This window comes from Podarcis cretensis (genome assembly GCF_951804945.1).
Source record: "Podarcis cretensis genome assembly, chromosome: 1".
NCBI lineage: Eukaryota > Metazoa > Chordata > Lepidosauria > Squamata > Lacertidae > Podarcis > Podarcis cretensis.
In genome coordinates this window covers 15,995,583-16,120,411 of record NC_137170.1, presented here as the reverse complement: position 1 = coordinate 16,120,411, position 124,829 = coordinate 15,995,583, and the positions used below count along the sequence as shown (strand labels likewise).

General features: G+C 42.6%; 1 protein-coding gene across 6 annotated transcripts; it reads right to left on the bottom strand.

The window, feature by feature from the left end:
- Window positions 1–11,058: 11,058 nt before the first annotated feature.
- CDC42BPB (CDC42 binding protein kinase beta) lies at window positions 11,059–108,587 on the bottom strand. Of its 6 annotated transcripts, none has more exons than XM_079980230.1 (38): window positions 107,783–108,586; window positions 80,895–80,986; window positions 70,506–70,589; window positions 68,828–68,923; window positions 66,785–66,933; window positions 63,182–63,275; window positions 62,423–62,623; window positions 61,426–61,674; window positions 60,761–60,840; window positions 59,337–59,503; window positions 59,108–59,227; window positions 56,364–56,497; window positions 53,641–53,883; window positions 52,720–52,830; window positions 51,034–51,281; window positions 50,748–50,853; window positions 50,089–50,213; window positions 48,730–48,835; window positions 43,604–43,752; window positions 42,005–42,099; window positions 40,736–40,815; window positions 37,274–37,324; window positions 35,791–35,886; window positions 35,279–35,353; window positions 33,909–34,014; window positions 33,297–33,433; window positions 31,425–31,564; window positions 30,871–30,952; window positions 28,563–28,779; window positions 27,561–27,623; window positions 23,473–24,069; window positions 19,490–19,587; window positions 19,293–19,377; window positions 18,654–18,774; window positions 18,392–18,509; window positions 16,811–16,916; window positions 16,656–16,726; window positions 11,059–13,030 (listed from the first exon to the last, which is right to left on the bottom strand). In XM_079980230.1, exons 1-38 carry the CDS (start codon window positions 107,958–107,960, stop codon window positions 12,899–12,901), a joined length of 5,202 nt encoding a protein of 1,733 aa, XP_079836356.1. In that variant the 5' UTR covers window positions 107,961–108,586; the 3' UTR covers window positions 11,059–12,898. The 6 variants fall into 6 exon arrangements, with proteins under 6 accessions (XP_079836356.1, XP_079836357.1, XP_079836359.1 ...); XM_079980231.1 differs by having other exon boundaries at window positions 18,654–18,771; XM_079980233.1 differs by lacking the exon at window positions 35,279–35,353 and having other exon boundaries at window positions 107,783–108,587.
- Between the last annotated feature and the right edge of the window lie 16,242 nt (window positions 108,588–124,829).

The following is a 124,829-nucleotide window of genomic DNA, read 5'->3' as shown; positions in this document are numbered from 1 at the left end:
TCAAACGCTAATATCTCTGGCTAGGGCTGAGGAAGACTCTCTGGCTGAAAACATGTCATGCCTCTGCCACTCAGAATAGACACAGTACTGAGCTAGATGGAGCAATAGTCTGGGTCAATATATGGCAGCTTCCTGCATTGCTGGACTTCTAGCAGAACTCAATAGGTTGGAATCTACACCAGAATTCTCACAGAATTTTGGAACGGTCTCTCTCTTTTAAATATCCTCACCATCAAACTGCTGCCTTGTAGAAAGGCACCTTGAAAGGCAATGAATTCAGGCACCAATGAATTCTCAGTGAGAATTCACATATTTTCTTCTTCTAGTGCTTCGCTCAGCATTGTAGGGGCTGCATATGCAATCAGGCAGTGATTTGTGTGAACAGGACTGACACAGATAAGTTTCAATGTCACTTGCTTGTTCCTCTGGCTGCTTTTAGAGAGATTATCTAGAGATTTTCTCAGCAGAATTCTTAGCAAGTGCTCCCTTCCTCCCGTCCTTTACTTACGCTCAGATTTTCTTATTTCATTTTATCGGAGTCTGACATTTGGTCTCATAGCTTCTTTGGGATTCTCCAAACAGTTCTGATGCCAGAAGAGAAATACGTTTGCAGAATGAGAAGGTGAAGAGAGGTGAGGTGCAAAGGACCCTGGGTAAGATCACAGACACATTCACACATGCAAACCCAGACCTTTAAAACAGGGGCGGGGAAGCCTTCTGAGCCCAAAGACTCAGCTATAACATTTTAAACATGTTGTAAAGTGCAATATACAAATGTGACACCAGATGGCAACAGTGAGCTATGCCAAATTCAATGTATTTTTCAAAACACTTTTTTAAATAAAAAGCATTTTTCTATGTGTGAAGATTCCACCTATGTCTTGTTTTCCATGGTGGGGAACATTTTGAGAGATGTGGGTCAGTGACAGGAAGGGGCAGAGGAAAATGGGGGCAGAACAGTGTATGTGACTCTTACCTCAACACAGTTCACTACTTTCCTTTCATGCAAAGGTCACCCAAACTCCTTGACAGGAGCGAGCCAGCAGTAAATCACACTGAGCAAGTTGAAGCTAATTCTTTATTAGCAAAAACAGGATCTGCAGAGGAGTGTCACGCCTAATGAGCACAGCAACTCATCTCCGGCAGGTCTTGCCCCCATGAAGCCATTGCTGAGATTGCATGTCCCCACCTTCCCACAGCTGCCTCCTCTCCAGGGTTTTCCTCAAGCAACCTGACACTGAGCGTGAGTGAAGCTAACTTCTCCTCTTCCCTCTTCATGCCTCTCCTGATTCTGGGAGACCAGGAGGGAGGGGAGCTTGTCACAACAGGAGGAGGAAACACCTGTGACTCTCCACCAGCATGACTCATCTCTGCCTCTTGGCCTCCCTCCTCTTCTGCTTCAGCTTCTGCTCCTGATTCTGGACTGCTCTCTGCCACAGACTCCCCCTGCCCACTTGCTGTTGTTTAGTCATTTAGCCGTGTCCGACTCTCCATGACCCCATGGACCAGAGCACGCCAGGCACTCAGTCTTCCACTGCCTCCTGCAGTTTGATCAAACTCATTTTCGTAGCTTCGAGAACACTGTTCAACCACCTCGTCCTCTGTCGTCCCCTTCTCCTTGTGCCCTCCATCTTTCCCAACATCAGGGTCTTTTCCAGGGAGTCTTCTCTTCTCATGAGGTGGCCAAAGTATTGGAGCCTCAGCTTCAGGATCTGTCCTTCCAATGAGCACTCAGGGCTGATTTCCTTCAGAATGGAGAGGTTTGATCTTCTTGCAGTCCATGGGACTCTCAAGAGTCTCCTCCAGCACCATAATTCAAAAGCATCAATTCTTTGGCGATCAGCCTTCTTTAGGGTCCAGCTCTCACTTCCATACATTGTTACTGGGGAAACCATAGCTTCAACCATACGGACCTTTGTTGGCAAGGTGATGTCTCTGCTTTTTTGCTTTTTTTTGCCCCAGCCCACTAATCTCTGTTATCTCTTCAGTTTATGACAACTCCTCCTCCTAGCCTTCTCCCTCTTCTCCCTTCAACCACTCATTGTGGCAGGGCAGGGCCTGGCAACACCAACAATCATCCCATCTTATGGTGTTTTCCCAGCGTGACGGATTGGGTGGGAGAGAGAAAGAAAGAGAACATGCATCCAAAAGGGTATGCAAGGTATTTGCCCCATTCCTGGAGTTGATTGTTCAGTAATGTTCCTTCACGAAAATGGGAAGGAGAGATTAAAAAGGATTTCCCCTCGGTTCTTCTTGGACAAGTTATAAGCATCACTTCATAGATTTGACAGGAAGCTTAGGGCTTTGCAGGAAAGCAAGGAGGAAACTCAGTCCCCTGACTCCTTACCCTCCCTCCCTGAGCATAAAACCCTGCCATATCTGCCATATGAGGCAACTACCTTACTCTGCCAATTGATAGGGCCGGCTCTGAGCAGCAGCCAGCAAATACCTCCAGTTTCAAACCAAAGAGAACCAGTTCTTTCCTCACATTGGCATTGCATTATAAGACTTCATTTTTAAAGCCCAACAACAGGATCTTCTGCAAATGGGAAAGTGACGAAAACACACACGCAACTGCGGTTTATTGATGGGAGCCTGCCGGCAGATGATCTGCACAGGAAGTTATGGCAACTTGATTCTCCCCCACCCGCCCTTATTCTTTTTTACTGTTATTATTTTAGTGGCTAGAATCCCTCTTCCTTCCTTCTCTCTCCCTTTGGAGAGGAGACCTTGGAACTCATTTTGATATATATCACGAGCACTGCCAAAATGTGACAGCTACTCTATAGCATTTAAAAGCATTGCACACCTGTCTCCAGGATAATGGCTCGCTGGAGATGTGAGGATGAAAATTGAATTTGTCTTCCAATATGTTTCTTGCCCAGATCAGATGTACCTCCTATTCCAAACCTCGGCATGGGCTGGTTTACTGCCATAGATGGGAGCAGGAGGAAAGCATGCACACAAATGATGGGAAGGTCTTTCCAATGACCTTCGGGAAGGCTTTGGAAATGCAAGCTAAGCATCAGAAGCAGTGCTGGATGCGCCAGTGGGAGGGCAGAAGATGCTGTGGTCGCTTGCTCCCTCCTGATTTCAAACCACATGTGATTGGTTGGTGGGAGATGGGGCAGTTACAGCTCAGGGGGAAGAGCGTAGCACCCAAAGCAGGACATGCTGGGATGGTATCGGTAATTCCGGGGTGTCCTGGTCAAATTGGGATGGTTGATGAGTATGGGAAAGTGCAAAGCTAGGCTGATAAGGGGTGTAACCTGGGGAGAGTTCTAGGGGCCAGGCAGAAAGACTTGGAGGGCCACATTTGCTCCCTAGGCCTGAGGTCACCGATCCTGGACTTACAAGGTTGTTGTAATAACAAAATCGTACACATGACACATTTTGAACACTCGGAAAGTGCTCTACTACTACTACTACTACTACTACTACTACTAATTTATTTATTTATTTATCCCCCGCCCATCTGGCTGGGTTTCCCCAGACACTCTGGGTGGCTTCCAACAGAATATTAAAATACAGTAATACATCAAACATTAAAAGCTTCCCTAAACAGGGCTGCCTTCAGATGTCTTCTAAAAGTCTGGTAGTTGTTCCTCTCTTTGACATCTGGTGGGAGGGCGTTCCACAGGCCGGGTGCCACTACCGAGAAGGCCCTCTGCAAATGTTGTTTGTTTTATTTTCATACTAGGGAAAGCTTCTCTGGTGGCTAATGTTATAGGCAAAGAAGTAAGCCAAGCAAAAAAAAAAAAGAAGAAGAAGAAGAAGAAGAAGAAGAAGAAGAAGAAGAAGAAGAAGAAGAAGAAGAAAGAAAAAGGCTGCACATCCTATGGCAGAGTTGGGAAAACAATTGTGTCTGCCTGTGTGTGTGTGTGTGTGTGTGTGTGTGTGTATTCCCTTCCGTGCAACCTACTGAGGGTCACATGCCTGTGGTGGGTGGAGCCAGGGGTAAAAGTGGGTGGGGCAACCCATGCAAATTTCCCTTTTGTAGTTTCTGCATTCCCTTCTTCTGTATCCTCCTTCCAGGCTGCCAAGAGGCATCATCCTAGTTGAAGGACATATTCCCACCTGCCAAAAACACGGGGGGGGGGGCCTGGCTAAGCAGGGCCAGTGACGGATGTGGCTTGGGGAGGGTTACGAGGGCCACGTAGAGAGGCCTCAGGGGCCACTTTGCTCCCCAAGCCTGAAGCTCCCTCTAAAGTTCTGATCTACATTTCTCCCTGGAAACATTTCAGCGCTTCCTTCCGATCCCTTCTTTCCCGCATTTTCAGTCTGTTTCGGCTCTGTTTATCCTTGCAGCTACTCGTGTCAGTGCTTGGGAGAGAAAAGGAAAGAAAAGCTGTCTGATGAGCACAACCCTGACTAAGGGGCCAGGAAAAGAAAAAAGCAATAATTATAGGGACCGTTGCCCAGCTCAGCGGTGAAACGCAATTTCTCAGCCAAGAGGCTGCAGCGGGCGAGGGCATCTTGGTACAAATATACCAGTGCGAAAATCGAGTGAGTCACGCAGAGGGATGTTTTGATCTAAGGAGAGCGTGTGCCAGGGATAACATGGCAAAATGCAGGGTATGTCAAGGAGGAGGAGGGCTTCAGCCGGCGTGAAATTTATGCCACCTATCAAGGCAGGTTAGCGGTTTGGTATTTGGGAGTCAGGATTCCCTCTGCAAGGGAGGGTGATTTCGCAAGGCATTAGCATCAGCGGTGAGAGCTTAAGGTCACTTACTGAAAAGACTTTAATTAAAGCAGTGATCAATTCTGTCAGCGTGCTAACAAAGCACATTCTGTTCCCTTCCTGAGGGAAGACACGTCCCATCACCCATTCAGGGGCTTTTCAAAGAAGTGGGAGGCAGGGCCGGCTGCTGTGAACTTGCTGGAAATGGTGGGATGCCCTGATAAGCTGGTCTGACTCCTTTAGGTCTAGGCTGCATGCCTCTGCAGCCTCATCCTTCAAGGGGGCTGAGGAACGGAGGGAAGGATAGGAAGGGGTGCAAGAGGCATTTCCTCCATCATGGGACTGATTTCTCTCGCAGAAAGACTTGGGCTGCAAAGCTCCCGGGCGATTCCTTTCCATTAAAAATTTTGCTTATGAATTTCCCAGAAATGCAATACAATCAGTTTCAGTGTCCAGTGTCCCTTAGTGATTAACTTCCCTTCCATGGTTTCCTCAAATGATTATTCTATTCTATTCCTTCTTTCCTCCACCTTATTCTCAAAAGAACTTTTTCTGCTGAGCATACTCCAGACTGGCTAGCGTTTTAGCATGTTTACAATAATTTATTTTTTTTTAATCTATGGTTTCCAATCCTCCTTGAAGGTTGCCTCATCTCGTTCTCTTAATTTGACGAGTTAAACTTGCTGATTTAGCATATTCCATCCATTTCATCCGCCACTCCTCTTTCGTAGGTACTGCATCGTCTCGCCATTTGGGGGCATATAATAAGCTCACTGCACTCATCACCCACCCACAGAGATTCCTGAACTGTGTGCTGTGAAAAGATTGGAAATGTGTTTTTTGGGGGAAAGCAAGCCATCACATTGGATATGTTGGATGCTCTGTTACCAAATATTTTGGGCCTCTGAGCGCATTTAAGATTCTGAGAAAGTGCTGTGGGTGCCAATCACAAAAAAATAGGCAGTGCATCTAAAAAAAAAAGGTAGCGCCACAAAATGGTGCCAGAATAGCTTTATATCAGTGGGGAAAGAGCACCGATAACCATCCTTGCCACTCACTCACAGGAAGAAGCTCTATTCTCTATTAAGAATGGAAGGGAGGGTTTGTCTCCAATTCTGGCGCACATCTCGCTTTCAGGCCGAGGGAGCCAGTGTTTGCCCACAGACAGCTTTCCGGCTCATGTGGCCAGCATGACTAAACCACTTCTGGTGCAATGGGACACCGTGACAGAAACCAGAGTTCACAGAAACACTGTTTACCTTCCCGCCGCAGCGGTACCTATTTATTTACTTGCACCAGTGTGCTTTCGAACTGCTAGGTTGGCAGGAGCTAGGGCAGAGCAATGGGAGCTCACCCCATCGTGGGGATTCGAACCGCTAACCTTCTGATCAGCAAGCCCAAGAGGCTCAGTGGTTTAGACCACAGCACCACCCGCGATGTATTCAATGCAGGAGAGGTGGAGCCAGTGCAAACAGGAAGCGAGCAGGCAGAGTACACAGTCTCACCTGCACTGTGAATTTTTAAAGAGGATATTTGCTGAAACCTTTTGTGGGTGCCATAGCAGGTACCAGCGGTCACCCATGGGTGCCTGAGGTGCAGCATTGAAGACCCTTGCTTTATGCCCTCTGGGAGACCCAGTGTAGCCCTGGATATTCTCTCTCTCTCTCTCTCTCTCTCTCTCTCTCTCTCTCTCTCTCTCTCTGTGTGTGTGTGTGTGTGTGTTAGGGGCAGTAAAAATAAAATAGAGACACCAATACTCATAAATTGCTAAAAGTGCCACAGGTGCCGGCACAGGTAAAAGAGCTATCCAGTTCCATTTAACCCATGTCCTGTGTGCTTCAAAGTCAGTATACTTTTGTATAGAATGTAAAAGCAGTACATTTGTAGCACAAATATGCCCGTAATTTTCATTGCCCATTCATTTTCATATGACCATAATGTTGACCTTCTGTTTCACTTTTTTGGGCAGCGGGGAGCAATATTTTTCAGCGTATGGATCATGTCATTACAAACGGATGTTGACCCTTTCAGGCATTTGAAAAAAGGAAACCCAAATTAATCATAGCTTGTCAGTGGAAAAAGATAACCTTGGATGCCTTTGTCACACCTATGTACCAGCCTCGCTCCCTGCCTCTGATCACTTCCCACTCCCAGCCAGAAAAGGCAGCGCCTGGTCATGTTATTATTGTTGGAAACGACTGAGGTGCCGGAACTGCAAGGAGAGCAGCAGATGGCTTATCTCATCCATTTTTATACTGTAGCTCTCTGGATCCAAACTGACCTCAGAATAGCTTCTTTGCTGGTTTACACAGCCGCCACGCCAAGTACGCAGGGTGTAGGGAACAAGCCCTCTGTGATTGATATTGTCCTGAGTGTGCTGACACAAGGAGGAAAATTGCTTTGGTAATCTGTTTTGCCTCTGGGTGATGTATAGGGAACCAGGAGATAGCAATGAGATGGGCTAGTGGGAGGTTTATTTTATTCTGTGGTCCCCCTTCTGGTTGAGCCTGTGGTTGGCACCCAGAAAGATTTTACTTAGAACAGACCCACTGAAATCACTATGGCAAAGTTCAATCCATTAATTGGAGTTCGCTCTGAGCAAAATTTTGTTGCATACCACGCCTGTGAACTGCAGCTTATCTAAGTGCTGACCTTTAGAGCCCTAAATGGCCTCGATCCAGTATACCTGAAGGAGTGTCTCCACCCCCATCGTTCTACCTGGACACTTAGGTCCAGCGCTACCTGGACACTTAGGTCAAAGAGAACAACAACTACCAGACTTTTAGAAGACATCTGAAGGCAGCCCTCTTTAGGGAAGCTTTTAATGTCTAACAGACTACTGTATTTTAATACTTTTTTTGGAAGCCACCCAGGGTGGCTGGGGAAACCCAGCCAGATGGGTGGGGTATGTATGTATGTATGTATGTATGTATGTACGTATGAATAAATATTATTATTATTATTATTATTATTATTATTATTATTATCAACCACTTGTAACAAAAGCCCTACTACTTTCTGCGATCCTCCCGGTGGCCATTCCCCCTCTGATCACTGCTGTGGTTGCATGACCTGTCTGTCTTCAGGCACTGCAGTTGCCTGCAAGAGATTCCCACACGGAAGGGTTAATGTTGCCAACCTTCAAGTCAAGGTTGCAGACATCTTTGTATTGCAGACTTGGCCTGAACAATGGGCCTGGTGCCTGAAGGTAGCTCCCTGCCATCTTCTATTCTGAGGAGGACACAACCTCTAAGGTTTTCCTCATAAACTAAAGGTTCAATCCAAGAGCTAACCAAAGGCAAATCAACAGCACATTCAAATACCGGTATTCTCTTTGGTGTTCTGTATATACAGAGCTTGCCCTAGTTTCCAAATTGCACCATCAAGCATTGGGAAGGTCTTTCCCCTTGGAAAACCCTAATTTGAGGCCTAAGTTAACTCTCAGCTCTCTTGGGACTCTTACAAAGACTTTTAGATAAGAGGTTTATTAACCATCTTAGTTTATACTTCAACAGTAATAGCCAATCAAGCTTTTAACATACTGACTTTTGATGTTAATTCTTGAAGACCAGTTCAAATTGAGTAGCTGTATACTGTCTGCTTATACTTTCACCATGCCAAACTCAATTTATGCTCTCAAGAAGGAAAAAGCCTTTAATTATGACATGATCCTTCACTAGGATGTTGTACATATGACCATAAACCTCATGGACAATAGTAATGTCCCTTCCATTTTTCCAGTTGCATTTTATTGTAAGACACATTTCCCAATCCACCTGCTTTGTCTTAGGTTTTCCCCTGTGGGGACAACTATTCCTGGAAGTAGGTCTGGAATGCTGGGGGTGCGGCAAATTTTGCAATCTGTGCCTAAGATAAAAGGGCAGCAAGTTTTCAAGAGATTTGTTTCATCATTTAAATCCTCTATGCTAAAGTGCTCTTGTAAATATATACTTCTTTGGTCTAAGGCATACTTAAGTTCTGCTCTGGCTATTCAGTCATTTTACAGCACGGCAAAGTTACTGAGAATGAATATACCATATTTTCGCTCTATAGGACACACTTTTTGCCCCCCAAAAATTAAGGGGAAATGTGTGTGCGTCCTATGGAGCAAATGCAGGCTCCTTGGCTTCAGCGATAGGAACGCGAAGCCTCCGAAGCGCAGAGGGAGAACTCCCCCCGTGCTCCGGAGGCTTCGTGTTGCTTTCGCTGAAACTGCCTGAAGCCTCCGGAGTGCAGCGTAAAGTCCAGCTGCGCTCCAGGGGCTTCAGGCAACTATCCGCAAGCCTTCGGAGTGCAGCAGGAGTTCCCGCTGCACTCCGAAGGCTTGCAGATAGCCGCCTGAAGCCTGGAGAGCGAGAGGGGTTGGTGCGCACCGATCCCTCTTGCTCTCCAGGCTTTGCTGGAGAGCCGCTGCACAGTTTTCCCTCTCTGCGCAGCGCCCCTTCAGTGAAGTGGGAGGAGAAATGGAAGGGGCTCTGTTTCTCCTGCCACTTCGCTGAAGGGGTGCTGCGCAGAGAGGGGGAGTTTTTCCCCCCCTGTTCTCCCCTTCCTATGGTCCGGTGCGTCCTATAGAGCGAAAAATACGGTAATCTGTTAAGGTGCAATCCTATGTATTGTTTACTGCCCAGAGAACTTTGCTGAATGGGAAGTATACATCTGTCAATGATAAAAATAAATTCACGCAGAAGCAATTCCCACTGCATTCAATAAATCTTACTCCCAGGAAAAATATATTTAGGAATGTAGCTTAAATGACTTTTAAAAGATCCTGGGTCTAAAATAAAGCAAAATTGTGCAGCCACATCAGTCTCTAATTACTCCAGCTTTGCCATTAGCGTGAAAATATTTGGAGAAGCAAATATTTGGTGGCAGTGAGCTTGATCTGGCACTTGGTGTCCATGTTAAAGCTCCTGGCCTGTTTATGAAGTTATGCCTTGGTTGTATCCGAGTGAAAATTCAGCAAAAGAGGTCAAAGTATACTAGCATTTATTTGCTAGGATACCTCATTTCAGTGTGATGCCTTTGCATTAGTAAATTGTGGTTCAGGTCCAGCCTGCAGCTCTCACCTGCTCCCTAAATGCTGCAAATAAATTGACAGCTTTTCAGCTAAGCGCTGTCCCTAGATAGAAGAGGGCAGCTTAATTTAAAACTTCCTGCCTTTGCACATATTCTTCACTGTCACTGTCTGTGTCTAAGTAGTGGATTCATGTGGATTCTTCCGCGATTGCTGTTATGTCTGCAGTGCACCTGGAATAAATTGTGCATTATCAAATCTGCACTGTTAAATTACATCCTCTAGAGGGGCAGCCATTAGTCTGTTGCAGCAAAACCAATGAAGAATCTTGTGGCACTTTAGAGACCAAAATGTTTATTGACAGCACAAGCTTTTGTGGACTGGAATCCACTTCATTGATGTAGAACAGGGGTGGCCAACTCCCAAGAGACTGCAATCTACTCACAGAGTTAAAAACTGGCAGTGATCTACCCCCTTTTTGGGGGTTCGGGGTCAAAGTTGTTGAGTTTTTACAGGGAGGAGGTAAAACATTGAGCTTCTTTTAGGGGAGCCACAGTTGTTCAGCTTCTTTGGGGGGGGGAGCCAATGTTCTACCAGTGATCTACCGCATACGTCCAGTGATCTACCGGTAGATCACGATCTACCTGTTGGACATGCCTGATGTAGAATATTCAACACCAGAATTTAATTCCTAGTTCTCACCCCTCTCCCACCTTAATTTTCCTAAGCTACTTAAAATATATTGCAGCAAATTTGTCGGGGTGTGTGTGAGAGAGTCAACAGTCCTTAAAAGCTTCTGCATTTCTGGAACAAAATCCCACATGAATGTTTTTCCAGGGCCTGGTCAAAATGCTTGTGTGTAATACTGGCAATGCCCCATTATGTGCCCCCCCCACCCAAAAAGAATAAGAAAAGTGCTTTCCATTTGCACTGAGGAAAACAAAAAGGTTAATCAAGACTATTAATACCACTCGCATCTAGCTATTATTTCCAAGACAAGCTGCCTGCTGTCTACTGCTCTGGTCTGGCCTCAAGTCTACTGGATGACCCTTGGGCCAAAGGAAAAGAGCAACAGAACATCAGCAGCAATTACCACTCTTTCTGCAATCTCTAGTAAGGAACTGAAAGACTGCGGCAAGCTGCAGGAAGCAACTTCAGGTGCTGATACATTTCTCGTCCTCAGAAGACCACTTAAGAGTTGCTGTTTGTATCAAGGTTGCTTATTTGGTTGGTTGAAGGTGAAACACAGAACACAGGGTTGTTCTTCCCCTTTCAAATCATGTCCTGGTGACTTTCAAATGAACCAGACAGGTATAAGAGGCCAATGCATGCTTGTCCAGAGAAGGAAGACAGGAGCTCCAGGTACTTTTTAAAACCTTCCTCTTCTGCTTTATTGACAAGTAAATTGTTCAAAAATGTTCTCACAATTCAATAATTACAAAGACTTCAGACTTACATTTAAAAAAAAAGGTGTAAAAACCAGAAAACCCCAAAAGCAGTAGTGTCCAGCTCAAATTGAGCTTCATTGATCAAGAATCTGAGAAAAGAGCAGGTATTGTCAAACACTTAATGTAACAGGATTAAATGTTGACTAGAGCCACTTGATTTAAAACTAGGGATAAGTGCATGTCCTATACAGTGTTTCAGGAAAGAGTATTAGCCATTGGTATAGCATTAGCCCATAGAAACCAGATTTTTTTAAAAAACAATTGACATCCAACTGTCATCAAATTGGCACAGAAGGCACACTAATGTGACAATGACAAACTGGATATGCCAGCCACAGAATTAATTACACACACATTTTTAAATGAAACATGATCACAATTCCCCCCGCCCCCCCGGGAAGGGGGTGTGGAGAGGTGGAGGTGGGGAAGAGGGAAAATTACTAAATGTATAATACATGGAAGCATGAGATTAAATATACACGCAATATGTCACCGCTGCACATGGGCTGTAGCAAAATATACAGGAGTGTGCTGTGCATTTTTCCTTTTTTCTCTACATGATCAATACTTTTGATTAGCAATCATGGGGTCTTCATGCAGGTGAGAATACAATGAACTGGGGAAGGTGGTGGCGGGGAGAAGATGAGGCACCCTCATATACACATCCTTCAACGTTTCCACTTTGGTTACCAATCAAGATAGACCGATGGTTTAAGTACTACTACACAATCCCTTTACATAAGCAGCCTTCAAGGGAGTGATCCCAAGAGAACGCTCCCTAGCGTATTTTATTTTATTTTAATGTAGTGTATCTTTAACACTGGAACAAAAGCAAAACAAAAAGAGGAATTACAAGAATGTCCGCGAAGGTGGTAGCAGGAAAAGCAAAGTAAAACCTGTTTCACAGCAGTCTTTTTTTCTTTTCATCTTTTTTTTAAAGCCCTGCCCCGGATAATGATGAACTGAAGAGGTCTAAAAAAGCAGGGTAAGGATAAAATGTTACCGGCAATAGTTTTATGTACATGACTAAAAAGTTGGGAGAAGGACATTTACAAAGCTGAGAATGTATGTAATGGCTAAATAAGTTAAAAGGCCACAAACTAGAACCTCGGTTTTGAAGTTCCTGACATATTTCTACTGATGCTGGGAATGGCCCTACAGCTTCCTATCATTCTCCTAAAACTTGAAAAAACACACAACCAGAATATATTTAGAATATATTTAGCCAAGGATGCAACTAGCCTGCTTTTATAGCCTGCTTTTTACTTCACACTCAAAAGGACCATTTCCCCCCCTAAAAGGATTTCCTGTTAACGAGACATTACATCATCCTATAGAAAAATATTCCTGACACCGCACTGTAGTAAAAAAAACAACTACCAGCGACTCTTCTCTATTTTCTTTCCAACTTAAATATGAAGACTGTTTACCAAAAGCCTGTAGTGTATGTCACATTAATATCACGTCTGTGCAGAAATTGATCCACCATAGGGTTAAGAACAAACAGTTTTGCATAAAAAACGGTAACAACTTGATCCGTGTCGTAGTAAAGAACTCGCTCCTCCTTTCTTTTATTCTCCCAAATCTAGACCTCTAACTATAGAATTTACTTTTGTGCAACACTAGAAATTCAGTATCAAGTCTTGGCACAGTTGCTGGAGACGGGCCTCCTGCTCTTGAATACTCCGTGGAGTAGCTGCTCCTGATGCCGATGGTCCCAAACAGGATTTGGGGAGGGAGGGGGGAGCCGTAGTGTTATGCATCACAGGTCGACTGGTCCAACCCGTCTAGCGTCAGCTGATTCCTATGTGGGGAGTTGGGACTTGGGGGCCCGCTTGGGTTCGAGCTGTTAGAAGGAGTCGAGTGTTTGGTAGAATCTGAGTCAGGCTGCAAAAAAAAAAGGGGGGGGAGGAAAAATACTGCATGTCAAGCGCCTGTAACCATTAGGATGCTTCTGATGGGAGACAGAGGCAGTGCAGCAAGAGCTCCCGAAAGAACTGGGCCCAAATTGCACCTATTAGTGTGGACAACTGGCTGACAGTGTGATAAAGAGGGAAGGGAGAAACAGGAAGAGGAGGAAGGATGAAAAGAAAGCCTGTCTTCTCAGCATAGTCCTATTGCGGAAGGCCTGCCAAGTGTGGTGTTCTCAGGGGCTGTCCGAGAGCAAATCTTCTGAGCTATTTAGATGGTCTTGGGGGAAATTTCCCAGAGTTTCTGGATCTGAGGGCAGGGGACCCTCAACCCAACCTGAGGAGAGCTTTGAAAGACTAGCCCGTCTCTAGTTCAAGCAGCTGCCTTGTAGGTTTCTATGCATTAAACCGTCTTCAGTCAGAAGACAGAGCTCATCATTTCCCAAGTCCTTGCACAGAGAGCATCCAGCCTGCTGTCTTGATAAACATGAAGCCAAAATGGGAGGAAAAGTGTCCTAGGAAGCGGCTGCAGAGGGAAAGAGAAACGGCGGGGTGAGGAGTGTTCAGCACAAACACCCTCCATAGATCCTTCTGTGCTTTATGCTGCAGCCTTCCTACTTTAGAAAGGTTTGAGGCAAAGTCAATTAAAGAGGCAGGCTTGGATCCTAAGACAAATCCTAAGCTCATGGAAGGAAAGTTTCCTGTCTCTTTCTCCCCCAGAACTCCATCCCACGTTGCTCAGGATGGTGCCCTGATGCTTCCAGAGAGGCTTCTCAAGGGTCACAGATTGCTGGAGAGGAGAGGAGAGGGTGAGAAGCCTTCCTTCCATTGTTTGAACTTCTCTCGGGGTCCAAGCCATGAATGTGATAAGCAGCAAATGTAGTTTGGGTCTCAGCTTGTTATGGAACTCCGATTAGTGTCTCTCTCTCTCTCTCTCTCTCTCTCTCTCTCTCTCTCTCGGAAGGGGGGGGGGCATAGCAGCACCTCTTTCATCCACAGGGAGAAAACATAATGGGCATACATTCACCCCCACAGGTGGGAAAGGAGTGGGACAGGATTGGACAGTATTAAAGGCAGTGTATCCACTCCCATCCCTCTTCCTGCTCCTGACAGCAGCCTTGGATGGCTGTTTTACATTAAAAGCAACAACAGCAACACCCCACCACCACAAACCCCAGATAGGGGAAAGGATCACTCAGTTGTGAGTAGTGAGTAGCTTGGAAAAGCAGGGGCAAAGACCGTTATGTAAAACAGCAGATGAATTTGTCCACCGGTTATTTATGTTATGTCCTTGACAGGAAAAAAACAAAAACAAAACTGAAGGTTTCTGACTGCAAATGGTGTCAGGGAAGACACAAATGGCAGCCCAAAATGAGGAATTCACTGGACAGTCAGTTGCGCCTATCCAGCCAGCGTTATTTTCTAGATTTGTTGCTGATGGCTCTGTGGTGTAGCCCTTCCCTTTTCACTTCAGCCATTTGCTTGGACATTTTCCCAGCATTTTGGAATGCAGTTAGCTCTTTGCAAAGTACAGCAGAACTGTTGCTGCGCCAGCCCATTTAATTGGGGGAAGAAGAATTTATATTTAGCCAACAGATTAAAAGGCGATATCACTGAGAGATACCATCAGCAAGGTTTTGCTGTGGGTGTAAACAGCAACTTCAGACAATCATTTAGGCAAGATCTGTTAAGGGAGAGCTGTGACAAGGCAAGGAGCCACCAAGCAAAATGATCTTAACTATTGTAAGGATAAACTGAAAATGCCACCTCAAAATCTGACACTTATGGCAACCTGCTGGGCAATTCTTAGGGCTGCAGCTGCAAGCTTTGCCTCTTATTTGGGTCGCCAAGATGGAGTCTGCAGCCGTGTGGTTTCTGCAGTCCTCGTGGGGCAAAATCAACAGAATGCTGACCCAAGGTGCAGATGGCAGAAATTTAAAAAAACAACAACCACACACTAGTGACAGCCCACAGCCCAAAGGGTGCTGGATCTTTCCACAAATACAGCTCTCTCTAGTGCAGTATTCAGTAGGAAAGTGGCGATGCTTTGAAGCTCACTTTCACCCTTTCATATGCACCTTCCCGACACATGCTTCTTTCCCCCATGACACCCACCAGGCACTATTGTATATTTAAAGGTATTTTTTATTCCACCTCTCTCAAAACTGGAAGCGCCTCCATTAATGGAAGGAACAGGTGGGAAGGAATAGGAGGGTGAGGGAAGCAGATGACAAACATGACCCTCAGAGCCTGATGCAACTGGACTGCCTCGTCCGCCATGGGCAAACTGGAACATAAGATGCCAGCTCCTGCTCCAGCCTGTCTGTTTTGCTTTGAGCATGTCATTTGTGGCGTACCCTGCATTTTATAAATACTATAAAGCACTTTCATGACTACAGTTGAAAACTGACATATAAATATACTACCTTAAATTTTGTTTACTACTGGCCGTTACTTTAGTCCCCAATGGCTCCTTCACTAACAAAGAGGCTACAATCACTACATATTCATAAAACAGCCTCGTCACTGCCACTGCTAACAGTGCTAGAGGGTATCGGAGGAGGAGGAGAAGGAGATGAACAGATTTAAAAGCTGCAGGCTTCTTAAAAAGGTCCAGCCATCCAGCGACTGCTGTATTAGCATTCTATGATACAACTGCAAAAATAATTTTGCAAGAGATGGAAGGAAAGCATTTGTGCGAACCCACAAATTAGGAAACCAGTGCATGGCTATGTTTGCTCCTAATTTCAGTCTCAGAGACATCTTCCACTGGGAAAATTGTTTTCCTTTGATTAGAAAGGGCTGTAGCTAAGGGTAGAACGCACACTTTGCATGCAGAAGGTCCCAGGTTCAATCCTTGGCAACTCCAAGCAGGGCTTGGAAAAACTTGACTGAATCCTGGAGAGCTACTGCCAATGAGTGCAGGTGATATAGAGCAGATTAGCCAATGGTCTCAGTCAGTACAAGGCAACCTCTTATGTTCCTTGTACATGTCATTAAAATCAGCCGTGGCAGCTCCTGGGTTTTGATGAATTAGGAACCAATTTCAAAAATGCAGTTGGTACTGTTTGATAACCTCTCTAATACTCCAGGAATGTTGCTAAAAGTTTATGCAAGGTGGCAGACCAACTTGCTGGCAAGAGTGCTCGGATATGGAATCCAGGCTGTGTTCTTCTAAAGCAGGGCTTGCAAAACTTGGGTCTCCAGCTATTTTTGAACTACAGTTCCCATCCTCTGCTAGCTAGGGATGATGGGAGTTGTAGTCCAAAAACAGCTGGAGACCTAAGTTTGGGAAACACTGTTCTAAAGCTTATCACCTATTTTGGATCCTCAGTTATGACTGTTGCTAAGACACCCACAAAGTATTTGAGCATGTGTTTCTTGGGAATCAGAGCTTTCAAGACATTTCTCCCTAGTATTTTGTAGTGAAGGAGTCTTCTAGAATCAAGATTCCTGAAGGTCTATGAAACCTGAGATCTGGCACTTGAGATATACACGAACAACCAAACAGCTGCTGTTTATGTAGAAGGCTCTTTCCAAACTGCATAGAGAGCTATGCACCAATATGAGGAAACCAAAGGGTGTCTACAGATAGATCTCACCTCTTTGTCAAACTCCTGGTCTGGATCAGACATACTCCTCAAGGGCATAGCTGCTCCTAGGTCACTGCCACCTGCAAAGCAAATATGTTTGAGACTCTCCACTCCGATAGGTTTACAAAACTGCAGGTTATAAATAGATCCATTTCTACTGTTACCTGAAGATGGCCACGAAATGTAGCTTTTGTTTCTCTGAGGTGCTTGGCGTGAAATGTTGGTCGTGGGAGGACAAGCCTTTTCATCTTGTGAAGGAGGTAAGACACTCTGCAGCAGAAATGTAGCCACAGACAATTAGACAAGACACTTTCAACGTTATTTTCTTTTTCAGTGAAACATTTAGCAGAGTTTTTTTAAAAACACTGAAGGAATACTGCTTTCAGAGCTATTGTATGGTGGTATTTTTTACAAACTAAGCTTCGCTTGCTAAAGAGGGCCATTTAACACAAAGGCACATCATTCAAATAACCGACAAGGGGGCAATTTATCCCTCCCCCCCCCCCGCCTCCCAAAAAGCAAGCGAAACAAAACTGAGTCATCAGTCTAAGTTCCTTCCAAGTGCTGGAGGCAGGATAACAGAACTCACCAGTAAACCAGACTGTGTAAAAGAAAAGAATGGAGTTTGACTGCAGATCATGCCTCAAGGTTTTTTCCAATTACAAACATATGAAAATTGTTTTTGAGCTATGGTATATATTTGACACCTGGAACAGTAAATACTGCTTTCAAAGCATTCTCCAGTGAGCTTTCCCTTTGCCACCTGCTGTTGGAAGGACCATAATCTAGTCTGTGTAGGGGTTTAGCAGGAGAACCTGCTAACTCGAGTGTAGGATTCAGAGCAGCAAGCACTAGTTTATATATATATATATATACAGGTTAGTAATTCCCTGCAAACTGCTAGTGCCCCCTCCCAACTTTTCTTTAATGTTGGCAGAGAGGCATAATGCCCACCGTCACCATTCAGTTCCTAAAGAGCTGCTCCTACCCTTGCTACAGAAGCAGAGGAGGGACAGGAAGAGGAGGAAAGCAGTGAGGAAGAATGGTCACTCTGGAGAAAGATTTCAGCAGAGATAGGGCTCATGTGATAGACGTGCTCAAAGCCTGTTGGAGGTGATATCAGAGCAGAATGTCGGGAGAGTGAAGGGGAAGGAAATTCGTTCTGTTATTTTAGACAAGACAAACAAGAAAAAGGAAGGAGGAGAGAATAGTTATTTAGAAAACACTATTGCACTCTTGGCAGTGATGCCTGCTTACTTTCAGTGCCGTGTGCGTGTGCTGGCATTCTCAAAGAGAGTTTTCACACAGCCTGCTCAGGCATCTGCCTCCCCTCCCCTTCCCCTCCTGGGTAAGATTTGTCGCAGGGGTTGGGCTGGCATGCTTGCTCCTCTCACTATGGAAAGACCTGGGGGGTTCCTAGGAGATACAACCCCTTTTAAAAGGGAGTTTGATTTCCCAGGGTTAGAAGACGTCCTACAACTGAATAGCTAACCTGTCATTTGCATCACCCTACAGTGACGCGAGCTGAAGAAAAGTGGGGAGAGAGCAGGCATGGCCAAGGCCTCCTCCTGATCCCTTCCAAGAGGTATATTAGCCCTGATTAAACATTGCAGCTGCCCCTTAGAAAATGAACAGCCGTTCTGCTCCAGCTATAAAGTTCTTCTGCCAGCTTGTTCCCAAGATTTGCAGGTTGTGGCTGAGCATAGGCCTGCCTATCTGCTTTCCCTAGGAACAAGAAGTTTTACCAGTGGGAGATCCATGAGCACTTGCATCCCATCTCCTGGTCCCATATGAGCCACGTGGTTGAAATTGGTCGGATTGGAAATCATTTTGGATCGGAGTTCAGGGTCTCGGAGCATCTCCCTAAACCAACAAAGACATTAAATGATGGGTTTGCATAAGTAGCGTCTCCTTTACCACCAATTGCGGTGTGTGTGTGTGTGTGTGTGTGTGTGTGTGTGAGAGAGAGAGAGAGAGAGAGAGAGAAGAGAAATAGTAAAGCCATACCTTCTTTGTTGTATTCTTTCTTCTTCGGGGACTTTAAAGACAAATCTTCTCTTGCTTCTGGTGCGAAGCATTTGCTTCTTGCTGTTGTCGGATGTCTCCGGCACGCTAAGGGCGGCTCCTGCTGTAACAAGACATAATGCAGTTTATACGGGTTCTTTCCCTCTTTAGTATATCCTCACAACAGAACAGCCCTGGGGTAGATTAGGCAGAAGGTCTGTACAAGCCCTGCTGCAGTGAAGGAGACTCATGCAGGAGACCTTTGTGGAATCCTTAAGCTCTTTTTGCAGAGGAACCTAGGAATTTACAAAGCATCAGGTGGACTCTTTGCTGAGTGAGGGAGGGTTACAGCTCTCTCTTATCTGATCTACAGAGTTGTGCCCTGCATGCACACATGTGGGGAGTGTGGGCTAACCACATCCACTACCTGCATGCAGCCCCTAGAGGGCAGGCCGAGGCTGAATGTGGCCCTTGGGGCGAAGGAGGCTAGCCACCCATGGCTGCCTCTGTAAATTTTTACACATGGCTGTAATTTTACACAGACTCTACTTGCCTTCCCTGCATCACCAACACATTACAACCACTCTTCTTTATCCCTTTTCCTTTGTATGTCCCCACCCCACCCCGACCGAACGCACTAACCTGAAAACTTGTTCTTGAAATAGATCAGTCGAGGAGGTTCACAGTTAAGGAGATTCAGTGTGCCCATCACATTTAGGGGTCTGATCTGTTATGGAGACAAAGTAAGGGAAGCTTAAAATTCATCCTCAACACACTGCCAAGAAGTTTGCAGTAAACGAATAAGGCACTGTGTTTTACAGTACGGGCAAGCTACTTACCTTTCTTAAGCCGATAGTCTGAACCCATTCCATGGTGCTGACATTAAATACATCAACACCGTATTCACTGTAGACCGTTAAATAGAATGGACTGCAGCCTAGAGAGAAAATACGAAAGCTGGTTATGGCTGCACACTTCTGAGATAAAACTGAGCACCATCATTATTTCAACTGTTACTGTTTCTCAAGCCATCTCTCAGGTCTAGTTCTCGCTGATATAAGTAAATGAAAAGGCATTGATTCTGGCAGTCAGCATATTAAGAACTCTTCTTCCTGACATTTAGCTTTTTGTGTGGGAAAGATTTATTGTAAAGGGAGCATTCCATCACGAGAACACCCTCCCCCTCCCATCCTGCAATGGTACAGCCTAGACAGATTCATATCTAGGTATTTGTCTATTTGAAACCCTTTTTATACCTCCCATCATTCTATATAGATTTTCAGCACAGTGTGCCATCAGTTATATTGCAACACAAATACAATGACAAAATAGATAAAACCATCAATGACAATAATAAAAAATGCACAAAAAATGAGCAGGTGGACAATTTTTTTTAAGGGGGCACAAAAAAGATAGCAATGTGGCTATACTATATACCATAGTTGGGGGACCAGTGCTGCGAAAGGCCTTTCCTCTGTTGCCACAGACCATACAGAAAAAGGTTGTGAAGTAGATTGTAGATCAGGCCTCTCTGGAGCAAGCAATTTTGTTGCAAGTATTTCATTATAGATCATCAGCAGTTTAAATCTGCAGGGTCCTTTCCAATAGCCCCTCTCCACCAGCCTGCAAGGCAGGTCATCCTTCCCATTTAAAGACAGAAAACGGAAGCTGGAAGATTTCTCCCAGGTCCAGCCTAACAAGCCACCCTGCTATCTACCAGCTATGCCTTCAAAGGGTTAATTCTTTGAAGATGGGAGGAGAGTCTTATTTTTCTGAGAGAGACTGGAAGGCTACAGGAAAGCCAAGATTGCTTCAGAAGGTGCTTTTAAAGGCACAGTACTAGATATGTCTAGCAACATATCTAGAATGAGAAAAATATGTAAAAAAAATCAGTTAGAGGTGTAGCTATGCTACACGCCTTCATTTCTGCCTTTTTTGGAAAATACAGCCCTTTGCCTGAGTAGGTGTTTTGATTTATGGTTTCCAAACACCAGCTGGCTACGACACACTTTCTGGGAGATGCATTTGACTTGCTTTCTGTTGTATAAAAGACACCTGCAAAGAAGAACAAGACTGACAAGTCCTTTTACACAGTAGCAAGGCAGAAATACCTATTCCACTGGCAAGATTATCTGTGTAAATACAGAGGAAGAACGAAAGACGTGGGCAGGGCTGTCACTTCCAAGAAGCAAGCTAAGGGTAGGCGAAAGGGCATCCCCTGGGCTCTCCGCCTCACCCCCTCTTCCATGCCTTGCTCCGAGGAAGGGTCAAGGGGGACCTTCATCAGAGGAAGGCATTCTGGGTATGTCATAAAGTTTAAACAGAATTTCCAACTGCTCTGGAAGAAAGAAAAGGGGGGGGGGAGAAGCGAGGAGGAGGAGGAGTGTGGCATAATCTCTTCTGCTGCACCTGGTAGTGAGGGGAATAGAAAGGACATTGCACTCAGTCTCTGAATGAGGATGAGGTGAACTCCAGAAGCTATGGGGTTTTCCCCAAGGGAAGCGTGGTGTGCTATAGTCATAGGAAGTTGCCTATACAAGAAAACCCCTTTCAGAAGTGATTCAGAGGAAACACAGCAGACCATTTCTCCCAACGCGTGGTTGGGTCCCTCGTGAAAAAGAGCCCTCCCCCATAGTTCTACTGTTCTATTGGTAAATGGTCTTTACCAATGCTCTTTCAAAATGGAGCGCCTGATAGCAACAGCTCTCCTATTCCCCCCCCCCCGCCTCCAGCTGGAACCATCACAGCTAGCAGCTACTGCAGGGATGGCACTTTTCTTAAGGACAAGCTCCTGTGCCTTAAATCGTTGTATGAATGAGATGTGCACCAGTTGAAGTATTTCTCATTATTGGAAAAGGTATAGCTGCTGCAGCTGTTTACCATACAGCTGCTTAAAGCACAGAAGACTCAGGTGGTGCTGTTTTTTTAAGGGAGAAAAAGGAAAAGACGTGGCAAGTCTAAGCCACTCTTTGATTTTGCTGACATTTCTTAAACGTTTCAATGTTTCAGGTGTTTCATCCCCCCCACCCTGCCGAATAACTTCTTGGAAGTGGTTGCTACAGGTCACAGCTGGGAGGGCAAGCAAATGGCAAGAGAACAAGCCCAGACAGGACTAAGCATGCCATAAAAAAGGTCCACGGAGTACCCCCTCTGTGCACTAGCACTATCAACACAACAGGGTACACATTCACACAGTATAGTGATTAGGAGAAGATGGGTTAACAATCTGCCTTTTAGAACAAGACATTTGAAAAGGTCAGTCAGATTTTTTAGGGAGTACACATTTACACACTAAACTACTGGTTATCAGCATGAGAAGTACATGTTTTAGGAGGTGGCTCATATCTTACAATTAAGCCTTTACTAGGACAAGAGGCAGTATGTCTGGTTGTCAGAACTTAAGAGCAACCACCTATTCCAACTGCCCATCTCACAGAAAAGCATTTTGCTCTAGCTTGTTAAAGCCAATGTATTGGAAGCACAGAATCTGGCCCTGGCCCTTTTCTTGTCATTGGCTTTGCAGCTAAACCAAGGAGAAGCTTGGACAGTGCAAGTGGAACACAATTATTACCAACTTATATTGAAGGTTGTTTGTGTTTTATAACATGTCAAATCATGAAGTCTGATTGCTATACTCTGATATAAGGAAATGATCTACAAGGAGGATGTGAAGAAAAGTAGATGGAAGCTTTCTGTATTTTAAAGATTAATACAGTGGTACCTCTGGTTACAAACTTAATTCATTCTGGAGGTCCATTCTTAACCTGAAACCATTCTTAACCTGAGGTACCACTTTAGTTAATGGGGCCTCCTGCTGTGGCCACGCGATTTCTATTCTCATCCTGGGGTAAAGTTCTTAACCTGAGGTACTACTTCCGGGTTAGCGGAGTCTGTAACCCGAAGTGTTTGTAACCTGAAGTGTTTGTAACCCAAGAAACCACTGTATAGGGTAACCTGTCTTTTGTACTCACCTACCTCTAAAAGCTCACAAGCAGAATTATCATTACGAAACTAACAAAAATGAGGTAAAGCAAAGTGGTGGAATTTACATTGCTATTACGGAATTAATTAATAATTAAATTTGTTAGTTGCTTTATTGTGTCAAGAGCAACCCAAAATGACCCACAAACAGACAGACAGACAACATACATATTACTGACAATGTACTCCAATACTCCAGATGACCATACTCAGAAGTTTTATTTTGATGCCAAACAGCCGGGGAATGAAATTGAACGCTCCACATGACTGAGGAGAACTTCCCAAGCATCACCCTCGGGAAATGACCATAAAAGAAGGACCACAAAGCAGTGCCATCCACCCCTCAACTCAGACAGCTGCCCCAGAATGATGCCATGGTATGGTATCAAAAGCCACTGAGAGGTTGAGGAGAATTAACGGGGCCACATTTCCTATCTCTCTTCTGACACAGGTCATCACACAGGGCAACCAAAGCAGTTTCTGCGCCAAAACCAGGCCTAAACCCCCATTGAAATGAATCTAGAAAATCAGTTTCCTCCAAGAGCACCTGGATTTGGTCTGTGAACACCTGCTCAAGAACCTTGCCCAAGAAGAGGAGATTGGGAACTGGCCGGTAATGAAGGTTTCCTCTCACCCAGCCACCTAGCAGCTGGTATGTAGAGCAATACAGCCTTCACTTAGCTGTTATAATTAGTAGGCACTGAAAGCCCTATTCAACATATATAGGTCCATCAAAAACAATGGTGGTATAGCATGATTTAAAACTATGATGGTTAAAACAGTTATTTGCCGATTATTTTTCAGACAAGTGAAGCAGCAACAGAAAAAAACATATACATACTACAGGCAGCAGGAGTTGCAGGCCACATTAGCTCTTGCATGCGTGACCTTCGACCTTGCGCATCAACGTACACTCCCAAAAGGCTGAAGCAAAGCAGGTATTCCTCATTGCTGAGCTCCACAGCACAAAGGGCATCAAGAGGCTGTTGTGAGAGGAATGCAAGCGATGGGTCATTGGAATTTACCAGGTTTATAGATTGTCCATCACCCTGGATGTTCAACAGAGAGAAACCAGATGGGTAGCCAATACAAAGCCTGTCTTTGAACACTGTCATCCACTGTATGCTGCCAGGTGCCTGGATTTCACTGAACTTTTTATGGAAAGGTTTAGTCCTATGAATTTCATAGCACAGAACCTGCCGTTTGACTGCCACAAACAAACTTGTTGAAGAGCTCTTCTTCAGTGTCCCAGTTGTAATGAACTGGCAGCCTTTAGTTTCAGGAAGCTTAACATCAAGACTGCCTTCAGATCCATCCAGAGAGGACCAGGGATACAAGTGAACGTGATGATTCCGGCCACAGATAAGGATAATGATTTTCTCTTTGGGAGCCAGCTCTATCTGGTAGACCTTCTTGCAGTCAGCAGCTCGGATGATCACTGTGAAAACAACAGGTCAATGTGAGTAAGTGATAGGAGTGCAGACAGGCGGAGCCATTTTAAGTGTCAGCAATGTAATTACTTAGGATATATGCATATCTCCATAGTGATAGCAGCCTTCCTCAATCTGATGCCCTCTGGATGTTGTGGTCTACAACACTCACCAGTTGCATGTAGCATGGCCAATGGATAGTGATGATGGGTGTTCTAGTCCTCAACTTTTGGAGGGCCACGGGTTATGGGAGGCTGATGGTAGGAAGACATAGTTTTGACCCAGTCCCACTCTCAACTTTCCCTTAAAACTGTACACCAATATTGCAATATTACAGAGAAAGAATATTTTGACCTCTTAAAAAATAAAATGCAATTTCCATGGACCACTGGTATGTTTTAAACATACAAAGCAGGAGGTACATGCTCTCATCTTTTAACAATAAGGTATAACCAAACTGTGTCAAATGGTCCTATATTTCCCTTTCTGGATTAGCCCATTCAATCCAGTATTTTTGTAGGTAACATAGTACTATGCTGTCCACCATAAATTAGTTAGTGGCCTTCCAATCAATCATCCCTGATGTAGAGTGAACATATTTTTAAGGTACCCAGTGCCGACAGACAAAACCTTCCTATTTTCTTATATCCAGGGAAATGCCAAGTGCACTTTACATTATATTTTAAAGGTCAACACACATAAGTTATTATTCTATTAATAACTCATTTTTTTATAAAGGAAAGGTTTTTCTTTATTAATGAACAAATAGAACGGGGAAGAAAGATATTGGGAAATGGTAAGATAGGTGAGGATGATGCAGCATTAAAGAAAAAAACAATTCTTTGACCCAGTTGAAGGGGTCTGACAGCAGGCATACACACTGAGTGCAGAAAAAGTGAAGACTGGAAGATAGGATGGAGTTCAACATTACACTGAGCATTACTTCAAATAAAATATTCTGCAATTACAATATATGAAATACTAAAACTGGCCAGATGCAATGTGAATGTCAGTGAATCCCATGAAAGCTAAATGCAGCAATTTAGGTCTGAACTATTTGTACCATTCTGAACATATATTCTAGTAATGCAAACATTGGGAAGAGCAGTCCCCAAATGGGGAGCCACTGAAGAAAAGGCCTGTTCTTGTGTTGCCACCCTCCAGACCCCTTGTGCAGGAGGCACACAAATAAAGGCCCCAGATTATGATTGCAGAGTCTAGGTCAGTTCATAGGGGGAGAGCTGGTCCTTGAGGTATTGAGGTCCTAAGCCATTTACAGCTTTAAAGGTCAAAACCAGCACTTTGAATTGGATCCAAAAACTAATCAGCAGTCAGTAAAGTTGGGTCAGGATCTGCAACCACCTGATCTCTGCTCAAGAAGGGGAGATTGGCAACTGGCTGGTAGTTACTTAAATTTTCCAGATCCATGAGGAGTTTCTTGAAGAGTGGTTTTATCACTGCTGCCTTTAAGCAGGAGGGACCACCCACTCGCAGGGAGGCATTAATCACCTCTGCGGCCCAGCCAACTGTCCCCTCCCTGTTAGTTTTTATCAGTCAAGAAGGACTGATAAAATCTTCCTTTGTTAACAGCTAACAAAATTATAGCCACTTCTTCATAGTGACTGAGCTAAAAGGTAACTTTCTGGTTTTTCTTACTCTCTCTGTCTAGCATTATAAATACTGCCATAACTTTCATTCTGCTGGTTCTGTTTTTTGTACAACTCATTTCCTTGATAACAGAAGCAAACCTATACAATTCCATCGCAACAGTAGCATGACACTGCTATTGTTCAGTTTAATCACATGCAGAGAAGCCAGAACGGTTCTCTTGAGCGAGGCTCAGGAAAGTATTCTACTTTTCTTTGGTAAAGAGAAAAATGTGATAAGAGTTTATACTTTGCTATTCATTAGTTTGCCAGAAAACATGGTGCATCATACAATTATTTTCTTCAGGGGCATGCAAGGTGCATACATAAACACACTCTCACTAATTAATTCTAGTATTTAATGAGACTGTTAGAATAAGGAGAGTCACAATGACATGCAGAATATGGCCACAAGATGTACCCATAAAATTAAAATAAAATAAAATTGCCTCTGACCAGGGAAGAATAGATACTGATGTCTATAGACTAGTTATTCACTTTAGATAGTCAGTTTTCTGAAAGGTCGTTGACAAGCCATAAAGATTTTTCACTTCTACTGTAATAAATGAGAGCATGAGAGGAGAAATATTTGTCTGAAAATCACCACTGCCTTCAGACAGCCAAGTGAGAGAAAAGAATCATTATTCCTGTAACCCAGAGAAATTGTACCTGTTTCCAATTACTCAAGTCTATCAAGAGTGTAGATGGAGCAAACAGCCCGCAAATTTCACTGACATTTAACATGCTTTCAAAAGTCATGTTTACTCCATGGCACTAGCAATCAATGCTGGGTGAACTCAGCAGAGATGGCCTGGACAACTTGTGACTCACAAAAACAACAACATACGGCTGACATCTAAGGTTTCACAAAGGGCTCAATAAATCTTCTGGTTTTGCTGCCTGCCTGAGATTACAAAAATGGTGTGTGAGAGCAATACCTGGCAGGTCACAATATAGTAGGTGTTGATGGGCATGGTGCAGGCCTCCATTAAAGTCTTTATCACCACCACTTCATTCCCCTTTCACCGGGTGATATGTGTGTGTGCTCTATTTGCTATAATATGTAGCAATAAAGCAGGTCTGCAAACTTTTAAAACTTTTGCTTCGTGTGCAATGAAACCCGGCATGGCAAACATGCCCAGCGTTAGCACAAGTGTCGATCACAGTTACATTCTTAAACTGTATTACGCTCCTGCATATCTTGGTTTCAGTGCTAGCATGAGCATGGAAGTGTGCAAAAAGAGGCAAAATAGTAGATACCTTTTCTGGCCCCTCTTTCATAGCCGAAAGCTCATCTGTGCAAACTGTATGGGGAATCCTTGGGTGGTCATTCTTCTAGGGTGTCAGCTGCCAGGGGCATGTGAATGCTTAGTACTGCAGGAGCGCCTTTGCATTTAGGGAGTTTGGAAATGCACTGAAAGGGACTTCTAAGGTGTCTATGGGGAACTGCAAACAGTCCTTACCTGCCTTCGGTGGTAAGATGACCATAGAATCATAGAATCATAGAGTTGGAAGAGACCACAAGGGCCATCGAGTCCAACCCCCTGCCAAGCAGGAAACACCATCAGAGCACTCCTGACATATGGTTGTCAAGCCTCTGCTTAAAGACCTCCAAAGAAGGAGACTCCACCACACTCCTTGGCAGCAAATTCCACTGTCGAACAGTGAGATTCTCTTGGCCAATGAGATTCTCTTCTGCCAAAAAGGCAACTGAGAGTGACCAGCTTTTGTCTGATAAACAAGTTTTCTGTACAGGATGGACTGCTGTGTAACCAACTTTAAAACGGAACTTTTAAGTGATGGGGTTCAATAATAATAATAATAAAGCTGATTGTAGAAAGAACTTCACTTACCATCACGGGTCACATCTACAACATAGAGGCCTTCTTCAGCACCAATTGCTATTCTATCTCGATCTAATGGTAGTAAGGAGAGGGGGGAGGAAACCACTATTAATATAAACAGGTTTGAAAATTGCGGGCTTCTGCTGTTGTAATGGAAGGGACCCATTTGATAGTGATAGTGACCTGGAGGGACTTCACAACTGTACCGGCTCCCCAATTTATTTCTGGGCACCAATGAAAAGAAATTATTCTAACCTTTAAAATCTCCAGTGGCCAGTTTATCTAATGGAACTAACATTTCTGTACCAGACTCCATGGACACAGAAGTCACTAGAGGATGTTCTACTCTAAATTCCTTCTCTAATTTAAATTGGTGGGGAGAAGGCTTTTTTCTGTAGCAGTGCCCTCCCCCTTTACCAGGCTGGTCTCATCTTCACTTTCTGAAGCAAGGAAGAAATTTCTATCCCAGCAAGCATTCAGAGGGTGAAGAGGATTATTGTTTTAACCAGCCTGGCAATTTACATTGCTACAGCTATACGCTCTATGGTTTTAAGCTGCTCTTAATATTGCATCTTATTTATTGCTCCAAAACTGTTTTTTTATGTGGTGCCATTGTGATAATTTTGGTAGCTGCCCTGAGGCCCATTGTCCAAGAGGCAGGCTATAAATATGAAAATAAATAATACCCCCAAATGAGAAGGCCTGTGGGGAAAATATGCACAATTGCATTTTAAGGCATCGTTAGTGTATGAGCTAGCTGTTTTTCCTTAAGCCAAAAAGCAATGGGCATAAGAATAAGACGATTCATTCAAGCACTGCAGATGCCTACTGCAAACAGAGTTAATCATAATTAGCTTTTAAAAATCAATTAGTAAATTTCACACTACTAAGCTTCTCTGGGCACATATGCAGATGAGGAAAAATGCACGAGGATGGCAGCACAGGCAACACATTAGCTCCATCTGCAGCTGTAACAGCAAACATTCAAATGTCTCATTATATTCAACATACCTATAATAGTAGCAGCTAAACTGGCTTTAATGAGAGGAAGTGTGCTATCATAGGCTTCCTGTGGAATATGTACAACTTGGTTTTTGAGTTTATTTTTGTGCAGAATAGATTGCAGCCCCTCTAGGATTCCAACCCACTTTCGCTTCTCGTTCTCATTTTCTGTTAGGATCAGCAGAGAGCAGGTCTTTGAAGGCGAGCCTAAGAGAGAGGCTGTCACCTTGACAGCATGAGGAAGCAAGATGAAAATATTCAAGTGAAATTTGCTGCCTCTCTATTGCCGGAGAAATACATTGGCTAAAGTAAGTGGCAAATACATCACTCGCAACGGCTTCATAAAAGTGGCAACTTCAATATACACAAGCCCTTCCAGTTCCTCTTAAAGTCTTATGTGTAAAATCCTGTTTCGTGAAACCCTCCGTCTTCCTAACATTTCCCTTAGTACAATGATTTGGCAATCTTTGCAGAATCCATTCTAATGCTGAGCTAAATTCTCACATTTACAGTATTTCGTGAAGTGGATGTTGTTTGTCCACACTATATTACTTTCAACATGATGCACGTTTAGGGGGATGATGTGCATTATCTTGTCCCACAACCTTGCATTTCTATCTAAAATGTGATCATCAGAAATATTCTCAAGAATTTACATTCAATGGGGCCAGTGTCATTTCTTGGCAATGCAATCCAAATCCTGGCTGGGGAGAGGCAGTGGCAAAGTTGCATCTGCTGCTCAAAAGATGGTGGCGGGAGCAGGCAAATCACTTCAGAGGTGGGGCTTGGCCAGCCCCACTGCTGTCACATGATAACACCAGCTTGCTCATATGATTGGGGAAACAGCTGGGAGAAAAATGTTAATCTTTGTCTAGAGCCTCGTTCCTTATTTCCACTACTTGGCTGGTATGTTGTGCTCCACAGAACATTAGGAAGTGGGCCAAAAGCAGCTGGGGGAACAGACTGCACACTTCTGAATGAGAAACAGTAAAAAAGGCATGTTTCTTGACACTAAGCATACTGACTGGAGAATATGAATAGTGCCTGGACAATGCACAAAATGCTATTGAGACAGGCACATTTCCAAGGGGCCTCTTGGAGATTATGGATACTGATCAAGAAATGTCCACAATTCCTTCTTCGTGGATGTATTATGAGGCCTGGTGGCACGATGGCCACTTGCATTAATCGTTCAACTTACATTACCCCTAACATGCTTACTATAAAAAGGTATGGAAGTCCCAACTGTGTTATGACTCAAAGCAAACAAATGAAAGGTTGGTAACATCTGTAGTACCTATGATAGATTACTAGTTGTTGCTAGGGAGGTATATGTAGGTATAGGTCCATTCAATCAATGTATAGGAATCGTTAATGACAAGAGATGCAGTCCCATACAGCAGAGATGGGGAACTGTTGGTCCTCCAGATGTTGTGAATAGTTTTGATTAGTGTATCTAACTTACTTTTTTACATTTTAATACGCTTTTAAAAATTCTTTGTTTATTTGCTCTTTAAAAAGGTGGCCCTTATATGCCAGTTGCCAAGAATTACAATTGCAAGGAAGAGACAGTTAGTTTAGACGCCTACCTGCTACTAGGCAATGCACCCTGCTAATTTATTAGACAAGGACAACAGCCTAGTCTAATGCACGTGTATGGTAGAGTTGTGCAAACCAGGGGTGGGAAATCTTTTTCTGCATTCCCTCAGGGGTAATCTGTTGGGGACCACATACTGGTGTTGATATGGCCAGAGCCCAATATGAGCAGGGACACCCTTTTTCTCTCCCCTCTTCCAGAAGGTTGCCGGGGAAGGAACATGTATCTTTTGCTAGAAGTCTGAAATGCTTGTTTTAAAAGGGATTCTCTTTCCTCCCATGGCTTTATTAATTTCAGCATTCCCACCCCTCCCCTTTTTCCTCCTCCCACTCTCTTCATCTCCCTTGGTGCTCCTTCATTCATATGAAATTAGGGCAGAGCGCTGCAGGTTGCCCACCTCTAGCATAAACCACCTTAATATATTTCAGCAGCGTCCCATTTTATTTTATTTTGCCAGATACGAGCACTTAATTTTAGTATCTGAAAACACAAATTATTCATATAAAAATTGAATTGTAAACACACAGCCTGTCCTTCACAGATCAGTTACAGCGAATTTATTAATCTTCAAGAAGTGTCCCTCTACCTACATGTTAAATGAATATTTTAAAACTGAGATTTATACTAGGGACAGACAATACAACTATTTATCAGTCATTCACTGAAGCAAGGTATGAGAAAAAGAAGTTGCAGTAAAATAAAAACCGTATTTGAACATACCCTGAATATGCAAGGAATATCTTTGCGGGTTGCATGTATAACATCCGATGCTAGGACAGAGCTCACACAAAAATCTTCATCTCTGGTAAGAAACCAAATAATTCAAGTCATTGGCATTGGATTTTACACTTATTTAAAAGTACAGCTAAAGCAAAAGCTGTCGGCCTCCTTTCCCTAGGACGTTAACACATGAACTGGTGTTAATACTTGGTTGTGCAGTTCAGGCAGACCCTGGGTACAGATAAGCTAGTTATAGCAACAAGGTAAAACATTAGGTTTTAGCAGGGAGAGCAGGTGAGGGAACAGACGAACACAGTAACAACATGTGCAAATCAAGGCTCACTCTAACGTTATTTTGTAGACCAACATGGCCATTTTGTCAAATCGTTCCCTGAAATAACAAAGCACAGTACACTATTTTGATGAAAATTAAGGGGTTGTATGCCAATTTCTAATTGCTTAATTGTATACTCCCAAAAAATCCCGCTTAAATTTACCATGCAAAGGGGGGGGGGGATGGGGTTTATCACCAAAATGACACCACCAATCCAAACCTGAGATCCAGGACTTGACTTGCAACCACTCCCGGCTGGGTGGATTTTCCCTCAGGTACATCATAGAGGAATAGTTTACAGTCACAGACAACTGCATAGGCCCGCTGCCATCCTTTCTTAACTCCTGTTGGCTTTGGAACCTGTAAATAAACAAATGCACACATACATCATTCACATCTTAGCAGATAAAGCAGAAGCGGGACCCTTGAGGACATTTCCATGCGACATTTGACTCTGATTTTTAGTGCTACAATTTTTGGTGCTATAATTTTTTTATTATAGTGCTACAATTTCTTGTAGAGAATATGAGTTCCATGAGCTTAGATGCATGTGCAAATGTACTGAACATTATGCTGTAAACATGATGCACTTATTGAAGGACCTATGACCTCCATGATGAACTCTGGAGTGCTATGGATCATGGAGCTATAAGAAACCAAACGGCATGCATAGTCATATGTGAATTCAAGCATGGAAATGCTAGTGTGTCTGGAAATATAGATAGATAAAGAAACTCCAGGGAAGACAGATTTTTTTAAACATTCCTCTTTTACAAAACATTCCCCTTTTACAAAATTAACTTAAGGATGTGTGCACTTCAGCCTTGCAACTGGAAAATATCAAAGAGCGTAAGATGATGAGAACATTTATCTCTCCCTTTTAAAGTTTGGCTAGAAACAAACCTCTCTCACCCAGAATTCTTTCTCAACTTTCAGTCTGTGGCAATCCAGCTGCCAGTTTCCAGAACTTTTTATCAAATCACCTGCTGTGCTCACTAGTATAAAGATTAGCACTAAGGGGATTACTATAAATTGTAAACAAAGCCTTGGGGCTTTATCATAATTTGGGAAGATGGATGGATAGAGAGAGAATGGGTTTTCGGCACAATTCTAGGGAAGATCCTCTTATGCAGTTTGCCCCTTCTAGCATGTCAGATACTAGTGCAGAAGATACTAAGCCGTACGCCAAAGGAAAAATATTTTTGTAATATACTAAGATAATCAAATGCCTTCCAGCTACTGCTGCTATAAAGAAGCAGTACGCTAAAATGACACAAGGCAAGATTGTGTGTTTTCTTCCCTTTAGCTTCTGCATAAAGTTTGTATTTTCAGTTGGACTTTTCAGCTTGGAATTCTAATGCCCCATCTTATGTGATATCAAACACACAGAGATTCTTTTCTCATATATACTTGCGCGTCTCTGAAAAGCAACAGTTATTTTTTACACTAGTCTGCTGCTTAGTTAAGTGACAAAGCTATTGACATGTGCAACTTTCCATCTAGCTTTGATGTAGGGTGGGCCTCACAAGTTCATGGAGCACACCACAATTACAGTACATTTTAGGAGATGCAATAGGAACCAAAAGCATACCAAAACCAACAGGAACCAAGAAACACAGATGATTTTGGTACACCGTGTTCTTTCGGTACCCTTGCTTCCTGTTTAACTAAACCAAATCCTTTTTTCTAATCTCTGCATTTTGCTGAAGTGGGGGTATGAAACCTGAAAGAAAGGTGATGTCTTTTTAAAGCAGTAAAGAATAAAATGTATTATATCTCTATGACGTGAAGTGCAGATTAAACAAACAAAGCCCTCCTTTCAGGTTTTATACCCCACCTGAGCAAAATGCAGTGAAGAAATAGTTACACAATATACTGTACTTTTTATTGTACACTTCCATGCTTAAACATTATTATTTAATACGGCACTGAATGAATTAATTGAGTTTGTACCTAATAACCTATGCCAATCAAACTACTGGATTTTGGGGTAAAAACACAGTAGTGTTTTTAAAGATAGGTGGGATTCAATTAACACTATTGTTAGAATCATAATTCTCTCCCTGCCTCTGCTCCTGTATAATTTTCCTACCTTGACGTAGCCTTTGTAGGCTGTTCCTATGCCTCTTTGAACATCTACCCCAAGGGGTCTCTTGGCTTGCTCTGGAGGTATAGGGCAGACTTGTGGTGCGCTGTCCTTGCAGGAAACATGGCATGCAAATGAACACACTAAGAAAGAAAAGGTGAACTTGTCAAAGTTCTTTGCTGTTACACAATAAAACCTAAAGTTCAGTTAAAAATAAGGAGCACAGCATCATACAAGTACAGTGTATTGCTAGCATGAGGCTTTCTGATTAAAACAGTTGACACATGTGACTGATAACACAGCTTCAACTCTATGGGTCAAAATGGAATTGGAACCCCTGCAATCCTCTCTTTAATGCCTCGCCCTTCCTGAAAATTTCATGGGCTCACATTAGTAGCGTAAATAACCCGCTTCTGCAGCTGACCCTTCAAATATGGTGCAAATGACAATCACATTCAGCTCCTCTGCAGTCACTTTTAACTTCTATTTTAGATCACCCAGCCTTTTGCTTTAAAGAGGCATAGAACCATTTCCTTCAGGTAACTGTCTTGCTGCAATAAAGATGTAAAATTGATGCTGTTAAGTCTCTGAGTACTTAGAAGACTTAAGCCAACTTACCATCACAAGCGTAGCCCTGTCTAATCAATCCCACCATGAGGGAGGTGCAGTGGCTGCACTGAGTGGGGCTTGAAAAGGATTTGATACTGAGTTGATGAGCTTTAGGCTGGAATATAAATTCAGGGTAAATAACATTTTCAAAAGGTTAATAAAATGACAAGTAATTGTAAAATTGTATCAGTGGCAGAAGTTCCCACTTCAGTGGACCTTGATTTGAAGAGGTGGCCCTGGTTATGCCTTCATTTACTTGCAATGGAATTTCAGCAGGAACCATTACTCCTGAACTGTGTACTGATTATTATTATTATTATTATTATTATTATTATTATTATTTGAGCATCTTTTTGAAATAATACTCAATGCAACTTACAAAATGTTTAAAATATGTAGAGATCTAGCAGTTCAAATTCTCTCTTGTTAACTATAATACTTGTAGGAAGTAATGCTAAAAAATACACTTAGCTGCATGGTAGAAGCAGTGGGCGACACAGTTCTGAGACTGGGACTCCCTTGCTCTGCCATTGGGAGATGATCTCACCACCTATATGAGGGCAGAGACGTTTGCCCTTATATAAGTGGCTTGGCTTACTGCTACATCTGAACCTAGGCTACTGGTTGCTTTGACTTGTTCTAGATTTCAGCCAAGGTGTGCTTTGACTTCCTGCTCATGGTTTGTCTGAGGGAGGCAAGCCACAGGCCCATGTTCAGATGCAACTCTATGCCATACCACGACTTAGGTAAGAACGTGATAAGAATACTGCTAGGTCAAGCTAAATGCCTATCTAGTCCATCATCCTGTTCTTATAGCATCCAACCAGATGTCTGTGAAAAGCCCTATGGGAAGCTCTGAATAGAGTGGAAGCAGCAGGACCAGGACAAGAGTGAAGTGATCAGTGTTTTTACTAAGCCTTGGTTTTGCTTAGCACACTGATCAAGTGTGTTGAAATTGGTTCTTTCACTGGTTTTTCAGCACTGAAAGCTCTCTCTCGGGGGGGGGGGCATATTTGCTACCCACTCTTCATGGTGACGGGTGTGTAACAATTTTTAAATGAACACAGAAAATATACTGTGGTGGATTAGCATTGAATAAAGTTTTGCATCATGGCAAATTTTAACTATATGCAGACCAAGCAGACCAGAACTGCAACCTAAAGGAAATCTATTCCGGCACCCCAACAAAACTAAAGCAATGAGTAAGGACACCACACACAGGAGTGTTTAATAGCACAAGCCTGCACAACTTGCAGCCTACAAAATCATACACAGCTGATCTGCCCCATACTGGCTTATAAATGGGATATAATCATTTTCATATCTGCACCCCCCAAAAAAAAAGTTCTAAGCAAAACAAGTCAACAAGTGCCCCCTACCTTTGGTACAGCTAGAGAAATGGACTGAATGGTGGGGGAAGGAGCAGCAGGCATCCTCTGAAGCCGATTTGGTTCCTGAATTGCAAAAAACTACAGCTGAGCAATTAAAGACTTCCAGGATCCAATATGCATTTGGTTTGGCAACAACTCGAGTATCTTTTTTGAAGGTGAGTAAGAGCCGATATCACAAAACGCAGCATTGTTCCAAATTTACTAGAAGCAGGTTTGCAGATCAGAAAGACTCATAGGAAAGCCTGCACTCTAGCAAGCAGCAGAAGGTAAACAAGGAAGAAGATGGAGCTCAGCGATACACAGGGACCCAGGGAAAGGGGAGCAAAACAAAAGGGAGCTCACAAAGCATGTACATTTAAACACTGACGCAAGTCAACACAGAAAGAAGCTGCGAGGAAAGAAAATGTTTTCTTGCGGACTAATGGCTGTAAACATACATTTGTAAATTTAGGGCTCCCCAAAATGCTTTAATCTGGATTAATGAAACAACGGCGGCTTACTTCTTGCTGCTGCTGCTGCTCTGCAGTCACAACAGATGTTGATGGCGAGACCTCTGCTTTAGAACCCTGTGCCTCCTGCTCACTAACGGAATTTGTCTGCAAAGTGGGTTGGAGGAGAGGAGATAGTAAAGGAAGTTAGCTTCCAGCAACGGATCCCTGAGTAGCAGAACAAAACCAAGTTCACCTGGGGCACAAGAGCCTGTCTGCTCAGAAAATGCTTTGTGTAGAGCATTCTGCTGAGCTCTGTAATGTCAAGCTAGTTAACACCTACACTCTAAAAGGAAACCCTCCACCAACAAAGGCCACAGCTATATTAGATAAGTGGAGTTGGCTGATGCTGAAAACTCCCAAATTGTGAAGTTATCAGTTCATTCTGAGATTAAGGTAAAATATTAATACATGGCCTTCAAATACCCTTTGAAGGTTACTTCTAACTCACTGTAGGAACAGACAAAATCAGATCTGCCTGGCAAGGACTTACCTCCATACAGCAGGTGTGTGATTACACTGTGCTTGTGTGTTTTGGTCTCTCTGTATGCCCGTGTATGTACCCACCCAATCACCATAAAATAAGACTTACACAGTATCTACTTCGTTCATTATTGTTAAAGGCTCTTTAATGAGCATTAGATATGGAGACAGTACTAATGATTTCTGTATTTTAAAACAAAATGTTAAAAGATGAAATTTCTGGTGGGGAGGGGAGAACAAAACTGAAGACTTAGGAGGAAAATGCAGAAATGCACTATTATGTTGCATCTAAATAAAGGATAGAAAATGTTATAAAAATAACCCTTATTTTGCTGAACTACATGGCCTCCTCATTTAAGATTTAGAACTGGGTTAGGTAATTCACTTAACAAAAAGAAAACACTGTTCAGCAGCTAGAAGATGTAACACACACAAAATTTCATTCAAATTTTAAATGGGAAAATATAGTTATTAGTAGCTGCAGAGCTAAGGTGTATTTAGAAGAATCATTTTTTGACTCTTAGATAATGGGCCTTTAAAAATGCTAATATTGTTACCAAAATGAAATTCCGCACTTTGGAGCTCTGAAATCTTACATAACAGAGCTAATCTTTAAAAATAATAGTCTTTTATAAGATACTGTTAGAGAAAGAAAGGTCTTAGAAAATACGTATGCTACAGTGGAGTCCATGTGCTATTCGTCTTATAGCAGGTTTCAATGGAAACAGGAAAAGTTTGGGCCCTGTCACTATTCTGCTGTCCACAATACAAATTGCTCTAAAAAGCATAAATCACCTTTAATACACATTGTAATTGCCACAGCAACTTCAAATGAGCAGTTTACAAGAGAACTCTTAGGAAATGAAGCTATTTCTATTTAGTCAGTTAATCTTCAGTATAATTTAATAAGCATGTATAAAGGAAACTAAAAAAAAAGGTCACTAGTTTAGGATGGCAATTTTACACATACAGGTTACAGATTAGGGAGGTAAAGCCATCAGCATGAACTTACTTCTTCCCAAAAGGCTAGCAGAGAAGATGAAGACGAGGAAGAAACATTGTCCTTGTTGTAATAGATATGAGAGGATAAAATTGATCACTTTTTACCCAGCAACAAACCATCAGAGCGGTTATTAGCAAACTAACTAGGTAAGTTAGTAACTGGCAAAGTTTGCAGACTGCAAAGGCAACATTTTCCTGATATTCCCAAACTGTGCATTAGCAATATTAAATATTCCTCATAATACATCTGAACAGTGTTTGCTGTCGAATACAACCAACAAAATGTTGTCAGAGAAAAAAGCAGCTCTGACTCGGTGAGTGGCCTTGGGAAAGTTCCTAGCACACAGCCTCCTTTTCCCATCTGTAATACTGAAATATACTGATCTGTCTCAGCAGCTATTGCGAGGTCAAATGAGGTAAGGAACTCGAGAGTAAGTGCAACGTACAATAATAAACATTTCCTGCAGATGTATATAATGAAGGCAGATATTTGATCTTCATAAAAAATTCAACGCCTCACTATAAAGGGCTTTTAGATCTAACGTAGCAAAGATCTTTCTACTTCCCAGTTGTCGGTAACAGCTAAGGTTTGGCACAACTTGTGATTGCATTCTAGTTTGTTTTCGAAGAGGCTGCAGAGTGGGTGGAGAGCAGCACACAGCACATCCTTCTGCAACAGCAACAAACCAGCGCCTACTTTCTGTGAGATGCAAGCAGCCTCTCGACAAAGACTTGCAGCCAATTTATCTTTTCCCCGGCAACCAACATGCAGTTTGAAAAGGAAATAAGGAAAGCCAGGAAGTTGCAAGAATAGACAGAATTGTAGTTCCAGTGATCGCATGTGAAATCGTAGAACCAAACTCCATACAGGTTTTTATCTGAGCTGGGTTGTGACACATATCCTCTCTGGGCTTTATGAAATTCCAGATGCAGATGACTAGGCACTTGGAAGTAAGTCATACATCCCCCAAGGAAAGCAAAGTGGCATACAGAATTAGTCATGTCAGGTTAAGCACTCTTGATTTCTACTGACTTGGGAGTTTGTTCTATAAAACATGCAGAGTGGAAGAGAATTAAAAATACTTTCATTAAGATTTCATTTTTCACCGTGAATATGATTGTGCTGAATTTGTAATATGACTCTACACAGCATTTATTATATTACTATTGTATCTTGTGACCTTCTCTAAGCTTTTGGCTTGCAACGCATGAATTATATGATCGCTTGGTCTGATCAAGCAAGGCAATTGTTAGCATTCTTTTATCTGTTTGTGACGGTCATTCCAATCCCATTCCAATCAACAGATGAATTTCCATACAATAAAACAAATATGCAACCCATTAAGTATTGATAAGGACACTGAATACAAACTGTGCTCAAGTATGTGTTTCTGACAAACACAGAATTCATTAGTTTAAGTAGGTGAATTTATCAAGAACAGAATATATATATATTTTTTCCAGTGTCTAGCTACTAATCTTCAGTCACATCACCTAAAAGCTGAAGAAAGGGCCTATGTTTCCTGTCAGGCAAGCTGTAACTGACAGGTTTTGCAGTCTGCTTGGTCTGCTGGATAATTTAGTGGAGTAGCATAGCTTTGGGGATGTTCTTGTGATTTTATTTTTCTATAACCCATCTGTCTTTTAGTAACACTGTCATGTATCTCCTTTCCAACAGAGAGAAATAAATGAATGGAGTTGAGGAACATGTGGGCCTCAAAATGCTGTTATAATACAACTGCCATGATATCGGCCCATTGCCAAGGTTGCTAGGACTGATGGGAGTTGTAGTCTAACAACAGTTAACTACTGCTGTATGGGATGAAAAACACACACACACACACACACAGAGAGAGAGAGAGAGAGAGAGAGAGAGAGAGAGAGAAAGAGTTGGGAGGTCTGAAAAATGGATAAAGGTGGGCTCTCCCTTTGTTTAGCCTTAATGGGAAGTGGGTTTAATAGACAGCTCAAGGGAGGTGAACAGAGGCTAAATAAGCACGTATATATTAATACTGTAAGAGGAGCCAAACAGATATGGACCACAGAATAGGATATTTAAGTTTATGTTAGTGAAGAAAAAACACCCATTTTTCTTCTTCCACGCTGTGCTCTAACTTTAAACTACCAAAAAGTAAACTTCCAATTTACATGACACTTTACAGTAAAAGCAAAAGAGAGGAACCCTGCCTCAAGGAGCTTACAATTCAGATTGCTTGGGGACAGGATCCTTTTTCTTTATGAACTGCTATTACCTACTTCAATATCGTATACCATATTTTTCGCCCTATAGGACGCACTTTTCCCCCCTCCAAAAATGAAGGGGAAATGTGTGTGCGTCCTATGGGGCGAATGCAGGCTTTCGCTGAAGCCTGGAGAGCGAGGGGGGGTTGGTGCGCACCGACTCCTCTCGCTCTCCAGGCTTCAGGAAGCCATCCGCTAGCCGTGGGAGACGCAGCTCTCCCACGACTAGCAGAGAGCTTGCCTGCACCCAGAAGCTTGGGGCGCACTGAGCTCCGCACGCCCCAAGCTTCGGGCTTCGCGCAGCGCTCCGCTAGCTGTGGAAGAGCTGCACGACTTCGCGCAGCTCTCCCACGGCTTGCGGATAGCAGCCTGTTCTGGGGGCTGGGGTCGGGGGAAACTCGGGCTTCCCCTGCCCCAGCCCCGCACCTGGGGGGGGGGGATTTTTTTTCCATTATTTCCCCCCCAAAAAACTAGGTGCGTCCTCTGGGCCGGTGCGTCCTATGGGACGAAAAATACGGTAGTAAGCGAGTCTGAGTTAGAAAGAGATGAACCAGTTTTTGAATGTAATTATCTGTATGTACTTTGTTGCATACACTGCTATGATATCCCCACTTACTTGCCTTTCCCCCTAAACTAAAAAGGCTCAAATGTAACCCTTGTAGGGGAGTTACACCAGCCCCTTGGCCATTGTGGCTGCACTCTTCTGAACCTTCTCCAGGTCTAGCAATATCCTTTTCAAGGTAAGACAACCAGAACTGTTAACAGTATTTCAAGTGCAGTCACACCATTGATTGATGAAATGGCATTATGACACGGGCAGTTTTATTTTCAATCCTTTCCCTAACAACCCCTAACATGGAATTCACTTTCCTCACGGGTGCCTTGACATCTTCATTGAACTATCCAATAAACACTAGCCCAGATCCCATTGGCATCTATGCAAAATTAGGATTTTTCTCCCCAATATGCTTAACTTTACACTTGCTGATGTTGAACTGCATTTGCCATTCTACTCCCCGTTCATTCTTTTGGAGATCCCTTTGGACCTCCTTTGGATTCCTTTTTGCAATTCTGATGGTATCATCAGAAAAACACAGCTACCTCACTTCTCACTTGTAACTTTATGTCATTTGTCAGTATAGATCCGGCTATCCTTCTTGCTCCACACTCCTTTTTAACATCCCAACTCACTATGTTTCCTGTGCAAAGGTTTAAGGGTGCTAATACTCACTCTGAAAGTCAGATCGTGAGCAAGAGGTGATGTATTGAAGTATTCAAAAATAGAATCCTGGAAGTCTGAAAGTTTGAGACCTGGAAAAAAAAAGCACAATTAATTAGTCATCATCCCGCTATTTTGTTTTTTAAAATTTGCAACCATCATCATGGTGGTGAACAGTATTAAATAAAATTACATTCCTAAAACAACTACAAAGTGCATCACAAATTAGTAACTCAGAGTAAACCATCGGCATAGCTGGATCACCCCTCTGGGAAAGCCTGGGTGAAAAGTTGAGTTTTGAGAAGGTGCTTTAATGCTAATACTGTAGGTCCCCGCCTGATGTTTGCTGGAAGCCTATTCCAAAGCCAGGCCTGAACCTTGTCTGGAATGGGTCTAGATAATGTGTATCTTCCAAGAATGTCTGAATCTTGATCGCCTTCCCCCAAAACAGGGCATTTTCAGCTAGTGGATAGCTGTCACAAACTGCTGGTATTGGGGTGACTTTTTTTAAAAAAAGGAATGGCGATACCAAAGCCTCTTTAAGGGCAGTGGAGTCCACCCCCTTGTGTAAAGGCATGTAAATCACCTCCAGACCCAACCAGACATACCCTGCTGTCTTGATTTGATTAGTCATGAAGGACAGTGATTGAGAGGGCACTTAGCTGTATGCATAGCTGCAAGCACCTTGAGGTCTAATAATCTGAAACTGACCAAACAAAACAGGGCAAGATGTTGTACTGGCGGCCTGACTAGGAAGTGTCATAGTCATGACATCAAGGTGAGTGAGTTCTATCCTCAAAGTGTCATGCAAACATGGCACAACAGACCTTTGAGGAATCCAGTGGTGATCCCTCCATGGACAACTGTTAGACCACCCTGTACAGTTCCACTGGGAGACTACTTGAGGGTGCCATGGAGGCACAAGGTATGTTTGCTGTCCTCACAGCCGCACTGAGTAAGAATGATTATAACCAGTGCTCAGTCGACCTCAAAGTTATTTCTGCCACCTGTGTTCTGGTTATCTGGCCTTTTTCATTGCTTCAGAGTCCCCAGAGTACCAGGAAGCTGTACAGTGACAGAGTAGCTGAAGAAGTGTGCATGCACACAAAAGCTTATACCCAGAACAAATTTAGTTGGTCTCTAAGGTGCTACTGGACATTTTTTAAAATTTTTATTTATTTTGACTGCATCAGACTATCACGGCTACCTGCTTGAATCTAGTATCTACTGTCCATTCTACAGAAAGACAAGGACCTCAACAGGATTTAGTGTCTACGTTACCTGCATCTGTCCTGTATTTCTCCTCCAGCTTCTTTTTTAAAGCTTCAACTTCTTCCAAGAGTTCCCGATTTTTTGTTTCAGATTCCTTTAGTTTGCTAAATGGTGAAATGGAAACCTTGAAACATTTGGAACATAATAAAGCAAAACACTTTTCTTTGCCCTTGGGGGGCTCCAACGGATGTGGATTTGCTCAAGCTCTAGGCTGCTACACTGCCCAGTTTCAGAAAGAGAAGCCACGCGTCAGATGTACAAAACCAACTTCAAAAAAGCTTGCCAAAACTGTGACACTTCCTAACAACATGACACTTTCGTGACCCATAATCCTGCACATGCTGGCTGGCTGGAGGAAGCCAGCTGCAAGTCTCTAACAGGGACAGGGATGCCCCAGGGCTTGCAGAAAATAACAACAGGCTAGCCAACCCACCACCCCCCCCCGCCCCGCACTATGACAAAAGCCAATGCAAGAGCTCTAGGCTCAGGCTGCAGGGCTAGAATGCCTTGGCTTCCTGGCTGGAATTTGACCTAGGGTATCATGAGGAAGGAAATGACTGCTTGCTTGGCCACCTTTTTCCTCCGTCTCTCACAATCCCGATTCTTCCTCCTACACAGGAAATTAGGGAAAGGGCTACTTCTTCCCTTGAAAGAGAAGCAGCCATTGTGGTGCAGGTGCTGATGGAAGTGATATGGGAAATGGTGCGGAGGTGTGGGGAGGTGAAAGGTGTACTGGGGAGGGGGGTAGAAAATATGACTGGATGGGTTCTGCGCTCCATCCACCCATCATGACTTACAACTGAGAAATGAAAAGCAGGCCACAGAATTACATGCTTCTTTCCCCCAGCTTGTGTTGTGTGCAATTCTTCCTCCCTGCCCTTATGCTAATAGCCAAAAACCATGGCTAAGCGTTATGACCATACAAATGTTAACCATGACTAATGCTTGCCCATTTCAACCCCTGGTTTCAAAATGGTTGACATCCCTATAGTTAAAGCTTAAGAAGGTGCTGCAGGAAAAGCAGGGAGATAAGAAGGAGGAACCCACATCTTGGCAATTTGCTTTCCAAATAGACTTAAGGGCATTAGCCAGCATCCAAAAAGTTATGCAAATTCACCAAAGGGCTTTGCACGGCCAGTGGGATTATTTTTTACTGTTGTTTCTCAGAGCGACAACCCCAATGGCAAATCCCAAACTGCTTTTCAAAGCTTCCCCAAGTTTGAAAGAGTTCCTCGCTTTCCCCTTGGGCAGGAAGGAACTAGTTGCATTGTTCTTTGGATCTAGGTCAACCTCCCCCAACCTCGTGCCTTCTAGACATTTTGGACTACAACTCACCCCTAGCCCAAACTGAACTGGCTGGGGATGACAGAGGCTGGTAGCCCAAAACACCTGGAGGGCACCAGGCTGGTTGAGGGCTAATCTAGGCCGCTATGCTTAAACTGTAATGCAAGGCAGAGGCTTGGGGCTGTTTATTTTGAGTTCTTAGACTCCCTGGCACATACACGTACTTTCAGAAATATGCATCAAAAAGTCAATTACATAAAGAATTACATGAATGCCATATTTTATATCAGAAAAGCAAAATTAAAGAATGATCTGAAACATTACCTTTCAAAGGACAGGTTGGCATCTTTAACCTTCCTTAACTCTTCCTGGACCAGCTGTTTGGCACGTATTTCGGCATCGAGAGCAGATTGCAGCTCCAACCTTGCTGACATATCCAACTTCTGACTACGTCTCACTTTCCAGAGTGGGTCCTATTGCAAAAAGCAATGGTTAATACTGCTAAAGAATTTATCACATGTGTTTAAATATTAAAAGCGATTAAAAGGCTTCAGTTGTATTCATCATCGTTAGCGAGGCTTGGGTGGAGGGGAGATGAGATCTTAAAAGGAAGACAGCATTCAGGGAAGAACATTTGTAATGCATTTCAACTTAAAAATTGGGGAGGTGGGGGTGGAGTGCAGCTGGAAAATGTAGCTGAAACACAAACCAAGCAGTTTTACATTGAGAGCAAGAGCTGACCAAAAAATCCCCAGAGAATGAATTGACCAAAATATTGCCCTTGAGGGCCCCTGGTGGCCTGCAGGATGGATGTAAATACAGAAACAAACAAAGCCAAGGAAAAGTTCAAAATTTTGCTTCAAAGGTGCTTCAAAGAGGCAATTATTGGATTGATGATTTGCCAAAATCCACTTCACTGTGGAACTATCTGCTATCCTTTGTAAACAGATAAAATCACCATTTTCCCATTCTAGCCTTACATTTGACATTATTTTTTTTCATATTTTAATGTTTTTATACAGATTAGACTGTTACATTAGAGTCTCTAAAGAGCAACTGAGGCAGTAAACAATGACACTGTCCAAAGGCTGTACGAGAAAGGAAACTAGCTCTGGGACTCACCCTTCCCCTGGCTTCCAATAGGAGAAACAATTCCTCTCCCTGGGGCCAATTCAGCTGTAACAAGCAGCATGTTGAGAAGGGAGATGGGAATGGGCAAAGGCACCAGCTGTTTAAGCCAATCTATTTCCTGAGAAGGGCTGCTTCCTTCTGCTATTGATTGCCAAGGGCAACGCTCCATCCACATTTGGAACTTTTCTAAGTTCCATGCTAGATACCATCCCATTCCTGCCTTCTAGAACTCACTGAATGATGTGATTCTTCATTTTCATTGATTCAAACTCTGTACACTCCTCTTCCTTAAGAAAGGTAGCCCAAACTGGGTTGCATTAAATAAGTAAATACATTGAAAGATAGACAGAAGAACAGCCCAGTAATTTAAAAAAAAAATACCCAAGGGGGGTGGGAATCTCAATTATAATGAGAACTGAAACAAGCCAAATATATGGTAACTGGTTCCAGAATCAATTCACAAATAATATACATTAGAATTAGGGAACGCAAAATGGATTCTTTTTGAGATGGCCACCAGTCTCAAAAAGGATACTGTAGCACAGGAAAAAGTGCAGAAAATAACAACTAGAATGATCAGGAGGCTGGGGAACCTTTGATATGAAGAAAGGCTATAGTTTTTGTGGGGAGGCTAGTTTAAAACGAAGTTACCTGGGGAAGGGGAACATGATACATATTTATAGAATTGTGTATGGCATTGGGAAATCAGTAAGAGAAATGCCCCCCCCCCCCAAAAAAGAAAGCAGTACAGTACCAATTAAAACAAAATAAAAATTTTTTTCCTTCCAGTAGCACCTTAAAGACCAACTAAGTTAGTTCTTGGTATGAGCTTTCGTGTGCATGCACACTTCTTCAGATGGTATCTTTTTTGTTTTGTTTTGACTATGGCAGACCAACACAGCTACCTATCTGTAACTAGTACCAATTAAACTTATTGGCAGGAAATTCCGTGCAGAAAAAAGGAAGCAGTTCTTCATATGGTATATGAGTCATTTGTGGAACTTGGAGACACAAGATGTGGTGACTACCACTAGCTCAGCTGGCTTTTAGGTGAGTCTGTCAATGACTACTAGTCACGATGGCTCCACGTAACGTGACACTGAATAGCAGCTGTTGGTGGAATATCAAAAGGAAAGGGCTATAGCTGCTAGTAGGCTGCTGAGGACTACTGGCCTGATCCAGCAAAGCAATTTTTTATGTTCTTATGGTGAATGTGGGAGGGAGGCTTTGGGGGAGGAATGGTCTGCCTTTTCTCTCTATATAACAAAAATATACGAATGTCATCATGCAGCCCCATGGGAAAATCTGTAGTGCAGCATCACAATTCTGAATTTGCACGAAGTCAGGATGGGATAGGGGAGCAACATCAAAGGCAGGTTGCACAACAACATTTGCCATGACGTGGGAGCAAAAAGGGAGGTACGATGAGAAGGGGAACGTGGTGGTTTAAAGTAAAGGCAGACATTTGAGCAAAGCAGGGATGAAGAGAACTGAGAGGGAAATAGTTTTTGAGCAACAACAGATGTTTAAATGAAGGAGCTCTGTTGTGTTAGCTTTCTGGTGTTGTATCCATCATTTCTATTTCTTCTTGTTAAAACTGCCCTGTTTGTTTTTTTAAAAGGCAACGCTTCTGTGTCCTCCATCCCTGCTTTACTCCAACCTCTGCTGTTGCCTAAAATCACTAGTTTCCTCTCAGTGTGCCTCCACCCTCACTTTTACTCAAACTTCTGTAGTTATTTAAAACAACCACTTGCTTTCCTTTCAGTGTCCTCTGTTCTCGCTGTATTCAAGCTTCTCCCTCTTAAATTTCTTAGCTGTCTCATGTGTCAGCGATAAAAGATTAGGAGCCCTCAAATATTCTATAGTACCTTCACAAAATGCATTTCGCTACTGCTACCATGTGTTGCTTTTAACATGAAGTTTCAGTGTAGTTAATTTATTTTTTTCTTTTTTTTAATTCTTTTTATTAATTTTCACTTGAATCACCAAAAAGAAAAACAAATCAACAGTTACAACAGTTACAAAAAAAACACCAAAACACAAAAAGAAAACTAAATAAATATTTAAACATAACATGTAAATTATATCAATTTCCATTACGTTTCTTTGTCTTAATGTAGTTAATTTAGAACAGATATTTTGTTAACAAGCAAATACTCACATCCACCAACTTAATTTAACCATCTCTAACTCAACAAGCTAACCGACAGGCTTGCTCTTAAGATTCTATTCATCTCAAAGATACAGTAACATATGTGGTGTGTGCACAAAAGGAGCTGCAGAGTAGGAGAGAGGATGAGGAATGGAAATGGGAGTGATCTGTGTACAAGGAAGAGTTGAGAAAAGTAAGGAGGAGGAGGGGAAAAGGGGAGTGAATGTGAAAAAGAGGGTGCAAAGAGAGTTGCAAAAAAGAAGGAAGTAGGAAACGTGTGGATGGGGGTGAAGATGAAAGCATGGCTTCATAACTGGGTAGAAGCTGAAAAGGCTGCTTAGTAGTTGCAATGTGTGGGGATGAGGAATATGCAGGTGGTAACCATGAGGTGGAGGGATGCGGGTGGCGCTGTGGGTTAAACCACTGAGCCTAGGACTTGCCGATCAGAAGGTCGGCGGTTCGAATCCCCACGATGGGGTGAGCTCCAGTTGCTCGGTCCCTGCTCCTGCCAACCTAGCAGTTCGAAAGCACGTCAAAAGTGCAAGTAGATAAATAGGTACCGCTCCGGCGGGAAGGTAAACGGCGTTTCTGTGTGCTGCTCTGGTTCGCCAGAAGCGGCTTATTCATGCTGGCCACATGACCCAGAAGCTGTACGCCGGCTCCCTTGGCCAATAAAGTGAGATGAGCGCCGCAACCCCAGAGTCGGTCACGACTGGACCTAATGGTCAGGGGACCCTTTACCTTTAACCATGGGGTGGGGTGTGTGCAGGGTGGAGACTACACAGAAGGAGGGGGAGGAGGGGTGGACATGGGACTGAAGATTAAAATGGATGCAAAGAAGGGCTGCAGAATAGAAGGGGGTTCAGAAATGGGGCTGAGAAGGTGAAAAGTGAGCACTGTAGTCGCCTAGGGTGGGAAAGGGACGCTATTGTTGGCTAATGTGTGGTGCAGGGGGTTGGCAATTGGAGCGAACAAGGAAAAAAACCCTTAATCTGCTGATGGATGGCCACACCGACTCGACCCCGAACACACTGACCAGATGCTTGGAAGCTGTGGCTGGATGGTTTCGTGGGAGCCGATTGAAACTAAATCCTTCGAAGACAGAGGTCCTATGGCTAGGTCGGGATGGCATGGGGATGAGGGACCAACTCCCTTCTCTTGCGGGGGCCCAATTAGTGCCATTGCCTTCCGTTAAGAGTTTGGGTGTAATCCTTGACGCCTCCCTTTCCATGGAGGCGCAAGTTACAGCAACAGCCAAGGCGACATTTTTCCACCTTCGCCGCATCAAGCAGTTGGTCCCTTACCTTTCCCGCCCCGACTTGGCCACAGTGATCCATGCGATGGTCATCTCCAGGCTTGACTACTGTAATTTGCTCTATGCGGGGCTGCCCTTGAAGCTGTCCCAGAAACTCCAGCGGGTACAGAATGCTGCAGCGAGGCTCCTCACGGGGTCTCTGCCATGGGAGCATATTCACCCAGTGCTTTTCAAGCTGCACTGGCTCCCGGTGGAGTACAGGGTCAGATTTAAGGTGCTGCTTTTGACCTTTAAAGCCCTTCACGGCCTAGGACCCTCATACCTACGGGACCGCCTCTCCTGGTATGCCCCACGGAGAGCCTCAAGGTCCATAAATAACAACACCCTAGTGGTCTCAGGCCCTAAGGAAGTTAGACTGGCTTCAACCAGAGCCAGGGCCTTTTCAACACTGGCTTCGGCCTGGTGGAACGCTCTGCCTCATGAGACCAGGGCCCTGCAGGATCTGATTTCTTTCCGCAGGGCCTGTAAGACAGAGTTGTTCCGCCTGGCCTTTGGCTTGGAGCCAATTTGATTCCCTCCCTCCTTCTCTTTTTTTTTCTTTTCCTTCTCCTCCTGCGATGAGGCTACATTTTACTATTTTAATGTTCCATTATTTTAATGTTGTATTTTATTTTTGTTTTTAAGTTGTAATCATTCATCTTGTTTTTATTATTGCTTGTAAGCCGCTCCCCCTTGGCTGGGGAGGGCGGGGTATAAATAAAAAATTATTATTATTATTATTATTATTATTATTATTATTATTATTATTAATCATTTTTAAAAGAACTTCTGGATTCATTGAAGATACACAAAATTGGAGGCCCCTCAAATTGTAAAGCTTTCCAGTTAACCAGTTAAGATATTCATGCTTACCAAAGTCCTTGATCCCAGACTGGAGCTTCTTAAAGATTCAAGTTCTTCTGTCATCTTAGAAGCTAAAGCTTGAAGATAGCCACGGGCATCTTTTTCATCACTCACCCTAGTGCACAATCATAAAGAGTCACTCCTTTATATCGATAAAAGGACACAGGCACACACACATTCAATAACATGTTATCACCCGTCTCAGTGTTCAAACCATAAAATGTTGCTTTTCTTGCATGAAAATTTTCAGGATTAAACTCAGCAGACACAGCCAGGGTAGTTTTCCCTACAACCATCCCAAGGTAGACCTATTGTAACACTCCTGCTGTGGAGATAATTAAGCAGCAAAGTTTATTGACAGGGGAAATTTGGAGTTTGTGATGACCTGTGAATTCCCATCTCTGAGGTACTAAGAATGGGCCAACCTTGTTTGATGAGAGCTACTCTTGATGGACAGGCAGGGTCATGTGAAGACCACTCCAAAGGGAATGAGCTTCCCCTTTAGTTCAAGGAATGTATTAAGAACCTGTAAACAGCCCAAAGCAATAATAAAATAACAATTTGCAACAACCACGAAAGAGCCTAACTGAGATATTGCTGCTTAACAGGCAGTGCTGGTCTGGGAGCAAAGGGAGAAACCGTTTTCTTTGATATTCTTAGCCCACTTGATAGCTCAGTCAGTAGAGCATGAGACTCAGTAGAGTATGAGGCAATCTCAGGGACATGGGTTCGAGTCCCACACTGGGCAAAAGATTCCATTGAAGGACTAGATGACCCTCATGGTCCCTTCCAACTCTACAATTCTCTGATTCTTTTGTGATTCAACAAAAGGAGCTCTTTCCATCAGATAAGACTGCCCTACCCTTAAGGAGAATGTAATTTGTGTTGAGATTGTTCGTATGTGGAGCATTATAAACTCCTTTTGGAAAAGGCTGTGGCATAATGGTTTCAATCTTCCCCCTACATGTCTGTGTTATGATGTGAATTTTTAAAAAATCTTTGAAGGATCTACACTGCCTCATTTGTAAGTCTGGCACAGGAATCATAAGGTTGACTTTAAAAAAGAAGAACTGAAACAAAGAACTGATGAACAGCCAGGCTGCAACCTTTTCATTTAATACAAATTAATTTTTAATGTATGACCTAGACATTCTCACTTTGGTGAAATCAGTTGACATAGAAGGTTAATAAAGTTCCTGTAAGGGTAATAAAAATGAGGGAGCCAGTGTGTATCAATCAATATTTGTGGCTGCATGTGATTTCTGAAGTGTATCATCTACAAGATGACACATTTCTGTTCTATGGGAGCCTTCCCTCTGCTAATACAGCACTAATTTATTTTTCAAAGGATCCTCAAAATGCACATACCACTGAATAATTTCTGCAATTTGAGCTTCCCAGTGGGCAACAGATTCCTTCTTTGCCGCCAAATCCTGAAGCTCATCTTCTAGCTGCCTGTTTTGTGATGTTAGTTTATCCACAAAGGAACAAAGCTGCAATGAGAAAATTAGAAGTTTTCATAACTGTAATTTAATGTAACTTTGAACCTCCTGCAGCAAATGTGTAAAACCGCCTGCAACATTTTGTTTTCCAAACAGTCAAATTAAGCCAGCCCAGTTAAGTGGCAAAGTATGTGTATAAGCAGCACTGAAGGCTTCTTCGGTTTTGATAACAGAGATTAAACACCCAGATTTTCACATTTGACATGGAATAGTCAGACTTTCACACACAATTAAAACCACTGTATTTTTTTTTTGAAAATTATTTGTAGCCTCTCTTGAATTAGGAGCAGGGCAGGGAACTCTAAAATGGTATTTGAATTATAGAAATAAAACATAAGATATCTTGGGGTAGCCAACGTGCCCTCCAGGTGTTGCTGAACTACAAATCCCATCATCCCTTACCATTTGCCATGCATGCTGGGGCTAATGGGAACTGAAGTCCATAGCATCTGGAGGAAGCCACGTGGGCGATTACTGTTGTATCTGATGAAAAACTGTGCTTCTTCACAGGTTATGACAATTTACCTTCTCATTTTCAGTTGTTATTTTCTTGTTATCTTCAAAGAGCATGGTTCTCTCTCGCTCATATTTCTCTTTCAGAGTTCCCACTGTTTCCTCCATCTCACTGTGCCTACAAGCGTGAAATAATATCATGTAAATGCCATTTCACAGAACAAAGAAACGATTGCTGCTTTTTATGGAGTTGAGTACATAAATCTTATTTAGTTTTTGGATGCCACATTATGTATAGTGACTTTTTTTTGGCGGGGGGGGGAATGTTTCCAAGAAAGCAGTTGTACACAGAACTTACTTCTCCCGTTTCGCCTTATCCAATTTATCTTTTAACATCATGATCTCTTTCTGCAGTGCTAGCTGATGGCTTTCTAAGTCATGCACCTCCTTTTTCACATTTTTTACTTCCAAGACATGGGATGCTTCTCGCCTGACCAGCTCCTCTTCGTAAAACAAGATTTTCTTCTCAAGCTCTGACTTCATTTTGGCCAGTTCCTGCTGATGCTCATGCATGGCCACGCCAGCAGCACGACCTCCCTGCTTTATCTGCACAAGAGCAGGGAAAAAAGCCACACAGACAACACCACAATACAGTACATTCAATATTAGAGACTTTAGTTTTGTTCAGTGACATAAAACACATTTCATCTCCTTAATACCAGAAGAGTTGATCATGAAGTATAAACACATGCATATTTGTCTCTGCATAGCTTAGAGATCTCATTTGCTTGATCATAATCTCTCTGAAAGCCATGAACCGAGAGCAGACTGAAACATGCAGAAAACAGTCCACATCAGACTGCAGTGGGAAGGGGACTGCATGCTTCATTCATTTTGCCTTGATGTAGAAGACTAGCATGTCAAAGTGGAAAGGTTTTACTCTAGTCTCATAATCATGCTGACTTTCCACTTTGTTTAGAACCATGGAGCACACACGAACACACATTATTTACATCCTGAAGAAGCACAGACCACTACTTAGACATCATTTTAGTTAGCTGTTCCCCATTTATTGAAACTATTTTTTCCAGCACCAGCCATTTGCAGGAGTCCCAATCTGAACATATTCAAGTGAGCATTTAAGGTCCCCATCCCTATTTGGCGGGCTGCCATCTGATTGGATTTCACTTTAATTCTGACTTGATTTTAGGATGTAGGATGTATTTTAATTGATTGCTTGATATTATGGTAATGTGTCATATATTTGATGTTAGCTGCTCCAAGCCTGGTTTTGGCCGGGGAGTGCAGGGTATGAATAAAATTATTATTATTATTATTATTATTATTATTATTATTATTATTATTCTGACAGCCAACTTTCAAATGGTGTTTCCCTCCCTTTAATTACTCCTGCACTCCTGGGACTGAACTGTTAAGAATGATAAAGTCTAAAGAAGTCAAACAACAGAGGCCCTGAAACATGTAAGCAAATCTATTCACTGTGGTACAGATTTAGGGTTTTCGGGGGGTGGGGTAACTGTGTAAGAGGATATAGCAAATAAAATCTTGTCTGCGCTCTGTAAGAGGCTAATTCTGAGCTGGTACACATGAGAACAGCCTGCAGTGGTAGCCCCCATGCAGCTTAACATGTGCTATGTGAGGTTTTTTCCTGCACTACTCCAAACTTCCCAAGAAAAACCCGTAACATGTATGGCAATCTAAAGGTCTACCAAAAAAAGAATAAAATAAAGCAGTCAAGCCGTGGTGAGGATGAGAAATGTGTCAATATCAATGGTTGCTTCTCACATTAAAATTGTGAGACAGGGAGGATTACTACCTATCCTGCCTAGATCCAAAAATATCTTGTTGGAATGCCCAATATACATTGAAGAACTAAATCTCGGGCCTTGCGCATTCTGGCAAGCTGTTTTTCGGAAGTGAATAAAGTTGCAACTGTCATGGGACACCCTGGAGATCTGGATTTCTATCCTTTGTCAAATGAAGCTGTTCTTATATGGCTTAGATGCTTTTCAAATAAGGTCACCTTTAGGGTCTCCAGTTCATTTTCAAGCTGCTTAGAGAAACTCTCACTGTGCTCTCGAAGCTTACGCTCTTTTGATGCCTCTGCTGCTGCGTCATCAAGTTGGGCTTCTAGCTATAAGAAGGAAAACAGGCCTGGTTATTGAAACCACTATAGCTTAACCCTTATTATTTTTATGACTAGAGCAGCTACAAAAAACAGAAAGGAAGACATATGGCCATCTTGAGGTTTACAATCTATATGACAAGGGTCACAGAAGAGGAGGAGTAGAAGATAAAAACAGTTTTGGAAGATGATATATTACCTTTTATTCCCAATCCTACCAACTTTCAGAAACTTCAAGGGAATATATATACATACACACACACATACACACACACGTATCTTTATAACCCATCCTCATGCCTATGACGACTTAACCACCTCGTGGAGGCCTGCACTATAATATTTCGTAGCCAACTAGGAGCCAGTTACTTTAAAAGGGGAAACATGGAATCCAAGATCAACAAGACAGATCTGGGTAGCTAGGAAACTTCAGTATAAGGAAAGAATGACTGCGGCATTTAACTATAAATATAATAATTGACTGAAAAAAGTTAGTGCTTCTGGTTCTTTCATTGCTTGCTTTCTCTCCTTTACAGACAGACAAAGGGAAGGAGGGAGAGTAAGATGAAAACAGGAAGCCCAAATTATGGTCCAGAATGTGCTACTGTGATATAGCAGGAGTTTTAGCAAAGCGAATCCATGGAATAGCTGGCTCACACATTATGTTTCTCCACACAACTCCACAGGGCAGAGGGAGTGTGGAAGGACTGCATGAAGAAATAAACCAGCTGCTTGTATGTGTGGAACCCAGCCACAGTAACTATTTCAAGCTAAAATAGCAGCTGAAATCCATTATCCTCAAGTACCCTGCCGAGCTACCTCTTTTCTCGCTTTCTCAGATTTACGGATTTCCTGTCTCATGGAGTCAATTTTCTGCATGATCACTTCCACTTCTTCCTCTTTGTCACGGAGCTGTCGAGATAGTTTCTGCTTGTGGGAGCGCAAGTCTGCCATCCTCTCGTTCAGCTCTGAGAATTCCTGCATTGCTAGCTTTCTTTGTTGATGGGCGTCCTTTAGTTCTTTGGACTGTGCCTTTAATCTTTCAGACGCTTCAATGAGTTGCTGGTGAAAAGAAAGGTCCAAACAAGTGTTTAGAGATCGACACTCTTGAGCATGAAGCTCAATCTTATTGCAAAATCACATTTTGACAATATACGTCCTCATCTCCACCTCTCCCCATCCCTGCTCTCAAAATAATGACAGGCATTTTGGCAGTATATAAGCAGAAGTATTTATATATCACCACTCTGATATCCCAACGTATTGTATGCTTCCATCCTTCTCCCACCTTCCTCTGTTCTCCCTCCCCTTCTTTCATACATTCCCCCTTTCCTCCTCATATCTCTTCAACCACTCTTCCCAGCATCATCTCATTACTTCTCTTCCTCTTTTGTCATCTCTGCTTCTTTCTGTTCGCCTTTTCTCCATCTCCCTTCTTCCCTACTCCTCCCTTTCCTCAATCGTACTCAACCTTCTAAAAAGAAAGAAAAAATAAATATCAGGATAAATTCTTTTATCCCTGTGTGTGCTTCTGCTTTGCGGTGTTCACTTGCATGTGGTGGGGATCAGAGCCAGTCCCAGGGGCAAAAGGAGGTTATAAGCTGATGCTTAAGCTTCTGCTGAAATCCCTGGCAGAAGGAAATCCCACGAGCCAAAGGACACAAAAGGGTTAAACACCACAGGGAACAAGAGCTGATTACTGCTAGTGATTACCCTTTTTCTCTAGAGAGGACACCAGAAACCTGAGCAGTGCTTTAGCAATGCCACCCTCCCTCAAAGGGAAAAGGGGCTGTGAAGGGGCTGTGAATAGCTTGGGGAGCCCTCAGACACAGCCTAATTCCATCAGCCCTTTAGTTTTCTTGTGTTGCCTCTAGCCTTTGCAGTGTACGTCCAGGGTGGGAGGAATGCTTCTCTCTTTTATAGGACTCAATTTTATTTTATTTTATTTTGCTTTAAAAAAAACCATACCCAAACCTTTTGTGCTTTATATTATTATTATTATTATTATTATTATTATTATTAAACATTGTGCATACAGTCTGGCACAGTCAATATGGACAGAATGGGACTGATACTGACACAATAACCTATGAGTTCTGAGGGACATTCTCAGTGGAAAAGGTGCTACTGGTCAATCCCTCAAAAGTGCTTAGAAATTCTGCCCTATAAAGCCTTTTTCTCATCTTTCCCCCTTTATAATCCTTTTCTTTAAGTTATTATTTTACATATACAACATATCAACATTTATATTCCATTATAATACAGTCGACTCACAACTTACACAGGGCTTATGTTCTGGGGATTGTGTGTAAAGCCCAAATCACATACAGTATAGCCGGAACAGCCCCCACGCGAGCATCCCTACCTTCTCAGAAGCTTGTGCGTCAAATGGGTCTTGCCCCCTCCTCCCCATGCAAGGTGGAGAGCTTCAATTTACGTGCATTTAATTTCTGTGATTGCAGTTGCAAGTGCCTAACACTACAATCGCACAAGTTAAATGTGTGCAAGCTGCAAGTTGACTGTACTTCAAACCTAAACAAAGCCAGCACGCTTGTATTATGGAGAAAAAAATATTGTTCTGCTAAAGAAACAAAATTACTAATTTCATCTAACATTATTTAGATACTTGGGCATTACACCTGACCACAACCATTTATTTTTGCTGTATTCAGCAAAAGTATTCCATCTCATCTGAAACCTATCATGCCTTTGTTTTTGTTGCCTAAATCTGAGATGGTGGGTTAATTTTGACATAGCAGCAATTTCCCAAAGTTTCTCCATCCATTAAAGAATGGATGTGTGTTAGCTGATCTCCATGATTTATGCTCCAACTGTATGCTCACTGAATCCAAACGTAATACTGAGATTCACGTGGGAAGAAAACAATATATAAGCTGGATACATGCATTCACTGCGTGTGCAGCCAGCAGTCCCTACAACTATGCACCTACAGCAACTGCACCAAGTACCCTATTTGCAATGGGGGGGAGGGGCTTCCCGAGTGGCAGTTGGTAACTGGTTTTTCCAATGAACAAGTTTAACTTGTGTCCCTGCCCAATAGTTTTGGGGGAGGGCTATAGCTCAGTGGCAGATGTTTCCAGATCCAATCTGCAGCATCTTCAGGTAGGGCTTGGGAGTCTAGCAGGGAGAGGAGCTGTCAGTCACTGAAGACTAGACTGATCTAGAGATACCAATGGTCAAATGTGGTGTAAAGGCTGCTTTCCCCTATGCTCCTACTACAGCACGTGTGGTCTACTGGATGAGGCGAACTGGATTTGGCTTCTGATTGTTCCCATGAAGCTTGGTAGCATGGACATGTCACTATTACTGAGCCTAGCTTATACTACAAAGTTGATGTAAAATGGGATAATTGCACGTATACTGTCCTGAACTCCATGAAGGAAGGACAGGATACAAGTATGACAAACAACAACTCTCTATATAGTGTGAGTTCCACATAATGTTCCACACTGCTGGCAATACCACCTTTATACTTGCATTCCCTAGTCAACACCCCACTTTGCTGGACAGAAGAATTTTACCTTATGGAGATCCTCTTTCTCTTGCCGAAATATCCTGCATTGCTTTTCAAGTCCTCTTAACTTGTGGGTGGAGTCTTCATGTTCCTGCCGCAGCGTCACTGCGTCTTCCAGTTGCCGCTCTAGCCTATTTGAGTCTATAGTTTTAAAAGGGAGGATTATTTCATAGCGTTTTTGCTCAGTTGGCATATGCAGCAGTTCTGCATTCTTCTCTGCCAAGAACAATTTACACTGGGTAGTTCAGAGTGAACTCATTCATTCTTCTCTCTAACATAACACACACTGGAAAACCCCAAGTCCCATCATCACAGCTCAACGTACATGGTGTCGACAAATACAAATAAAATCCAAATTCTACCTCAGTCCCAGTACCAAAGAATTCCAAGTTCTGAAGGCAGAATAAATTATGCAACATAAGCATTCTTGCCATCTGCTTCTTTCAACAATACTGAACCTGCTTTCAATATTCATGTTTTCAAGGAATGAGATCCAAAAAGCTATTTTAGATAAGACCACTGTGGCTTTGCTTGAACAACAGTCCCCATCATATCTCAAATTGCGCTTGAAAGTCCCATTGCTTTTGAAAGCAGCTTGTCACGTGACTTTTAAGTAGCTTTTAAGAGACACACACGTTCAAAACCCATTTGTGCATGCAGAGCTAGAGAAGAGGAAGGGCAAAGAAGAGGAAGGGCAAACATTAAGGTTAGGGTCAGATAAGCAGTACAGGTCATTTAAAGGAACAAGAAACTAGTTCAAGCAATGTAATCACAGCTCCCTGCCTACTCTAGTCAGCCTTAACCTCCCTACCACCAAAGAGATGTCTCCAATCATTGCTGACATATTTTCAAGTTTCCATGCTAGCACAATAGGACTAGAAACCTTAAAGGAAAAAAGCGGGAGTGGGTATATAAAATGATGTCTCAGAAACTCAAAGTACAATTCATTTTCTCGAGTATAAGAGGGTGGACAGTTCTGGCAGAAGCAGAAGCCCCACTGGATTGCCCCTTTGGAAACTGTTATCTTTCCTTCCCCAATTTTACCTGCCGCCTGTGAACAGATATAAGCAGGTTACATGATATTACTGTGGTCCTTTCTTTTCCTTTTTAAAGAAAAATTGGATCTTGAATATTCAAAGTAAAATAGAAGATTATAGCAGTGCTGGTTCTACGAACAAAACTTGCAGGTTTGTTGTCTGTGGGTAGCTGTGGGAAAATGTCAGCCCTCCCCCTGCCCCCAGTTCAGAAAATGGTTGATCCCTCAAATTCCATCCATCAGATTTTCACCCAAATTTACAACTATGGCTACTTCAACACAGCTAACTATAAACCAACAAAAAAACAAGTCCCCCCCCCCCAAAGTTGAGAGGTACCTCATGGGAGCAGGGAAAGGAAATGCTCTATGGGGGGGAGAGAAACAAGGCTACAAGTCTGACAAGTGTTTACTTGTCAGCAACAGCCACCCCTTAGTTTCTAATACTGCAATGTAGCCTATCCATTCAAAAGCAGCTACTTCAGGTAGGAGATTCAGTATTGTATGCAGCCATTTCTTCCACCTCTAGGGAATGTCTCCTCGCGAGCCAGAGGGGCAAGAAGGGCTTTGTTGAGCTGCTCAACCTCCCTGTCTAACAGCTGATATGTGGGGCAGCACAGCAGCAGCAGTTGATTCCCTGCCCATCAGCTGATTGGCTCAGCAAGCCTCCGGGTTGCGAGGAGACCCTCTCTGGAGCCCAAAGGTAATGTCCTCTACAGGCTCTGGAGAGGGTCTCCTTGCAAGACAGGAAGTGCTCCCCATTTCCAGCTTCCACTTCCAGGTTCCCAGCACTGAGTGTGTACACGGTTGCACGCAAAGAGGTCATGCATAAATGGGGAGTTGCCTGTACAATGGTGCCAATTAGCCTGGCCTGTGGATCTGACTTCGAGCCTCTGAGCGAAATGATATGTAAATTATAATTTAATGTTATTTATAAATTAAGATTAATTTAAGGTGTTGAATATATTCAATAACCTTTGATTGTTTTGTGTCCCTGTTAAGGTTGCACATGGAGCAGGTTCTCCCACTGCCCCGATCTAGTTACCCTACTGTCTCGTAAAAAGAAACTTCAGGTGCATACCGTGGATACCTAATTACCAAACAAAGAGAGAGTCACCAGTTACAAAGGCATAACCCTATAAAACGGAGGGCTCTCAGAATGGTGAATGGATGCAGGACCACATCAAACAGCCACTTTCTCACATTTCCTCATAGCAGATGTAGACATCATAAGCGAAATACTGTGCACTGCAGCTTAAAATTTTCCATATGAATGGCACTTGTACAAAGTTCAAAGCTTGCCCCTTTCTGGGAAAAAATATTAGAAGAGGATATCCTGGGATTTTTATAGAAAGGATAGAAGTCAAAAGAATTATCTAAGTGAAGCCGTACAAATTGCCTTTTATTCTTGGCTCCCCAGTGGGAATAATCTGCTATCAAGTAAAGGAAGCTTTAGAAGAAAGATAAGCTTTTGTTCAAAAATCTAAATGCTGCTTAAGGTTGCACCTGCCACACTTTCCAAAGCTGTATCATAATGTAATATTTCATGCATTTCCACACTGAGCCATCTCGGTACTTGAGCTGAAGATCCAAAAGTAAAAAAGAATGAGGCTCACGTCTAATAGGCTGCTATGAGGATTAGCGCTTTACCACTGGACTTATTTTGTACTTTTTTTGAGAACTATAGAGAAACCTATTAAAACATGCCAGACACATACCTGCTATTTTGTTTTTCAAGCGCTCGATTTCCTCATTTAGCTTTTTTATTTCTTTATCCCGGTTTGTGTTTGCTGTTATGCGAGCAGAACCATGAAGGGACTGAACAGCCTGGGTAGATTCTTTAAATTGAACCGAAAGAACAAAGCAAAACAATTTGTTTAGTCCAACCTGAAAAACATTCTGTTGCTCCATTGCAAAGCAACATAAAAGGAAAGCGAGATGGCGTACCTTGCAACTTCCTGCTCAGCTCCAGCTTCTCCTGCTCCAACCTTCGTATTCTCCTTTCATATGCCTCTATTTGCAAGCTGTTGTCCAAGTCACGCTGCACATCCTCATCTTTGGTTATACCACTGGACTGCATGACACTCTTTAGCGAGCCTCTATCAGAAAAACAACTGGAAACCAGAAACATTGGAGAACACGTTTTAATCAATTTATGCTCAACCCTAAGTAGCAGTTTCCTCTTGGAAATTCAACAGAAGCAGAAACCTTGGAACAACTGTGAAGATTATATAACAGAGATCCTTGCTTCAGTACTATCTGAGCTGGCCTGCAAGTAAAATGGCAGCAATGTGCTGTGTGATCTGTTTTTTCTCACTCCAGCCAGCACAGGCTAGCTTATCGGGGAGGAAGCAGCAGCAGCAACTTTTAATTCAGGAGAGACTGGAAATGGAACAATGCTGTTGCTGTGACAATTCTCCCTTAAGTTTAAGAGTATGGACACACTACATTTTCCAGGAAGGGCAGGTAGACTGCCTTTGAAAGCTGAAGGAACCACAGCTCAGAGCAAACACTTTCCAATAAAAAGTATCAGGTTGAACTCCTTGAATCTCCAGCTGAAAGGATCTGTGCTCCAAAACTTGGAGAGCAACGGGCTAGGCAGAATGATGATCTGACTGAACCTCATATAAGCTCGTGTGCATCTATGATATCAGTCTATCCAGGCCTTTCACCACTCCACACGCACTTTGATCCGCAAGAGAACAAACCACCTCCTCAACATTATTTTCAGTACAAAAACTGGCTTTAAAAAATATTCTGCGACTCGAACCACATGGAAAGCCAGTCTATTGCCCTTCTATTATCACAGCCAGTGCAGTATAGTGGGGAGAACCCAGACAGGGAAATCCTGGTTTAATTCCCTGATCAGCCTTGAAGCTCACTTCTAGGGAAGAAGTATGGTGATGTTCAATTCACCTTGAGGCTGGAGACTGCAGATGATGGATTCTCTTTGTGTTTAGAACTACTGTTTGGGGCACCAGTTAAGTGATTACCCTGACAAAGCACTCTCGCTCTCTATTTTACTGCTCAACTCCCTTTGTCCTCGTTCCCAATTTAAATTGTGCTTAAATATGCGGAAGTGTATTTGCTTTAATTTACCCTTTTACCTTACCTTGCCCCTTCCTCACTGCTGAATTGTAGATTTCAAGCTCCCTGGGGCAAAGACCTGTCTTCTGCTGCTCGGATTACTCTTTAAAGCACCATATCCAGTGATGGTGCTCATATAAATAAATCATAAGCAACAAAAAAGCACAGGAGCCCGAGACACTCAGGTCAAGCATTTTAAGCTGCAGTTGAATACGTTAAGAGAAAGGCAAATGACGAGATCTGAGTGTGCTGCTTTCCCATATGCATGAACTTTTTTCACCTACCTCTCAGTTGTGTAGGTAAAGCCAACGAACGGTAAATGCAGTCCAGAAAATCCAGTGTGAGAACCAGGTGGTATCATTTCCTGCACAAAAAGGAATGCAGGATGAAAACCAAGTTGAATCTGGAAGGACATGTTGGCTTTTTTGTCCCTCGCCTCAGGGACAGGGAAAAGCCACCATGCTTCTACATCCACATGTATACTGTCCATCTCATGTAAAAAGGGCCATCATCATATAAATGTTATTTAGGAAGATTAAGTATTCAGATTTATTCATTTAAAGTAGGAATACTTCACTCTGGATTTTATCTGCCAGTGTTTTCACTATGCACCAAGGAAATATCAGTGAAATGTTCAACAATGGCAGATCAGTTTTTCTGAAAGCCTATAAGTTTTCGATCTCGCTGATGATCTACTGTAGTCACATGAGAACACACAGCCACTGGCAAGCACTGAATATGTTCTCAACTGCATTCAGTTCATGCAGAGGAAAGATGAGGCCCAAGAGAATTAACATTAACCGGGTGTGCACATTAGAACTGTGCACATTAGAACTGTCCCCAGAATCCCCTGGGACACACAGGAGTCCTGTCAGTGATGAAAAGGTTTGGTTCAAAGAAGCAAGTTTGAAAACTATTGCCTTTAAGAAGAAAATAAATAATCACTCACAGGGTTTCTCAATACATCGTCATCTACATCAAAGTTTGATGTGTCCGAAGGACTGCTAACTTCTGGAATGTAAGGTGCTTCTAAATTTCGGATATTGTCCCAATTTAGCCCTTCAAAAAATGCATGTGCCTTGAAGTCTTCTATTCCGTTCTGCCCCAGACGACGTTCCCTACTGCAAATAAGCCTCTGGATTAGGTCTTTTGCCTCTTCAGACACATCACTAACATGGGATGGAAACTGGAATCTCTCCTAAAGAAAACAGAACGGGGAGGGGAGACATTGTTTCAGACTTCTACAATGAGAAAAGGCTAGCTAGGGGACTGTTTTTGAATGGGCTTATGGTAAGTCAGAATGCAACGGAAAATGTTGTGGAAGTTTGAACAATAATAATAATTAGGGTTCACAAACTGTGCCTAAATTTGGTAGCCAGCCATTATTTACACACCAGAATATAATTGTGTTTGAGCACACACAGTTTCCTTTCCATGGGAAGGAACTGCCCATCCATATCCACGCAGAATTAAGGACAAGGTCTTATAGAAGAGACAACAGAAGTTCTTCAGAAATTAAACACTGACTCCACTTGCACTCCATACATTAGGGGCAGACAGACCTCATGCTTGCATAGTCCACTCCTGTGTATTTACTAGAACTGTCTGTCTATCTACAGTGGACGCTCGGGTTGTGAATGTGATCCGTGAGGGAGGCACGTTTGCAACCCACAGCGCCGCGTCTGCGCCTACACGGGTTGTGATTCAGTACTTCTGTGTATGCGCAAAGCGTGATTTAGTGTTTCTGTGCATGCGCCGAAACCCGGAAGTAACCCGTTCCGGTACTTCTGGGTTCGGCGCAGTGCGAAACCCGAAGCATCAGTAACCCGAGGTATGACTGTACTGCAAAAATCCCAAAGCTTCCAAAAACATGTAATTATTCAAGATATAATTAGTACATAAGAGGAATGAGCATTTTAGTGAATGCATAGTTAAATAGCTCTTACTTCATGATTCATAATCTTCCCGTAGGTTTCCACCAGCGACTCTGCATAGAAAGGTGTTTCACCATACAACATTTCGTACATGCAGACTCCCAGGGACCACCAGTCGCACTCAGGCCCGTATTTCCCCATGCCATCCTCCATTGCTTGCAGTATTTCAGGGGAAATATAATCAGGTGTGCCCACTGCAACTGAAGATTGCACCTTCAAAAAGTAAAATAAATACTTAAGATTAATTCATCTACACACACTACCTAGCATGAGAGAGGGCTATGCATCCCTGTGTAATGAAACGTAATGGATTGGATTCTGGGAACCATAAGCAGTAAGGGAGTTTCCCATTCCGTCTACTACTCCACCCAGAAGCCCCTTGTACCCCTGGAAAGTCTAGAGGATCAGGAACTCTCCTCCTGGACAGTGTGGGATGGGGTTCAGGCAAAGGCACTTTGTGGGTGTGTAAGGGAGGCTTGCAGTTTTCAGGATCCAAGCCAATGTTGCGGAGTTAAGTTCTTAAAATCTTAATTTTGAGTGAACCCCTTACAAAAAATATCCTGGAAGCATGATGTTTTAAAATTTCTATTTTGGCCAGCTTAGTGCATGAGGTTCTCCCCGAACCCCCGCCCCAAAATCTCTAGTTTTGTTTTCAGTTTTTACATACTGCATCCTCCCAAAAATGTACAGATTAACATGGAGCAATTACGCCACAAAAATGCACAAAGTTCCATTTGAAATAAGTAATCGTAACATTTTATTGATACGTACAGTGCCATCTTCACTCATCTTCAAACACGATCCAAAGTCTGCCAGGCGTATATGGCCGTTCACATCCAATAAAACGTTGTCAGGTTTTATATCCCTGATTTGAAAAGAAATTATTATTTTCATACAGTACACACATTAGGTCAAAGCACTAACTTCACTGAGCAGTTAGTAATCTAATTTAGAAATAAACCATATATTTTCTCCAGTAAAGCATTCTGTTTACCTGGCTATAAATGAAAATTATATATACCTCACTACAATTTTATGATGGTACTGGGCATTTAAAAATTGGTATGCAACAACCCACCCACATTGGTTTGAAATATACCCAACTCGCCAATTTCATGGAAATATGTTAATGACATTTAACTAAATATGCAAATATGTAGATTACTGATTACTTTTGAGACATCCTCAACATTAAAGAAATTGCCTTTTCTGTATTTGGGTTAAGAAACCAGGTGTATGCTTCCCATACTTCATAATTGCATGCGTAAGATAATTGTTTTTCATAGTTTCTGAGGTGGAAGGTCAGAGCAGAAATGACTATATAAGTTTCCAATATGAAACTACTTTACCTTTCTTCCAAATGAAAGAGATAACGCAATTAATGGGGGGGGGGTAGTGTCACTTTCCACTTTCGCATCATATTGAGGCAACACTGATCAAGTGTTTCGCCTTCTGTTTACCAAAGATTTTTCTGGAACATGCATTGCTAACAGCAGTTCAACAATAAAAATGTACAATGTGTCCTTTGCCTTCCATTTCCTTCCCACAGGAAGGAAGGTGATTAACTATTGGAGAGTGTCAAAAATGAATTCTTCTGTTTTTTTTAAGCTTGTCTTGAACATGCAGGCACCGCCTTTCCTCACAACCACCACACAAAAACAAGTTTCTTTTTAGTAAAATTAAATACAATCAAGCAGGTAACAATGTTCTTAGACGGCTATGTTATACATCACATTACAGAGTCCCCTCCCCCATGACATTTTACATTTGTTTACTTAGAAAACTTGACTTAAATGCCAATTTTCTAGCTAGCTCAATCCTAGGCAAAGTCCTCAAGTGATTTCCTGAGGTAGCAGTAATTTAGAAAGGTCATAAAAAGCCATGTTATGTTTTGCAAGATAAAAAATACTTTAATGACAAAATCATGGCACACACATCACAAAGAGATGCTAACACAACGACCAGAAGTGACTTTAAAAAAGGGTTAGACAAATTCATGGCGGATAAGTCTATCAATGGATATCAGTCATGATGACTGTTATGTTACCAGGATCAGAGTCAGCATGCCTCTGAGTACAAGTTGCTGGGAAACAGCCATGCGAGAGAGATAGTTGCCCTCGTGTCCTGCTGTGGGAAGTTGCCCTCATGGTATACTAAACTGTGTTTTAAATCATCCCAACATGAGCCATGCCAACAAAGGTCCGTATAGTAAAAGCCATGGTTTTCCCAGCAGTGATGTATGGAAGTGAGAGCTGGACCATAAAGAAGGCTGATCCCCGAAGAATTGATGCTTTTGAATTATGGTGCTGGAGGAGACTCTTGAGAGTCCCATGGACTGCAAGAAAATCAAACCTCTCCATTCTGAAGGAAATCAGCCCTGAGTGCTCACTGGAAGGACAGATCCTGAAGCTGAGGCTCCAATACTTGGGCCACCTCATGAGAAGAGAAGACGCCCTGGAAAAGACCCTGATGTTGGGAAAGATGGAGGGCACAAGGAGAAGGGGACGACAGAGGACGAGATGGTTGGATAGCGTCTTCGAAGCTACAAACATGAGTCTGACCAAACTGCGGGAGGCAGTGTAAGACAGGAGTGCCTGGCGTGCTCTGGTCCATGGGGTCACGAAGAGTCGGACACGACTAAACGACTAAACAACAACAACAACATGAGCCTTGGAATTCAGGATACTCATAAGCATCTGGATGACCACTGTGGAAAACAGGATGCTTTAATACCTTTTGTGTGATCCATGTACTTCCTATATCTCTCACATCCCCACCAGTGGTGGGGTTTTTTTGCAATCACCTCAAACACACCGCCATGTTGAAATCTGTCTCATAAAAGAATTCAGAATGGGGGCAACTACCAAATGGCAGACTTGATTTTTGATGGCTGCCATGTTATACCAATGTACACTGAGCCACTTCCCAAAAGAAATTCCATATCCCAACAAGTACGTCAGAAGAATAGACAACTGTGCAATTGCCCCAGATTGTAATTAATCCCTATTAGTTGTTTTGATATTCTTAAACTGTAATTAAGCATACAAACATGGAGTTTACTTATCAGTAAATATTGTTAGGCTTAAGCTGTGACATCAAAATACAGAGGAGTGAATAATCTTTATATATATGCCCCAAATTAGTTTGGTAACTTCCAACTCTTCATCTGTAACCCCAAATTATTATTTTTTAAATGGCCACATGGCCTCAGAATCTGTGGGTGTTTCTATTAATACAAAATATTAGCTGATCTGTAGTTTGAGCTTCCTTGCTCACTAATCATGTACTGATACACATTAAGAGGTTTCTAGATGAGACAACTTAACATTTCTGATGCCATGCTGTTAATTTTTCTTTCTTTCTTTTTCTCCATTGATTGTGTTCCAAATGCTATTATTTGCTGTTGTAAGAATAAAGCCATCACAGCTCAAGAGCACTCTAGCTATCCCCCTCTGTTTCACATATTCAAGCTTCCTTCGTATCATGTACAATTTAACATTCTGGGTGTTCACCCCTTACTAAATGGGGTCATTTTCTTATATGTGTAATTTTACAGTTGTGATTATTTGTGCCAAGCGCACACTGCAGACACTTCCACATAATGTCATCCTTCAGTGTGAGGCTCGCCTTAATTATATGCTTATTTTTCTGCTTATTAATAATTGGGGAAAGAAATATTATTTAGAAGTGAATGAAATGCATATAAACAGTTGCAATCTGGAAGTGCATATAACGTGTTCTCGTCAGGCATACCTAATCTAATTCTCAGGATCAGAACATCCGTTTTGCTGAGTCGTAGCAGCTGCACAAAGTACAGATTTGCCAACATCTATAATGTATCACAAAATCCTCTCCCCTGGAGAAAGACTTGCAGCATTTGAAAATTTGAAGGTGTGTATTTTTTAAAGTAAGTTGGTGAATTACATTTTGACTGTTTAAATATAAAAGCTATGTTTTGGAAAGCTGAAAACATGGGACAAAAAGGACATGATCGACAACATAACTGGTGGTGGAACCATTGCTATATATGTCTGGAAGAGTTGCTAACTCTTCTATCACCATGAAGACAGGAAGGATATAAAAAGCACTCCACAGGAGGGATATCATAGCTATTCCTGTTTTTACTACATCAATCTTATATTTATTTCTAATCTTCAGGTGAACAAGTCAATGCTTATGAAGCCAAAACTGTACCACTCGAAATAAGAAATATTTATCAGCAGACTTGGTGTAGCCACAATGTATAGAGATGTATAAAATGATTGGTTGGAGGTGGGGGTTTTCTGTTTTAAGAAAATTGCTTACCCCTAAGTTGTAAGGGTTTCCTCCACAATGTTATTTATTTATTCACAACCAACAAGACAGAATCCTTACCTGTGCACATAATGTAGCTGATGAATGGAATGTATAGCAAGCACCATTTCCCCAATGTAGAACCTGGCCATATCTTCAGGAAGCTTGTCTTCAAACTTGCTAAGTAAGGTCAGTAAATCACCACCCACATAGTAGTCCATTACTAAGTACTGAAAAAAATTGCAAAAACAAAATAAACAACATGGGTGAAAATCAATGCAGAATGCGATCCAACTGATCACATTCAGCAACTGCACAACCACAGCACAAAAGATGTGTCTGCAAAAAGAGGAGTCAAAGAGGCTGATGTCTTTAAATTATTACCATCCAATTTACTATAGGTTCTTCAGCAGCAGGTCCTAGGGAGGGTTGCAACAATTTAAAATTCAGAATAAAAAGTTAAAGCAAATCAGGGCCATGGAAATAAAACACGGAAATATCGAAATGTATTTAAAATGTGCTTTTAAATTATTAAGTAATGCAGTTACAGGAAAGATGGAAAGTTAAGCTATTTCAAGCTTTCATACAGCCAGTTGCTAAAGTGGCCACAAGCCATCAAACATTTCTCTTCTGCAAGCTTCTGTGAAATATGGGAATGTGTGTGTGAGTGGCATGGTCCCAGCTCAAGAACTGAAGGAAGATGACATTAAGTTAAGCAGCTCTAAGTCTGGTCAGTTCTAGAAACCTACACTACCTTGAGTGCGACAGATGAAAGGTGGGATGCAAATGTAGCTGAATAAATTGATCAAATAGTTGAGTTATAATGAAGGTGCCTGACTTAATTGCATCCAGTGAAAGTTCTATTTATTAACTCACTGTAGGTAACTGAATAGCTTTCAGGAATATTTTAAGCATTTACACAGAAAATTGAGTGGCAATATTTTGCTATGAAAATAGATTCCAAGAGCTATGGTTATAGAGTTGTCCTTAAGACTTGTAAAATGATGCCTTGGAGACAATCTGCTGGGTCAGAAGTTTGGTATCATCAGTTCTTGACAGGCAGTTAACTCAAGAGAGAACAGCTTGAGAATATGGGTCAGCCAACAGTCAAAGATACTGACTGCTTGTCATGTAAGAATTCTGGGACTCTTGGTCAATACTGACAAAAATGCTTTCTGGAATTTAAATGATTTTATTTAAACTTTTTTTAAAAAAAAACCACATTATTTTCTCTGTGCTTTCCTGTCTTCCAAACCACAGGATGATCAGCAAAGAAAGATGTTCAAAAAACAATACTTCAAATTAAAAGATACACAGAATAAAATTAAGTGCAGAAACTGCGCAAAGGTGAGAAGGGTTAATTTGATTTGGAAAACATAACTGTAAAAAAGTACAAGAAAATAAAAGGAAATCTGGCTACTCAATCATTTGGGTACAGTAACTTTGACCAAGATTCCCGAGAACTGCATCCATTTTGTATGGATAACGTTCCCTTGTCTGTGCATGTCTGTTCCTCAATAACTCTCTTCAAAGACACAAGCAAGGTAATTTTTTGGTGCAATTTCTCTGCAATAGCCCTTGGACAGTACAGCTGCCCCCTGCTGAGCCCAAGCCCTCCAAACATATGCAATGGCATACTTACTAAGAATAAATCCCTTTTAAGTAAGTGAGACTGGCTCCTGGAGAAGCATGCATAGGATTGCACTCTAAAGTTGGAGTTTTTCTGTGTTTTTTCTCAGAAATATTTCAGAGCTGTAACTTAACATTCTAAAAGCCACAGTTGGCCCTCAAATCAGTCGTGCCACCCTGGATTTGAGCAGAAGCCTTGGGATCTTGTGTATAAAATAACACATAATGCAACTGAGCCAAGGTAAATAACTAGAGAATAAAAGCATTTAATGAACAATCTAATTCAATTCACTCTAGCTCATTATGTTTAATGGCAAATCAACATATCAAAAGAGCAAAATAAAGTGTATATGAATGATGTAGGGAATCTGTTTTTCTTCCACAATAAAGACACAAGCAGGCAGGCAGATAATGCTCTAGATTCAAAAAAGATACCCAACTGAGAAACTAGGAGTCAATGCCCCATTCCTTTAAAGAATTGCAGTTTTCACATACCAAATAGTTTTCATCCTGAAAGGCATAGTGCAATGTAGTAATCCACTGACAGTCTCCATTCACCAAAACATCTCTTTCTTCTCGGAAACAAGCAGTCTAAAATGGGAAAGAGGAGTTCTTTTAAATATTTGACATCTTTGCAGAAAACACAGGTGCAAACACATGTTTACACCAATTCTGCAACACACCAATATTCATAGCAAGGAACCACTTACTACTTACAATATATCAAAAGAACATTTCAAGACAAATCCAAAAGGTTCAGTATCTTATTATATGAATATTTATAAACCACCAAATCATTAAAAAATTGCAGTGTAAAAGTTACATTTTTGTTGTACAAAGTCAAACATTTCTTTGATCACAAAACTCATTAACTATTCCCAACTGACCCATTTATACAATGGGTCTGTTATAGCTTCTTAACTAGTTCAGAATTTTTATTTCTATATTTATTTCCCTCAGAGGGCACATGAACACAGCAAAACCATTTATAAGCCATCCAGAGTGGCTGGGTATAAATATAACAATATAACAACAACAACAACAACAACAACAACAACAGTTATAGTAGTAGTAAGAAAAAGAAGTTGGCACCGTTCAACAGATAGCAAAACCAAGCCATACAGGGTAGGGAAGGAAATTATGTCATTTTCCTTTCAAACATCTGAACAAGCCATGGAACAGGGAAGTGACAGATTTCTAGCAGCAGCTAGGACTATATCTATGTGTGCAGAATAGAAACTATTTCCCAGGACTTCTTACATGAAAAATAAAGTGGTAACTAAAGAACTGGAGAGCTATGAAACTCTAACGATTGATAAAGGTTGTATTGTACCAGAAACTGGATATGGTATCCCCACAATGCAATGCAGCATCCAGTCATATATATGTCTGTCCAATGAAAACTAGGCACTAGACTTGTATGTGAACTTTGCAACCAAATTTCCTTTATACTTGAGAGTTCTTGCTAAATGTCATATATGTCTTGTTATAAATTATCATTGTTTAGTTTTTTGCTAATGCATTCTTCACTGATTCTACTGTGATGCGTACTATGCTAAGATGCTTTATTCAGCGTATTGTGTCCCAGTCTTTTTAAAAGTATGTAAAGGGTCTATTAAGGAATTTATAACATTTCTGAGCCAAGTATTACATTTATTAAGGGATCAACACTGCTTCAGTATTTTCCTTTCACAAATACATTCTGATCTTTTTTAAGGAACTGAAAAAAATCCTCCCTCAATTAACTATCCTCCTTGAAGACTTGACTTTCAAATTGCACAAACTTACATTCTTTGTCTTGAATAATGCATTTAGCATGTGGCTCTGTATGTCATAGCAACTGAAATCTGAAGCCTCCATGTAGTCTTTAACTTGGTTTTATAGTAAACAAAAATCTGGCCAATATAATTCATGGTAAAAAAAACTAGGGCAGACTGTCTGGTAAACGAATACACAGTATTGCTGAGAACAACAGATGCCTCGAAGGGACTGTCAGACTTGATTGCATTAAAGCAGCTCACTTTGGGGGGGGGGGGGTTTGCAGGGAGGAATCAAGCTCCTATATGCTCATGCAGTAATTCTTTCTAATCTGGCTGAAGTTCACTGTGATTTTCTTTAATGCCATTTTTTTTTAAAAAAAAAGAAATATATGAATTGGAAATACTGCACTTACCTCTGCCCTTTTAAGCATTTCCCATTTATTTAGAATCTTCATTGCATAAATGCGTTCCGTGCACTTCAATTTAACAACTGCAACCTGGATTTAAAATTTTTAAAAAAATGAAGGCAATGACATTTTAACAATTTTGAATAGATTGATAACTTCTGAAATGAAATACATTTTCTGATGAACAAAGTATATCACAATATGAATGTCATCTTACATTACACCCTACTGTAAATTTGGGGGAGATCAACATGCTACTGATAATCAGTTTCATATTTAAATAGGGACTACTAGGAAATATACACATGCAAACCTGCACATCCTAAGGGTAAACAGTGGGTCATGTGCCACCAAATACTTATGAACAAATAAATGGGAAGCCTTTTATATGAAGATGTGGGGGGACTGTACAGGCGACGACCATTTCAGGGGCGATCACCGATGTGGGTGCTTCTGGACCCAAAAGGAGGCTTAATGGGGCAGGGTATGTTATACATGCTCCACCGACAAACGTGGTGGTCAGGAACAGAACCTCAGCACAAAATGGCCACTGTCTGCACATTATTTACCAAAAACAGCAGTATTTGTTTACTATGGGATGCATATTATTATGTCCTTCCATTCATGAAAGAGTCTTTGATTTAGTAGAAGTGTCCACTAACAGAAGACACCATTCTGGTTGGAATGGCATTACTTATTTTTATAACTGTAATTGTTTTCTTTGTTTTAATAACTGAACATTATATTGGCGAAGCCCACTCTGGGATCTTATGGTGAAGGGTGTGAAGAATTCTTGTAAATAAATAATTGGGGGAGATTTGTGTGTGTGTGTCGATTCCCACTTCCCCCTGCTGTCCCCTGAACCACTTCCAGCAGGTTCTGGAAGGATTCCCAACCTATGGAATAGATTTTCAGGGTACAGGGGACTGCTATAGTGAGAAGGAATTGATGAAAATCATCTTCCCCTGCATTAGCAGAAGCATCTGTTGGATAAAAGTCCCTTCTGCAAACAGAAAAGCACAACTGGATCCAGCCCTTTGTCTCTAGGTGGCGGGGGGGGGGGGGCTGGATCTGGCCAGCAGGTAAGGTAGTTATTTCCACCACCCTTTGTGGGCCAGCTGTAAAGCACCTGATATTGACAAGTGGCCTGTTTCTGCATGCACGGTTTGAAATCAAACCACACTGGCAAAGGCATAATTCACGAAGCACTGACGATTAGCTGCTCATTAGATCTTAAGAAACCACCTGGTTATTGTAGCTCGTGAAGCCTGGTACACAGCAATTTGCATAAGGTTTTGCAGGTACCTGCACACCTCCTTCTGGCTCAGCTGCACCTTTACCTGCACCACTCCTGATGTTATATATGACTTCAGGTGTAAGGCAGGTGGGCATGGCTTAGCCAAAATTCCCTTGGGGCCAAATGGGGAAGCCTGCCGGACCTAATTACGGTAGGTCCACCAGTTGGAAATTTCACACTGCTCCTCTAGTCAATAAGAAGTTTATGCAGAATAACCACACAAAACTAGTACCCTAGAAGGAAACAAATTAGACACCAGTTTGAAGGGGGCCAAGTTAAACAAGTATTTGAAAGATATGCACATAATGACCTATATGTGAGTATTTAGTAGCAACATGATTTTACTACAAGACCAATAGAAAACATTTGTCCAAGCTTAGGGTGCACACTCCTAATACAGATCTGCAACCTTCATCACTCTGTCATACACAGTTTAGGTGGCTGAAAGAGCCGTAGAGATTATGAACCTGTCCCCATTCTTCAGCACGTGTCAGATTGGCAAAGCACTGGAAACTCCTAGATCCTAGGGCAGCATACAATTTTTAAATGCCCAAGATTTCTCCAGCTCCAGCTCCATGTTTGCAAATTGTACTTGAGAATTTTTTTAACGCCATAGACTTGAGCACAAGCACAGAGAAGTTATTCTATATTAATTCAATTATAATAAAAGTGATCACATACACCCCTCTAAGATGAGCAAAGCAGACAAAAGGTTAAGAGAAAAGCCAGTTGTGACCCACGGATTCAAATCTGGCCCTAAGCATAGACCTTGGATGCAAGGAAACATGTTTTATGTTAAGCACCTTGGTTTCTTTCTAGGATTCCTTTGCCTTTGTCTCAGAAGGAATGGTCAGCCTTTTGGTCAGCCTTTCTGGTCACAGCTAATGCTGATAGAGAATGGATTCAATAATTCTTTGCCTTTGTCTTGGATTGCACAGCAAAGTCAGCACTACTGGCTCTCCATCTCTTGCTTTATTCAAAATATGATTCCATTTAAAACTTAGTTACTAACCCAGGACTTAAAGGATGTTTCACTCATCTCTAACAGCTTTACTTAAAAGGAACCAGGAAGCAAGTGATGCAAGAGACTAAGTTGGGTTAGAAGGCCAAATAAATCTGACCTGAAATGTGGAAGTTCCCTATATTCCATAGCTCAATGAAAACAACTGTGGATGTCCTGTCACAAAAAGAGAAGAGACTGCTCTTCAATGAAATGCATTTTAGAGATGCTTTGGTGGGTGGGGTCGGCGGAACCCTTTGGCTACAGCTAATGTATCATTCATAGGAAATTGCCTTATACTGGTCCATCTAGCTCAGTATTGTCTACACTGACTGGCAGTGGCCCTCTGGGATTTCAGACAGGAAGTCTCTCCCCAGGCCTACCAGGAGACGCTGAGGATTGAATGTGGGACCTTCTGCATGCAAGACAGATGTTCTACTACTCAGGGTAGCTCTGCCTCTAGCTACAGCCCTCCCCCAATGATGTTATTTCCTAGGCTAGTATCATCACTTCTACTAAACGAAGTTAATTTTGGGACACACACACTATCTTAAAATCTGGGCAGCTAAGTGGGAGACTCATTACAACACTGTAATGAGTCTTGGCACCTTGACAATTGCACGTTTTCTCGAAATCAGTGAAGCAAGCACTAGCAGGTTCTAAAGAGCAGTATAAAGTAGGGTTAGTTTAGCTTTCCACTACTGCTGACATACAACTATAAGCAGGGCTGCTTATTCTATGAAATTTCTAATACCAACTGCTTATCTGGTATACAACTGTTTTCTTTTTTTAAAATCTAGGTTTCATGGTTGCAGAGCTAAGTTCTAAAACACAGAAGCCACAACTGTGCATGCCAATAGAAAACAACAAAATGCACTGAAATCCAAATACTACAATTCATAATAAAAAAGCTACTTAAAAGTTTCCAACTATATTCCTTTATCCTACCCTAGCCTTCCAAATTCATTCAAATGTTTATACCCTGGTTTCCTGCCCCATATAACACTGTAACTCTACTGACTAGAATGCCATGATTCTAGAGTCCAGGACACCCAATCAGGATCACTGGACTTAGGAACTCAACTCTGTCTTTGAGACCAACAGTGGTGATCGGAGACCCTCTGAACCAGAGGATGTTAAGTTCAAGGCTGCTGCTGTGGATTCTATATCAACAGAGTCCATAGAACCAGAGCAGGGACCTTTGAATCTGAAGTTTTTCAACTAGTAGGGTGCAGTGCTTTTTTCCCTAGAAAAATGGGTGCCGCTACTCACCATGAGTTGTAAAAGTTAAGTGTCACACTTTTTAATCAGAGAGAGAGAAGGGTGTCAGTACTGTGTGCCCTTGAGTACCCCCCCCCCATTTAAAAGAAAAAAACACAGGAGACGAAAACTGGAGGCAGAGGCCCAAAGAATCATAGGTGACCTCTAGTCCTCATTGGAGCAATTTGCTCCATCGGAGCTCTCTGTGGTGCTGAAGCAACCAGACTGCCTTGTTGGACCCCATGGACTCCTCTGGAGGACCAAAATACTGAGGAGCACCTCCGTCTGGCCTGCATGGCGGAACCCAATTCCAAATCTTCATTCAAACTCTTCCAGCAGTTCACTATAGATATTAAACAACATGGAAGACGTAACAGAATCCCATAGAGATTTCCTCAGGCCAAGGGAATGAGTAGAAGTTCGCTAGCACCACTTTCTGGAACAGCTTCTCCGGAAAAGAATGGAAGCACCATAAAACCTTGTTAAGTTCCAGCCCAGCCAGGCTATGCAGAAGGATGCCATAATCAATGACAGGCACTAACAGCCAACAAAACCAAGAAAGGCACACTCCCTACTGTCTGGTTTCTAGAGTAGGTCTTGAAAGCTGTCTCTTTTCCAAAGCCAGACTTGAAGCCAGATTGAAATGGGTCTACATATCATCCAGAAAGGCCAAGAATTAAGCCTCAATGTCTCAATGGTTCTCTATTTTACATTTTTAAAACTTTTGTTCCTGTTATATTGTCATGTTATACAGGCAACCCGTTTACATACGTTCATTTGTGTGCGAACATGTATACATGCATCATGCTGAACTCTGAAACGTCATAAAGGTGTCAATGAAACATCACTAAAGGGGTGGGATAGGGTGCTTGCAGGCTTTTTCTACGGTTTCAATTATACATGATTTCACCGCCGTATGCATAACCCCTGTGTAAACAGGGGCTGCCTGTAACTGTGCGTGCTGTATTGACTAGCTTGCACTAGTGCATGCGGTGGGTCAGTAGTATATTCTTAATTCAGTCCTATGACCTAGCTGTTATACAAACTCTAACCCCCAAATTTGTGAGTTGTCCCCAGACAGCTCATATATTTTGTTAGGTGGCATTAATCTAGCTGAATGAGGAGTAACTCCTTTGTATTAAGATTATTGCCTATAAACCAATTGAGGAGCGTGGAATTATATCCCTCCTCGAACACACACAATTCCAACATAGGAAGACAAGAGAAGAAGTTACTGTGAGGGGTTGGGATAAGGGGTTATGCACAATAAGGTTTTAGGACCCAAGAGGTTAAAACAAAACAGAAATTGATGGATGCCCTATGCCTGTTTCAGCAGCAATAGCAAATGTAGCAGTACATCTTCCATAGCCACTGTCTAAATCTGGGCACTAGATCAGGCAATCATTACTGCTTAGATTACATGAAGAATTTTCATCAGTATCTCATTCATGAAAGAACTACACCTTTGCACTGTGATTGGGCACTTAAGGCATGATCTGCATGGTTCATTATCAGGTTTCTGGCCACTGAAAAGCAATCCAGAAAACACAAAAGCATTTTTAAATCTATCTTCATACTGAGAAAATGGAATAATGATTAGCTATACTGAACTCTTGGATTTTTGCTCATATTAGGAATGTATTGTTGCAGAAGTGATAAATAACCTATACAGGCAGCTATCCCTTTATATGATTCCCTGTTCAATCCAATCTGCTGCTTGGTATTTTGAAAAATATACTATTTTTCACATATGTGTGTCATTAATCATTTAAACTGACAACCAAGCTGCTGCCTGTACTTTGAATAAAATTCACTGTCTAGACTAAAATGTGCAAACAACAGCTACTAAGTGTCGTTTATTTGCTCATAAAATATATGAGAGTTCTTTTGGGGAGGAAAGAACCATTCTGCTCTTTATTCTATAGGGAAAAAAATAAATTTGAAGTCATTTTTCCCTCTATGTGTCTGTCCATTTTGTGTGACACAATGGACTTATCAATACAAAGCAGTTGTGGCTTTTAAGGAAGTGGAACCATGGCTGCATCACACAACCAAAAACCCAAATCCTCTCTGTACCAGAAAATAATGTTTAGAACTTAATGGGAGCAAGCCCAAATACTAGGTGTAAATTGAACATTGTGCTTTAATGTGAAGATCAGGCTGTATTGTTTAACACATTTGACAAGAGGGGGTAGTTCTGTTTGTTGTTTTTCCTGCAACAAACTTTTGAGCGTTGAAACACTTAACATTTTCTTATGGCATAAAACAGGGACCAAATTGAACTATCAGTAGAAGCCAGCTCAAGGAATTCTGCTATTTCAATGTTGCTTCCCGCCACAACTCCCCCCAAATCTACTCTGGAGGGTAAGGAGAACCCCCAGAACAGTGTTAGAAACTGGAGTAGAAAAGCTAGGAGCCAAATGGCTTCTGGGACCTGGGTGGTGGGCACCAAAACAGAATGCCTAGTAGCTGGAGGGGGGGGGGGGAGAAACACTTTTTATCTGTTATTTTAGTATGCATGGATTAATATGCAATTCACAAAAGTGATACATCTTTAATATCATATTTGTAGCCTAAATTGTTAATATATGTTTAATTGTGTTTACAATAAAAATACTGGTACCATACTTGAGTTTTCAAAACACTCTACTCTTTATTGTTAAACTCCTTAACATATTATCTATCCTTAACATATACTTCAAGGCTTCAAAGCACATACATTTCATTAATCCTTGAGTGTTAGCGAAACACAAAAAATAGCACCCAGACCTTTTGAGGTGCTCACAAATGGAAAATCTTTAGGTGCAAAATGCATCTGGTGCCCTGCTAATTTCGATGCACTGCCCCAGAATAGTGTGTAGAGAGATGAAGGAGGAAATTGTTCTGTCAGGCAAACAGAAATGTTTGCACTGAAGGAATGACCTTTGTTACACTGAATTCTACCTTATGTATTTGAGCTGCTGCATGATTCTTTGTTTTAATATAATGAATTTGTTTGCCTTTACCATGAAATAATGAACACCAATAAACCTAAAATTAGCCTCAGTGGCTTATTTATATAAAGAATTGTTCTGAAATATTTCTTGGGGGTGTGTGACATTAGCAACTGAAAAAGCCAACATGGGTACACTAACATTTTCATTAAATGCTTATCATACTAATACATATTAATTTTCAGCCTTTTTGAACAAGGTTATTTAATTAAGAAAGCTATATAATGTAAACTAGCACTTGCATAATCTAAAACTGGTCTGAGCATTTTCACAAACATGCTTTACTGTTCTACTGCATTTCAGAATATATCTAACTTGTATGTACTATATTTGGAGGAATCCTTAAAATACTTCTCAGGCTGAATAAATTTCTAATAAACTAAAACTATTTAAGATTCCATGGATTATAGATGTTAAGACAGCTTTCCAGATTAAAGATTAAAGTACAGCAAGAAAACCCGTCTTCCTGGGTTTGTGGACAGAACTTAAGTGCAGAGTTACAATGCAAAACCTCTTCCAATCAAGGAGAGGGATCAGTTGGAGGACTGTTCTCCCCCCCCCCCCCCCGGGTTAGGGAAGGTAAATCAAAACTATATGTTCTGCTATTTTAAAAATCTTATCATCAATAATAATAAAATAGGTAATCACTCTATTAATTAATGGAAACAACAGAAATGTAGAATAACAGGATGTTTTTCTCTGTTGCTTTCCCCAAATCGGAAGCCACTGAGAGAAAACACAAGGAGAAAAAGAACATATTTTGTTGCAAATGCTATATGAGAGACAAACACATACACCATATACAAGCCAGGAGCTGGTAAAGCTCTAAAATAGGATACACAAATTCCACCAAATTAGAACAGACAGCAACATCAGGAGCAAAAAACTGACCGATTGCTTCATTGATGGGTTCCTATTTAAATGAATTTGAAGCAAATCCTCTCTTTCCAGGACACATTCTACATACTGCATTATAAAAATAGACCATGCGATTATAAGCAGAAATAAAATATCTTGATAGTATAGGTAACTGTGGTCTCTTCTTAATATTTTCTCCTTTATCTAGTCTCTTTTCGAAAACACAGCACCACATATGTCACCTTCTACAGATGACCCAGAGGGTCCCATTCTAAAACACTATAGCACCTAAAGTTAGGTAAACACAGCCACTCTTCATCCACATGGCAGAAAGAGACCACTCCCTTATTGACCAATCAGAAGCCAAAGCAGCACATCATTACCTATACCTTTTCCTAAACATGCAATGAGCATGCACCTGGGCCTTTAACAGTCCTACATATTTACAAGACATGCACCTGTCCTTTGCACTTTGACGTGGAGAACACCAAAGCAAAATCAGTATCATCATCACAGCAAACATGACTGTTGGGATGCGAGAACATGCATGCTGCTTAGCCACACCATATTAAGCAACATCATTCCACAACCCAAAATGCCATTTTATTAATTCAATAGTGCTGTAATCAATGGTTTCTAAACAAAGGTTCAGTTACAGATAGGTAGCCGTGTTGGTCTGCCATAGTCAAAACAAAATAAAAGAAAAAAATTCCTTCCAGTAGCACCTTAAAGACCAACTAAGTTAGTTCTAGGTATGAGCTTTCGTGTGCATGCACACTTCTTCAGATACACTGAAACAGAAGTCAGCAGACCCTTCTATATAGTGAGAAGGTGGGGAGGGGTATTACTCAGAAGGGTGGTGGGATTGGGTGATTGGCAGATGAGTCAACAGGCTCATCACAGCTATCTGCCAATCACCCAATCCCACCACCCTTCTGAGTAATACCCCTCCCCACCTTCTCACTATATAGAAGGGTCTGCTGACTTCTGTTTCAGTGTATCTGAAGAAGTGTGCATGCACACGAAAGCTCATACCTAGAACTAACTTAGTTGGTCTTTAAAGTGCTACTGGAAGGAATTTTTTTCTTTTATTTTGTTCTAAATAAAGGCTTGAGCTTCCCATTCTGAGGATTATGTAAACTTTTTATCTAACAAAAATACAATGTAATGGTCTGAATTAAAAGACATAGTAATAGCTTATTTAGAACAGTGCCACTGCAGGTTAGCTAATCTGTTCTAAGTTTGCAAAATGCTATAGAGGGAATCAAAAAATAAAATTCCTAGACTACTGATGCAGAGTATACTCTGAAGAGTATAATGGTCTCTCCTACAAACCACTAGAAGCGTAGAAATGTAGATCAGTGATAAGCATCTGTCTTGCATGCAGGGGGCCTCAGGTTCAATCCCCAGCCTCTCCAGGTTGGGGAGGAGAGGGTCCCTGTCTGAAACCCTGAAGAACCAATCAGTAAAGACAGGACTGAGCTGGATGGACTAGTGAGTCTGATTCAGTATAAGGCAGCCTCCTAAGTGTTCCTGAGGACTGGAAATGTCCCTTTATAAATTAAAGACCTGATTTGTCAGGGAACCAATTCCATGCAATAAACGAAGGCTATTAACCAAAGGCTGGACTTTCAGTTGAGGGTCTAGGACTGGAAATACCACTGATATACAATTTTCAATTCTCTTTCCGTTCAGCTTGTGTTTCCAGAAATCAAGGATGCTGAGTCTGGTCAATGATTAAATCTCCCATGGAAATATAATACCAATGCAAGAGATCCAGTTGCACGAGCAATGCCCTTGTTAGTTCAGAAGCAGCTCCGCATGCTTCCCTAGCAAGTGGTAGCTCCAGCAACCTTCAAAACCAGCTTCTGGTGCATTGTGATGAGTTGCTATTGGGAAGGGGGTAGGAAATGAGAATTCCCAGTTCACATACACAAGCCTAGGAAGAACCTAAAGGGATTATGCAGTTGCAGCCAGATTCTGCTGATGAATCCAAAGAACACCCTGAATTCTTTTCAGCATGTAACATTCTCCCGGGATCCAGTACAATTAGTTAAGTGCTGTCTGAGAAGGCAGAAGTACTTGGCCAGACACCGAGATAGCCCTTTTACCAAAATAAATCTCACAGTATTGTATATGACTGAGAAGGCTCTTAAAACATTTATTCCACTCCCATTTATCATGGAAGCATACATTCCCTTGGATTTAACAGAATGCTATCTTCAAGACTAAACATTATGCGTTATGTCTCTTTACCATCACTTTGCTAATTTAGCTACTATCTTTAGATGTGATTTCCAAAATCATGCCTCAATGGAAAATAATTAAGAAATAATTCTCTACATTTTTTCACACTATATCCCCATCAATAAAAGCTATCATTTTTTCCTGTGCACTTTTACAATTCAGATCACTAGCCGCTACAAACTTTTTGCCTCATGCTAGGCTAGCCGGAATTCCAACACATTATGGGTTCTACCCAATAGTGTCATGGAAGCATCTTTGATCCACAAGTGGAAGGGAGGGAATTTTTTGCCTATTTCTCCTACTTCTTGCACATGCTGTCTTTCAACTCTCTGGAGCAGATTTTTAGGATTGCAAGGAAAATCAGTGACAACTGTATTTTCTCCTCTTCCATTAGTGGAGGCCTCCATTGGATCAAAAGCCCTTCCACAAAATGAAGGACCCAACTGGATTCAGTCCTATATGTATGAACTGTTCACCCCTAGGCTATGGCAGCTATAGAGTTAAATATTCTAAAAGGGTGGGGGAATTGGTTTAATTTAGCAAACACAATAAAGATTCCTGAAGCACCTTAAAACCAAGCTATTTTATTGTGCCATAGGCTTTTGTGGTTTGGAGTTCACTTAGTCCAATGGACTAAAAATAGTTAAAAGAGAAACAGTTTGAAAGTAAAGCATGCAGTGTATTTACCAAAAACTTACAATAGACAATGTATCTAAAACTGAGCTCCAATGGCATCTTACCTCACCAAATGCACCTCTCCCAATTACTTTTATGATTTCAAAGTCATCTCGATGAAGCTGCATTTCTTTCACCAGCTGAGTAAATGGCTTCGCTGTTGAAAATAAAGAGAAAATCACAAATTAAAGTCTGCATAATAGCTCAACCTTGCAAGTAATCCCACAAAGGTTACTGGAATGCCGTCTCACCTATACAGGTATTAGCAACCTATGGCATGTTATCACTAATTTACAAAAGTTCCCCACCTGAACATCTTCTTTACCTGATACAAGTAACCAGTCACACAGCTCTTTACAAGCTAACACTAGACAGTTTCAATCAGCATTTTTGTTTCTAATGTTACCTTGCATTAGAAATAGCAACAGAGGCTACAGGGCCAAATCAAGACCTCTGAAGAGTAACACTTTGCCCCCGACCCCAGTTGTCTGCAGGATGTATTAAGGAAGTGATTGCTAACAGAGAGCTCTAGGAATGAAATTTGTAGAGTTCATGAGGAGTGGGGGAAACAAGCCTGACCTACTATCTTTTAATCTCTCACAAAAACTAGCTGCAGATCAGTGTTGTACAAAGACTAGTCAAATCAGTGTCCAGAAAAATTGCCTTAAAGCATTACATCAGTCACATAAAATACAGAATGAAGCAAATACTTAGTACATTTCAAGTTGTGCTTAAGAATAGGTTTATGCCCTTTCCCCTATTACAGATAGTCTATGTTCCAATAGGCATACGTTCACTCCCTCAGACAAACACACAAAAATAAGGTGCTAAGGGAAATGTCAAAAATAAGGCAATAGCTATCCCTGGGTGTAGCAGAGAAGTCAGCAGCTTAGCCAACAGGTCTAGCATTCTCTGAGTGTCCTGTCAAAGTTCTCAATTCAAAAGCAATAATAGCACCACTATTATGACAACTGAACATATGCATTAAGTACAGCCCATTGTTTTTACCACAATGGCACTTGGCAAGAAATTTGCAATACAGACAACTAAGAAATTACAGGAAGATGCTAGGATCCAGCAACTGTTGCCGCCTGAGCATATTTCTCTCCCAGGCCTAATAGGTGGTGGCGAACCTTTTCTAGCTTGCTAGATCGGTATCATCCTACCAGTCAGGTCAAATTTGACAGATGGGTGGGGTTGCTGACCTGCCAATCACCTGATGTCAGCAGTGATTCCATATATCATGTTGTTGTAGCCAGTGCTAGTCCAACTCAGAACAGACCCACTGAAATTGATGAGCCTAAATTAGTCATGGGTCTCCTCTAAGCTGGACTGGCAAAAGGGATAAAATCCAATGTATTTATACTTCAAAATGAAGTTACTGCTGTGGACTCATCTTATTAAATACAAACAGATATCTTATTGGAGAGGCAGATGTACTCTGTGCATGCCATTTATTTCTGAGGCTCACAATTTTAATTTATCTATCTCACTGTTTAATTTAAACTCCTTAGACTCTATTACCGTATTTTTCGGCCCATAGGACGCACCAAGTTTTTTTGGGGGGAAATAAAGAAAAAAAAATTATTTCCCCCCCAGGCGCTTGTGGGGCCGGCAGCGAGGAGAAGCGCTCTTCTCCCTGCCGCCCGCCTGCAGACCAGGTCCGGGGACAGCGGGAAGACGCGCTGCGCCTCCCCGCTGTCCCCGGAGCTTGCGGGGCTGGCGGCGGGGAGAAGCACGCGTCTCCCCGCCGTCAGCCTCCAAACCACATCAGGAGTCAGCGGGATGGCGGCGTTCCGCCTCCCCGCTGTCCCCCGACCTTGTGGGGCTGGCACTGCGGCTCTCCTGAAGCCTGGAGAGCGAGAGGGGTCGGTGCGCACCGACCCCTCTCGCTCTCCAGGCTTCAGCGAAAGCCTGCATTCGCCCCATAGGACGCACACACATTTCCCCTTCATTTTTGGAGGGGAAAAAGTGCGTCCTATAGGGCGAAAAATACGGTAAATGCTTTGACTAGATAGAATATTACGTGCAGTTTTTCCTTCTCAGTAAGCCAATTGACAAAAGCTTTGTATGACACCTTTTGGCAAACAAAACAAAACACCACACCAGAAGATCTGGAGTCTCATGATAAGATAACACATGTTATTAACTAACTCACTCTGCACTCCCCTCATATTTTCAGACATAGTCACATTTATTTAGGTGAATGAAAAGGGCCCCACAGACCAATTCCGCTGCTGCAACCCATACAGACAAGAAGAGCAGAGGAAAGTGCAGGAACCAAAGGCTGCTGTGACTCATTCTCATTAATGCTAAGCCATGGCTTAACAGTACAGCTGAACCAGATCACTGTGGTCTGGTTCACAGTCAGAAAAAAAATTACTCTTCTTACAATGACTGGTAACATAGCTTTGAGTGGGTTTTTAAACACCTAGTGTCCTAGGGCAAATTATCCCCACCCCCTTTGAGCCAAAAACAGTAAGTATGATAACATGTTCTTCAAGCTTTAGAATGGAGGTAAAACTTAGTGGAGCCTCCAAACGTTATTGCAACACCATTTTAAAAGGTCAGGCTCTCTTGTGAGCCAGAAGGGTACTACTGGAATCAATGTAATTGCACAGATGATAATGTTGACTACTATATAAACTTATATATCACCCTTCATCCAAGGATCACAGAAGGGTTACAGTATAAAAACACAAAAATGCATAGCAACAATCAAAACAATCACCCCTTCCACAAATGCAGTTTTAAAAGCCATAGATTGCTTAATTAGCCAAAGGCTTGGGAGAATAGAAATGCTATCTCCTGGCACCTAAATATATGTGATGAAGGTGTCAGGCAAGCCTCCCTGGGGAGAGCATTCCACAAACGGGAAGCCACCATAGAAAAGGTCTCTTCTCTTCTTGCTACCCTCCTCAGCTCTTGTGGAGGAAGCAGACAGAGAAGGGCCTCAGAGGTTGCTCACAGATTCAGGGGCTGTTCATATGCAGTGCACAGTCATTCCTATTGAATTAAATGTACATAGGAATAACGTAACCTAGTGCACCATGCAACCTATCTTGAGACAGAGAGCAGTCTTTGCAAATAACTTTTAAAATGAGTTTTGCAGTCAAGCCAGAGCTACATATGCAAGACTTTAGGAGCTAGTGCAGGAACACATTAAGATTTTTACTGTGAAAACTGCTGTAAGAGAAGACTCTGGAGGCTGATAAGAATGCTGAACAGATACTGAGGCCATGGAATTAATTATTACTGGGGATAATACCTAAAGTTACAAGAGATTTCAGGGGAAAATATTTTCTGCTTTAACAATCAAAGAACAGAATGCTGCTTTGTGCTTTGATTTCTACTGTTACCCCTTCAGAATACTTCAGATCACTGGCCAAGCCTCTTGTTTACATCATATTTTAGTGTGCTTTCTTTTTTAAGAATGTGGAACAGCAGCATCCACAGTATGAAAGATTAGATAGTTGGGTAGGTCTTAATGGGTCTGGCTGCTTCCCCAGGAAGGCATGCTTCAACAGCCTGTTCCATGATATTGCAGTTAATACTTTCCCCATCTGCACAGAGACTCACAAACCTGAAAGTCTTGCGCATGTGGTATTTTCCAGACACTAACTTGCCTCCTAATTAATGTAGACTAGATCCTAATTAATTCAGCATAGAAGAGTGAGGTGGTAGGCTCTTGAAATGGTGGTATGAATTGCACCACTCCAGAGTACAAGCAGAAGACATTTTCGAATGCTTCATGGCATGAAAGATTCCCTGCAAACAGAAAACTAGTTCACTCCTCAGAAATAGAGCTAAAACATTTCCCCCTCATGAGCTTATTTACTTGCTGGGGGGGGGGGTGGTGGGAAGGGAGAGAGAAAAATGAAGAGATGCGGAAGTAGATTTAAAACGTTACCTTAAGTAGCAGTGCATTCTACAACCTGAAGATTCTGCCATTTCAAACTGCTGCATGTATAAGATCAAACTATAGGCAAATCATGATTTAGGACAGAAATCATTTTCCAAGGCATTTTTCCTAGACTTAATATGCAACAGTGATAGCCAACCCCTGCTCTTAACTGCCAGCATGTAGTTAATCAGTGGCATACTGACATTTTTTTCACATTTTCCCGTCAGCTTCAGCAGGAGACACCCATGGGCTGTTTTGCAGTACAGTACAGCCAAATTAGGATTTAAGGGACTAAGATATGGGATTAGGTGTATCCTCCCTCTCTTTTGGTGTGTACAACCATCGTCAACTCAAGTTACAATGAAAGCATGTTCAGTTCAATGCTCATTTTATGAACCTTAGAATCTCAAATCTGGGTTCAATTTATCACATGTTACTGCATGATAAGACTGGGTGATTTATCCCTCTTCACTTTCTACACCACACCATTTTATAAGTATCCATTATGTTCTCCCTCAATTTTGTTCTAAGTATTTTTTTAAAAAAAAAACCCTTTCCTAATAAGGAAAAGTAAACTAACCTTCTGATCATTTCTGCAAATGAAATGAGACCATCAGAAATGCACACTTATATTCTAATTAGGAAATACCATGCTGTTTACACAGTGATACAGAATGTTAAATTTGTAATGTTACTAAGTGGCCTGGATACAGCTACATACGGTACAAATTCAATCAAGCCTATCACACTGGAGATGTTAACTTTCCCTCTCCATACCCACACTCAGTGTGAGTATGGTGTCTGTGTGTGTGTTACTGATCTGTACTGACAACACAGAAAAGGCTTAAAATACTTTTAAATTAATTAATAAAAGGAGAACAAAGTTTCTCAAATTGTTCCCAACTTTGTCTGTCTTCCAAGTCATATCATTTCTGTAATCTATGTCACTGCAGTGACGTACCATACTTTATTGAACCATTTGTACTCAAAGTTATGCAAGTTCACCATTCAGCTAGTATTAATATTTGAGTGTTGATGCTGTAACCTAAAAGAATTTATAGAGGGCTCATTGGCATTCTACAAAGATTTAAACTTTTATCAGTGGCGTAGCATGGGTTATCAGCACCCGGGGCAAGGCAAGTAATTTGCGCCCCCTAACCCATGGATTTGCGCCCCCTAACCCATGGATTTGCGCCCCCTAACCCATGGATTTGCGCCCCCTAACCCGTGGATTTCCCTAACCCCCAGATGTTGCGCCCGGTGCGGCCGGCCCCCCCCTGCACCCCCCACGCTACGCCACTGCTTTTATTGTGGTTTCAGAAAGGGTGAAATGAGAGCATATTAGAGAACGTATGCTATGAGGAAGTATCATGGAAACTAAATAAGAACAAAAGATATACACCTTTAATCAGAGTCTCCTTTCCAAGGAAAAAAAAACACTCTCTTTGTAACCAACTTGAAAACTGAATCAGGATTTCCTGGATCTGTCACTGCATCAGTTTACATCCAAGCAACCAACATGCTTCAACAAACTGCATGCTGTCCGTGTGGCATTATAGATACTATAGTGGTACCTCGAGTTACAAACGCCTCAGGTTACAAACTCTGCTAACCTGGAAGAGTTACCTTGAGTTGAGAACTTTGCCCCAGGATGAGAACGGAAATCGTGTGCCAGCGGCGCGGCAGCAGCGGGAAGCCCCATTAGAGAAAGCACGCCTCTAGTTAAGAACAGTTTCAGGTTAAGAACAGACCTCCAGAATGAATTAAATTCATAACTAGAGGTATCACTGTACTGAATGACCTCAGAATATCTTCAGAGTGAACTATAGACACATTCATGCTAATTAAGGAATTAATTAGTCCTTATAAATTTAAAATACTGTTTGAAAAGGAACCAAAAGAGATTTGTAAACAAGACTAAGGAAACTCTCACCAATGTTAGCACAGCTGTCTCAAGAGTGTGTGTGTGAGGGACAGTATTTTCAGTTGTTGTTTTTTTTAACTGATCATAGGAAATTTGCCTTATACCAGACCAAACTCTCTGTCCACCCTAGGGCAATACAGTGTATACTGATCTGCAGCAGTAACTTTTGCTTCTCATATAACCCTCTACCTGATCCTTTTAACTGGAGATGCCAGCAACTGAACACAGAAGGCCCCAGTTTCAAAGAAGCAGCTCTACAACTGAGCTAAGAGTGACTTTTCTAAATTCACATATAGGAGGAGGAAAATTCTAAATTCACATATAGGAGGAGGAAAGTACTAAATTTTTTATATCCGGGTTGCCAAACCCTTAAACGAATTGTGTTTTGTGGGTATCAGAGGTATAGCGTGCCACTGACAACATACCTACTGCGTTGTAACTTGCCATAACCTGCTTTAATTTAATAACCTATCTGATAAACAGTACATCTATAGTCATTACTAGTAGCTTTCAAAGCTGTAGGGCAGGCAACTCTCCCTGCAGAGGCACAGACAGCTGCCAAGGGAGGCTCAAACTCCTGTGTATGTCAAAACACCAAACCTTATGTTGATTTATGCACTAGGGTTCAGCAGGAAGGCATGTAACATCTTTGCTCCACCCAGCACCTCCTGTATAGTGTACACCTATAGCACCTCCATGAGGCCTGGGGCTGTGAGGGACATAAAGAGCACCCACCTAGTGAAGAAGTCATGTGGGGGCAAACTTACAGCTGCTTCAACAGCCAGAATGGCATGTGCTGAAACAAAGGAATGGGGAACTTACCTTTGCCCTGCTGGTAGTGACTGTTGTATCTCTGTTTATTTTGTTGTGTTTTAGAGATATTGTAAGCTGCTACAAGAACTTCAGTTAAAAGGTGGGGTATAAATACTCCTAAATAAATAAATAAAGCAGCTGTTTTAAAGCTTTTGGTTTTGCACTTTAAGGTATGTCGTAAGTACGTGGAATACTGTTTCTGCACTTGTCATGACGAGAGAGAAAACAGCAAAATGAACCCTCAGTTGTCTCCAGCCACGACTGTTTGCTATGTCACTGTTTGCTATGAGGAGTGGCATCCTTGTGGTGAGGTTCACATCCCTTCAGACGCATCATCCAGTAACACTTGCTGCATCAGTTCTAGCCACCACTTAGACAGCTCCCCTGACCAAGCTCTCGGTGCAGGCTGTGACACTCACCACACAAGTGCCCTGAATCGCCCAGGAAGACAGGGTGGGAGGCTTGTCTCCATGTGCTTTGGCAGAGACAGCACAATAAGCCTAGGATCTGACATTTGACTAATATTGAACAGTTCTTTTCTCTAATTAATGAAATCTGAGAACACTTCACTGATAGTCTCTTAATAATAATAAGGTATTTTGCATTCCTTCTGGTCTGAACTGATGAGGAATTCTTATGTTGGTATTTTTTGTGAAATGTAACTTTAAATTAGAAACGAAATTAATATTACTTTTTGTAAAAGAGGGGAAAGAACTAAATAATTGCTAAACAGATTTTCTATAGTACTTGGGAATTACAATACCACTGTCCTGTGCTATAAATATAACTGAGTTTCTGAACAGGTGGGTACTTTATGCTTACAATTCAGTAACACAGCATGATAAATCTGAAACTAGAAGTCAATGAGATTTGAGAATAATCCTCCTTAAAGGAGAAGTTTTCTTTAGAATGCCTGCTGAAAGTAAAAGCAGTTTTGTGTTTTACTGTTGGGACACAGTCTAAAGATTTATTATTTAACTTATTTCCTACTAAACATAACTACCGAAGAGCAATGATCAGAGAACACATAGGTGTGGCACACCTTTCTCTTCACTGTACTTTCTCTTAATAAATGGCAATATACAACCAGCCATCTTCAACTCTGTCCCACACCCTATTTCATTTCCTTAGACAGAATTCTAACTGAAAGGTTTGTGAAAGTCAAACCTCTGCCTTGGGCAAAAATCCATGAAGACACATGAGAGGCACTCATTGCTGCTATTAGCTGTAATACTTGCAGTGATGAAAGCTATCCAAAGGCTCCAATTGAGGACTTTTACATTTGTGATGAACGTTGGCCAAAAAAAGAGTTTTACAAGACTTTTTGTTTATTTGTTTAGCAAACTGCAAGTTCTACAAGGGTGGTGTCCCTTTCTGAGCGTGCTTGTTTGTCCACCATTCTCTGGCTTTTCATGCTAGCCTACCCTTAAGAAATGTTGCTGTTTTTATTGTACATTGCCTTAAGACAATTGTGCAGAAGGCAATTAATAAATTGATGACAAATTATGTAGGGGTTACATTCTGGGGATTGCGCCTAAAGCCAAAATGGCAAATAGTCAAAATACATCGGGCTCAATGCCAGTGGGGTTGTCAAAGTCATTTTTCCTGGAACTCTGGCCCCCTTTCCAATTTTTTACGTTGTTTTTTGCCACACACATAAAGCTGAATGTGCGTAAGTTAAATGTGTATAAATTGCTGCCCTACCATACAAGGCAACAGCCATAATACAAAAGACTCTGCTAGAAGCAACAGGTACAAAATAGGCCTGGGAGCACCTAAATCAGTGGTTTTCAACCAGCATGCTGTTGCACCCTGGAGTACCTTAAATGATAGTCAGGGGTGTCACGGACAACCATGGCCTCTGTCCCTCTTTCCTTCCCTCCCTCCTCTGATGCCCTCTTTCATCTCTGCCACTCAAAGGCTTACACAGCTGTTTGCTGCAGCAGCCCTGGCTACAAGCTCCACAGGCGAATGGTGCCTCAGGGGCTGACCAGGGGGTGCCTACCAGGCCCCTGTGGGACAGTGTCAGGCACCTTTCTTTGGGGAGGGGGCCCAGAGGAATCCCAAGGAGAGGGGAAAGGAGAGGAGGCTGAGGGAACACTCCACAAGGGAGGGCGTTTGAAAAAGATTGAAAGGCTGCCAGCTTTGCAGGCAAGGGGTGACATAAGTGGGCTCCTGAGCCCCACAGGGTGCTGAAAAATGTAGATGGTCAAGGGAGCCATAGACTCAAAAAGGTTGAAAACCTCTGACCTAAAGGACTGTCAGCTCCTGTACCACAGATGAGAGAAGGCCTGCTGTGTGTCCCACCTCACTCAGAAGTACAATCTTTGTGTGTCTGCTTTTCAGCTCATATCTGTATGATCTTTTCTCCCCCTGGTGCTTTTGTTTGATAGCTGGTGCTTTTGTTGTGCATTTGAACCTTATTATTGTAATTTTATGTTCTTTTGAGAACATTAGCCTTCTTACGTGCTCCACTGAGTGAAAAAGCAGGACAGGAAATCATGAAATCACTAACTGTACAACCATGTGGGATGTTCTTCTAATAGTTCCATTTGTCCCACCTCAGTTTGACAATATCTATCTTCAAATCAATCTCACACCCTTCTCTCAATCCTTTGGAATCACCGTAGTTTTCTGATAGTAACCAGATTTGTTTGTGAGCATCCTTTTCCATTCCACCATCTGTCAAACTCAAGCATCAGGAATATAGGAAACTGCCTTATATTGAGCTTGGACCATTGGCCCAACTAGCTCAGTATTGTTGACACTCCAGGGTTTTAGTCAGAGGATATTCAACCTGGGACCTTCTGAATACAAGTCAAATGCTGCACAACTGAGTCACCGCCCTTTCCCAATTCTTAACAACTGTTAAAGGCTTTTACCCTGCTCCTACATTCATAAATCACCTTGAACCTGCATTAGTACCCTACAGAAGCTAACACATTACGTCCTCCAGGCCGTATGTGCTGGAAGAGATGTAACATTACGGGAATATTGCTACATCTATGAACATGTACTGATTTTTCAGGTTCAAGTCTTTGCAGGATTGTCTGAGATTGTTCAGGAAATAATTCTTTGATGATGCAACAGCTAAAGTATAACATAAGGGCCTAGTGCAACTCCTTTTAGCAGTGGGATTAACAGAGAGAGTCAGGCACCGGAAATAAAAAGATTTCATGGAATACAAATGATGTTTCAGAATATCAAGTACTGACCATCCACCATTTTTTTAAAAAAATACACATTGCAGTAAATATACAAGGGGAGAGACTTCCGGGTTAGCGCCATCGGCAATGGCAGAATTCCTCTGATCCAGAGGAACCTGCTCCGCAAAAATCGGGTCTTGCCGCCGCGGCGAAGGCGGAGACCCTTTAAAAATCCCAGGCGGAGGAAGCCTGGGAACGTGGGATTCGGCTGACACCAGGAGCGCCCCCCCTACACGCAAGGAAACCCCTTTTTCGGGGATCCAAAGCGATGTGGGGTGAGCGCCGCGGTGTTTTGAATTGACCGCTATTTTTGTGGAGTGAAGCCACACAGCCGTTGCCAGAGAGCGCTGACTTTTTCCTGTGGACAATTGGACTCTAAACAAGTACCCATGAGTAGAACGGAAAATTGGGCTAAGAAACATTTTAATTTAGCACTCAAGCGGGAAGGTTCTAAACAGGAAGTCCGCCTTCCGCTTTTGTAAATAGCCTGAAGCAAAAATTGTGCAAGCTAAAGTCTGGAAAGTTGTACATAAAGGTTTAAAATTCCTCCTGTTTTAACCATCTAAACCCCTCTTGGAAGCAGGAGTAAAGAGGGGGAATTTTGACGGTTTAAGCCTGCAGGAGAGAGAGTAAAGAAAGATAAATTTCCACCATCTCAAACCTGGGAACGGGGTGTCAGAGACAGAGATTTTTGGTGAAGTTCATTGACTGTGAAAGGAGCATCCTTTGACAGATAGTTAAAGAAGAGAAACAAATTGTCTCCAATGTTGCCTTTTGCATTTAAAAGAAACAAAAAATCTGAAAAATGAAAGTAACTTTCTTTTGTTGGATCTGCTTTCAAAAGATGGATACAAATAGAAATTGTCTCCTCTAGAGGGAGCTTGTTGAATTGTTGCTGGAGTCGATCTGGGGACTCTACAGCTGTGGTGATAAGGATCGTGGGATCAGACTGTGACCTTGAACAAAAATGTGTTTGGAAGAATTTTTGGTGCTTGCCTTTTGCAAGACAAGCGCTTTGTTGGAGCAGATGCATGAGAAGATGGATTTGATGACTGTTGCAGTCAAGAATTTTGGACAAACAGTGAATACTTATACAGAAACCATTCGGAGCCAACTCAAGAACCTGTTTTGACAGAGCAAGTGCAAATGCAGAAGATAATGGAGGAGGCTGCTGTTGAACCTCAAGTAATACAATTGGAGAAGCCCGAGGCCCTACAGGAGCATAAGCCGTGGTTGTTGAAGGTTGAATCTGGAGTGGGCCAGGGGGGGTCTGGAGTTGTGGGGGCCCTTAAGTTTGGAGGGACTTTGAAACATGCCTTTAAATATTTTCTGGACTACACTGTTGACTGTGGGGAATGGGCTGATCTGCTGAGGAGAGACGGAGATATTTTTGAGTTGGAACATCCCCAAGACCTACTCCTCAATGAGAAAGGAAAGAAATTAAGAAAAAGATCAACAAAAGATAAGGTAAAGTGCAAGTACAAACAAGAAGAAGATCTGCAGAAGGGACATGGAAAAGACTTAAGAGCTTCGGACATAAGATTACCAGGTTGATGGACTAGATGGAATGGACAGTAAGGACTGACATAACCCGAGACCAGGAAGAAGAGACGCTGGAGGAAGGTTGGAAGAAAACTTTTTTAAAAAAAAAATATTTTGGGAATTAGCGTAAAATTAACGAGCATTAGGAAAAATGTTGGAATGAAAATATTTGGCTTTAGCAGAAATGATATAAGGAATTATGTACAAATAAATATTAAGTTTTAAGCTTTAAGGTATTTTATGGTAAGATAAGATTAAAATAAATTAAGTTAAATTGAATGACAGAATATAGTGAAAGATGGAAAGGATTTGCTGAGTTAACTAATAGGTTAGACTGTTAAGACAAATTACTCAATAAAAATTGAGAAAGATGGAAAGAATTTGCTGAAACAAATAATTAAACTAGAATACAAAAAGGGAGGTGTGAGGAGGTCGATGAAACAAGTAAATGAAGGATGGAGATATGGAATATTGGATGTGTGGGGTTTTTTATTGTTATTGGTGTATTGGTTTTTATGTGTGTTTTTTCCTCCTTTTTTGATGTACTGTTATGTATGTTTTGTTAATTTTTTGTTGTTCTCTCCTTTGCTTTTTTCTGTAATTTTTGAAACTTCCAATAAATATCATTTAAAAAAAAATACAAGGGGATTAGCTAAACAAGACAACTTTTTTACATTTGGTTTTTATTCCTGGCTAGCAGAAACAATGAGAAAACGAAACCACAACTGGCACAAACTAGAGAGACTCTCTATTGTAAAGTGAACTGTAATGGGAACTCACAAAGTAAGACAATGACATTCATTTTGAACAGAAAAGTATCCTGAACAAATTATTCGGAATTGCTTAAGGGGTCTTGGTTCTTGTGAAAATGCCATTAAAAATAGTAATAATGCGGAGCTAAGCATAACTCTTTACAGGGCCCTGTGATGCATGCATTTACTCTACAAGTTGCCCTTCTCCTGATGAGGGCACAAGTAAGGACTGTATTTAAAAAGAAAAAGTGATGGCAACTCCAACACATTTCACTACAATGTGCAAGAGCCACAGAAAGTAGCTGAAAAACTTACTAAATTATAATACTGTTATTGCTTGTGCAATCAGAAGAAATGAAAACTTCTTTGTCTGAAGCTGTTCTGCAAACCTTGCTTAAGAGGGAATTTATGGTTAGCAACAAGCCATGGTTAAGCCAAAAGAGGTAAGGAATACTCCTGATCTCTTAACAATGGGTAACAAATGGAGAATATTCTGTTTTCGCTAGTCCTTCGAATGGACAGAGAAGGGGATTCAGTGACTATTCTGTAACACACCTCTTTTGGGAACACTGCCAAAGTTCAAATATTTTCAGGAAGCATTATGAGACTTTTCTATTTCAGCAGGTTTTTAGCAGCTGGGATAAAGCCAGCAAAATTGTGAGAGTTCACAAATTCTGGATGCAGCTGGATTTTAATTGAATTGCAATGGGATACAATTACATGATTAATCTATTTCAAATTTACATACACAGAGAAAGAGAGAAGCAACATTTTCCCTTGTCCTCTTTTGTTTTCCACAATTCCTTCTCCACAATGATCAGAAGGCAGCAAGAGTTTGTAGGATTCAACATTATTTGCATGTGTGTTTGTGCACTAGTCTCTTTAGAGCATCACAGATTTACCCTAACGCTTGTTCTTAGTATACACATCATTCCTAGAAAAGCTCTACAGAACTTGAATATAACTGAGCCATTCCTAAGTTCCTAGCTGCATGTTCCAGAAAACTTTTCACATTAAATTGGGTTTAGGAAAATGCAGCAAGAGAGCCATGAAACTAATGCTTAAGATTACTGCTCAGTTACTCTAAAAATGTGTGGATTAGGTAACTAGTCTTTCCTGCCTTCCTACAGCGATACAGATACTCATTTGGGCGCAGCTCAATGATAGATCATTGCTCTGCATGGAGAAGGTCACAGGTTTGACCTCTAGCATTTCCAAGTAGGGCTAGGGAAAAACTCCAGACTAAAACATACAGAATAATGGCAAGAAGGACCAATAGTCAGCTTACAACTTCCTATGTTCCTGTCCATGTACAAAGTGCTTCTCCCTTGTCCATTCAAAGAGTACTTTAGTTTGGCCAAGCTCTTCCTAGCATTTCTTGTGGGCAGGGACTCACAAGTACATAAAAAAAGATTATTTTGCATTTGGAAGGGGGGAACCAGGTGTTAAGTTGATGGCAACACACAGGTTGTGCAATACTTATATATTCTGAGTTTTCTTAGTTTCTGCCTCCCAGGTGGCAATTCAAAAGAATGTCCACATGGAATTTCCAGAACCAAATGCCCTTTGTTGTCATGACTTCTTAAAATGAGATTTCATTCCTGTCCCCAATGAAAAACATGTTCTAAAGGTGTCACAACAAATTTGATGCTCTCAGTTCCAGTAATGATATTGTCTAGTTTCCAATCTAAGGGCTTTGGATTAATGAGTGATCTCATCTTATTTCAATTACGCTTTTCTTGGAAGAGTCTCCCTAGAAAGCTGGCTATACATTTATCATTAAAAAACTGACCAGTTTCAGCTTTTCATAAGTGGATAAGAAAAAGCTAAATTTCCAAACGCAGTATATTAACACTATCTGCAGCATTATAGTATGTCATAGAAGGCTCAATGTAGGGCTGCCATACACCTGGAATTCCCCGGACAAAGACAGGTTTCGTCTGGCAAAAATTGAATTCAGGCGAAATTTTCAAAAATTGGTTAAAATGTTTGAGGGAAACCCGGGCGTATGGCAGTCCATATTGGAAGTCTTGTTGTGTTTTGCCAAATTTCCTAAAAATACAATAAAAACTTATATTTATTTATTTATTTATTTGAGATTTTGCTCAACATCTTTTGTGTCCGGATTTTCATTTTTTGAAATATAGCAACCCTAGCTCAATGTAGACAAAAAAACTATTCCTAGACAATACATATTATTAGAGTAGAATTAATTCAATTTATTCTACAAATTGTTATATCTAATGCAGCAATGTCCAAACGCGATTGACAGGTAGATCCCCAGGGTTTTGCAAGTCAATCACAGGAGTAAAAAAAGAGATTGCCCGGTTGCTTCTTAGCGATCTCGATGTCCCGCCGCCAGCGCTTGCTCAACAACTCTGGTATCTCCTCCCTAAAAAAAGCTCAACAACTATGGTAGATCACTGCCAGTTTTATTATACTGGGAGTAGATTAGTAGATTGCAGTCTCTATAGAGTTGGACATGCCTTATCTAGTGAATATATTATTGTGTCTACATTACATTCCTTATATGTAAAGAAGCTTTAAAGTGAACATTGTACAAAGAAGCTTTAAAGTGAACATTGTACAATTTTTCATCTTTCTCGCTCAAGAACCAGGAAGAATATCCATCCACAAGGATTTCAAGAGGCTGAGAGGGAGGATGCATCCACTCCTCTTCCCCCAACCAAGAAATAATCCGTTATCTTCTACCAGCTGTCACCCACTTCAGTCTTCACCAAATGAGCATTTTTGCAGCAGCCCCAGAGACCTAATGCATTTCAGGGCTTTCATTTTAACATATATTTTGCAGGTCTTAAACACACCTATGCACTTAACACTGGCACCTGCGGAGTGAAAGTGCATGCAATTTTAGAGATTTATAGTATTAAAAAATGGAACTGACTTTTTGGAATGTAAGCAGCAGGAGAGATTCTTGAAAAACAGGTTCACTATCCTAAAATAACTGTAACCAGAAAGAAACTTAATGTGTGCAATGTACCAAATGATCGGTTATTATTACTTATTATTATTATTAATTCATTTTCTCAACTGCCCTTCACTGTAAGGTCCGAGGGTGGGTTACAGCTACTGTATTTTAAAAATCAAAAATGTTGAAAGTGGCATCAAAATGGATAGACTCTTTTATGTAGGAGCAGCCAAGGACTTTTAGCAATGTCAAGATATTATAAAGCTGAATAATCGGATCCAACTGAACAGTAGAATGAAAATGAAGGGTGCTGGCTGCTGTTTTATATTCTTGCTCCAAGCACACAAAGAAGAAAGAACAAGAAGGGCACAGAAACAAACACTCCTGCAAGTTCCAGCATGACAGGTTACACTGCACCCATCCCATCTATGAACTGTAAAATAAATAAATAAATTAACTTATTAAGGCAAACATGGCATTAAGACTATTGTGCTGCCTCAAAAATGTCTAGTTCCACAGTAAAAATAGAACAAGTACAATGGTACTTAAAACACGTCTGTATTTTAAATAAGTTGATCAGTTATAAATTATAACACATTATCTAGGAGAGTACATTACTCCTTTATTTCTGTATTGCAGTACAAGATATTGCTATCTGAACTAGACTCTTTTTTAAAAGCTCTTGTAACCCATCAAGAGTCATTTTTCAATGATCTAAGACCTATTTCTTCCAGCAAAACCACCTTACACTCTTTGGAAAAAATGTAAGAAACTGTTTTCCAAGCCTAACGGAAACATGAGATAGGGCATACTCACAAAAAACACATATGAATATATATGAAAATTATTACATAGGGAAAAATGTACTTGTGCAACATTCAACGTACCTATCATCTAATTTAAACTGGATTGCCTCACCTGCATTTGCAGTGTAGCACACTAGACAGTAACTGGGTATGCAATTTAAATGTTAAGCTGGCCATGTGGCACACGACCACAAAGGTACCGTAATTCTTAGTTAAATGTAATCCTGAGCTTTACATCTAACTAAGAATTACATCTAACTAAGAAGTATGAAAATGCCTTTTTAAATTATAACTGTTGCTAGCAAGAAATAGGTGTAGCTATCTGAACATGATCATTATAGCAAACTGTATCACTGCATTCTTCACAGAATCGGTAATCACTGCTATTTTCCAAGAGGAATTAGCAAAATACAAGGGAAAATGAAGCAAATACTTTTATTTACACTTCTAGTCGTTTGACAAACATATAACTCAACCTTTGCCTATACACAGAGAAAAATCTAAGTTCTACTTTATTAATGGTGGGTAAGATCCAGAGTTCCATGAGTGGGACAATCCTCCTGAAAGCGTAAGGGGAAGTATTTTCATCAGTTCCTCCCCACAACCTCATGCCCCTGTAAAGCTGCTAGAGAGAGTTGGGGGGCTCACCAGAACCATATGGGAGATCGAGTGGGAAGAAGAACAAATTTACAAGCAGACTCCCTTCACCCTTCTCAGTTATTTTCATCTGCTGAAAGGATATTCTGTCCATTCCAGTGTGTATGTGTAATTTTACTAATATACTCCAAGTATATTTTGAAGCAGGACGCAGGTGGCGCTGTGGGTTAAAGCCTCAGCGCCTAGGACTTGCCGATCGAAAGGTCGGCGGTTCAAATCCCTGCGGCGGGGTGCGCTCCCGCTGCTCGGTCCCAGCGCCTGCCAACCTAGCAGTTTGAAAGCACCTCCGGGTGCAAGTAGATAAATAGGGACCGCTTACCAGCGGGAAGGTAAACGGCGTTTCCGTGTGCGGCTCTGGCTTGCCAGAGCAGCGATGTCACGCTGGCCACGTGACCCGGAAGTGTCTCCGGACAGCGCTGGCCCCCGGCCTCTTGAGTGAGATGGGCGCACAACCCCAGAGTCTGTCAAGACTGGCCCGTACGGGCAGGGGTACCTTTACCTTTTACCTTTATATTTTGAAGCAGTGCTTCATTATAGGAATAACCTCACTGTACATAAAAAATTGACATTAATCAGATAGAAGACATTTGATCATGTGTTCTTGCTTGTGATAATTTAATCATATCAGAAGAAGAAAGAATAGTGTTCAATCATCTGTTTAGTCTCATTGTGTGACCTACTTCTTATTTAACTGTTTATACATTTTAAGACTTCACTGTTGAAAGTCTCTTGCAATCAGAAGAGAAATGTTCCTTTATAAACAGCTCACCAATCTGAAATCACCCACACACCCATTTTGCAAATATCAGAGCAATAAAATAAAAAATAAATGTGAAATATAGACTAACAGTAAGTTTCCACAAGAAAGGATTTTGCAGCTACATGTTTCCATCGGCTTTTAAAGGCATCCAAGCTGGTGACCATCACTACATCTTGTAGTAGTAAATTCTATAGTTTAACTACACTCTGTGTGACTTCCTATTGCTTGTGCTGAACCTTCCAGCATGATCCAGTGTATGAATCACCATAAAACATTTCCTTGGAAAAGAGTTTTGCAAACTTCAGAACTGAAATTTAATAAATAATAATACATGTGGGCATTGTTTTTGTTTGTTATTATGGTTTGTATATATTTTTTGTTTTTATATTGTAAACCGCCCTGTGATCTTTGGATGAAGGGCAGTATAGAAATAATAATAATAATAATAATAATAATAATAATAATAATAATAATAATAGTGATTATGTTTTACGTAAAAATCCAACACAAATATTTATAATTAGAACTTTAACATATGATTTAAAATTAAATGTATAATGATATCAATGTTATGTGATTGATATTCTGAGCTTTATCAGGCATTAGTTTAAGATGCTTCAAACACTATCTTAATAGTCTCCCTTTCTCACCACTTTAGTCTAGGGATTTCCTTCCTTATGGACAACACCAGCTAAATCTACCATGGTTATGTGCTGCTGTGCTTTCACTGGTTCCTATTACAAGAATGATAGATTTCCACAAGACATGGAAGCAACCATTTCTAATGTAGCTTGAAAATAAAATGATGATGATGATTTTAGCATTTTGTTCACATTTATATACCACCATCATAACTGCCTCAGCAACATATGACATAAAGTTTGAATAATTATGTGAAGATAATAACTACACTGATGCATGTAAATAAGTATCGTCCAACATATTAAGTAAAAAGGTAATTTCTCAGACACAGGAAATACTGATGACATTTTGCCCCAAATCTTCTAATGACTGCCTCCAGGAGTTTCAAAAAGATATTACATTGCACTGGAGATAAAATAGTGCTCTTCTGTATCCCATAGCAAAACTGACAGAGGACCCAAAAGCACTTTCCCAATGCCACTGTCTGAACTTGGCCATGTAGATAGGACTGGAACCACTGTAGCACCGTGCCTCCAATTCCCAGTCCATGGTCTATGTTGTCAATAGCTATGGAGAGGCTGGGGACCAAGGTCACCCTCCCCTTGTCCTGCAGGGTTTCAATCCCTACCCAGCCATGAAGTTCACTGGCTGACCTTGGGTCAGTCACCATTTCTAAGCCTAAGCTATTCACACAGGGTTGTTTGTGAGGATGAAATGAGAAGGAGGAGAATCATGTACACCACCTTGAAATCCTTGGAAGATAAAGGTGGTATATAAATTTAATTAATAAAATTAATAAAAGTTTCCATATATTGCTATGCATTACGATCACCCCAGTCATCTAAGCGTAAGCGCTGTAAGTGGGAGAACCACCATAAGATGGTGTAAGCTGGAAATGAAAGCCACAGCCTCATTTTACACCAACTATTATGTAAGCTTTGTCTATATGTTTATGTTGTATGTTGATGGTTGAATCTTTTATGGCTATGTACTTACTTTCTGTTTCAAGCAAATTACTGACAATTACTTGAAATAAATGGACCTGGACTCTGTAACTCATACTCTTAGTTGTAAACAGACTGGACTACTGCAGTGCTTTCTACCTATGGCTGCCTAGATCACTAACAACAACTTGCATAAAACACAGCTGACAAAATCCTGGGTCATGCTCAACAATCAGATTATAGTGTGATGACTCTGCGTCCACTGTTACTTACACATTTCAGAGATCAATCTAAACTGCTGGTACTAATTTTTTAACCCCCTTCATGATCCAGAACAAGTTTACCCCCAAGAGCTGCCTTCACCTATCTGAACCAACATACCCAAATCTTAAAGATGGCCTGCTCTCTATCCCATGAACTGGACAAAACTGAGGACAGGACCTTTTCAGTGATGGCACCACAACTCTTCCTGGAGAACTCTTATAGGGCTCCTCTCTTCCCAGTTTTAGGTGGGCTGTGAAAGCTTCTTTATTTAGACAGACATTTGATGTGCAAGTTTTCTATTTTTACCTGTTCCAAGTGCTTTAAAAGTTAGCTTTGTTTCTGTTCATACCATTTTTAAATTGGTTGTGTTTTATAATAATATTCCTAGAAACAATAGATTATTTTGGTTTGCCATTTCTGAGTACATTTTATGTAGGAAAGCAAGCCAAAATGGCCTCAAATTGCTACCTTTTTTAAAAAAACTACTATTAACATAAGCCTCCAGACCATAATTTGAAACTATGGCATGAAATGAGCTTGCAAGCTATGGTTTGACGGTTAGCACTAACCATAATCTCATTTGGACATCACAACAAGCCTCAGTTAGAGGAAATGAAGGAGAAAAATCTGAGCTTCACAAAAAGTGAAGCGGAACTATGGCTTACTGTGAACATGCAAGCTCAAAGACAGGAGATCATGATCACTTTGCTCCTCTTCCAGTCCTGCTGCTGCTTCTGTTGCTATCTCCTGTTGCACAGCTGTGTGTTCAGCTATGATTTGGCTTAGCAGTTCATCCAAACACAGGCTTATGGTCTTTCTCACTCCAGACAAGCCATCAGCTGCAAACAAGCTTTGTTCTTAGGTTTACAGTTCATGGTTTGTCCAGAGAAAGTCCAACAATAAGCCCAGGAGTAGACAAAATGCTAAGAAGAAGAAGAAGAAGAAGAAGAAGAAGAAGAAGAGGAGGAGTTTGGATTTGATATCCCGCCTTTCACTCCCCTTCAGGAGTCTCAAAGTGGCTAACATTCTCCTTTCCCTTCCTCCCCCACAACAAACACTCTGTGAGGTGAGTGGGGCTGAGAGACTTCAAAGAAGTGTGACTGGCCCAAGGTCACCCAGCAGCTGCATGTGGAGGAGCGGAGATGCGAACCCGGTTCCCCAGATTACGAGACTACCGCTCTTAACCACTACACCACACTGGCTAAGCCACAAACCATGGCATAAATTACAGCAAAAGGAAGACTGGGAGAGAAGAACAGCAGCGATGCTCTCCTCACACTGAACCCTCATACTATGCCATGGTCTTGTTTAGCACTGTGTGCAAATGAACTGTATTGTGAGAGGGAAGGAGGAAAACGATGGAGCAGGAAGGCACGTAGGGTACTCCCAATCTTCCAAATCATGGTTTGGACAATCAGAATGCAGCATCTAAACAGGCCAATGTATATGACACCTATAAAACCCCAATATACTTTGTCTTTTCTTGCTTTCTGTGGGTCAGAGTTTCAAACAAGAAATCTTCAAGTACTAAACAGATATGTTGCTGTTGATTTCCAAATTCTCCTAAATGGCTTAAATAGCAGTTGAAATTTCTGTGCTGGACAGATGTTAAATAATGATGCCACACTCAGCTGTATCCTTCAAATAATGGAAGTGCAGATAACCCATCTCATCAAAGTATTTTCTGTCCTTCTGCCATCCCCATTCATGTGTATGCCATTCCACCCCACCTCAGCTTCCATGCTCCAATACACTCAGATGGGAAAATGAAACATTTTCATGCCTTTGAGTCATCCCTTGCAGAGTAAGAACAATGTAGAATCAAACTGTGCTTAGGCACTGTCCTTCCCCAAAGCAGTTCATGCTCCATATTTTAACTTACACAGAAGAGTTCCGAGTTCTGTGTGCATGAAGAGGCTACTCAAATCTTCAACATGAAAATAATACACACTCAAATAGTGTAATAGTTTATAAAACCAAGCATCAGTTTACTCATCTTTTTTTGAGTGCTACCACCTGTTCCAATATGTACTGGCTTGGAACCCAAGCTACCATTCTGCAAAAGGAAAGGTGCCTTCCATTCACACAAGGGACTCCAACACAGAAAAAGCTCCAGCTGGCAGAAGGGGAGGGAATAATTTTTGCCAGTTTCCTTTTTTCCCTTACAGCCATGTCCCATGCTATTCCAGAGGGCCCCTGTCCCAATCTCCCAGAGCAGATTTTCATGGAACTACAAAAGCAATTCTAACCTCAACCAACAAATTCAGAGCAACAATTGATATCTACATTCTGCTTCTCTGAACTAATAAAAATAGATGTTGCTAGTCATACACCTGAACATACGAAGTTGTCCAGTATTGAATCAGACCATTCATTTAGTCCAATATTGACTAGTCCAACTGGCAGCAGCTCTCCAAGGTCTGAGGCAGGAATAATTCCCAATCCTGATAACCCTTCAGTTGTAGCATACCAAGGACTGGAACTGAAATCTTCTAAATGAAAAGTATGTAACTCTTCCAATAAGCTATAGCGCTTCACTATTTGAAGTATCTTGGTCGCTGGCATCAACCATCTGAATTAATGTTCAACTATTTGCTAACTCTGCCAGAGTGAAACTAAAACTATATGTACCATTTAATAGGTGAAGTAATAGGTTATCAATAAGGTATTTCTTCTAAAAAGACCGAAGAGCTTTGCTAAGGGTTTGTGGCCTGTCACTAATAGTTGCATAGCAGAGTGTTGACAAATTTCAGGATGTTCAACAACTAGGAATTTCCTTGTTGTTTCCTTATAAGCACTAGTAGCCTAATGGGAGATGGCAAGTCACAGAAATAACTTGGGCCTTTAACAGAAATTTCTGTTTAGGTATTAGGATAATGGTTTGAAATGTACTTTTTTTGTAATGGGCTTTAAACACATCCAGTTATCCTGTATAGCACCAGATGGTGGTTCACACATGCATTTCAATTACTTTTAAAAAACTACTTTCACTCTGATGCTATAGTCTGCTAAACAAGGCAAATGTGGGTAGAAATGGGTGCTAAGGGTCACAATATGGGTCACTGCCCACATCAGAATTGAATCAGGATGCTGCACCGATGTAAGAGTTCAGGACAGTGTTAATTAACTACACACTAGAACATGATTTTTGTGTGTGGAAAAGCGGCATACAAATAAAACGAATGAATACCTCCGATTCTTTCAATAACTGCAGTCTTTCTAAATGCTTCACAAGGAACTTTACAGTGCAGATAGTCAGTCTATAAAAAAGGGAACTCCATGGTTCCTGCAGCAAGCAAGATGGAGTCATGGGTGGTCCTAGGCAGCCCTTATGCTTCTGTTCAGAGATTACTGCAGAAATAGCAGGAGGCAAGTAGAAGCTTTGTTATGCTGCTAGATCTGCCCCAGACTGCTGCAGGTTAGAAGACAAAGAACTCTCCTCTATTTGCTGACACAATCAAACAAACAAACAAAAAATTAAGATGTACTGACAGAATAGTATTCTTGGCTTAATGGGCTATTTAACCAGCCTTGTATTTAAACAGTAGCCTGGTAGTCACAAGTAACTAGAAATTCCATACAGACAAGTGAGTGGACTGGCAAAAGAGGGCTCAGTTTCCATGCTAGTTATGGGGAAAGCCCATCCCTGAGCCCACTCCCTCCTTGACCAACCTGTTTTGTATAACACTTTAAAAAGAGCTGCCTGCTAAGAGGGCAGCACCCTGTGTTTCCATGCTGATCATGGAGAGAGGGTTTCCCCTACTCTCCAGCCAGCAGGGAAACACAGGCTGCTGGCCTCTTGTCAGGCTAGGAATTTTTGTGGACTTATTTACAAAACAGCATTGGATTTCAGTAAAGTGTGTAATCAGTTGACAATATTTCACCAGTTGATTGAAGGGAGTGCCAAACCTAAACACAGAAGTATGCAAGTATTATTAATTTTCACACTCATATACTTTTGGTGGCCAAGAATAGGATGTGTGTAGGGCAAGATGGGACTTCAATCAGTGTAATTCATTTTCTTGATTAACCTATGTCACTATCCCAGAGCCTTTAGGATGTAACAAGTCATATATAAAATAAAATCAGTTAGCTAATTTTTCCTTCACTAAGTTACTTCATTTTGAACTGTAGTAACTGCTTTTAAAATAGTAGCTGTAAATCTTTTCTGCTTTTTTAAAACATTCATCAGTCATACAATGATGACATGGAAGCTACTGCACTGGTATCAGAATATAAAGGTGTTCACTTCCAGAAATATGCCTGTCAATTTCCTCTGTCAACCAGCACACGAAAATGACCAGCACATGCAAGAACACTTTTCCCTTCATGAAACTATATTACAACAATTTATCCACATCAACTGGTTTACACAAATACACAGAATTCATGATGGAGGTGCACCATATTTCTGCCACAAAACAAGCAATCAATGTGGTGGGCTTCCAAAGCAGATGCTGGACAGTGTTTAATTATTCAGATGGCAATTACTGACGCCAATACAGATGACTCCAGGAAGTGAATCCTCTTAGTTGGTTAATGTATAACAAAGAGCAATGGTCCCTACAGAAATTGAGAGCCAGCTGTTCACATTTTAGAGCACTAAGACTAAGTAAGAAATACTTCTCCAAAATTACATGAAGCTCTTTCTAGGGAAGTTCTGACACTTTTTAAAAGAAGTCTTCCAACAAAAACAAAGCAAAACAACAACAACCATTTGGGAGAAAAGGAATCGTTTTTGAAAGAAGCAAAATGGAGCATTGATACTCTTAAATGTTGGTTCCCCACCTGTCAACTTTTTACTGAATGGAAATTAGTTGTCCTTAGCAATAAATCTTGGTCAAAAACAAATTCTGAAACCATTTCCAGTTTCCTTTGGACCTATCTAGAAGCAGACAAAGTACTTTCAGAATCAAGAAAATGTAACGTTCAGCATTTAAAAACAGTATGCTGATTTATATTTCTATTATTATTATTACAAAGTAACTTAAAAAAAGAAATTCTCGGTCCTTTTTTCCTGCTTCAGTCTGTTTAATTGCTGCACACTTTTCACTGTCAGCATGCTTAAAACTATGATCACAAAACACAATTATTGTGTATTCTGTATAAAATTTAAAAAATTAAAATAAAGTTACCAAAAAATATGAGGATTGTGCAAAACTGATTTAGTGCATTGAACATTTACTCGCAAACATATCCCTAACAAATCTGACAGAATAGGATATGAAATACTGTTGAAACAGTGGAACTTGAGTGCCTGCTTCTCCTTTCCTCTCCCTCCACCCATTCCAGGTAGAACAGGCTAAGAAAGGTCATGGGATTAACTTGGCATTTCAGGCTAAGCTTAGCCTGGCACCAAGCCGAGGATATTTCACTGCTGTGTTTTCTACGTACATTTTTATTTATCTTCATGTTTTTATTCCTTTTGGTGCAAAACACTTTAACCAGTGTTAAATAACATACAGGAACAGTGCAACAATAGTGTCAAAACACAGAAGAGCTCATCTGAAAGCATGTATAAACAAAAGCTTTTTTTCTCTCCACAACATCTATACGTTTTCTCAGCAGCACCTCAGCTGTAGGTGCTGTACTTCTGAACTGGCGTCCCCCTCATTACCATATCCTGGAATTTCCCAAGAAGGGGGTTTATGAATTTCATCTCCCCCCTCCTGTCTAATCCTTGCTGATAGGCAGGCTCATTATTGCTTCCAGGCAGGTCAGCTGACAAAAGAAATCACTTGGTCAGTTGCCACATGACCACCACAATTCGTGGAATCTCTTCCCACGTGTAGCCTCCAGATCAACTTGCAATCCAAAACTGCAGACAACCAGACTACACACAGTTAGGCCCACATCGTTTCAAAACTCATAAGTAAACCAATTACTTAGTAAAGCAACAACTATGAAATCCAGTCCATCAAGTTGTGTTCCAAAAAGTTTGATCTCAACCTTTAAGTCACTTGACTTCAACTGATGGGTAGGGACCAACTACTGGATTGTGATCTGATTTAAGGTGGACTGCAACAGGAACACTTCCACCATGCAAATATGACAAGTATGGTAAGAAAATGCACAGTTTGACTGAAAGGTGGGTCCCACATCTGGAAAAGTTGAAAACTACTGCTGTATATCAAGAGGTCCATTAGCTACAACAGCTTAACTCCCAATCCAACATGCTGGCAAATGCTATCCTCCTGCTCCCCAATTTGGAAAAGCATCTCTTACTGTAACCAACAGTCAAGAGGGCTTTTTCTCCCCAAACTGGGGAAGGGGAGATAATCATTCATCTAGATTACCAATATGAAGGCTAATCCTGAATGTACTCTCCCAATATGCCATCCAACTCTGCTATGATAGAATCAGGTTCCCTCACTCTACCACTCTACCATCGACCAGTAGGTGAAAATCTTCTTCTTACAACCATATATATATATTTCTGCCTGTATTTCTGTACTCCTACAGAACAGTAGTACTTCCTTGCTGGGAGCTGCTTCTGCTAGGTAACAACATCAATTATTTCCAATACAATATTTATCCAAACTGCCACCAGCATGCAGCATTTTCACAAACCACGTAACATATTCTCCTCAAAAGAACCTCCTTGACCATGATCTTGGCCAGTCCTTGCTTCTACCTTCACGCATTATTGTTCCATATCTAGAAAAATTCCGCTATACAATTCCAGCCCTCCACACCCCAGCAAAGTTCCTGTTCCTGATCTTGCATATGCATCATTATCTTCCTTCCATATCCTTGCTACTTCTATTCATGAATCAATGCTCTTCCTACCCCACCCAACTTCCTCACCCCATCACCAGCAAATTCATAGGCTGACAAAACCCATTGCCAGACAGCTCACTAACTGATCCCTCTTATTTCAAGGCTCGCTGTAACCTATGTTTGTGCTACTCATCATCTCCTTAATAATATTGTATCCCATTTCCCACTGCAAGCCCAAGAGGTGCCATTTATCCCTTAGCTGCTCCTAGCCCCATTCCTCCATGTGTAAGATTTTATACTTAATAATCTGGAAGTATCCCCACACATACTCCAAATCTGGATACCACCTCAGCTTTCGCTTCCTTTATATATGCCGTGCTTTATAATTTGATGTGTCCTCTGCTTGCCAAGCGCCACTAAACACTCATTCCCTCACCCTCATTGTTGTCACCATTCCCAGAGTCTCCTAATGGAACAATCATCAACAGGCTATGATGCCGCCCTCCACACCAATACCTGTGTCTGGGGCTAGGCTAGGCCCTGCAAGAGCAGCAGCTCTCCCTGTTCAATCCCGGCCAACACTTCCTTCATGCAACCACCATGCAGGCCCTGTTGTTGCACCATGCCCATTGTCCCTTCACATCGCTGTCAGATCCCTCTCCCAATCCGCTCCCTAAGAAAAACCACCCCCGAGCACCCGGAAGCATTCTCCAACTCCCAACCCGGTGTGATCAAAACTCGCCTTTCCTTAAAAGTTGGCTCTCTTCCTTACCCTCCCCCCGCCCCGAAACTATCCCGTCCTCTCCAAACAGACCTGGGCCCAACCCTCAGCTGACAGGTCTGCACAAAGTCATCTGCGTGGGTCTGGGGCTGCCTGCCCCTCCGTCGAAAACTCCCGCCAGCAAATGTGCGGCGGGCCGGCCACCCCCCCCCCAAAAAAAACCCTTCGCTCCCCGCCGGAAATTTCCTCGTATTTCTTCTTCGATTCAGGGCCCGAGCCTCGCCGTGGCTCCTCGAGAGCAAGCCCTGGCGATCCCTCCCCAAGACAGCACCCCCACCCCTCGCTTCCCCTCGCGTCCCCGGCTCTCACCCCACTCGAGGAAGTCGGAGACGAGCCTGTCCCTGCGGAGCGGCGAGTCCCGGCTGCACTCGGTGTAGAGGCCGACCAGGAGGTCCAGCAGCGCCTCAACGCTCAGGACACTCTCGCTGCGCCGCGGCCCGTCCAGCAGCAGCTGCTCCAGCTTCTTCAGCCGCACCTTGGCCGACATGGTGGCGGTGGCGGCGGCCGCTGCTGAGCGGAGCGGCTGGCCGAGCCCACCAGGCGGGAAGGAGGGAGAGGCCGCGAGGCTGAGGGAGCGAGAGAGAAACGAGGCGGGGGGGGGGGAGAGAGAGAGACGAGAGAGAGGAGGGCGACCGAGGAAGAGGGAGGAAAGAGGCGCCGCCTCAGGCTCTGGGCAGCCGCGGCGGCGGCGGCAGCATCCGGCTGCTTCCTCCCTCAGCGCTCTCCGGCGAGAGACCCAGCGCCCCGGGCCCGGCTGAGGCGCTGGCGACGGCCGCTGCGCCTCCGCGCTACGCCCGCATTTCCACAGGCCTTCCTCGAAGGCGGCGGCGGCGGCGGCGGCAGCTCCTCCGGGCTCGGCTCCAGGCCCGGCTGGTCCATGGGCCGGTCCCTCCCCCTTCGGACCCGCCCTCTCGCTTCGCCTGGCAACCGAGGAGGAGGAGGAGGAGGCGGTGCGTGTGTGGATGTGTGGAGAAGAAGCCGGGCGGGGAGGGGGGGTTTGCTGTCGCCGCCACAGAGGCCGCCGCCGCCGCCGCCGCCGAACCGGTGGTCCCTTCCCAACGGTCTGAGGGAGCTGCCACTAACGCCGGCAACCTCTCTCTCTCTCTCTCACACACACACACACACATTCACACACCCCTCCCTGGCGCGCCCGTGCGCACGCGCGCCTGGGATCCCGATGCGTTGGCTGTGGCCATCCGGGCAACGGGAAAGGAGGGCGAGGGGCGGGGCCGGGAGGGGGCGGGGCCGTGTCGTCCCGAGGAAGCTTCCCTCAGGTTGGTCGCTTGCGCAACCATTGGAAGCCGTTGCCCGGGGAGAAGGGAGCCGCCGAGTCATAACTGATTATTATTATTATTATTATTATTATTATTATTATTATTATTATTATTATTATTATTATTATTATTATTAGGGTTTCTTACCTGCCCTTCACTGCAAAGTCCCAGAGCGGGCTGCAACCATATAAAAATACAGTATTAAGTTTCCTTAAAAACAAGCTGCGCCTCTGACATCATAAAATGCAGTACGAAAATTAGTCTGAAGGACCGTTCACATTTGTACGGCGCTTTCAAGGGTTTTAAGCGCTTCAGGGGCGTTATTTATTTGTTTTGTGAAATTCATACGCTGCTTGGTTTGTTAAACAAACAAACAAACAAACCATCGCAAAGCAGTTTACGGAAAGATAACACATTAAAAATCAAGAGAGGTTTACAGCCCTGCTTGGAAGTACTTAGATTAAAATCGCCTCGGTTTCCTAAGCATCTAGGTTGGCTTGTCTGAACAAGGATGTTTTTAGCAAGCGCTGAAAATAGTGCAGAGAAGGCACCTGCTTGGTATTGATAGGCAGGGTTATGCCGATTTGTATCAGGGGAAAGAGGCTGCTATTTTATGGAAACAATACACTGGTTTAAGGTTGTTGTTTTTCACCTCTCTCCCACTCCCTGTGACTTGGAACAGCTGCATCAATGGTGGAAATGGTGGGCGCAGCAGCCTCTCCCAGCACAGACAGATCACTTTCCCCCTGCTGAATATCTGTCTGTCACACAGTTGTGTGAAGTGAGCTGTTTTCCTTTCCTTTCCTCACCTTGAGGTGAACTCTGCCGAAGGATGGGATCTTGCAGTACGCTCAGAGACTCGGGCTGCAAACCCATATCTACACGGGGAGATTAACATCAGAGCAAGCATGTGTAGAATTTTTCGACCTGGTTTAAATGTCATTCATATCCACATTGCACATTTAAAGGTAAAGGGACCCCTGACCATTAGGTCCAGTCATGGACGACTCTGGGGTTGCGGCGCTCATCTCGCTTTATTGGCCAAGGGAGCCGGCGTACAGCTTCCGGGTCATGTGGCCAGCATGACTAAGCACTTCTGGCGAACCAGAGTAGCGCACGGAAACGCCGTTTACCTTCCCGCCGGAGCGGTACCTATTTATCTACTTGCACTTTGACATGCTTTCGAACTGCTAGGTTGGCAAGAGCAGGGACCGAGCAACGGGAGCTCACCCCATCGCAGGGATTCGAACCGCTGACCTTCTGAGAGCCAGTGTGGTGTAGTGGTTAAGAGCGATGGACTCGTAATCTGGGGAACCGGGTTCGTGTCTCCGCTCCTCCACATGCAGCTGCTGGGTGACCTTGGGCCAGTCACACTTCTTTGAAGTCTCTCAGCCTCACTCACCTCACAGAGTGTTTGTTGTGGGGGAGGAAGGGAAAGGAGAATGTTAGCCGCTTTGAGACTCCTGAAGGGGAGTGAAAGGCGGGATATCAAATCCAAACTCTTCTTCTTCTTCTTCTTCTGATCAGCAAGTCCTAGGCTCTGTGGTTTAACCCACAGCTCCACCAGCGTCCCACTGCACATTTAAAGGTAAAGGTAAAGGGACCCCTGACCATTAGGTCCAATCGTGACCAACTCTGGGGTTGCGACGCTTATCTCGCTTTATTGGCCGAGGGAGCCGGTGTACAGCTGGTCATGTGGCCAGCATGACTAAGCCACTTCTGGTGAACCAGAGCAGCGCACGGAAACGCCGTTTACCTTCCCGCTGGAGCGGTACCTATTTATCTACTTGCACTTTTACGTGCTTTCGAACTGCTAGGTTGACAGGAGCTGGCCATGCTTGTCATGGTTGATGAGAGCTGCAGTTCAGTAACATCTGGAAGGCCAAAACTTCTCTGTTCCTGCTGTGAACACAATTTAATGAAGGCAAAAGGCCATAACAAATAATACATACAGTGGCACCTCGTGTTAAGTACTTAATTCATTCTGGAGGTCTGTACTTAACCTGAAACTGTTCTTAACCTGAAGCACCACTTTAGCTAATGGGGCCTCCTCTTGCTGCTGCACCGCCAGAGCACGATTTCTGTTCTCATCCTGAAGCAAAGTTCTTAACCTGAAGCACTATTTCTGGGTTAGCGGAGTCTGTAACCTGAAGCATATGTAACCTGAAGCGTATGTAACCCGAGGTACCACTGTATTTAAATACAGTTTTAAAATGTGACTATCTAGATTTACAAAGCTAGAGCAACAGTTCTTCTTTCACACATCACCAGCACAACCCACTTTTGTGGTTCCAACAAAATAATACTGGTAAATGGCATATTTGAAAGTAATATAGTATCTGTGTTGCACATAAAATATTTATTTCACTTACTATAAGGTCAATAAATCACTGTCTTGGAGGTACATATAGGCTGCATGCTAAAATGTAATGCAGAGGTTAGTGAACTACCAGCTCCCATCATGACCCTTGGAGACGCTGACTGGAGCTGATGAGAGTTGAGAGTACACCAACATCTGGAGGACCACAAGTTCCCAGTTGTGACATAACACACCCTACCTTTTATTACTGGTGCAGCACAGACACATAATCTGGCCCCTAAGTGTTTTTACTGTATTGGGGTTTCCATCCCATACAATCTGCACAATTTAAAATGATACCCAGTTTTTTAGGTAGGGCATGCCTCTACAGTGTTACCCACCAAGCCAAATACAGGTCACCAACCATATACGGCAGCCCAATAATATTATTTTGCTTTTGCAACTAGCCTGGGACTGATGAAAATAAAGAGATTCTCTGCAGCCTGCATTCAGCCTGGTGGGCCACAAGTTGTACTGGCCTGGGGTAGGTGTTGTCTGTCTTGAGGGATGTGCTAAAAATAAAAGTGACTTGACTAGAAGGAAAGAAAACATGCCCTAACAGTTCCTTTTTCCTGCCTGATGTCTCGGTGGAAAAATACAGACCTCTCTTCCTTGCTCCAGTCCTATGAAATTATGTTCAGTTGTTGCTTTTGTTGAACAAGTGAAAATGAAGAGACTCCTACAGTGTTTTTCCTGAAATGGCCCTTAATATGCAACATTTATGTGAAGTAAAACTGGAGGGATATTCTAAGGCAAGATGCTTGCCCAGGTTTCTTGGCATTGTTCCAAGAAATGGAGTAGATAGCACAAGAGGAATATCCTGTGTTAGATTTTGATGGCAACAGGAAATGGCTGTGTCACTGCTTCAGGAAAATCCACCCAGAGATCAGGGGGTTTGGACCAACAAATGTGAAGTAACCAATAAGGAGATAGAAGAGTACCGATTCTCAAAATGTCAGGATAGCTCATGCTGTGGAGAGGCTGTGGTGAATTCAAGACAATCGTTCCCGGAACTCAGGAATAATGTTGGTTCCAGGATCGGAGGGCAGTCTTTGGCACTCTCAGGGAGCCCCCTTAATCTGAAAGAGAGAGGGCGTGCAAACCAATAATTCTCTCTTAGGTCTGAGCTTGGGTTCTCTGTGCAGAATAGGAACAGGAGCATTATTAAGGGGGCCTTGGCAAATGCCCAAACTTGTCATTCTCTGGAGCTCCTCCTGAATAAAACCTGCCATGGGAAGATGCAGGGCCACTTCAAGTGGTTTGATGAGTCAATTAAAAACCTTTCAGCCAGCAGAAAGGTGATTCAAGGCAGCAGCAGCAGACCTCTTTAAGAATTGATGTTTGTTTTTATTTATTCATTCACTTGTGATCCCCCAATAACAGTGTTCTCTGAATGGACTACAACAGTAGAACACTAAAACACAGTAACCACCCGCAATCAATTTGAAAATCAATGAAACAATACAAAAACAGGGTATGTGCTCTTTTTATATGTAATATGAATAAAAAACCTAATGAAAATAATAAAAGGATCAGTTGTAGCAAATTAAGATGTACCGCATCACTAAAATCTGGGAGAGTAAAATTGCACAGATATCAGAAGTGTGGCCTGATGCCAGAAGAGAATGAGGAAGGTGCCAGATGAGTCTCTGCATAACTTGGGTGCCCCAGCTCAAAAGACCTCTCAGTGGGGACACCCAGAGAAGGGCTCCTAAAGATGATTTCAGGGTCCAGGTAGGTCCAGGTAGAAGGCAGTGATCCTTCAGGTAATCTAGTCCCAAGCTGTCAATACAAGACTTTCGAAAACTATGGTTGACTGGCATTGCCTTAAAAGAGGCATTCTTAGAGTGGCTGTGGCTCCCTACCCTCCAAAAGAAAGCCCTCCGTTGGAAGTCATACTCTATTTGGGAGCTGTCCTTTCCAAGGAGATGACAGGGAGAGCAGGAAGGATTTTGAATTGCCCCCCCCCCCAACAGCAGGCAACTGGGCAGCAGCCTGAGCAGGCGTACAGACCCACTGTACTCCCTAACCCTTGGAACATGTCGATGCAGCCACTTGCACATACTCAATCTACACAGTAGGTTAAGTGAAGGGCTTTAAATCATTCATTCGTTCATTCATTCATTCATTGAAAGCATTTTGACAAGAAGAGCTCTCTTGAGCACCTTACAGATCAATAAAAAGCAAAAGCAAGAGAGTCCCTGCCCTTAGCCTGACAATCTAAAAGAAGGAAAAGTGAAAGCGAGCTCAAGCACCCAGATCTCCCAAGTTGGGGTGGAAACAGTTCGGCCTTAGGAAGTAGGGAACAACTGAGAGGGCTAAAAGAAGCTAGTTTCTCAACAGAGCATACCTTCTCTTCCTCTGCTCAGCAGCCTGATGGAATGGCTTTGAGCATGGGAGTGACAAAGTTTCACCAACACAATGGGGGTACAGCTCTGAATAAGGAGATGGTCATTTCCACACAGAGAGACTGTACCATCCCAAGTTTTGCTTCAAAGTGCATTTCACTCAAATTCCACCTCAAGACCCATCTTCTCCATGAAGCTTTTGGCACACCCAGTTCTCATGCCGCACTGTAACAAAACCTAAGTGGGCATAAATCAACTTATCAAACGTTCTTCTGCTGGGTCAAATGTTAGATTGTAAGATCTTTGAGGCAGAGGCCTGCCCATTTCTACTCTGTCAAGTGTCGTGCCCACTGATGGTGTTACATGAATGAAATGTTTGAGAGCACCCCTATCTAAAAATGACTCCTGTGTCAGTAATTTGCCAGACTGAAGAGAAGGCCACGTAACAGCACGAAGCCAGAAAATACTGATTAAGAAGCATGTGAGTTGATAAGATTGAACGACTCATACATTTCTCCCTCATTTTGGTCCTGAAGTAAGTACTGCTTCATGCTAAGAGGGAAATTGTTCATACCTGTTAATAATAATAATAATAATAATAATAATAATAATAATAATAATAATAATTTATACCCTGCCCATCTGGCTGGGTTTCCCCAGCCACTCTGGGCGGCTTCCAACCGAATATTTAAAACACAATATAGCATGTAAATCATATAGATGTAATCCCAGATGAGTCTGTGTCTCTCAAGTAGGACTTCCAAGTCTAGCATGCTTTCCTGTCTCCCCCTGGTTTGTTGTATATGTGTGCAGTGGCACACAGCCCAGGAGACCAAGAGTGACCATGACTGGTGGAGCAGTGTACAAATAAAACCCACCATCTCCTTTGCCCATAAAAGTCAACAGCTTCCACAGATGTATGTTGGGTGCCACAACATAAAAGGTCTTGTGGCAAATCACACATACATACACCTTGCCTTGGAAAACACAAGACATATCCTTCCTGTGTCCCTATTTTCAATGGACAGTCCTGGATTTACAGAAGCCATCCCAGTTTCTGATTTGATCCTGGAATGTCCCGCTGTTCCTTAGGACGTCCCTATTTTCACTGGAGAAATGTTGGAGGGTATGCAAGGAGCTTGTTATGTACTGAAGTTCTCACCCTGGGCCAGCAGGGGGAAACTGTAGATAGTTTTCACTCAGGTCCACATATGCAAATAAGGAGTTGAAAGTGACATTCAGTGATTGGATAGTTAGAAGAAGAAGAAGAAGAGTTTGGATTTGATATCCCGCCTTTCACTCCCTTTAAGGAGTCTCCAAGCGGCTAACATTCTCCTTTCCCTTCCTCCCCCACAACAAACACTCTGTGGGGTGAGTGGGGCTGAGAGACTTCAAAGAAGTGTGACTGGCCCAAGGTCACCCAGCAGCTGCATGTGGAGGAGCGGAGACACGAACCCGGTTCCCCAGATTACGAGACTACCGCTCTTAACCACTACACCATACTGGCTCTCAACTTACAGAAAGCTGTTACTGTTACAGAAAGTTACAGAAGGCTGTTACTGTTGCTCTGTAGTGGAGCTCTATATAAGCAGGTTGGCTGAACCCTTCAGTTCAGTTCTGTTCTGGCCTGTGAATAAACAAGAGCTGTTTGGAGAATCGCTGTGTTGTCTGATACGTTCACTCGCAACTTAACAGAGCTACTGGGAGAATCTTAATACCTGGGCAACTGTGTGAACAGAGGCAATCCTTGAAGTATCCTGGTCAACACCAGCACCTCAGATGGGGCCCAGAAACAGACAGGGCAGGTTTCTGTTTTTTTGGTCCTTGCAAGATATGTCCCATATGCCCAATCCCAGTCACGAACCTAGTTGTCTTACAACAGCTGTCTTATGGGGAGAGGTTCAGTGGTAGAGCATATTTACAGACAGAAGGTTCCATGTTCAATCTTCAGCATCTCCTATTAGGGCTGGAAGACACCCCTGCCAAGGTAAAATAGCAGCCCTAGCCAAAAGATGATTGGCAGTACTTCAGGTTTGTTTTCAACTCAGGCACTCAGCCAAGGCCACATGTGTTCTACACCTCCACCCTGACCACCTTTAGGAAGCTGTCTTACACCAAATCAGAACTTTATCTAGCTCAGTAGCTTTCCAGGGCTTCAAGCAGGGGTCTCTTCCCGCTATACCTGGAGATTGAACCTGAGACCTCCTGCGGGAGCTCTGCCACTGAGCCCTTCCCCGACAGATGTTAAACATTTCTCCCGTTATCACAAACCTCATGCTGTCACCTCTCTGGAATGGGCCTGCCTGACTTGGCAGCTGTGGCGCAGGCGCCAAGACTCTAATCAGCACTTGGACTAGAAGTTCAAATAAATGCAGGTTTTTAAAGGGGCGTTTTGTTCCATCTAGAAAGGTGAGACCGGGACAAGAGTCTGAAGAAGGATGGCAGGAGCACTTATACTGCCTCTGTCTCTCGATTCAAGGTGGTGTACAGGGCAGCAACTGGCCGGAGTGAGCTTCATTGCTCTGGTCTCCTAGGTGCTGGTCTGACAGTCTAACCAGGGGTCAGCAAAATTTTTCAGCAGAGGGCCGGTCCACTGTCCCTCAGACCTTGTGGGGGGCCGGACTATATTTTTTTGGGGGGAGGGAGGAACGAATTCCTTTGCCCCACAAATAACCCAGAGATGCATTTTAAATACAGTGGTACCTCAGCTTACATACGCTTCAGGTTACATATGCTTCAGGTTACAGACTCTGCTAACCCAGAAATAGTGCTTCAGGTTAAGAACTTTACTTCAGGATGAGAACAGAAATTGTGCTCCGGCGGTGCAGAGGCAGCAGGAGGCCCCATTAGCTAAAGTGCTGCTTCAGGTTAAGAACAGTTTCAGGTTAAGTACAGACCTCCGGAACGAATTAAGTACTTAGCCCGAAGTACCACTGTAAAAGGACACATTCTACTCATGTAAAAACATGCTGATTCCTGGACTGTCCGCAGGCTGGATTTAGAAGGTGATTGGGCTGGATCTGGCCCCCGGGCCTTAGTTTGCCTACCCATGGTCTAACCACTATGCCACATTGACTCACTGGGGTGCACTTCTTTGACAGCCAAGGTATTTTGTTTTGTGGGGACCCACTTCTTTTGTTGAATCTGTACTGTTCTCTTTTTATCGGGACAATTTGGCCATTGTGTTGATAACTATGATCACGTTTTTTTAACTCACCCTGGGACCTTATGTTGAAGGTATGGTTGGAAACCTTCCAAATAAATAAGCCAATCATTTTTTTTCCCCAGCCAGAGATCACTGGAACTCCTCCTCACTGCACCTCTCAGGTGAGCGCCATTGTCATTCTAAGACAAGCATCCCCAAACTAGGCCCTCCAGAAGTTTTGGGACTACAACTCCCATCATCCCTAGCTAACAGGACCACTGGTCAGGGATGATGGGAACTGTAGATGCAAGATAGATAGATAGATAGATAGATAGATAGATAGATAGATAGATAGATAATTTATTACAGTCAGAGACCAGCTTATAAAACACACTTGGGGGTACAAACACAGAAGGAAAACAAACATTTAAAACAATGTAAATTTAAAATTTATAAATGCGATAAGTGTATAGACACTTAAAACGTTAAAATGAGCTACCGCAGAGAGATGACGCAGAGTCACCCATGGAACCGAGTTTGGGGATTTTCTTAACGAACTAGTTTGGGTAGGGAGATGGTCTGCACCTACAGATCTGTACACAGAATCTGGCAACCATCCGGGTCATCTTATGATCTTTGGCTAACAGGAAAAGGTCATATTTTTGCTTTTCCGGGAGGTCAGCGAGCCTCACCAGCAGGGGATCAATGGTCTCACTACGTGCCTCTTCATAAAAGGGACATCTAAAGAACAAGTGCTCTGGGCTTCCTATCTCCCCCAATGAACAGGCGCAAAGTCTTTGAGCATATGGGACTTTTTTAAAGGATCCTCCCAGGACCGGCGAGGGATGCAAGATATTATGGAAGAGATGCCATAGAATGATGTGTGGACATTCTACCTATGACTGCTCTCTTGGGAATGTTCACCTCTAGGCAGCGGCAAAGTGTATGCCCACGCTGCCCAGGGCGTGGCGTGCTCCTGAGGGGGGCGTGGCACGGAGGGTGCCCTCCCAGGCATGGGATAGCCGCTTGAATGCCCGGAGCGGTGCGTGCGCCCCGCAGCTGGGGGTGGAGTGAGCCATCCGCGGGGGTGGAGGGAGCCAGCCATGGTGGACATTTGGCGCAACACCCGCCCGCGACTCCCAAGCCTCCCCCAAGCTGTCAAAATGAAGGGGGAAGGGAGGAATGCCACCAGCAAAGTAGCACAGATCCCCCCCTCATCCTGACGGCTTGGGGTAGGCTTGGGAGTCGCGGACGCGCAGCACGCCGAATGTCAGCCCCCTCAGTGAGGGCACCTGGGTCGGCCTGCCCCCACCGCCCCCCCCTTCCTACGCCCCTGCCTCTAGGCGCATAATGTCACCTTTTGAAAGCTCTGTCAACATGCTGATGAAATTAAGACACACTCTGTACGATATTCCATTCCACTCTTGAAGCTTGTCATTGTAACAGAGCAATCCTAGATAAGCTTTTAATACGAATGATAAGCTAGACTCAGGAAAAAGGTTCTAACATACTTAGAAGGCTGCTTTTTGTGTTGTTGTTCTCCCATCTGAGTCGGAGGTGGTGGGAAATAAATCGTTGCACTTTGGCCAACTCTCTCTCTCTCTCTCTCTCTCTCTCACACACACACACACAGTGGGAAACACTGTATGAAAACCTCTATTGCTTGTTGAATTGGCTGCCTGTTGTGAACTGGCATAAGCCCATCCATTGTTGCTGAAGGCACATAAAACACATTATGGATTTAAAGGAAATACTCAGAAATGTAACAGGCACCGAGATGTGCCTGTCTTTGATGTGTTTACTCATGGCGTTATGTAAGAGTAAATGGATAGCATTGTTTCTCCCGCACCAGAAGAAAATGAGCTCAGTTTTGACATGTCCGTTCGAACAGGCCTGCCAAACTCATTGATTTACTTCCTCAGATCTGTATCCCACCTTTCTTCCAAGGAACTAAGGCAGCCTACCTGCCCCCCCATTTTTTCCTCACAACAATCCTTGTGAGGGAGGCGAGTCTTGAAAGCGAAGGATTGGGGTGCAAGCTTCTGACCCAGTGAGCATCCTGGTTGAGTAGGGATTTGAAGCTGGCACCCCATGGGCATGCTAACCACTACATAACACTGCCTCTCCTTATGGCAGATGTGGGATATCAGTCATGTATTACGTGTGTGTACTTCATAACACACACTTACTGGTTCCTTTTTCAGTCAGCCCTTCTCCCAACGAAGAGGTGTGTGAGAAAATACAGATAAAACCGCAAAAGTCACAATAAAAACACTAACAGCACAGTCCTAGGTAAAGGTAAAGGGACCCCTGATCATTAGGTCCAGTCGTGACCGACTCTGGGGTTGCGGTGCTCATCTTGTTTTATTGGCTGAGGGAGCTGGCGTACAGCTTCCGGGTCATGTGGCCAGCATGACTAAGCCACTTCTGGCGAACCAGAGCAGCGCACGGAAACGCCGTTTACCTTCCCGCCAGAGCGGTACCTATTTATCTACTTGCACTTTGACGTGCTTTCGAACTGCTAGGTTGGCAGGAGCAGGGACTGAGCAACGGGAGCTCACCCCGTCGCGGGGATTCGAACCGCTGACCTTCTGATTGGCAAGTCCTAGACTCTGTGGTTTAACCCACAGCGCCACCCGTGTCCCTAACAGCACAGTCCTATGTATGCTTAATAAATAATAATAATTTTATTAGTTATATGCTCCACCATTCTGGGCGGCTTCCAGCAAAATATAAACATACAATAAAACATCAAGCATTTTAAACTTCCCGACAACAGGGCTGCCTTCAGATGTCTTCTAAAAGTTGTGTAGTTTTTTATCTCCTTGACATCTGATGGGAGTGCATTCTACAGGGAGGGCGCCACTGCTGAGAAGGACCTTTGCTTGATTACCTGTAACTTCACTTCTCGCAGTGAGGGAACCGCCAGAAGGCCCTTGTAGCTGGACCTCAGTGTCTGGGCTAAATGACAGAAAGATTCAGAAGTCTCATTTCCCCCCCACAGATATAGAGCCATAATGTATGTCTGTATATATCTGTAGAATTGTGTTCCGACAGTTCACCAAAATTCATGAAATCAGTGTGTTTTAATTATGTATCATGCCACTCCATATGCTTCATGAAATAAACCCTTTTATCTTATCTTTTCTTTTTCTAGACTCTGACAACATCTAAGTGGCGGTGCCTCGCATTGAAGGGAGCAGGTCCAAGGACCATGAATGTAGCTTTGCATGCTTTGCAACACCTTTGTGACTCTTAAAGAGGCCCTTTTTGTGCTGTTGGCAAGAAAGATTAGGAAGAAGGAATCGGACAAAATAATAAGGGAGATTCAGAGGTCTAAATTGAAATGTGCTCTGTGTAGTTGTAGAGGTTCCCCATCTATAGTCTCATTTGCAATACATGGTTCTGTTGGTTCAAGTCGAGGTTCTGGTTTATATTTTATACTGCCTGCATTGTATGGTTTGGCCATGTCCTTTGGCTAGCACGGGACGCGGGTGGCGATGTGGGTTAAACCACAGAGCCTAGGACCTGCCGATCAGAAGGTCGGCGGTTCGAATCCCCGCGACGGGGTGAGCTCCCGTTGCTCGGTCCCTGCTCCTGCCAACCTAGCAGTTCGAAAGCATGTCAAAGTGCAAGTAGATAAATAGGTACCGCTCCGGCGGGAAGGTAAACGGCGTTTGCGTACGCTGCTCTGGTTCGCCAGAAGCAGCTTAGTCATGCTGGCCACATGACCCGGAAGCTGTACGCCGGCTCCCTTGGTCAATAAAGCGAGATGAGTGCCGCAACCCCAGAGTCGGTCACGACTGGACCTAATGGTCAGGGGTCCCTTTACCTTTACCTTGGCTAGCACAACTTTCTGAACTGAACCGAACTGAACTGTTTTTATATTTAGGCACACTAGAAAAGGGGGGAGCAAATTTGTGTGTGAGCAGGTCAGGGGTAGCACGCGAGTCTGTAGGCTGCTCCCAGTTGCCTAATCATGGTTTGATTGTGACGTCTGAACTAGGCCCGCGTGTCTGTCTCCATGCAAAAGAGTCTAACGTCTTTCAAGACATGAAATCTAAACAGTAAGTCTTAGCAGTTTCTTGGCCTTGTGGTTTCCATTTGGGTTGAGATGAAGATGTGTCTTTTTTCGGCTGGATGACTTTTATTTCTGATTAAGGAGAAAGAAAGAAAGAAAGAAAGAAAGAAAGAAAGAAAGAAAGAAAGAAAGAAAGAGCAACCATAAATCTCTGGAAGAAAGGAGAGAAGGCAGCAACAAAGGCTTCCCTTCCAAGGACCATCTGTGTGTTTAAGGCTCCCATAAGAGAGTCGCCTTCTGCTTGCTCACACCAGAGCAGCCACAAAGCAAGTTGGATGGCTTCTCAAGGCATTGCATAGGAAAATAACCTACCAATGTCCAGTGCCACTATTACATTTGTAGTGTTATTATTCCTTTCCTGTTGAATAATTGCTACGTCTGTCTAGTGTTATATCCCCAACCACCAGGCCAGTCACATCCCATTTTGCTGTTTGAGGCAGAGTGGGAAGTGTGCCTCTGCTGTCTATGCCACCCGCCCAGACATCTCCACCACTGGCAGAGAAGTGGCTCCAGCATCGGTGCCAATTTCTGGAATGATCTCGCAGATTTGCAATGAGATATTGCCCAAAATCAGCACTGATGCCAACTCCACTTCGCCACTGGTGGCAGAGGAGAGGGGTGCCCACGGGGGCTTTGCTTTTGAGTGCCTCCCCATCACTTTCCTTAAAGCTAACAGTCTAGGAGACTCTTGAGAGTCCCATGGACTGCAAGAAGATCAAACCGATCCATTCTGAAGGAAATCAGCCCTGAGTGCTCACTGGAAGGACAGATCCTGAAGCTGAGGCTCCAGTACTTTGGCCACCTCATGAGAAGAGAAGACTCCCTGGAAAAGATCCTGATGTTGGGAAAGATGGAGGGCACAAGGAGAAGGGGACGACAGAAGACGAGATGGTTGGATAGTGTTCTTGAAGCTACCAGCATGAGTCTGACCAAACTGCGGGAGGCAGTGGAAGACAGGCGTGCCTGGCGTGCTCTGGTCCATGGGGTCACAAAGAGTCGGACACGACTAAACGACTAAACAACAACAACAATAGTCTAATTGCAGGTTTATTGCATGGCAGCACCCAATCCACAACTGCAGGCGGTGAATTTGCCAGTGTGCGATTGAATCCCACCCACAAATTAGCAACAAGTCTTGACCCTACTTGTTTTTAACTCCAACAATTCTGGAAATAGTTGCGCCATCCATCACTTTCCAGACAAAAGGGTGTCACCTTTGTATCTCTAATTATATTACTGGTTATCGGCAACAATTCAGAAAAGACTAGAGAATTTCACAAGTTTCCAAGCCTGTTCCCATTTCCCTCCTCTGGATATGAGACATGAGATGCTCTCTTTCACGATGCGAATGCTGAATGGATTGAATGGCGAGGGATGGGAGCGCATTCTAACATAGGTTTGTGATGCTTAGAATTTTGGTCCAGCTCTGTAAGCAACCAGCAAAGAGGAGGCAAAAGGCAATTCCCAAATATTGTTTTGTTACTGACTGCAGTGGAGGGAGGGAGATAATGGTGAGAAGGAGCATACATTCCCTAGACAGAGAAGGGAGAACATCTTTTATATGCTCTTTCAAGTGCCAGCTAGTTTCCGGAGCACTTCAGGCATCTTTCGCTGAGTGCATATTATAAGGCTAATTCGTAGGGGGGCGGAGTTGGGGGGGTGAAAAGCGAGAGTTCGGAGATGTACCATTTTGCAGTAGGATGACGGCTCCTAGTATGCAGACTTAAGCCAGCGGGACAATTGTAAATAATGCAATCTGATGCGATCTAAGGGAAATAATCAGGATATTTTAATTATTATTATTTCATCCCCTCTGAAGGTGCTCGTTAACGTTTCATGATGACATTGAAGGAGCTAATTCGATAAATACCAGTACCAATTAGTGACAATGGCCGGGCAGCTGGCGTGTGGGGAGAGAGGCTTACTAAGCTAATCATAATTGCCTTGCTACTACCTTGTGGTCCTCTGGGCTCTTTGTTCTGTCCATCTGTTGTCTCTCCGCCGCGGCCACAAGGCTTTTTGGGAAGTGACCTCAGCGCTATTCATGTACAGTACCTAGCACAATGGGGACTCTGGCTGGGGCTTTCAGGTGCCAAAAACAGATCAATTGGATGACTCACCTTTTGGTCCATGAAACGCTTACAACTTGTTGCAAGATAAAATATAAAAACAACAGCAGTGTGTATGTGTGTAGAAAGGGATTTACAAAACCAGCAGATTACAAGAAGCAAAAGTCTAGTTAAACCTGTAAGATAATTCCAAATACCATATTTTTCGCTCTATAAGACGCACCAGACCACAAGACGCACCTGGTTTTTGGAGGAGGAAAACAAGAAAAAAAATATATTCTGAATCTCAGAAGCCAGAACAGCAAGAGGGATCGCTGCGCAGTGAAAGCAGCGATCCCTCTTGCTTCTGGGATAGCTGCACAGCCTGCATTCGCTCCATAAGGTGCACACACATTTCCCCTTACTTTTTAGGAGGGGAAAAGTGAGTCTTATAGAGCAAAAAATACATAACTCAACCAGCTACCGGAGAGATCCAAATGTTCTCGGAAGGAAAACTTGTTTGTTCATGACATTGGAATAGCAATGAGAGTATTTATTCATCTAGCATTCTTTGAATCAGTGGGGATGGGTGCGTTTTTCCAGGTTTGGCTGGTTAGAACATAAGAAAGGGTGCTGGATCAGGCCAATGGCCCACTTTATCCAGCATCCTGTTCCCACAGTGGCCACCCAGGGGTCTGCGGGAAACCCTCCAGCAGGACCCAGGCGCAAGAGCATTCTCTGTGGTTTCCAGCAACCAGCACTCAGAGGCATCACTGCCTCCGACCATGGAGGCAGAGCATGGCCATGGTGGCTATTTGCCATCGATAGCCTCGCCCTCCATAGATTTGTCCAACCCCTTGTAAATCCATAGTTCACCAGCCATGACCTTTCCTGACAAAATCAGATCTTGCCAGAGTCATTCAGGCCCTCCATACTCACCACCATAGCACTGTGGGGCTGCCTTAAGTGGTAGAACATCTTCTTTACATTGGAAGGTCCTGAGTTCAATTTCTGGCATCTCCAGGTCTCGCTGGGAAAGTCCCCTGTCTGAAAACCCAGGCAGAGTAGGCAACACTCAGCTATTACTCCTGCATTGCATGGGATTGGATTAGATGACCCTTAGGATCCCTTCCAACTCTAAATTCTATACAGTGGTACCTTGAGTTACAGATACCTCAGGTTACAGAAATAGTACCTTGGGTTAAGAACTTTGCTTCAGGATGAGAACAGAAATTGCATGGCAGCGGCACAGCGGCAGCGGGAGGCCCCATTAGCCTCAGGTTAAGAACAGTTTCAGGTTAAGAACGGACCTCCAGAACAAATTAAGTTCATAACCTGAGGTACCACTGTAATTCTATGAAACCATGGTCTGGCATTTGTTGTTGTTTAGTCGTGTCCGAGTCTTCGTGACCCCATGGACCAGAGTACGCCAGGCACTCCTGTCTTCTACTGCCTCCCGCAGTTTGGTCAAACTCATGTTCGTAGCTTCGAGAACACTGTCCAACCATCTCGTCCTCTGTCGTCCCCTTCTCCTTGTACCCTCAATCTTTCCCAGCATCAATATCTTTTCCAGGGAGTCTTCTCTTCTCATGAGGTGGCCAGAGTATTGCAGCCTCAGCTTCAGGATCTGTCCTTCCAGTGAGCACTCAGGGCTGATTTCCTTAAGAATGGATAGGTTTCATCTCCTTGCAGTCCATGGGACTCTCAAGAGTCTCCTCCAGCACCATAATTCAAAGCATCAATTCTCCGGCGATCAACCTTCTTTATGGTCCAGCTCTCACTTCCATACATCACTACTGGGGAAACCATAGCTTTAACTACACGGACCTTTGTTGGCAAGGTGATGTCTCTGCTTTTTAAGATGCTGTCTAGGTTTGTCATTGCTTTTCTCCTAAGAAGCAGGCGTCTTTTAATTTCGTGGCTGCTGTCACCATCTGAAGGGATCATAGAGCCCAAGAAAGTAAAATCTCTCACTGCCTCCATTTCTTCCCCTTCTATTTGCCAGGAGGTGATGGGCCCAGTGGACATGATCTTAGTTTTTTTGATGTTGAGCTTCAGACCATATTTTGCGCTCTCCTCTTTCACCTTCATTAAAAGTTCT

Coding starts and splice junctions, on each gene's coding strand:
- CDC42BPB (XM_079980230.1), bottom strand. CDS start 107,960: ATGTCGGCCAAGGTGCGGCTGAAGAAGCTGGAGCAGCTGCTGCTGGAC. Junction 68,924..70,505: donor AAATGCTTAAAAGGGCAGAG/GTAAGTGCAGTA, acceptor TTCCCATTTTAG/ACTGCTTGTTTCCGAGAAGA. Junction 18,510..18,653: donor GAAAGAATACAACAAAGAAG/GTATGGCTTTAC, acceptor TTGTTGGTTTAG/GGAGATGCTCCGAGACCCTG.